At 38.1% G+C, this 139043-nt stretch overlaps 2 protein-coding genes across 2 annotated transcripts; both read right to left on the minus strand.

Annotated features, from left to right (window-relative positions):
* Positions 1-40728: 40728 nt before the first annotated feature.
* Positions 40729-91482, minus strand: LOC121147295 (transmembrane protease serine 11A-like). The gene is made up of 10 exons (XM_040967120.1): positions 91475-91482; positions 77897-78018; positions 75357-75475; positions 64483-64550; positions 62132-62292; positions 57407-57445; positions 55814-55985; positions 48695-48954; positions 45814-45956; positions 40729-40890 (listed from the first exon to the last, which is right to left on the minus strand). Exons 1-10 carry the CDS (start codon positions 91480-91482, stop codon positions 40729-40731), a joined length of 1254 nt encoding a protein of 417 aa, XP_040823054.1.
* Positions 91483-104908: 13426 nt separating this feature from the next.
* On the minus strand, positions 104909-125361 carry LOC121147296 (transmembrane protease serine 11G-like). The gene is made up of 10 exons (XM_040967122.1): positions 125247-125361; positions 123078-123236; positions 121622-121740; positions 118172-118239; positions 117189-117349; positions 111937-111975; positions 111182-111353; positions 109945-110204; positions 107722-107864; positions 104909-105070 (listed from the first exon to the last, which is right to left on the minus strand). Exons 1-10 carry the CDS (start codon positions 125359-125361, stop codon positions 104909-104911), a joined length of 1398 nt encoding a protein of 465 aa, XP_040823056.1.
* Positions 125362-139043: the final 13682 nt, after the last annotated feature.

The following is a 139043-nucleotide window of genomic DNA, read 5'->3' on the forward strand; positions in this document are numbered from 1 at the left end:
CTTTTTGTTACAATTATTTGAAATTTTACTTTTACAGTCATCTAAAGTGTATTCTAAGAAAAAAAAAGGAGGTTTGTGTGTGTGTGTTTTACTGCTTGGTTTCAATGTTCCTTGAGTTAAAATGAGAAACAGACACATAATAGATCTTAGTTTTATGCCATTTTTTTCCAACTAGAGTTATTATAGAAATTTTTATTTTGTTATCATACTGTCTGTTTTTACTGATTAGGAAATGTTATACCTTTAATTGATTTTTGGAGTTTTTTGTTACAGAAATATTATTTGAAAGAACAGATGTATGTGACTGAAATATTCCCTAGTCACCTTGGCAAAATCTTTATCATAATCCACCTTGTATTCTCCTCCATCTATATATGTGAACCATCTGAAAGACCATGGTAAACTTATGTTACTACAAACAACAGAAGAGAGTTTTGCTAGCCTCAGTGCTGCCCTTGCTGAGGCCAAACAGACACTTCCACCTGGAGATGTTTTAAGAGCCAAGTCTGTGCAGAGGATCAACACCTGCCATGAGGATACATCACAAATACATCTACTGATCTACCCTCTACCACTGAAGACATTCCTGCACAGGACTCAAGCTACTTTCCAAAAGGACTTCTGATAAATAACTTACCTTTCCCTTACACAGGGACCCCAAGACTCCCTCTCCTTTTCCCAAAATGACTCTGTGAATATTGCAATTTGTATTGTGTATTGTTACTAATTGTCTTAATTTTTTCCTGATGCTTGATATTTTTGTCATCTTAAAAAGACCCTCATATGTATTGTTACCTGTAAATTTGACTGAGCTGTGGTATGATGATGCTGCTCTTTATGCTTTGGAATCAGTTTCTACAGCTTTATCAGATCCTAAATGTTTTGTGATTTCCTTATTTTTAGGTCTCATTCCCTTTATTACCCTTATTGGATCTGTTGCAGCTTCAGTGACTACTCTGACACAAAAAGTTCATACAGCCCATCATGTTAATACCCTTTCTCGTAATGTTAGTCTTGCTTTGTTTACCCAGGAAGGTATTGATAAAAATTTAGAGGCTAAGGTTAATGCATTAGAAGAGGCAGTAATTTATATTAGCAATGAAATTCTATATTTAAAAATTAGATTAGGTGCCACTTGTCATAGTAATTATAAATGGATCTGTGTTACTCCGCTGCCTTACACTTACTCAAATGACTCCTGGGTTGATGTTAAAGCTCATCTCCATAGTGTATGGAATAGTACATCTAACATTTTTAGCATCCAGGAATTATATGCCCAAAATTCTACTACCTCTCACTCTCACCTTCAGGCCATTTCCACGGGAGGTGTTGCTAATCAATTGTTACAATCTCTTTCATCTTTTATTTCTAAGAAGAACTTTTCTTCTTTATTTATTAATTTGGGAATCACGCTAATTGTTCTCCTTTCTGTATTGTTTCTTGGCCCAGTCATTTTCCGACGTTTGAGCTCCATGATTCAAGCCACTCGCAGAGAACTGCGCATCCTTCAACTTAATAATAGAAAAGGGGGAGATGCTGGGGTCCGTGCGGTAGGTGTGGATGGCACGAAGGTGTGAAGAGAACAGCTCCCCTGTTTGCAGGGCTCGGGGGAGCTTCCAGCTGTTTGGCAGGGCCCGGCGTATTTCTCTCTGACCACCCTGACGCTGTTTCACCCCCTGGCTGCATGGACACTCAAGCACCCCACTAAGAATTCTGTATTCTTTTGAGGCATTGTTGTTCACCTCTGTGAGACAGTTTTTGCAGGTTTTTGCAACCGATGTGAGCTTGAGAGTCAATGTCACTGATAATGTCTTGGTGAGTGGGCCTTTGACAATTTACACACAGGAGCACAATTAAGCCCGTGCCATTTTTGGACACCTTATTGTGTGCTAATTATTGCCTCAGAATCTGGCCCAGACATATAGCGCACCTTCTGGGAAGGGGCTTGAAAATATCCTAAATATTAATACAAGTGATGGGAGTGAGAGCTGAAACCGCTATGGCAATAGATACAGTTATTGTTATCTCAAAGACTAGCCTGTCTTTGCAATTTTTTTGGAACATAGAAAATGTAATTGTTTTAGCTGCTTTTATAATTTTTAGCTAGAGGAATTAAGGATGCTTTTATTAAAGAAAAATGCTTTTGATTATTGCTTTATTGTTTATGGGCTTGTAGGGGTCTGTAGTTGTAGGGGGATTTAACATTTTTTTTTTTTTTTAAAGATTTATTTTTTTATTATTTTTATTGGAAAGGCGGATATACAGAGAGGAGAGACAGAGAGGAAGATCTTCCGTCCGATGATTCACTCCCCAAGTGAGCCGCAACGGGTCGATACTATGCCGATCCGAAGCCAGGAGCCTCTTCCGGGTCTCCCACGCGGGTGCAGGTTCCCAAAGCTTTGGGCCGTCCTCGACTGCTTTCCCAGGCCACAGGCAGGGAGCTGGAAGGGAAGCGGGGCTGCCGGGATTAGAACCGGCGCCCATATGGGATCCCGGGCGTGCTAGGCGAGGACTTAACCACTTGCGCCACCGCGCCGGGCCCGGATTTAACATTTTAAGTTCTGTTTTAGATTTTAGGTTTTTTCCTTTATAACCTATTTTCCCATTAAATGATGGGTAAATTGTAGAAGTAAAAATGTGGTGGGAAAGTACTACTGATTAGTAGATAATCACATGTGCCTTGGCCTTGGAGTCCTGGCTGTTGCTCCATGGCTACTGTTGAAGAATAAACAATAGCTTGCTTTGAAGAATATGAATACAGTATTTTGCAAAATTATCTTTAGGAGCACCTGCTTAGCCTTGAAGTGCAGACGGAATGACCAAATGTCTGTACATGCCCCCTTAATTTTGAAAAGAAAAACATAGAATAGTTGCTTGTGCAGAAGCTTGAGAAGGGTTTTGAATAAATAAAAAGGACAGTTTTTTCCTGAGCTGTTGTGAGAATGCACCAAATGCCTGTGTCTGTGTCTTTCTTTATCGCCGACTCCACGCACCCTTCCCGAGCTCCGAACTCGGCTGGAGCTGGACTCCGGCACTGGATAGTTGAGCTGGTTAGATGGAACTAGGCTTCAATGCCCATTGACATGTATGAGAGCCAAATGGGATGTGGGACTGACTGGACTACTGCTACAATACTGGCAAACCATGGTAGGGGGTGAGCCTGGTGGGGGTTACTGTGGGTCGCTCCGACTAGGCTGCAGCTCCCACTGGTTTCTGTGAGGGCTGAGTGTGTGTAGGGCAGAATCAGGCTGGTCTGCAACACCCAGTGGTTCCAGTGGAAGTCTGGGCTGAAAACAGAATCAACCCAGCAATTGCAACCACCAGCTGATTGGGACGATGGACTGTGCTGGGCACTGTACTTGCTAGTGCATACAAGAATCTGGTCTGGGAACACCTCAGATAAAGTTTCTTTGGGGATCCATCCAATCAAAATGCCGGACTCAGAACCCTAACCATGAAAAGACAGAAGACAGAACAAGTCAATCAACCACCTCAGCTATAAGTTGGCAGTGAAAAACTGGACAAACAGAGACTCTAAGATCGACTATGTCAATTAGTGGATTCCTCAACGACCTCATCGTGCTTGGAGTGGCCAGATTGGCAGCAATTCATAACTGTTGAACTATCAAAACCACTTGAGCAAGATCCTCAGAGCATGCCTCACATCAGGGACCTGGGGTGGGTGGGAGACTGGGTGGGGCTTCTCCCTTAATATCCCCTTTACCTCAGATACGTGAAGGAAACAATGTGGAAATAATAGCCTTACCCACTTTCCTGTAGCCCTTGAACCTTTTTACCCTAATTAACTATGTAAAGAGTGTCAAAAGTATAATAAAAAAATAAAAAGATAAATGCAGTCACAAATATATAGTGTTCATTGTATACGAGTTCAGAAAATATTACTGACTGCTCAGTGTAAAGTCGAAAACAGGCAGTTGGAGGGATTTGTAAACTGAAAATACTACGGAAGTTTCAAATGAGTTAATCCTCCTGCACCAATTACGGAGTGGCTGTATTTCCAGAGATAAACTGATGAGTCAAGGTCTGTAAGTGTGGAGTAAGAAGCATTGAAGCACAGGATTAAGTTGAGGGCCCTAACCTATGCTCCTCATAAAAACCCCAAAGCTGAAGTCAGCTTGAGCTTGCATTTACCTCCCTTGGTCATGACTGTAAAGCCAGCATTGCTTTTAGTTAACAGAAAACATCTCAAACTCAACAAATGAAAAGCACCATGAGACATATGACTCAGTAATCAAAGGGTGTGGAGCCAAAATTACCTTAATCTCACAAGCCATAATTAATTGCACAAGAATGAATTGTTCCACCCCATAGCAACAGGTAAGGAAATGCCTGCTCTCTTGCTGGTAGTACAATTTGTTGTTGAACCTCTACGTGTCACTTATTATAAAGCTTATATACACTTAAGTAGGTTGTGCACAATGTTGACTTGATAAACTTCAAGTCAAAATTATGTTCGCAAGCACTGCCTGAGTTTTGACTCATAAAGTAATGAAAATCTATGAAAGAACATATTTTGCTTTTGAAGCGTGATCCTAATCAGTGATGGTTTTAGCGCTTGCATTCACATGACTAAGTAAACATTCACTTCCCTCTCTTTTTTTTTCTATTTTTTATTGACCTATAAAAACTGCATGGATGTTAAAACTTATCATCCTACGCCTTAAGGTGAGAATCTGTATCAAGTATTGTACACATGCATTGTCAGTCTTCACACTAGTCATGCAAAGTCTGCATTTTTATCCCATTTAAAAGATAGTAAAAGTGAGGCTAGGAGAGTAAGCAAAGCAGTAAGGGGTCTGGGATGGGGTGGGAGACCACTTAGGGTGAAGATGTGCCCAGAGTCTGAAAATATTGTGAAATGATGCCCATCCTTAGTGTAACAGTCAAGACAGTCTATGTCACCATTATTTACAGAAAAGTGACTGATAGGCTCTGCAAATAGAAATTTTAAAATAATACTTCACTATAGTTTGTAGGAAGCTTATATCAAATATTAATGAATACTGGCAAATACAACTATAAATTGGAGAATAACCTCGTTCATCTAGTACATGGCTACCAAAATGAGGGTTGTGCTGACATTTTCAATATCAACTCATTTAATTCATGTAAAAACCCAAGTTCACAGAGGAGCAAACAGAGATTTACAGATTAAGTTACTAAGATTAAGTTGCTGTGGTTGATTGCAATTTTGTAGGAATCATTTTTCTTTACTGGAAGTCCAGAGGCATTATTTCTCTAGTTCGTCATTAGTATAGTAGTAGTCACTACTACTACATAATTTAAATATATATCGTAGAAATTACTGACTTAAAGAAAGTATATTTTCAATGATTTCTAGTGTTTGATATACCTGAAACTGTACTAAACAATTATTAGAGAAGAAAACGTTTGAGGTGGGTATCAGGTCTAATAGTGAAGATACTCTCATTCCATATCAGGGTGCCTGGTTTGCATTCTTGTCTGATTCTTTTGTAGATTCCTGCCAATGTACACCCTGGGAGATAGCAAATGATGACTCAAGTAGTTGGTTTGCTGCTGCACAGGTGTGATACCTTGAATGGGATCTAATTGTATAGATATTCACTTTCAGAAACAACTTATAAACATGTGAGGAAGCTTCAAAAGCTTTAGGAAAATGCCCATTGTCTCTTTTTTAAAACATAGATTTATTTTCATTGGCAAGGCTGGTCTACAGAGAGGAGAGACAGAAAGAACTTTCACCCTCTGGTTCACACCACAAGTGAGCAAAATGAACAGAGCTGAGCTGAGCTGCATCCAGGAGCGAGAAGCCTCTCTCAGGTCTCCCAAGTGGGTGCAGGGTACCAAGGTTTTGGGCCATACCCTGATGCTTTACAATGCTGTATAAGCAGGGAGCTGGATGGGAAGTGAAGCAGCTGGCACACGAACCCATATGGGATCCTGGCACACTCAAGGTGATGATTTAGCTAGTGAGCCATCATCAAGGCCGTGCATATTATCTTTCAACTTCACTTTCCCACAGAACTTTTCAGATCTCTTTTAAACACTTTCCATGAACTCCAATTTCTTTAGCTGACACCTTTCTGTGATCACACAAATAACTTTATACCAAAGGAAAAGAATATGTCCATCCCCCAGTGAAGCACTTTTGGAGGAAACATAAAACACTGATTTCAATTCTTCTTGTATAGATACTGATACTTTAATATCAAACTTTTATACGAAAGACAGAAAGAGACAGACTACCTTGCTGGTTCACTCACTGGGCCACTCCTAAGTCAGAACATTGGAACTTAATTAATCTGCATCTTCCATGAGGGGAGCAAGGACCCAGTTATTTGAACCCTCCCCTGCCACCTGCCAGTGTGTGCGTTATCAGTAAGCTGGAATCAGGGGTAGAGCTGGGACTTGTACTCAGACGCTTGCATTGAGGATTTGGGCAACCCAAGCATGGTTCCAACCACTATGTCAAATATCCATGTTGTTACATGTTTGTTATTCTCCCAGTTATACAAACACAAATAAGACAAAACTCATTAACTCCTTTCAAAATGGCAGGTGAACGTGCTGCATGAGTATTCCAAATGCTATAGGAATTGAGATGTCAGAAAACTTTATTAGGAAGGAGGAACTGTTATCAATCTTCATGGAAAATATGGCAAGTGGGCTACATGTTGAGGGACTGATAAGCTTTATGGGACAAGAGAAACAGGAATTAAAGAGCTAGAAAGCTCTGTGTTTGAGGAGATGTTGTTGGCCCAGTAGGCACTTGTAGTCATTTGTAGACAAGAACATGAAAAGTAAATCAGAAAATAATATTGGTGGATTGAAGGAAACGTTAAGAATGATGGCTGGGACTTTTAAGGCATCACTGAGCTGTCTGAGATGAGGAAAGATAGGAAACCAGAAGTGAATTAGAAAAGTTAGTGTGTTGGCCCAGTTGGAACTGTAATGGAAACTAAGATGAGAGTTTGAGGACTGAACCTGAATGGCCAGAGAATTGGTTATATTAGTGATATAGACAGCTGGAAATATTTGGAGGTGTTTTATTAATGTTTCATTTTAGTATCAGGTATTATTTGTGTGAAAATTCCCAGTAGTCAATAGAAAGGTGGTTCTAGACTGAGCACAGGTCTTGAAACTGGAGGTTTCTTTCCTGAGGTCATTAGCTTAGAGGTTATACTCAACTACTAGAAAGAGTGTTCACAATCAACTCATTTTACTACATTTGAATTAAAAGTATAGATGTTCAATGTAAATCTCTATGTGTGGACAGAGACACACTTCAATTTCATAAGAATTTTCTGTTACTATAACCTTGGGTTCCTAGTAATATATAGAAGTACTTAATATAGTGTATATATGTATACTTAAAAACTTAGCCAGTTGTCAATATTTACAAATAGGATCACACTTTTTCCATAGGAAATCATTTTTACATCCAAGACTATAAATGCAGTGATCCATGACTCTAGGAAAATGAAATTTTATGTCTTACAAATAGAAAGAGCAATGAAATAGTCTCTTGATTTTTTTGCAAGCCTATGCTAATTTTAAAAAGCTATTCTTAGTCAAATTAATAAAATCCAGATAAATAATTACTCATGCTGGATGACTGAATGTGTGCTTATTAAATGGTTAACAGAAGTACCACACCTACTTTATTAAACCATCAATCAGTAGCTGGTTATTTTAGGTAGTTATGGCATGATGTAATGAGACCAAAGTCAAAAGTTCAATATTAGATTGATTTTTTTCTCACTAGGTCACTATGTATGGACAGTAATATTACTTACTTTTGCACTTGCAGGTAACAGAAGTGGCAAAATAAAAATTTTAAAAAGACTACAGGCTACACCACCTGTGGGGCTGTGGACCAAGTTAAATGCTTTTTTTTTTTTGCATAGAGTAATGCTATTTTTGCATATTTTAACAAAGAGCTTTAAAATTACAAGGCAGCCATTGCAGCCACTTGGAGAGTGAATCAACAGTTGGAAGATCTTCCTTCCTGTCTCTCTTCCTCTTTGTATATCTGATTTCCCAACAAAAATTAAAAATCTTAAAAAAAAATTATAAGGCAAAACCTATATACAACTTTATATCAATACTTCCAGAGATATAGACAAAATGAACAGTTTTTAATACTACAAATGCTCCCACAGTTGACTTGAGAACAAGTGGTACAATAATCATGAGGTTACTGGAAGAGATACCTAGAGTGCTTTATGTCAAGTTCATAGCTTTTGCCTTCTTCAAGTTTTTGCTCAGTTGACATGTTGGTGAGACCTTACTAATTACCTTCTTTAAATTGACAGCCCTTTATTTGTCTTTATTACTATTTGCTTTTTGTTTCAAGTGCTTACTGCCTTCCAATCTAACATCCTATGTACTTGTTTTCTTTTGTTGTCTAACTTCCTCCACTGCAATAGAAGCTCCCTAATGGTGAAGGGATTTCCTTTCTGACAAGTCCAGAATAGCACCTTTGTTTAGAAGGCAGTAGTTCCAGTACTCAGATGTCTGCATAACCAACCCACTCAAGACTGGTTCCTGGAGAAACAGTGGCTAGAAGCACTGATTTTGATATTTAAATAAGCCAAGAAGGAATGTGGCATATGCCTAAGAGAAGAGTCTTTATTCATGAGTCACTCTGATTTTTTGCAGCCTTTGTAAGGCAAAGAACTTTTTGAGTGTTGAAGCTGATTCAAAGAAACTGCATGTGCTTCCTGTTCAAATCACAACTCTAACACAGATCTGCACCAAATCTTTGTTACAAGAATTTCCTGAGATCCTTGCTTGATGTTTTATCTTATTTGAGGATGGGGAGGTGAGTCACATCATGTCTTACCTTTCTCAAGTAAATGGTTTGATTAGGAGAATGGTATAAGAGGCTGGGACACAGGTCAGTAAAATTTGCCGAATTTCTTTTCACTCAGCATTTCCTCGATACTCAATAATGGAGTCAGCTTTGTGTAATTGCTAATGAAACATTATAATGTCTACCTGGCATTGTGTGAAGAGTCAAAGACTGAAAGGCATATTCTGGTTACTTTTCTGCTACACTCAATATACCTGTGCTTTTATAAAAAGGATCATTTTTTACTACCATTATATGAAAGCCTAGAAAGAGGGGAAGTGCTTGGTTCCATGGTAGCTATGATAGATACCTTTTTTATGTGCAGGTGTGGTCCGCGGTACCATGGCAGAGATCGGCATGATCTCCAAAGCAAGCATGCCATGGTGATTTGAAAACAAAGGAACCAATGTAAATAGCTCATATTTTAAGCTTGTTTCATTAGGAGTTGCCACTTTTACAAGATGATGGAGGCAATACTGAAGTGACTCTACCATTATAGATCATATGCCTGGTGTTGCACTGTCAACCCCTGTCACAGAGGAACCCCTTACTCTTACCTGCCTCAAAGCTGGGAACAGATCATGTGTCTAGAGGGCACTGTTGATCAATATTAGTGAACATAATACCTTTAATAGACTGGACTACTTCCAAGCAAACAGTGATTATTTAGTTGAAGACTTGCCTATTTCCCCTAAAATAGTCAAAACAACATTTTGTCTGTCTTAATTAGCTTTCCTGCAGGTATATATTCTTCTTTACATTTTCCTCTTCTTTTTTTATTTCCTTTCCTTTCTTTCTCTCTCTCTCTGTCTCTTTTTCTTTCTTTCTTTCTTTCTTTCTTTCTTTCTTTCTTTCTTTCTTTCTTTCTTTCTTTCTCTCTCTCTCTCTTTCTTTCTTTCTTTCTTTCTTTCTTTCTTTCTTTCTTTCTTTCTTTCTTTCTTTCTTTCTTCTTTCTTCTTTTGTACTTCTTTTTAATGCAAAGTCAGTTATACAGAGAGAAGAGACGAAAGGAAGATCCTCCGTCTGCTGATTCACTCCCCAAAGCGATCACAATGGCCAAAGCTGCACTGATCTGGAGCATGAAGCTTTGTTCCAGGTATCCCACGTGGGTGCAGGGTCCCAAGGTCCTGGGCCATCCTCAACCACTTTCCCAGGCCACAAGCAGGAAGCTGGGCAGGAAATGGAGCTGCCTGGATTAGAACCTGTGCCCATATGAGATCCCAGTGCGTGCAAACTGAGAAGCCTTGTTGCTAGGCTATTGCATTGGGCCTCTCTATTTATTTTTGAATAAAGATGTCCTTTAGCTTTATTGGGGCTGGTATTATTTTTCCAATGATCTGTTATTTTACTGTCAGAATGCTCTTTGAGAAATGAGTGTCTTGAGTATTTGGGTGTCTTTTAGGATGAGGAATTTTGGTGGTGATGACTGCCTATTTATGTAAATAATTAGAAACCATGGAAGCTCAAATGGCTAATCTTCTGCCTTCAAATGACAGTGTCCCATATGGGACATCCAAGTTGCTCCACTTCCAATCCAGCCTTATGCTTCTGGCCTGGGAAAGCAGTGTAGGATAACAAAAGTCCTGGGATGGACACTGCACCCATGTAGGAGACTTGGAAGAACCTTCTGGCTCCTGGCTTTGGATCAGCTCAGCTACTGCCAATGCAGCTATTTGGGGACTGAACCAATGAATGGAAGATCTTTATCTCTCCATCTCTCTTTAAATCTGTCTTTCTAGGCACGGCATGATGGCCTAGTGAATAAATTTTCATCTTGAAAGTGCCAGGGTTCCATATGGATGGCAGTTCATGTCCCTGCTGCTCCACTTCCACTTGCAAGGAGCCTGGGGGATAGTGCCGATGGGGGCCTATGAAGACCTAGGGCTTACATCCAGGCAGCCAGAGCAAGCCTCGGGATTGCCCCATATGCTTGGTCCTGGGCAGTGTCAGGGGAAGGGACAAGAGTGCCCATGGTTTGTATGCTGGTCTGGTGTGCTGATGGACTGGGCTTAGGAAACTCTGAATTACCTAGATTTTGGGTGTGTGGAGGGGTATTGTCCCAGGTTAGCACACATGCCAGGAGCTTTGGATCCTTGTGATTGGGTAGAACTCCAGGCCAGCATACCACCCCGCCAGAAGACTGGGTTTAGGAAAGCTGGACTGAGGAACCCATGTGCTTGTGGGTGAAGGAATGATCAGAGAAGGAGATAAGGAGATGGGTCGGAGGGAGGACCACTGAGACAATATGTTGCAGGTGAGGAGTGACTTCTGAAGGACTATCATCGACAAGGCCATTGCACTCACAAGTAAGTGAGAGGTTTAAGACAAAGCTGTTTGTAGGGGAAAAGCTGGAAGACCTTAATGAATCAGACTGATGAACCAGCTCACATGGTAAATCTGAGCTGGGCTAGTTACTGTGGCTCACTGCCAACTACCATTCAGTGATGTACGTCTACCCGGCAGAGCTATCACAGAACTCACCAATCAGAGTTGGAACAGGAGATGGGTAAGGTTAGGCTGGGACATGACATTAATCAACGCATGAGAGAATCAGGTCTGGGGACAGATTCTGTTGGGGTAATGTGATCCCACTCTTACGGAACTGCAATTTCTTCTGGTTTACTTAGGAAATGGGATAGTGACATGCTGAACCAGGCATGACCATGGAGATCTCTGAGATTCATGGATACATGGATCAGGATCAGGCCAGGCTGGTCCAGACTGCAGCACCCACAGGCACATCCAAGACTAGGGTGGGGGGTGGGCTGGGCTGCAATATTCACCAGCTCATACAAAGGCCAGGAGAGAGGGGGCAGACTCTATAGGCTAAAGGCCTAGCACCTGCTGGCATATGTGAGTTTAGGCCTGGGAGTGAACGAGGTGAGGAAGCTGGGGAAACACCCCTTGTGGGATATAGCTCTTGCTGGTGAGCATGTGATTCAGGTCTGAGTGTTGGTCAGGCCAGGCAAGGTAGCTCCACCCAGGAGCAAGTGTGTGGCAAGTTCTGGAGAGAGGTGGGCAGGGAAGTGCAGGGCCAACCTTAGCAGGAGCCAAATTGGAGAGTGGGTCGTGCAGGCTAGGCTATCACACCTACTAGTTTTCATAAGCTAGGGATAGGAACAGACTGGGCCAGACTAGGCTATAGCACCCACCAGTGAGAGTTGGGAGTAGGGTTGGGCCAGGACAGGAAAGGCTGAGGCATCTGATGGCAAAAGCCAAGACAGGGGATGGGCTATGCTGATCTTGGTAAGAGCAATCACTGGCATGTGCAAGATTTGTGTCTGGGAACAGGCCTGGATGGGGAGCTAAAAGGATGCCACATCTGGGTGGTGGTTCCCACTGGTGATTGCTAAAGCTGGAATGGGGGTGGTGATCTGGGCTGGATATGGTTGAAGCATCACTCGGCATGGGTGTGTGCTGGGTCTGGGATGTGCCATTATTGATTAGACTTCAGTACCCACTGGTGCTCGTGAGAGCCTGGGTTGGTGTAGGATGGGCTTGCCTAGGTCTTAGCACCTGCTGAACTATGCAAGAGCTGTGTCTGGGTGTGGGCCAGGTGTGGCTGGGCTGTAACACCCAATAGTAAATGCTGGAATGGCTAGAGATCAGTTAGGTAAGGCTACCGTTCCTGCCAGGACAGGAGATGGATTAAGTCAGTCTGGACCAAGGACCCACTAGTGTGCGCGAGATCTGCCACTGGGAAGAGATCTGATACAGAAGCTTAGGGAACTCATTTGTCACAATGCAGTAGCTCATCTGAGTGCAAGAAACAAGACTTGGAATAGCCAGACCAGGCCAGGTTATGGTGCCCACTGGCATATGTGTTGCTCAGGAACAGCCCAGGTGGGCTAGTTCATAACACCCACTGGCAGATCAGAGAACCAGGATGGGGTGCAGGACAGGCCAGGTCGTGCCACAATACCAGCCAATTCACATTAAGGCTGTGACTGGGGGGCTGGCTGGTCTGGGCTTGCATGAGCTGGAACTGGTGGACATTGGGCTGGACCAGGTTACGGCACTTGTCTGCAAATGCCAAATTGAGACAGGTCATACAAGGATGGGCTGCAGCACACACCAGCACATGTGAGACCTGGGGTGGTAGTACAAGCCCAGTAGGAGAGCTGGGGGGAAGTTCTCCTGCTGAGCCACTGTTCCCACTTGTGAGTGTGAGAATTGGAACTGAGGGCAGACCAGGCCAGCAGGGTTACAAAACCAGTTGGCCTACATATGAACTATGTTAAGGGAAGAGCCAGGCTGTGCTAACTGATTGTATCTACTGGTGTATGCATGAGCCAGAGAAAGTGCAGGCTGGTAGAGCTTTGTTGCAGCATCAGCTGGCAAGTGCTAAGACTGGGGATGGGGGCAAATGTGAGAAGGTAAGCCCTGTTAATCTGGACTGCAGAACCACCTGGAAAGTGTAAGACCTGGAACTGGGGGTGGGCCCATTGTGGAAATTGTGGGTATCTCTCTGATGGCCTGCAACTTCCACTGCTGAGCATGAGAACAGGGCTGGGGGCAGGCGTGGCTGGACAGGCGATAGCTCTTCCAGCATGAGTGTGGGCTAAATAGTGGTGTTCGTTGGATTGAGCATGGCTTCAATACACTTTGATATGTATGAGAGATGAATGGGATGTTGGACAGACTCTGGACCATTCTACTGTACCTTCTTGTGAGCACAGGAATCAGAATTAGGGGCAGGCCTAGCGGGGATTATTGGGTGTTGCTCCAACTAGACTGTAGTTCTACTGGTGTGTGTAATGGCCGACTGTGTGGTGGGCAGGACTGAGCTGGGTCACAGCATCCATTGTTTTATGTAAGAGATGGGGCTGGAGACAGAAATGACCCAGCAATTGCAACTACCAATGTGTGTATAGGTTGATGTGGGTGACAGACTGAGCCAGACTCCATCCTGGCAAGCACATTCATGAGTCTGGGAACACCTCAAGAGGTTTCTTTGGGGATCTCCCACAATTGGACCTCCAATACAGTCAGAACTCCAACCATGGGAGAATTGTAGGATCTATGATCTGACCATGCAGTGCATATATGAGAACTGGGCTGCCTCAGTGGCTAAGACGGAGCAGTGGACGGCATCCAAGATGCACAAGGAGAATGTGGCTGTCCACTGGGGCCTGCAGAAGACATCTGGTACCATACCAGATGACGGAGGACAAAACAAATTGGACAACTACCCCAGCCAAGTGTTGATAGCAATATCTAGGCGAATGGAGACTCTAAGGTGGATTATGTCAGCCAATGAACTTTGGAAGGATTCCCTCATCCTCGGATTGGTGAGTTCGACAGCATTTCAGAACTATCTAAACCACCTGAGCAGATTCCTCAGAGCATGCCCCACACTGGGGACCCTGGAATAACAACGAGGGACTGTTCCCCAACCTGGGTGCTGAGTTGGTTGGGAGGCTGGGTGCAGTGTCTCCCTTTATCTCCTTGTTTCCCCAGACACAGAAAGAAGAAAGAGAAAATTTAGAAACAATGCTCTCATTCACTCTTCACTAATCCTTGACACTTCCCACCCTAATCAACCATGTAAACATCATCAAAAATAAATTAAATCTTAAAAAAGAAACCACTAAATGTAAAACTTAAACTTTATGGCACAGGAGTACATTAGAAGTAATTGTAGAAAAATGGAGTGAGAAATTAAGTTTATTTTGGTAAAATACAGTTATGAAACATAGCATATAAGAGGCTTTGAAATAGTTCATTAAAAATATGTTACTGAAAAACTTTGCATGGATTCATTTTTTTACACCAAAATAAACATTTTAATTTAACTTTATATTGCCTTTTTGAGGCATCGTATCTCAATAGAAATATTACAAAATAAGTCTGTCATTTAGTGATAGTTAAACTAGTACGATAACAAAATTACCAAACTTTTTGCAGGCTATTGATAGTGATGGTGGACTTTAATTTCCACATAGAAGATCAATCAACAACCCATTTGGTTAAAGTTTTAGTAGCTATTGGAACCCAGGTGAGTATTACTGTTGATAGCAAGGATTATATTACAAATAATAGTGAAAAGATCCAAGTTTGAAATTATTTTCTTTTTATGAAATTTAAATCACTCAATGCTAGGGTAATTTTCCTCCTACCTTAATTTACAAATGGTGCATTAAGCATTGTTTATTAACCCAGTTAGACTCACAGAGTTGTGTTACACAATTGATGTATTCCAATACCTGTCATGTGTTAGAGTAGAAAAAAGGCTGAGATAGCCTAGAGGAAAATTGGTATTCAAAGTCAAGCTGCCAAAATGACAAACAAAACAAAAAACATTGCTTTTTTACACCTTGCCCAGTTCCTCAATTATTTCCCTTTTGTATGCTAACTGATGAAACAGCACTGTCTGAAACCTCTGCTCATAGAAATGTTTATTTCTCAACTGTCTAATACTTTGAGGGTCACAGCATAATCAGAGTGCAGTAAAATTCCACCCTGTGTGTTCTAACTTGCCCAAAGCATCGAGTATTTGTGCAGGAAAGGAATGGAGAAATCTATTGCACATTTGGCTTAGAAGACTTGCTTATTCATATCTGAGCCCACAGGGAAGCTTCTTGCTGTGCCTGTCACCATTCTGTTTTGCATGCTTTAAGATAATCCTGTAGCCCTTTGTAGTAACTGCATAGTCTGGCAGATCTTAACTTTTAATGAATCACTTATTAAAATGCAAACTATTGAATAGGATTTTGAACCTGAGTTTGCTCATTATCAAGCCCTCAGATGATGCTCAAGGATTACATTTGGAATGCAAAGATTAGATAAGATTATATTAGAGTAGTTCAGAGTAATGGAATTCAGTGGATAGTGCTTCCTTCATATCCTGAAGTTCAAATGCATAAAGTCTTTTTTTTTTTGCTAGAAGATCATTATGAAATACTTAAAAGTTTAGCTTATCATTCATATATATGGATCATTCATATATATATTTGCTTATATATATGAGCAAAAATAAGCTTTTATTTCTTCAGAAAATAAATGGATGGAGGATTTAGCCCACTGTGATCACATTAGTGATGCTGAATAGCAAGCATCGACTATTCTCCACCTGTCACTGTGTTTGCAAGGGTATCCCAAAGAGACTGGGAACACACAACTCTGAACAGTGCATGACTGTATCATTTGCTCCAAATACGTATATCCTCCAGTGTTTGATTTGGTTGTTTTATATAGACCTACACACAAAAGTATTTTAACAATTGCTGAGGAACCAGGATTATTTAATCTGAATGAGAGAAAATTAAAAAAGCATTTTAAAGAACAGATTACAATCTTAAGAAATGTTGTGAACTTGAATGGGGTAGTGGGAATGGAGGCATTATGAATGATGGAGTAAAAGAAACAGTCAAGTAAAGAAGTGAAAATCTACTGTTAGAACCTAAAGCAAGACATTCAGCACATACCGGGTGGAATTCATCAGAGGAGATGCTATAGCAGAACTTAGCGAGGTTATGGAACTCTTCTCTCTGGGCACCTGGTTGAATGTTACTATCAGTAACTCAGGGAGAAAGGAGGGCTGGAACCAGCACCCTATTTGTATTTATCATGCCTGTTCTATTGAACCACTACTGGTAAATGGGGCGCCACATCACATGTTGGAATTCCTGTGTTTGAGCCCCAGTGCCGCTTCTGATTCTTGGTCCTTCTAATGCAAACCCTACCACTTTGATCCAAGCCATCTTTATTCCTTCTCTGAAATCCCTTTCCAACTTGTCTTCCCTAATTAAAGAATATCTCTTTTCTTGACGGGAGTCATTCTCCATAAGGAGCCGGTATTCTCTTTGAAACATTCTAATAAAAGCAATGTTTCTACTGTGTTCAAATCTTGACAATTTTACATTTCCTTATAATTCCAAGTGCTTCTTGGGACTTTCAAAGCCCACTAGAGTCTCTTTCCTGAATAAACCTAAGTTTCTGCTTTAATATCACTTCCTCGGAGACACCATCCATGGTCATTTTGATTGGTTTAATTCCCTTTACCATAAGACTTATATCTGTCTCATTTTAAGAAATTCTTAAAATTTTGTTTGAGAGGTAGAGAGATTGGAAAACAGAAACAGATAGACAGAGAGCTCCCACGTGCTAGTTCATTCCCCAAATGTCTGCAATAGCCAGGACTTGACTGAGGCTGGAACCAGAGTCTAGCAACTCAATCTAGATCTCATACAGGGAGAAGGGACCCAACCATTTGAGCCAGTAACTGCTACCTTTCTGGATCTGCATTGGTAGGAAACAGGATTGTGAGCCAAAAGTTGAACCTCAGACCATTACATAAGGGATGTGGGCATCATAGCCTGTGCCTTGACAAAAGACACACCACTAGGCATGCCCGCTCCCAGTGGCATTTCTTTAAAAAATCAAATGAAAGTACATATGCTCATGTTATTCATTAATCTTATTCTCTTTTGGCCAAAACAAATATGGTTTTTCAGTCAAAATTCCCATTTGCTTTTTTGAGATTTTCATAGAACCAGTGGTTTCAATGATAATTGCTGCCCTTCATCTTAAATAATCAAAATCTTAAAATTCTTTTGTTGCACTTACCATAACTGCAATTTGATAAGTATTCAATTGTCCAGTTCTTTAGAATGTCTGTCTTCTCAACAAACAATATGAAAGCAGGGTCCAGAATTTTCTATTCTAGGTCTGAATGTTTAGTACCAAATATAGTTTCTTTACAAGTTAGACACTCAAAAACCAGGTAGTTTTTAATGAGTAAGAATGTATGGATTAAGTATAATAAAAAAATTAATATGATAAATGCCATAAAACAAGCATATACAATGCAGTGTTATGAAGGATTCAAGATGGTTTGGTTTGTTATATGATGATAAAAGTTGCTTTCAACCAAGAGTATTTCAAGTTTTGCAGTGAGTGAGTGTGAGCTCAAGGGATCATCATCTTCTTTCAGACAGCTTCTGTTTATAAAGTATTAAATGCCATAGGACTGGATGGATAAGGAGAACCCCAGGAGAACCCCAGAGTGAAATAGGTTGCACTAAAAAGCCTTCAAAATTTGGCAGGGAGGAAAATGAAAGAATTAGTGGGATAGTAGAAAAATCAGGAGAGAATATTTTGCAAGCTCTGTGAAGACTGCTTAAAGGACAAAGAGGTCCTATGTAACCGCTAAGTAAAGTGAACACTGAGATGAGTCCATTGGATTTTGCAGTGAGAATGATCATTGAGGATAGATTAGGGCTATTTTAGATCTGTGGGGATGAGAATCTACTTGTCAGGCAGTGGAGAAAATAGGTATAGATGATCATGCACACACCCTGAAAATTATTTTGCTGGTACTTTCCCAGGATATTTATACGATTATACCTGGTTATTCATATTTACATATTTATACTGTCAGACCTATTCAAGAATATTTGTGGGTGAACAAGTGCCAGGATGGTCCTTGACTCACTTAGCCTATACGAGGGGCAGCAAGAGAGAGATTTTAGTGCATGTCTAGGGACTTGAGACCCCCTCCCTCTTGGTTTCAGCAAAAGCCTCAAAACCATTCTCCTGTTTGGGTGGCACCTTGAGACCCCTGTGGACCCATGGAGTTGGCAAGAAGCCTGAGACCCTCCAGATATTTCCCATCCCCTCAACCTCTTCTGGCTAATCTGGATACTTTCCAATAACTCGGTTGCCTCCTCCCCATGCCTATCTCTGCCCATACTCATCTTGTGATAAATTTGTGACAGCCTTGTAATAAACATGGCAGGATGTGGGTGGCTTCCATAAGTTGTGGTGGGCTATACAGTGCTACCTGCAAAGTATGTGACAGTTGTATTGAATATAAATATTGTTACTACCCTAAGGCTTGTTTCCCTGGACCCTTGCTATAGAAGCTTGTGCTTGGTTGCTCTTAAAGGGACAAGTTCACCATAACTGTCTCTGGTACGTCTCTATTGAGAATGCCATTGCTGCACCCAGCTACCTGGGTGGGTAGTCTACGGCTGTGGCCTCTGCAAATATTCAACGTCATATTGTTTGTAATAGCAAATTAGCAGAAGTGTGGATATTTGTATTAGGAGATATTCTTACAATGACATATCAAACTGTCATGAACATCAATAAAGTGTTACAGACCACATAAAACACAAGTTTGATCTCATTTATGTGAGACTCAAATGAGGGTGGAACTAAACTATGTGCTTCTTAGTGATATATCCATGAATGATAAAACCACAAGGAAAATATACTGAAGTGTCGTTTCGATAAAAATGGTTAATAGGTACATGGAAAGGAAAATGCTTGGTATCAGTGTTCATCAGGATTTAAAATTTAAAGCACAGTAAGATATCACCTTATTCCAGTTAGATTGCTTGTTATCAAAGTTACAAGGAATAACAAACTGTGGAAGATGTGAAGAAAAGGAAGCCTTACTGATGAGAAAATAAGTGAGTAAAGCCATTCTGAAAAACAATAATGAAATTCCTGAAGTATATATAAAATACCAGCATGTGATCCAGAAATCTCCCATCGAGGAGTATGTCCATGCAAGTGGAATCAGTCAGAGACACATTGACTGCAGCAGTATTCACAAACTGCTGTGAACTGTAAATAATCTAAGTGTCCTATGGATAATGATAGTATATTTCTCTCTCAGAAAATCTACAAGAGGATTTTGAAAGTTTTCTTTGTCAAAGCACATTTACTGTCTGAGATGACATTTAATCATTGGAGATCACATAATGTATACATATAAGAAAACTTCACATAGGACCATGTAAACTTGTGTAATTTCTATGTGTCCATTAATAAAAATTTTAAAACTTCCATAATCAAGAGCTTTCTCATAAGTTGAAATTTACAAAAAAAATTATGTAAACAGATAGCTGTAAGAAGCATGATGAGGAGAGGGAACTTGGTGGAAAATTCTAACAGTGGAGGTGCCATGGGGATAAAGGTGATGTTAATTTTTTAATAGACACAGTGCCAGAATTTAATTTTTTGAGTGAGAAGCTTCATAATAGAAATTTCAAACCCAAAAGAACAAGCTGGGAGAGAAAAATAGAAATTAAAGTAGTAGGACTAAACAAATTTATTAAAGTCTTTTACCATTAAGCAAAAGAAATGAGAAATAAAGCAGTAATAGCTGGAAAGGGCATGGGAGTCAAGGGAGAAACTGTGTGTTGTAAATATGAGGGTAGTGTGATATATTTTTACACAAATGGGTTATTCCAGCAAATTGTCTTAATTCAGTTCTTGCACTTTAAAAAATTAAGGTGGATATTATTATGATTTCCTTTATCTATTAAAAAATCATGTAAAGTGAACCAATTTCACGTATGTTGAGATACAGATGAGAAGCACAGCGACGCTTCTCTTTCTACCCCCTTTCTGCTCACATTCCCCACCTTACTTTCCCCTTCTTCACTTCTTTGTTTTCCTAATTTTTCAATGTCATATTTTCATTTTGCTTCATAATCACAAGCTTTACACTCTATTAGGTAAATATATTAACCTGCAGCAAGTAGAAAAATCAATCTATTATTCTTCAGGAGTATATACAAAGGCTGGAAGCAATAATCAGATTTGAGGATGTCAATCTCACTTATACAAATCACAGTTTTGGACTTTGCGTATTAGCTAATCTCAGGTAGATATTCAAGCTAAGAAGTATGATTGTCAAAATAAAAATGAGTTTGTTTAAAAAATATATTCGATAACTTTTTGATCTATTAACTTGGACCCTGAATCCACACATCCATTATTAATCATTGATTGACTTGTGGTTGTCCGTGCAGATGAATGCTATAAATAGTAGAGCTTGAGCAGGACCATTGGAGCGGGCCCCACATTGGGAGCTGGGTGGGGTTTCTCTCTTTGTTTCTCCCCTGACCCCAGATACAAGGAAAAAAATAATATTAGTGTGGAAACAATGGTCTTACCCACTTTCATCCCGTGCCCCTTGACCTTTTGTTCCCTAATCAACTATGTAAGATTATAAAAAAAAGAATGAAAAAAAAAAATAAAACCAGCAGATGAAGAGAGAGAATGCGGTAATAGTGGTCTCACCCACCTTCCTGTGGCTCTTGACCCTTATCGTTCTAATCAACCATGTAATAATCGGCAAAAATAAAGATAAAAAAATAGTAGAATTTTCTGTTTTTTTTTTTTTTTCTGGCCAAGTTATTTGCCACTGTAAACCTTACCAAAGTCATTTTACTTTTGAAGATCTTAGATTGTTACCTAATGAAATGAGTTAGACTTTAGGTGATGCTTTTATATTACACATCATGAGTATATGCCAAGGTCAAACTTAAAGAATACTCTGAAAAACTAAAGTTGTTTCAAGTCTTTGCTTCAGCAATCTTAAAGTTGGAGAAATCCCTTTTAAACAATTGTTTTGGATGTCTTTAGGCTACTTCAGAACATCTATTATAATTCTCTTCTTCATGACTCATACTAGGAGTGCTAACCATAGACAGCCACCAAATTCCTCAGAAAACAGACTTTTGAGGAATTAGCCTTGAAGTCCCTTGTGGGGGACAAATTTGCTAGAAAATATGCAATCTCAATGAGTGACTGCGGTTTACCCTTTTATATACCAAGACACAGGCACCACTTCCCTGATCCATCACACCTTTTAAGAAAGCCAGGCTAAGGCGGTTGTTTCTTAGCTTTTGGCCCGAGGTTTTTATAGGCAAAATTTATTTTTAAAATACACTTTTGGAGGCTCTGGGGCTGTAAAGACAAGGAGTTGTTCACTTGTCTTATATCTATGGAGAAATACATCCTTTGCCTGATTTACAATTTTAATCACTATGTTTGGAAGTTAAAATAGCAATTCATAAATCAGAAGTGAAAGATGGGCAGGATTTGGATAACAATTTTCAACATTGATAGCTCCCCTCTTTCCCCATTTTACTTTTATCTTATATTCTTTTCTGATTGTTGAAAGGCCAACTAGCTTTGACGTGTCTCAGCGGTTGGCTAATCATATCAAGAGTACAGACAAGAGAACAGAAAATTGGTAGACGGTGTGCTGCTAAGGTTTGTCTGTTATGAGCAGGGTGGATAAGGAAGGAATGTGCACCGTCTTTGAAAGCTTCAAGAGAGAAAAACTTGCAAGAGGTCTTACAGTTTATGTGATGTTTAAAGCAATTGAACATTCACAGAGGCCATTCTTACACCAAAGGTATTTTGGACCCACCTAAAGATTTATCTCAAATTATGTAAAAATAATTGGAATTTCCTAAAGTATATACTTTAAAATTTCATTTCATTTCATTGATGAATGAAGATTCATAAGAATTATCTATTTAGTATGGTAACTTATTATTTTTTTCTTGGTAAAACTAACCAACTAACAAATGAAAATAAATGAATCAGCAGCTGCACGTGTTTTAGGCTAATAGAAAAGACAAAGTTGACTATTAGGAGTATATACAAACAGTTTAAGTTATAAAATTTTCCAAAGTACGTGGCTCATAAAAACAATGGTTCCAAAGAATTTTGGTGATTCTCAGTATTGATTCTGTCAAATTTCCCTCACCTAATGAATCAGTTTAGAAATTAGATTGATGCAAGATATTCTATAATTATGTATCTCTTGCATTATTTACATGATTACATGTCTTCATTTCCTTAGAATGATGTTTTGATATGTTTTGAATTGCCTATAATGATTATCTTTAATGAAGATACTTTACAATTTAAGATGTTTCAGAAGGATTTGTTTCAAAAAATACTAATATTTCCAAAAGAATATTACACTATTGCTTAGAAAGCACAGGAATAACAGAAAATGCAGCTCATGAAATCATTGTCACATTGTCACATTTGTAACAATCTTGATTAGCTCTTATTAGACTTTTTTCACATGGGAAGTTTACAAAGAAATAATAATTCAATAAATACAATTTGTGATACATTTCTTTTTCACATGAAATGAGAATGTAAGTATATGAGCTAAATCATTCTTCATACTTATTGCATGAGCTTGAAACAATTTAATCAATTGTTGGAAAGAGACTGCTATTGATTTTCAAGTATTTTTAAATAAACACATACATATAATTGTACATCTATTTTTGATATTTGGAACAGTTTAAATTTTGATTAAATTTTCTAATGTTTAGAAAATTTAAAATAAATCTGGTTCCACTAATCACTGCCAAAAAACATATTTTTCATGCTTTTATAGATTCTTGTATGGCATGACTCAGTATTATGCTAATCCATGTTCACAGTAAAACAACATGAAATTTGTAAACATATGCTCAGAAACACATATAAGCACATCAAATTACATAATAATTTCAATTATTTTAGTGACAATTTTACCATAAGCATATAAATAATGCCACAGGTTGTTGTATTTTAATGCAGAAGTTTATGAAAAGAATTATTCATTAATGAAAAAGTAAACTAGACAGACTCTTTCTTGAGTATTACAAAGGATATTTTTCAAAGTATAAATTCCACGGCTGTACTACATATAGACCAAACCCAGTATCTCTAGTTTCTTAAAGACTTCACGACCCATGGTATGTTTAGGAATAGTGATACTGAAAAGGAAGTTAAAAATCTGAATTCTGAAATAACAGAGGATTTTAAAATATGACTACATTTAAAAAATATACACATCATTTTGAAAAGTGAAACAGCAGATATGAAAACACCTCCATATTTAAAGATATACTAAAATGTTAAGCTGTCTCTTTTAAGGTTTATTCAGTTCATAAAAGTCAGGCAGGCAGCCACATAGCTAATGCAAACAAAGTCAGGCACACCGTCTAAACAATATTTTAGCGTCCTACTGAAGTTTTCAAAGCAACAGGTACAGCAATGCTAACCACAGTGAACAGCTAATACTCTGTAATTTTTTCATAAACGCTACTATTTATCAACATTTCTAAAGCTACAGAGGCAAAACCAGGACTTACCTATACATTTTAATCCTGAGTAATGAAGAGGGCCTTTTTTCCTGCCTATCCGACTGCGTTGAGATTCCCACTCAAATGACTGACTCTCATCTATTGTGTGTGATCTATGAACGAGCTCAAGTCAAATGAGGAAATCCCATGTAATGAACATCTAACTTGTTAAACAAGTCTGAAAGGATCAACTTTGGCTAACAGTATGACTTACAGAACTGAAACAGAGACAGATAGGAACTTCATGAATCAGTAAGAATTCAATTTATTCTGATAAATTATAATCAAACACAATTACAAATGACAGTATTTTGTATAAGCCTGTGACTATGTAACATGTTGCAGGGTCATCTTTATTTAAGATGATGTGATGTTTTTGTTCATCTCTTTCTTTGCTACAGCAAGACAAAAGCCATCAGAGAAGATACTTTCCACGTAGTAATTGACACCATTTCCAGATATCCTGACTTTGTAATACAGAAACAGAAATACAGAGAAGTATGAGTAGATGCCTTGCGTTCTGCGATGATCAATTATAGCAGTTGGAACTAAAACTTGCCTTTTACAAAGTAATGTGTTTTGAAACGAATCTAGCAGATTGACAGCTAGAGGATGAGTGAAGAGCCAATGATAGCTCAGGTGTGTGGGGCTATGGTAAGGATGGAGAGCAAAGGGTAGTGTTCGCAGGGTAGATCAAAAGTGAAGAACACACAGGAATAAGACTGGTGTAGAGCTAAGAAAGCACATTATTTAAAACGTGTTTTATTTATACAAAGTGAACCAATTCCACTTGTTTCACAATACAGACTTAGGACAATAGCTTCCCGTCTCACCCACCCCTCCTGTCTGCATCCCCCACCCAACCTCCTCCTTTCTCTTTTCCTTCTTTTTTCATTTTTACAAAGGCATGCTTTCATTTCACTTTCAAATCACAGCTTACACTCCACTGGGTAGATTTCAACAAATAACAAGTAGACAATAAGCTCTAATATTCCTCAATAGTGTAGACATGGCTGTAAACAACGAGAAAATCACAAGATGTCAATCTTGCTCATATACATTATGTTTCTGTATTCTGTGTATGATCACAGATGAAGGAAATATATGATGTTTGTCTTTTCGGGATTGGTTTATTTCATCAAGCATAGTGATTTCCAGCTGCATTCATTTTGTTTCAAAAGAGAGAATTTCATTCTTTTCTATGTTTAAGAAAGATTCTGCAGTGCAAATACACCACATTGTCTTTAGCCAATCATCTATTGATTGGCATTGGGTTTTTTTTTAAGATTTATTTTTATTATTTTTTTATTGGAAAGGCGGATATACAGAGAGGAGAGACAGAGAGGAAGATCTTCCGTCCAATGATTCACTCCCCAAGTGAGCGCCATGGCCGATGCTATGCCGATCCGAAGCCAGGAGCCTCTTCCAGGTCTCCCACGCGGGTACAGGTTCCCAAAGCTTTGGGCCATCCTCAACTGCTTTCCCGGGCCACAGGTAGGGAGGTGGACAGGAAGCAGGGCTGCCGGGATAGAACCGGCGCCCATATGGGATCCCGGGCGTGCAAGGGGAGGACCTTAACCACTTGTGCCACCGCGCCGGGCCCATGGCATTGGTTTTTATACTTTACCTTATCTATTATAAATTGACCTACAAAAAATGTGGGTATACAAATAACTTTCTGGTATGCTGACTTCATTCTATTAAGGTTAATTCCCAGGAGTGCAATGGCTGGGTTATATGGTAGACATGATTTCAGCTCTCTGAAGATTCTCCATAACAGCTGTGCTACATGTTGGAAGGACCAGAAGATAAATTTGGAAAGCTATGCTGGGATTACTTCATTTGAGACAGTGATTGCTAAGGAATTGAAACATACAGCAGAATTAGACTGGATGTAAAACTTGGGTTCTAGTCTTTAGCCTTTGAAGTAAATAATTGTGCAAAAATCATTTTTACTAAACTGGTCTCTGCACCTAATGAGGAATTGGAAGTCAAGTCAAGGGGTCTTACAAGTGTCTTTCTTCTTGAGAACTAAATTATTTTGTCCCTAGTAGATAATAGCTAATAAATTTATGCCAGGACTGCAACTTGAGCTACGTTCAGTTATTTGTCCATTGTTTAATGTGAGAACTGGAAGCTGCGACAGTAGTCATTTCTCACTATCATTCCTGAATGTGTTTTCAGATCTTGTATTTGATACCTGATATTCTGTCATTGGGCTTTTTAGTAAAAGAAAAGAACTAATGAAGTAATGTAATGTAAAAAAAAAAAACAATTTTGAACAGTGTTACCTTAACCATTTATTTTCATTTTACATGTTAACTTCCTATGCTTTTCATGTGCACTAATCTTTATACAATAGCTATGTCTCATGGATATAAATTTGTATCATGTATTAATACTTGATGTTATTAACTGATCACATGCTTATCACTAAATTTTATTTATAGTAGCTATATATTTATAGCTTCTGATTTTGGTACAAATTGCAAATAAGAAAAAAAACTTGCAAATGTCATACCTAGATTCCTTACTCGTTATCAACTTTACTAGCTGCATTTTAAAGGACAGATCACCTTACACTAAGTGGATTCACACAGAATTCTGAAGCTATCTTCTTTTTGATAATATACCATGGGATTTTCTTTTCTTAATTTTACTGTTTTACTTTTGTATAGGGGGCACCCTTCATGTGTTTCAGAGCTGTGAAGTAGAACATTTTTATTTTTTAACATAGTAAAATGTTCTTTGAAATCCATGTTCATGTATGTAGCTTGCCTTTTCATTTTACTGAACTGAAGACTTATTGAAGCAAATAATTTAAATATTTTAGTGACGTTTGAAAAGTGTTTTTTTGGTGTGATTTGAAGTGTTACCTTCTTTTTTTGTATTTACAGTGCTCTTCCCTATTTCCACCTCCCTTTCTCATACGTAGCATTATTTTCTGTCATTCTCACCCAAGGCCTTTTCTTTTCCTTTTTTTTTTTTTTTACATGCAAGCACTTAGGATAAATTGTTCAAACACACAATAACATAATGTATTACTACAGAGTCCAGGACTTGAGTACAATTCACAAGAAACAAAAATGAGTCAGGGGAGTGGCATGGGGGAAACAGAATTCAATCTGAAAGTGACTTCCTGCATGCTTGTCATGAACTCAACACAGCAAGTTAGGTGGGGCATGAAATTATGGTTTGTGAAGCAATCGGATTGCTCATGACAGAGACAGCAGATCCGCAGGGAGTGGCCGGATAGCCCATGGCCGATCCTTACAAAAAGACTGCCAATACAGAGGTCAAGAATATTCATAAAATGTGAGCAAGTTCTTTCTCCATGTTATAAACATGGGTTTAATCCTTCAATTGCACAGTCACACAATCCAAAGCAACCTGACTGAGAAGGACTGATAGGAAGTTAGCAGAGATGTTTTGTTTTGATAGAAGATAAGTCACTCAGTGTAAGAACATTTGAGTGTCTTTTCCTTTTCAAAGATGAGGAGAAACAGTTTTGGTGAAGAGAATATCGTCAAATCATCGAATCTTAAGCTGGAATATCTCTCTGTCATTGTTTGTTAAAAGACTTGGCTTTGAAGAAAGTATGAATTATTCCGTGGAGCCCGTCATAATAATGTAAGGAAAAAAGTAACACAAAAGACCGATGATGTAAGAAGGTGTGGAGCAGTAGTGTTTGCTTTGGAGTTCGTTTGGTTATGACATCCAGACGGTGTACTCATATGATTGTGGTTGGGGCTGAATTTACCATGACCTCCCTTACAGAGCTATTGTAGTGACTGAAAAAGAAAGACAATGTGCCATCATCAAAGGCCAAAAGCTGTTATTTAAATACAAATATTTTCATTCACTCTAAGTGCTAATGAATCAGGAAAAGCTTATGATTTTTAATTGTTTAGAATGTTTCCAATATTACTTTTAATATTGTTTACATAGTTGAGGGGGATGCACAGCCATGTGGGCCTCTGATTAGGATGGGGAGGTTCAGGTAGGGAGGAAGGTGAGAGGAATATATGTATATTTAAATTTTTTTTTCATGATACATTTCCTTAGGCTCAGGGATTTCCCCTTCAACTCTCCTCACCTCCCCTTCCCCCACAGTTTTCTCCTTTACTAAAACAAAAGAATACTCCTTCAACATCAGTAATAAGTCCATCATTGTATTTAAGGGTATCATGGCATTGTAGGTGTAGACAATGGTAGAAAGTCGAACATCCTAATGAAATTGGTCTACGTCGGAACTCCTCTAACAACACCTGCTGGCATGGACGAGGGGAGAAAGGCAGCCTCCTTTACTGTTTGTGGAAGTGTAGACTAGTACAATCACAATGGAGGGAGCTAAGAAAACTGAAAATTGGTCTATCATATGCCCTTTTGGGAATATACCCAAGGAAATAAAATCTGCATATGGAGAAAGGTATCTGTGATCCTATATTTACAGCAGGATAATTTACATGAGCAAAGACATGGAAACAACCCAGATGCCCGTGGAAAGAGGAGTGGATAAAGAAACTCGCATATCTATTCTGTGGAATACTACTCAGCCATTAAAAAGAATGAAATTCTACCCATTACAGAACATTACATTCAATGAAATAAGCCAATCCCGAAAGGACAAATATCATATGTTCTCTCTGATATAAGACATCCTTCATGCAAAACGCCAGATCAGTAGATATATATGTAAACATATATATATACATATATTCATCTAATGGAACTGTATAAGAGAGACTGTCATACCCAGAAGTGAAGATACTTTGCAGAATGCCTCTCTACATTGGAATAAAAGGTGGGTTGCAAATGAAACTGCTAAATATATGTTTACAGTAGGATGCTAAACATAAATTTATGGATTTGGTACCAAATAGACTTTGCAAATTTTAATTGTGTGGGCTAAAACTTTTAGGTAGTTGAGGGTGGAGTGATAAATACATCCTGTTGTGTATACCTTCTCTACCTTCTCTACGGGACACAGTGTTCTCTATTGTTAGAATATTCCTTGAATAATAGCTCGGATCTCCTATTTGTTATCCAGCATGTCCATAAAACAGCTTCATCATTCTCACTTTTATTGTATGTGAAGACGGAACTAAAATTTTCTCATGCAGTTGTGGAAATCACGTTTGGTCAGGTCACAGTAAAGGACGTTACAAATGTAAAGGTCCTAGGGTCTATGAGCGTTGCTGTTAACATGTCTGCTGATGTTACCTCTCTGACACTGGCCAGCAAAACATTTAGGTGTTCCCAGCCAATACCTACTTTAGTGTTTAGAAAACTGTCTGCAAAATCTTGTCCTCTTCCCCAAGCATTTGTTTGCCAAGCCTTATTTCCTGCCCTTATGTTCAGCAGATGACTAGCCTTTCTATTATTGAGGGAAAAATAGAAGCTTTCAGATGGATACTCCCTCAGCTTCCTGTTTTTACATCTTTAATTCTGGATGCATTTGCCCATAACCTTCTTATGAGAAGAGAAGGAAGAGGGTTTCCTCCTCCCTGGGAAGGATAATTATCTCACTTGTACTTGGTATCCACCTCTTCTTCCTTCCTCTTTCTAAACCTGCTTCTCCTGTCTTCAACCTTCTCTTCACAAGGCACTTCCAACACACCCTGGTTTTCGCACCACAAACCTGAGTGTCATCCTTGACATCACCTATTTTCTAAATTCTTTTTGTGTAAAAGTATTCATTGAACTTGTTTCTTTCCTTGTCCTCGCCCCTCTGTCACCACATGACCACAGGTCAATGTCATCTCTCCACTGGGAATTGCTTGCACAACCTTTTAAGAGTTTTTTTTTTTCCCCACTCTGATTTGTTTTTGTTTTCACACATACAAAGTGATTATTATAAATTGGAATATGTCACTATTCCTTTTAAAATTTCCCAATAATGACTTTTTCCTTGAAGATAGAATCTGTTTTCCTTATCATGGTTGACTGCTGCCTTTCACCTTCCTTTCCTTCTCTGCTTGATCCACCAAGTTCCTTTTAGCTGTGTGAATAATCTTCCACCTGTGTGTCTTCTAGACCCATTTCCTAAACTTTTATCGTCTTTTCCTTCTCTTTGAATAGATTTCTTAGTAGTTTTCAAATTAGAATTGTCATGTAGGTCTGCTTAGAGGTTTAATTTCATATGTGCCCTTATTAATTCAGAGCAAATTGGTTTCTCAACAATATCTCATGTCAGTTTGCTCCTTTTGTAGTTATTATGATGCTAAATATATTTTTGTGGGGGATTATTACACAGATTTAAAATTTTTGAATTAGTGAATAAAAATTCACTATTTTTTGCCACAGTGTAACTGTTTCAGCTGTGAAAAAACGATTCTTGTAAGCAGACTTAAAGGTAGCTTTGAAACTGCGCTTAAAGTCAAAGTTTTCTACTTAGTCTAAGGACTGAGTCTCTGTCTTTTAAATGTGTTTTTTTTTAATTTATTTTATTTATATTTGTGTGCTTGGATTGTGAGGTCACCAGATCAGGAGATAGTTGCCATTAAAAATAAAGTTTGTTACATACAGTTCCTGAGAGGGGAGTACACACCATGCCACACCGATCCACACAGAGAAGTACTGGAGTCAGTCAGCAGGAAAGAAGTGGCAAGAGGAACAATCTGTGGATAAGGTCCTTGCGATGGTTCCCCTAGGGAGGAATACACAGAACAGGGTAGTCAAGTTTAGGATTGCTAGTTTGAATAATTTCAGGGACCCTGAAGCTGAACGGCTGCCCTAACTTGCCTCATAGGTCCTGGGGTAATGGGGGCAATGGCCCAGAGAGTAAGAGCTCCAAAAAGGAAATGGTTGGAATGTGAAATTGAGATTGGTTGGTTTGTGTAAGAAAGACCTTTGATACAGGAGTGACTTTCTGTTTCTAGGAATTAGTTACCCCGGTGAAGGATCTGCACTGGAGGGCCAACACGGCCCCAGATGTGAGAGAAACAGAATGAAAAGGCATGATGACTGATGTCAGGTACAACCTTACAGTCTGGAGCTGTTGGCTTTATCAGGATATGATTCCGTTTTCTAGCCATGTGCACACTCTTCCCATGGGCACATTGACATGGTACAAACCACCTTGAGGTGGTGATGACACAGGATGGCTTTTCTACACAATGTAGATTTCTCTAACAGGTAATGTTTATTCTACAGTACCTCTTGGTCTACTAGAGAATTTTCAGACTTTCACTCTTGTACCAGGCATTCCCAATCTAGCATCTCTCCGTTTCATGAAACTTTTGTACTCTGTGTATCTGTTGAAAAGACAATCCATTCCATATTGGGTTAGCAAGAATGAGCTGATTTCCTCAATACCTAGAGCCAATCCCAACCTCAAGGATTGTAATCTTTCCAAGAGAAGTAAATTTCTTTATTCTTTAATTAAATGATAAGCTGAATGAGGCAAAGACAGCTGCCTAGTTAATCAGTTTTTAAAAGACATAGAAAAGAAGAGTAAGCAAAAGAGACATATGAAAAAACAGGAAAAAGAAGTTTAAAAATAGAATCAGTGAGTTACAAAGTGACCGTTCATCTTGTGTCTGTGTTCCCTCTGGCCCGGAGACAGGTCCCTTCAAGGTAATGTTCAGTAGGTTCAGATGCCATCATGCTGTTCACAATGAGTAAAGGGCATTTGCCCCTAGCAGAACCTCTGAGGGCTGATGCCTCTCTCAGTGAATTCTTATAGGGAAATGGAGTTATAATGGGCCATGTCTCAAGTTGCAGTTTGAGACACTAGCATTTTAGCCCACAAGGTGCATTATCTTTTTTTTTTAAGGATTTATCTATTTTTTTTATTGGAAAACGGATATACAGAGAGGAGAGACAGAGAGGAAGATTTTCCTTCTGATGCTTCACTCCCCAAGTGGCCAACACGGCTGGAGCCTCCAAAGCCAGGAGCCTGGTCCACGCCTCCCACAAGGCTGCAGGGTCCCAAAGTCTTGGGCTGTCCTCGACTGCATTCCCAGGCCACAAGCAGGGAGCTGGATGGGAAGTTGAGCTGCCGGGATTAGAACCAGCTCCTATATGGGATCCAGGTGCATTCAAGGTGAGGACCTTAACCATTATGCTATTGTGCCAGACCCCCAAGTTGCATTATCTTAACTTTTGGATGTTAGCTTCGGAGAGAGAAGTCCCAGGCCCAAGCTATCTCAGTTGTGTCAGTGTGGCTGTCAGCCTGCCGTTGTGAAGTAATGAGTTTCTGTGCTGACAGCCAGCAATTTGACTCAGTTACAGCTTGTGTCATAAGAAAAACATTTACCACAAAATAAGAGCTGTCAAAGAAGAGTCATATGAATCACAACTAAAATACCAATTTACTGAGATTCAGAAGACTCATAACCCAGGAAAATACACTTCCCAACAACTTAACTGGTGCTACTGGGTAATAGAGGCCAAAGACATTAAGATTAGGCAAATGAGATGGATTACTCACTGTCCAGTTGGCAGTGAGTACTTGGTAGTAGATGGCATGCTGATAACCTTCACCACAAAGGCAGAATCTGATTTTTATTTTTAATTTCAGAAAGAGAAAGAGAGAGAGAGAGAGAGAGAGATATCAAGCTAGTTTTTACCTAGCAGTTTATTCATCATATATCTTCAAAGGCTGTAACTGGGTCAGAGCAAACCAGGAGTCAAGAACTCAGTCCAGCACCCCCAAGTATATAGTAAAGGCCCAATACATGAACCATCAGTTGCTACCTGCCAGAGTCTGCTTTGTCGGGATTCATGTCTGGATATGAACCCAGGCACTTTGATGTGGGATGAGGGTGTCTTTGTCGCTCTTATCCACTAGGCTGAATGCCTCTTCCTGTAGTCTGAGTTTTAGAACTCTCACCAGTGGTGAGCTTGGCTGGCATAGTGATAGGGGTGAACACGGCTGGCATAGTGATAGGGGTGATGATTCATGTGTTTGAAAGGTATAAATGAAGGGGATGATAAAGAGAAGCAGAGTAGAATTGCCTGTTGTTGTTACGCTGTGTTTAGGGCCAATAGGGAGGTAATGGATTGTTAAGGAGAATTAATACAGTTGGAAAAGTTAAGTGTGGGATCCAGAGTACCTTGATGGTACCTTATCAAGTAGCCTTCCTCTTAAAGTAGGAAAAGTTGAACACTAAGAACAGGATTGGCTGAGCTGCAATGATAGTTAAAGATTGATGGGAGACAGATCTATTACTCCAAAGTCAGTGATTGTCTATGCTGACCAAGGCTTCAGGGTTGAGTTTGTTACAGGAAACAGCAGAATATGGGAGCAAAGGTCCCATCAGAAAGTGATGCCATAGGAAGATCCGTTCATCAAGACCCTCAAGAATGTGCTTGAAAGAGGGACGCTGAAGGGAATCGACTTCTCTCTTCTTGTCCAGACTTTATTTTTTTTTCCACAACACAACAATTTTTTCATTTTTGAAATTACATGATCGAAATCTACTCTATCTTGGGCAAAATGGCACAACTGAGTGCTCTGCAGTCACCTAGTACCAGTATGATGGGTACATAAATGACGTGTCCCTGGAGGGAGAGTTGCAGGCCCTGCCTAGATACAGCAGCATGGACCACTAGTTAGAGCACTGGGCCTCCTGACATCAGCATAGGCAAACCCTGCACCCGCAGAATGGCACTGTTCCACAGGGAAGTTGATCAATTGGTGGCAATTTGATGACCTTGAATTGCCTTGACCACCTTCTGTCCTTGGGGAATCATGCCTAATTTGCTCACACAGTTAGATTTGGGTTTGTCTTACTGGCCTGGAGAGCTTTAGCCAGCAGCACCATTTGGGTTGTTGTGAGCATTTTCACTGGATAGGTTCATTGCAGCCAAGAGTTGTCCTCTCTTCAGCAAGATAGCTCTGCAGTGTTTGATTTCATTAGGAGTGTTACAAGTCATGGAATATGCCTCATCTTGAGGTGGGTGTTTGGCCTGTCATTTAAGACACTACTTGAAAAGCTGCATCTGTCATCAGAGTACCTGGGTTTTAGTCACAGATCTGATCCTTATTCTGGTTTCCTGTGAATACAAACCCTGGAAAGCAACAAATGATGACTCAAGTCCCTGTACCTGTATCGCTGACACCCATGTGGGAGAATCCTGGCTCCTGGCTTGAGCCTGGCCCAGCCTCTGCTGTCATGAACCAGTGAACCAGTGTATAGCTCTCTTTTGTCTATCTGTCTGATATCTTTGTGTCTGTCTATCTGCTTCTCTGCCTTCCAAATTAGTAAGCAAAAAAGAAATCTTGTTTGGAAATTGAATGAGAAATGTAGATAAAAATCCAGGAAAGTCACAGTTCTGGGGATGGACACTAATTGCAGCAGTGAAGCTGCTGCTTGGGGCACTCTATACTACAGTAGAGTGGGTTTGAGAACTCGCTCTGCGTCTGAGTCCATCTTCATGCTAAAGTGCATGGACGAGTGAGTGCCAGGATGGGATGTGGCTTATGCGAGGGGCAGTAAGAGCAAGGTTTTAGTGCATGTCTAGGGAATTGAGACCCTCCTCCCATTTGGTTTTGATGGCACTTTGAGACCCCTGTGGACCCATGGAGTTGGCAAGAAGCCTGAGACCCTCCACATATTTCCCGTCCCCTCGACCTTTGCTGGTTAATCTGGATACTTTCCAATAACTCGGTTGCCTCCTCCCCATGCCTATTCTGGTCCATACCCATCTTGTGATAAACTTGTGACAGTTTTGTAATAAACACGGCAGGATGTGGGTGGCTTCCATAAATTGTGGTGGGCTATACAGTGCTACCTGCAAAGTATGTGACAGTTGTATTGATTAGCAAGGCTTGTAACATGTAATAGATGTTTATATCTAATAGAAATATTGTTACTACCCTAAGGCTTGTTTCCCTGGACCCTTGCTATAGAAGCTTGTGCTTGGTTGCTCCTAAAGGGACAAGTTCACCATAACTGTCTCTGGTGAGAACGCCATTGCTGTGCCCTGTATCTGTGTGGGTGGTCTACAGCTGTGCCCCTTGCCTCCCAAAGTACACCCTGGGAGGCAACAGGGGATGTTCAAGTACCTGGGTTCCTGCCACCATGTTGAGGACTGAGCTGTATTCTAGGCTCCTAGCTATAGCCTCTCTCTCTGTGAATGTTATTGTTTTTTTTTTTTTGTATTGTTTTATGTTCTGCCTTTTGTGTCACTTTTTCATTTTCAAGGACTCGTTGAGCAGTAATAAGATCATCAGCTGGAATTATGAAATTATTTTGACTATATTAAGATCATTATAAAAATACAACATATGGGGCTGGCGTGATGGCATAGTGGCTAAAGTCCTCACCTTGAAAGCACTGGGATCCCATATAGGCAGCGCTTCTAATCCCAGCAGCCCCACTTCCCATCCAGCTCCCTGCTTGTGGCCTGGGAAAGCAATCAAGGACAGCACAAAGCCTTGGGACCCTGCACCTGCGTGGGAGATCCGGAAGAGACTCCAGGCTCCTGGCTTTGGATTGGCTCAGCTCTGGCCATTGTGGCTGCTTGGGGAGTAAATCATTGGCAGAAGATCTTCCTCTGTTTTTCCTCCTCTCTGTATATCTGCATTTGCATAAAAATAAATAAATCTTTAAAAAATATAGCACACATATGATTTCTATTCAATATTAAGAAATTATATGTTAGGAAATCCTTTCCAGCATCATTAATGAAATGAAAGGGAGCCAAAATGACAATAAAATAAGAGAAATTTAATTGTAATCTTCTGGAACTCAGACTAAATTTTATCATATGTTGTCTTTTTTATATGGTGATATTTTTGAAGAGGTTAATTACAAATTTATATCTATATCTTAGCAGTTCTGTTGCTTAAACGTCTTGACCCATGATATGTATTTCCACAGGGAATGCTCTGTTTAAAAGCCTAGGGAACCACCACAGCTTCCTGCAAGAGCACAGACCAGGTCTCTGTCACTGGAGCAGATGGAAAAGAGAATGCATTGCAGGAAATGAAATTACCTTAAATATTACCACAAAATGATTTTCGGTTTTGTCTTCAGATACTTTAAAAGGAAACAAACTGGGTCTGGCCCAGTAGCCTAGTGGCTGAAGTCCTTTGCCTTGCATGCGCCAGGATCTCACATAGGGTTTATGTCAGTCAAGATTCTCCCATAGAAGTAGACCCAATATGAGATGTTTGACTTTAGAAAGAGGTTTTTAAAGGGAAGGTTGACTTTAGAAAGAGATTATTTTAAGGAATCAGCGGATTCAACTATGGAGGTTGACAAGTCCTTATTCAGCAGGGTGGGCTTGCCTGGGGATCAAGGAGGAGCCAGTGTTGAAGTTCAAGTCTGAAGGCTTCCGACTGGCAGAATTCCTTCTCGCTATGGGAGGATCAGGTTTTCCTTTTGTTGGGGCCTCCAATTGACCGAGTGAGGTCCACCCACATTGAAGACGCCAGCTTCTCCACTTAGAGTCCACCAATTTAAATGCTGCTGTGGTTCATGTGTTGGAAACGTAATCCCCAAAGTCCTGTGTTCATGGTATTTGGAGGTTGGGCGTTAGGGAGGTAATTAGGATTAGATGAGGTCACGGGGGTGAGGTCCCTAGAGTGGGATTAAGGACTTTGTAAGAGGAAGAGAGACGCGCTTGAGTGTGTGTGCTTTGCCTGGCCGAGTGGAATTCTCTCCTCCTCTCTGTGTCACAAGGCAGCAAGAAGGCAGCTCTCACTTGTGCCAGTGCCACGAGTCATGCCAGTTCCACAATCTGGAATTCCTCCATGGCCTCCAGAACTGTGAGCTAAATCAGTTACCTGGTCTCACGTATTTTGTTTCAGCAACAGAAAATGGACCAAGATTAGTCCTACTTTTACACAAAGATAACTCTTTGCAGAAACTTATAGAAAAATATTTTTGATCGTCTTTCTGGGTGTTGTGGTCCAGACAACTAGGCCTATAACATCACGGAGTTCATGTGGCTCTTGTGGCATAGACATTTATCTGCTGCTCATCCACAAAATCCTAAAGCAAATTGGTAAATTGTTTAGTGATCTGATTGATTTAAGTGAACACCAATAATCAAGCCTTTATCATTTTAAAGATTCATTTATTTGAGAGACAGAATAGAGGGGAGGTAGAGGGGCAGAGAGAGAGAGAGAGAGAGAGAGAGAGAGAGAGAGAACGACATCAGTGATCCGTCAGTCAGAGGAAGGGATGAGCCCCACGGACCAGCCAGGACCTCGCACAGGAGCTGATCACCTACCTCTCAGCCCCAATTCTATCTGTAAGAACGTTCACTCCTTAACTCCTCGAGAATCTGGGAATTAATCAGCGGCTGCTTGACTCCTTGCTCTGTGCTTTGCAGTAAATACTGCATTTCTCCACTACCTGGACATCAGTGATTGGTTTCTTTGCGTCAGGCAGGTGGAGCTAGTTCTACAACAGTGTTGTTCAGCAACAAGGTCTCATGATAAAGAAAAGAAAGGACGGCACTTATGGATCCATACAGACAGACAGAAAGCAAACTTCAAGTGCTGTCTTATTGAGGTTTGATGCTTGAGCCTATTTCCTGGTGTAGCTGTAGGTTTGGAGTGTATGCTTATGAATATAGTGAGAAAGTTTAGGATCTGTAGTTGGCCTCAGGAAGATGACTGCCAGGACTGAGAACATGCATGTATGCTAATTATTTCTCATGTGAGGACAGAGCAGGGGTGTTAGTGTAAATATCATAGAGGATACTAAAGTGTGTAAAGTAGAATTTAGCTCTATGAAACTTAAAATATTTTTCAAGGGACAATACACATTCATAGAAATGACAGAACAGAGGAAAGTGACATGAGTGCTTTAGAGGAACAGTAGAAATAACTTCAAAGTGATTTGGGAGGGGAGTCGCTTCATCTGGGACAATAAGGCAAGTGTTTCTGGCAGAGGTGATAACTGATCTTGTAGAATGAAGGGGACAGTGGCAAAAAGAGAAGGTGTGTTTAGAAGATGCAGGACAGCATCCAATGTAACCAGGAACAAGCAAAGAAGAATTCTATTGGCGGCTGGAGAATTGTAAAGGCATTTAAAAGCTATGGTGACTTGGGTGGGGCTGGATTTTTCAGGCAAAGGTAAAATGGTGAACATGCTAATAAAAAGATTGCATGGGATAATACGCTTACCACAATTTGCTAAATGAGTACAATGGGGAGAGGCTGAAGGTTAGGAGAGAAGTAGATAGGATTAGATGAGATAATGACAATTGGATGTTAACAATAGTGATGGATTATTCTAGAATGTGCTATAGATACCACAGGTCTTGATCCATGAGGTTATGAAATCCATTTAGCTGATGAAGTAAGCATTTTAAAACATGGAATAGAGCAGAATATTATGGAACAGTATAGAATAAAAAATGTTAGATTTCATCTACTTAAGGGTAAGTACTATTTTATGAAACTTCTGCTTCAAGTGCTATTTTGAGTGTGCTTTCTTGTGTGTGTGTGTGTGAAAATCTGATGCCAAATGTATTTCTTACTGTGTGCACTGGCAGGAGGTGAAGCTCCACAGAGGGTGTTTTTCAGTAAACTCTCTCCTTATTGTAATGTTTAATGGTGCTTTGCCACTATGGTCTAGGCAGGGACATGAAAGAAACTTGCTGCATGGAGAGAGCAGCCTGCATTCAAAATAGACAACGCTTAATGCACTGGGCACTTCTGCTGCCAGGTCTTTCAGGAACATGAGTGAATACACAGCTTGGCATTATACTGTGGGTTTTGAAGATTCAATGTCATGTCTTTTTTAATGAATCCGTCACACCTCAGAAATTATTATTTTCAAAAACAGTCTTGATAGCGGGCAATTTTATCTGTTAGTGGGCATGTGTCAGTGTCTGGGGATATTTTTTGTTGTTGGCATTTGGAGGAAAGGGAATGCTGTGGGCACCTACTGGAATGCTGGAATGCACCTACTGGAATTCAACAGGGAATTACAGGACAGCCCCTTCCAAGGGAGGAGGCATCGGCAGTGACAAGGCTTTGAAACTGTACACCAGTGACACAAACGACATATTTAAAAGAAAGAAGACTCCAAAGAGTCACACTGTTGGCCCGACACAGACTTTTTGATACTGTTTTTGGAATGCTCTAATCACCAACTTTATTCAAATTACAATATATCAATATTTGCATACATGTGATCCAAAACTAAATGTTGCACAAAGCAGTTTAGAGATTCACACAACCCTAAGACCATTTCCCAAGCTTTAACATCAAAAGTCAGAAACCTAGCCTGCCACCTGACCACAGAACAATCCTCACGCTTATGTCACACACAGACATACACAAAGTGATCTTATCCTAAAGCGAGTTCAGAGAAAAGGCAGCCAGCTGCCTGGTACACCTCATCCTCAACAATGCCTAAGTAGTTCCTAATTTAAACTGTACTCCACAGCACCTCCTGGAGGTTTTGTAGATTTGAGGATACAATTAAATATTTGCAGTCTTAGCTACTTCAAAAGGAGGAGGAGGTATGGAACTGGCACCTGAGTGCTAAGTCTGTTGGGCATGTACACGACCCACAGTTTTCTTTGGCTGTTTGTATTTCCTGGTTTTGTTTTCTTGGACACCGTGCACCATCTGTTGGACAACCACGTGGGTCTGTGTGACTTTAGAAAGTCTCTTCTGAACGAACTTGAGAATATCATTTAGCAACAACTTATCTTAAAGGAACTCTATATTTAGGCTTATATTTGGACTAAGTGAATAAATTTTTCTCTAGGTCCACGCTAATATTTTTGAGGACATTGCTAAGCAGAGTAGCAGTTTCAACATAGCTTTCATTCAATTTTATTCTGTAATGCATAAGCCTAGCACGTGTAATGACTCCATCAGGTACTTTATGAAACGGAGTAGATTGTGTCTTTCAGACGATTGTGGACTAGGCACTTATAATTTGTATTTCTTTAAAACTTCTAAAAATTAGGGGTTTTCATGGTTTCAGAAGGAAGGATCCACACTTCTAGTGGGAGAAGTACAAAGGAATCACATTAACTTTCCTATGGAGAAAGACAGCATTTTGATTCTTCCAAGTATTAGCAAATTCTCCATCTTTTCCGGCATTTAATCTTATGAAACTAACACACAAAATTCCCACCTGGCGGTCAAAATGTGTAATTGCATCAACAAATGTCAAATTCTTGGATCCTTGCTCTGGTGCCTCTTACGAAGTGGCCCAATATTTCTAAAACAAAAAATACGTTTTAATTAATCACCATATGAATGTACTTCAGAAAGTTCATGGAAAATTTGTGCTGCCAAAGGATGCATGCATTTCAGTATTTTTCAACAAAATAAACTCTTTTATTTCATTTTCCATAAACTTTTTCAGGTGCCTTCATACATATATTCATTAGTGAGGCTTCCTGTGTTCATATGTGTAGGTTGGGGTGTGTGTGTGTGTGTGTGTGTGTGTGTGTGTGTGTGTTTTAAAATCACCAAAAGAGTTACAAACATTCACAACTAAACAGGGCCATATGATTTCTAGCTTGATCCCTCACTAGATTTGTTTTCTATTCCTTTCTTTTTCTGAGTATCTCTCAAACAGCTTGAGGAATAGAGAGTTTACTTTTCATGTTGGCAAAGCTCCTTGGAAAACCTGAAAGAATAAGAAGAAAGAAAAATCTGTCTGTGTGCAACAAGGAATGATAAAGAAATTCCTAAACTCTTTAAGACTTCCAAAGGTTTTTGCTTTTAGGGGAACCCCCTGACAAAGGCCTTCTAAAAATCCCATGGGCAATTGTCAGAAATGTTTAGTGTGACTCATACTCCATCTTGCATAGGTTAAACAGCTAACTTTCTCTATTTATTTTCAAACCAGACAGAACGACACCTTCCTTTATCAATAGAACCCTTAATTGGTTGATTAGTGATTGTAAATGACGTCACGTTCCAGTCTCGTGCTCGCAGGGTTAGTCTTTATCTCAGATAATTGTTTTTCACCTTCTCACTACATGTCTCTTGTATGGCCTGTGCACAACTCTTCGTTTAACCTCTAACGTGAATCAGAGGCCTGTTTTTGAAGCAATCCAGCGTCGATAATAAGTCACTTCTGTGTAGACGCCAGGCTTGTTCTTCTGGCCGCAGTTATCGCCCCAGCTCACAATTCCGATAAGGTACCAGGTATCTTTAAGATCTCTTGCCACTAGTGGGCCCCCGGAATCTCCCTGACAAGAAAAAGGAAAGAAAATTGACTAAACATGCTGTTTAAGCTATTTTGATGAATCACCTGTTTTATTTCTAGAAATACATTTATACATTTATAGATATACCAGTATAGAATATTTAGTGAAACCATGTATTTAAGCATCATAAGTAAACACATTGTAACAACTGTGTTAAACAATGGAAAGTTTAAAAAGAGAAATGGAAAAGATATAAAAAGGCTTTAAAAAGGGTCCCACATCTTTGGCCACTTGTTCTCAAGAGGTATTATTCAATGCCTGGGCAGTCATCTCTTATTGCATCTAGTTTCATATTACTTAAATTACATGGTCCCAAATTGCCATTTTCTAGATTTAAACAGTGGACTGGAATCAGGTTCCTGGCTCTAGCCTGGCCCAGGCTTGACCATTGCCGCCATTTGGGAAGTAAACCAGTGCACAGATCTCTCTCTCTCTCTGCATCCACCTCTCACTATGTCTTGGTAATTCTGACTTACAAATAAATCTTTTAGCAAAGATTTGGACAGTATATATTGATTTTTAAAATTATGTAGATAGGAATGTTAGCTGTTCATCTTTAAGAAGCATTTATGTAGTTCAAAAATTAGAGTTACAGAGAGAAGAAGAGACAGAGTCTTCCATCTGCTGGTTTACTACCCAAATGAGCACAATGGCCAGCACTGAGACGTGCTGAAACCAAGAGCTAGGAGCCAAGTGGATTTTCCACACCCACTTTGGCCATCTTCCATTGCTCTTCTCAAGCGTTTAGCAAGGAGCTGGTTCCAAAAGGGAGGAGTAACAAGAAAAAATGTCCATATGGGATGCAGATGCTGCAGGCAGCAGCTTAACCACTACATCACAGTTTGTGACTTTACCTGCAACACTGTGATGTTGGACCCTGAAGTTTGCTGCTTCACAACCTTTGTAACTTTCCCTCACCACTTCTTCAGGCTTGGTACCATCTTCATTTTTGGCTACATTCACAGCTGAAGTTTATATTAATTTCGTGGTTTCAATGCTATTTATTTATGGATAAAGCATATTTTGTGTTGTTTTTTTAAATGGAAGATTAACTTTTTATGTGAAAGTCAGTTACAGAGATAGAGAGGGAGAAACAGAGAGAGAGGAAGAGAGAGAGAGAGAGGTCTTCCATTTTCTGTTTCATTCCACAGATGCCACTCCTGCCAGGGCTGGGCAAGGTAGCAGCCAGGAGCCAGAAGCTTCATCCAGCCCTGCCACATGGGTGTAGGGGACCAGACATTTGGGCCATTTCCACTGTTTTCCCAGTCAAGTTGCATGGAGCTGGATTGAACATGGAACCTCTGGACACAAACCAGTGACCGTACTGAATCTTGTATTGTAGGAGGTGGCTGCCAGTCCACAACACAGGACCCTGAAGAACATGTTGATTACGTTACCTTTCTTTGGCTAACTTTGATGTCTTACATTTGATTAATTTCATAGCTACAGGTAGCAGATGTTGAAAACTGAAAGCTCTATTAAGATCTAACAATTTTTGCTAATGATAAAGAACATCAGGTAAATGTCAGTTCTTTACTTTCTCTGAAGATGTCCTCCAGCTGAACATCAAGTGTATAGACACCTGCTCCTCCATTTTTCTCTGCCTCTTCTTGCCAATGTTTTCCAATCTCTTTCTCTCTCTCTCTCTCTCTCTCTCTCACACACACACACACACACACACACACACACACACACTCCTTCCCTTTTTGCTCTGTTTTAGGCTGGTATAGATTTGTGATCCTGGGGCTATGTCTCCATTTTTTTGAGTTAACTTCTCAGGTGGCTTCCTAAGAAAAAAGTTATGGTATTGGCAGCAATTCAAAACTGTTGAACTATCAAAATCACTTGAGCAGGACCCTTGGAGCATGCCCCACATTGGGGACCTTGGATGGTTGGGAGGCTGGGTGGGGCTTCTTCCTTTTTCTATCCCCTTACCCTAGATCCAGAAAAAAAGCAACAATAATAATAATGTGGAAACAAAGGTCTTACCCACTTTCCTGTAGCCCTTGGCCTTCTGTGCCCAAATCAGCTATGTAAAGATTGCCAAAATAAAATTATTACAAAAAGGAGAAAAATGTTATAGAAGGTAATTTTTTTTGAGTCATTGCTAATTTAAACTTCTTTATTCTACTCAGACACTTGATGGCCAGTCTACACAGGCAGAAACCTAGTCAAAGTCATCGTCCCTTTGAAATCTGAACGCATTTTCCACTGTCTTTTCTAGTTTTAGGAAGTTCTGGCTGGATCTGATGCTCCTTCATTTGAAGCTTTAAGTCAATGCTGTCATCTTAGTGTCTGACATGGGGTGACGGGGCTTTGTAATTAATTTATTGCAGCCAACGTCGGTTGGGCCTCCTATGTCAATCTAAGGCAATACATTTCAGAATGAAGACAAGTGCTCTTGTTTCTTTGATAAATCTTCCAGGTCTCCTGCCTTCTCGCATCTCTTGCTGATGGACCTGTTCATCTTAGCCTCTGTTTTTCTTTACTATTTCTTATTTCTTCCCCCAAATATTATTTTCTTGAGATTTTTGAAAAATTTGTCCTTTAATTTAATCACTGGGCTTATGGAATTGTATCCACAATCTTAAAGCTCATTGTTCTCCGATTGGCACAAGTAAGGGGCTAGAACCTCGATTCGAAGTTCTATGCTTATGTCGCTTGATGCTCTTTATTCAGCAAATAGCATCTCAACTGTTAGCATGTGGAGAACTTTATCCTGTGGTCTCTGCCAGAGGAGAGCCCTACAATCTCCTTTTTTAGGAGAATGGTAGAGGAGTGGTATGCACCTGCTGTTGCATGGGAAGAGTTTGAGGCTGGTCTCACGTAATTCCCACATTGTCAGCTCCTGACTCCCCTCTGCTCACAGCTAAACAAGATGCCACTCAATTCAAAAGTCTTCAGATTCAACTGCTGGGATTCTGCTTCTAAGGGAAGGAAGATATTGTGGGAAGTAGAGGGAGTGGCAACCTGGTTATTTAGGGTAGGGAGAAACGGGAGGTTTTAATTTTCCATTTTGTGGCTTTTAATCATGACTTTCTCTTCTTCTAGTTTATGCCTGTCCCCAACCTTTGGTATCCTGTGAACTCTCAAATGCTGATTTTTTCTTAAAATTGGTATTCTGCATCTCTGTTCACCTAAGACGTTTATAGTTTAACCTCTCTACTAAGTCAGTTAAACTTCTTTCTTCCTTCTTCAAAATTTTGTTTTCTTCTTGATTTTTCTCTTTAGTTCTTTTTGGTAAATACCCCTTTTAAAAAAGATTATGGATAGGGATTTGGTCTAGCAATTGAGATGGGGGTTAAGGTGACCATATCCACTAATACAATGCCTGGTTTGAATTCTTGCTCCTCTGTTTCTTCCAGGGATACTTCTGGACTCACAAAGTGTCACTCTCATGTCCTCAACTACTCACTTTCAAAATGATGGGTCATCCAGAGATATGTTTCCAGAACCCCACCTACTGTTTCCAGGACTGATTTCAAACACCAGGTTGGAGAGAGCTCTCCTATCAGAGTGGTGAGTACCCGTGTGTTTACAGAGATCTGTGGCAGAATCGCAACTCTGGACAAAGTTGTTAAAGCTTTGTGTCTCTACGTTTCATACTAGCAGTTGTCATCCGCTTGTCATTTGTCTTTTGCTCTAGCCTGGCTACCCCTTTGATTGAAAGATTAAGGGTGTCCTCACTTTGCCCCCTCTCAAAGCAGGCTTTGGGACCAACCCTGAACATAGAGGAGTATTTGTTGAGCTGTAGACCAGCAGTTGATGTTGCTGGACCTTCTGTTTCATGCCCAGTTTCAGTCACTGTCTGTCTCAGGTGCTTGTGCCTGAGTCAGTTTGCTGACTACGCCCCCCTATTTTTCCATGACTAAAGTTTTGGTTCATTACTCACTTGCACAGTCAGGCAAGAAGCTTCCCTCCCGTCTGTTCCCCAGTGTGTGGAGCCTTCTCTTTACCACCACTCATCCCTGAAACTCCTCGCTAATCTCACTTCAGGTCTGGATCCCCTAGTCCCACCTGCTCGAGGATTTCTCTTGCTTCCTTCCACCTGCTTCCCACAGTCTAGACCTTTTGTTAAGCTCTGGATTCCTCTTGTCCATTTTTGGCAGATTAGCTGTGAGGCCAGGGACTTTCTTGCCCATACCATGTGCTGCAAGTCCCCTGATTCTTTTCAGATGGAAGCTTCCCACATTGTGTTATTTGCGGGGACTCTGGGCAAGGCTTGCTGATACCTCGCATTTATGGGATTCTCATAGTCTCACTGCATGGAATTTTCACCCCTGTGGAGTTTTCAAGAATCTAAACTCAAAAATCAAGTTCCTCCAGAAAGAAACATACTCAAACTTTTCTTGGAAAATGTATGTGCGAGGCAGATGTTGAAGAATAGAGGAGAGCCCTGGGATGCAAACTCCCATATTTATAAGTTAACCCAATGTCATGTGCCCATTATGTAAGTAGTTACTCTCTTGCCCTTTGCACTTTTTAAGCTGTGACCTGACAGGTTTCTTGGGCTTCCCTTAGACCTACACTGTAACGTCACACCTTTTTATTTTTGAAGCACGTGTTTTCTATGACATACTTTTCTTATCGTATACCTGAGTAAATGTCACTTTTTACAAAACCAGGCTTCAGTTACATAACATATCTGTGATACTTGCTCCCCCCAAAACTTCTAAATAATTTCTGTAACTTATATAAAATCACATTACAATGCATCAAATATAATAATTTCCTTTTCTAGACTATGACTGTTAGGAAAAACTTGGCTTTAAAAGTTTAGGTTTAGAACTTTTTCAAACTGACACAGTATTTGTATTTTGTACTAATATAAAGGACACAGAACATTTCCTGGGCCACATTCATTTTTTGTGACTTAGTCATATCAAAATAATGTTTTCAACTTACCCTGCAGGCATCATAAATTCCTTCCAAATATCCAGCGCAAAACATTCCAAATTTTATATCATTGCCATAAACCTGTGGTTGTTTGCACACATCATTGCTTATGAGTTTCAGTCTGGCTTCTCTTAGGTCGTTTTGAGATTCCCCTTAAGAAAAACATAGTAATTTTAGTACTCACAATCAGTATCCCTAGCTAGATTGAAGCAGAGAGACCACTTTTAATATTTTGTTTTATTTCATTTATTTTGAAACACAAAGTTACAAAGACAGAGAGGGACAGACTGAGACAGAGGGAGATTTTCAGTTTGCTGGTTTTCCTCCCAAATGGCTCCATAGCCAGGGCTGGACGAGACCGAAGCCAAGGGCCAGGAGCTTCATCCAGATCTCCCATGTGTTTGCAGAGCCCCAAATACTTGGGCCATTTATCATTGCTTCTCAAGGTGCATTAGCAGGGAGTGGGATGGCAATGGTGCAGCTGAAATTTAAAGTGGCTCGCATATAGAATGCTAGAAAATCAGGCAGGAGCTTAACTCGCTATACCGCATTGCTTGCCTCACAGATATGTTTTTTTTCCTAATATTTTTATGCTAAAATTGTCACACAGAATGAGTTCAATGTAAGTAGTTTCTAAGAAAAAAGGATTTTCTGCAAAAAATTTAACACATTTACTAAATATTATCCTATAGCATTTTATACATATTGTTTCAAAAAAAACATAGAAATTCGGTTTCTTATGTTTTTATTTCAGAAACAATTAATTAATATACTTAAAGGTGTCATTGCATTTCATAAAGTTTGCACTTATGGGTCCCAGAAAGCTCACAGCTAGTTTAAGTGCCTGGATAATCTTTCTAGATGTAATAAAATAGCTGTCGTACTCTGTGCATTTGCTTTGTACTCTATATTTTATGAAGGACTTTCACATATATCCTTTCTGGAATAAAACTGAACCAATTAAGCCTATAAGAAGCGTATCTTAGTAAGGAAGCACTCTAAGAAACAAGGAGAAAGATGTAGGGCCCAGCATGTTAGTGTAGTGCTTAAAGGAGGAGGATGCTCATTTCACCACTTTTATTCAGCATTGCACTGGAAGTTCTAGCCAGAGCAGCCAGGCAAGAGAAAGAAACAAAAGGGCTCCAAAATTTGGAAAGAGGAAGTCAGACTGTCTCCATGTTCATATACGGAGGAAACCCCAGACTCTAGCAGACCACTGTTAGAACTGAAAAACAAATTTAGCAAAGTTGCAAATAAAATATAACATCCAAAATCAGTTGCATTTCTATATAACAACAGCGAATTATATGAAAAAAATGAAATCAATAAAATTTACAATAGCTACAAAAAACAAACAAGAAACAAGTAAACAAAAACCCCATTAAAATAAATTTAACAAAAAAGATGAAAAGTGAAAGCTATAAAATATAGAGCAAAGAAATGGGAGAGAATAGAAAATATGGAAAGGAATCTAAATGACAGAGTTAATTTCAGTGAAATGTTCATGGTGCTCAAAATAACACATAGATCCATTGCAATTCCCATCAAAAAATATCCATGCAGCTATTCACAGAAATAGAAATCCTAAAATTTGTAGAAATTAAAAAGAAAAACCCTGAACTGTCAAAATAAGTTTGTAAAAAAAGAAGAAAGCAAGGAGCATTACACTTCCGACTCTAAAATATGCTACAAAACTTTAATAATCAAAGCAGAATGATATGAGCATAAATTAAAGATGACACACAGGGCCAGCATTGTGTGTACCAGGGTCACCAGCGTCCCCATGTGGGAGCTGATTCTGGTCCCTGCTGTTCCAAGACCGGCCGTAATCAATGCTGTGCTGTTAGTGCTGGCTGGAAGAGTCTGGCTCCTCATTCACATGACAGCAGATCTATTTCTGTGGCCATTGCAGACTGGGCATCCACTAAACCAAGAGGGAATTGCAATGTTCCCTGACCACCTCCCCCCCCCCATCATTCTGAAGCACAGATTGCAAACTGTGTCTAGAGACAAAATCCACCAGAGAGGCTGCAAAGCAGGTGTCAGATTTGCAACTCTACAAAAATTGGTAAACTGTAATATTTTCAGTGACTGAAAGAATGACAAAATCAATGAGTATTTTAGCTTGTCTGAGATGGACCAAACCACATGGAGTATTTGCAAATGGTCTAGAGACCACTAAGCATATTTTTGTCCAAGATAATGCCAGGTAATTCTTTGTTCCAGGGGTTTATCACTAGTTTTATGTGTGTGTACATATATATATGCATATATACACACACATATGTACACACACATATACACATATATAAATTGTATTGAATTTGGTGAGTAAATTTTGTCATTCTTGCAGAGCTCTTTTTTCATCTTAAGAATCAAAGACTTCAAAAATATGCCTGAGAGTGCACAATTCATGTTTAGATGAATACATCTGGTTGAATCATTTTCGACAGCATGCTTTGATGATTTTTCCGTATTGTTAACACTGCAGTAAACTGTGCTGCATGATCAACGAGCGTACTCCCCGACACAGACGTCTGGGATTTCTGTGGCACAGGGCTTCGGGGTGCAAGGAGTGGTGGGGGTGAGGAATGTTCCTGAGTGTGGATGGTGTAAACCTTGAGTTGTTGTTGCCCACGCTTGCCACTATATGGCGCCAGAATCCCTCCAAACCCTGTAAACTGAGTGCATCTGAAACCAGCCTTCATTGAATCCCAAATTACTAAGACTAAAATTTTCTGGTTTCACCAGATTTCCTATGTTTTTACTGTTTGTAAATTAAGAGCTCTGACTTGTCCACTCAAGTTGTGTGGAGATGGCAGGCAGGGTAATGCAGGCGGAGAGATGTGGGTGGGGTTTAGTGCTGTGCTAACTTTTCGGAGATGCTCACCACCATAGTAAAGTGCTCCAAATCCCGTGATGTAGACCGTGGAGTTTGGACGGAAGGAAGCAGAAGCTTCCGGCAAACACACGCGGCGTATGTCATCCGAAAAAGTGACTCTGGGAGAGAACTGCACCACAGCAATGTCGTACTCTCTCGCTGGGGAGCGGTACCGCTCATGGACAATGATTCTCTTGACATTTCTTTTCATTAAGGGAGGGTTTATCGTCGTCCCGAAACTAACTGTCCATTGTCGTGGATTTGCATTACTGGAAAAGATTGGAAAGAAGTGCAGTGAGTGAATCTCACAAGATTCTTGCTTGCAATGATCGTTTTCTGCAGTCTACAGGTAAAAGATATGCAATTGACAGATTTGAAATTCAGTACAGAATTATTGCAGCTTAAAAACACGAGCCACATGCAGTATCATTCATGTATTCCTTCAGCAAATATTTGTTGAGCATTCATGTGGCAAATCTTACCCAAAGAGCTGGGAATAAAGTCATGAACAAGACAGAAGATTCCTGTTCATGGCAAGATGAGACGGAAAACCGTCAAGGCACATTAAGAAGTAGATATCATCAATGAATAAGGCCATGAAGTAAATGAAATAGGATGGTGGGAAAGAATACTAGGGGTAGTCCAGGAAGACTTCTGGGGGTGTGTGTGTGTGTGGCATATTTGGTTAAGATATAGCTGGTGGGAAGTCAGCCACGAAATCTGGTCCACGTTTTCAGGCCTTGGGCTAATGGGCTACAATTCAAGACATGAGGGAAAGAGTCATGGAGGGTGAGGTTGGATACGTGGACAGGAATCCAGTCTCCGGGTGTCTGAAAGGTCTTGATTACATGTGTTTTTATTTGAGTGACTCTTTAGATTTTATTTATTTTTATTGATAAAGCAGATATAGAGAGGGGGGAAAAGGAAGATCTTTCGTCCGATGATTCACTCCCCAAATGCTGCAACGGCTGGAGCTGAACCAATCCGAAACCAGGAGCCAGGAGGCTCTTTCGGGTCTCCCACGTGGGTGCAGGAACCCAAGATTTTGGGCCATCCTCGACTGCTTTTCCAGGTCACAAGCAGGGAGCTGGATGGGAAGTGGGGCTGCCAGGATAATGAACCAGCGCCCATGTGGGATCCCGGCGTGTTCAAGGTGAGAACTTTAGCCGCTACACCGTCGTGCTGGGCCCCAGTGAATGCTTTTAAGGAGAGGAATGATATTGCCTAGTCTACATTAAAAAAATAATAATAATGGTTCTTCCTGGAGAACAGAGTGTTGCTGCTGAGGGCGGAGATGATGCAGGGTGGCTGACCCACAGCTGGTGGCTTTGGGCATGGTGCTCACAGATGGCCTTGAGTGACTGCTGGGTCATGGTACTCACGGACTTCACAGAGATGACTTGGTGATGCTATGGCCGTCTAGGAAAGCATTCTTCAAGAAGGCTTAGTAGGTGGCACTGTCCAGTACCAGATGTCAGCCTGCCCTCTCTGCTCTTCATTTTGTAGGATTCTGTCCTCACCAAAACACATCTACTCATAGCAAGATTAATGTGCTTGGACTAAATCCTTGAAATATAGTTACTCATAAGAGATGCACAAAGAGACAGGCACCATCCATTTACATAGGATTGTCTCTTAAAATGATTATTTGATAGATGACTTTAATCATAGAAAAAGCATATAAACATATCATTGGGGTTTAACTTCAGTTTGGAAGCTATTAATCATGCTGGGATTATTATTTGTTTCTTTCATATACCATTTTGATATTTAAAATAGTCAAATGAGAAAAGCTGTAAAGGACCATAAAGGAACTTACAACATAAATATTGACATGTTGGTTTATAAATTGGTCTGCTGTGGATTTTATGGGTGCAGAGCAGTTTTCACAAAAAATCTTATGTAGATGAACTTATCATAAATAAAATTTTTGATCATGAGCTTGTAAAGGTCAAATTTCAAATTATTTTTACTCAAGTGGGAAGGGTCATTCTGGAGCTTTTGAAGAACGGAGTGATACTATTTAATATAACTTGTGTTTATTATGCTTTTAAATGACAAACCTTAAAATAAAGACATACCAAATCAAGATGAAGAATAAACTTTCTAAACTTTTACCTTAACTTGAAATTAAAAAGATGAACTTTAATAGTGATAAATATATTTTTACTAAAAAATGTTCATGTGATAAGATCTCTTAAATGCTGTCAATATTAAAATGAAATAATATCAAATAATCTCAGAACATGAAAGATCCTTAAGAAATAATTCTATTTTTTACATTAATCCAGTGTTTGAAGGAAATTTTGGCATCAGGAAGACGTGTGCTGGTTTTCATTGCCACCATCCCCTGACATTGCAGCCATGGGCAAGTTGTTTCATTTTTCTAATTTCCTTCATTAAAAAAAACACAAAAAACCAAAACAAAAAACAAAAAAAAACCAAAAAAAAAAAAAAAAACCTGGAGAGGAGGGGGAACCTTCAGAGGAGAGTTCACCTGGCAAGTTGGATGCCAGAATTGCATAAAGCGAATTACTATGCTCCTAACCAAATAGCATAGTGGAGTTTAATGCTTGGCAGTGGTTGTTACAAAAACACTTTCAAGTCGTGATTGTTTACGCTTGAACTCTCCTGCAATGGAGGCTATGTTCTTTCGCATCTCTTTTCACTTTGGAATTCCTTTCTTGTTTGAGAAGTTCTGCCTGTTAGCAAGTCCTTTCTTGATTTCCCAACTCTCTCCTCTGTGAGAACGCCTCAGAAGTTCTAGTGTAACTTTCAGTTGTACTACAGTTTTCTCAGAATGTACTTTTTTTTTTAGTCCTAAGATAATGTTTCTCAAAGTTTGACGTATACACAAATAATCCCAGGAGCTTACTGAAGTGTGTCTCCTGCCTGTTTCTGTAGGTCTGGGGTGGGCTCTGATATCCTTTCATTTCTAATAAATGACCCAATCATGTGGGAGCTTTTGATCTGTGGATCTTTGAGGGTCAAAGCTTATGGAAATATTACTTCTTTCCTTTACCTTTCCTTTAACACTGTCTCATGCAAAAGCATTTCATTTTGTCAAGTTTCTTTAAATGTCACCCTGGATACAGTCTCTGTGCCAAGTAAGATTTGACCAATTCTGTTGAATCATTTAATGCAATCTTAGTCACAAACTAGCGCCGTGACAACTGACTCAACATGAACTAAGTTTTGCAAAAAATTCCAAACTCTTCTTCTTAAAACTTAAAGCATATTCCTACTCTCTGTACTGATACAATTGAGTTTTGTTTTTTAACTAACCTAGAGCCTTATATTTATTCTTTTTTTAATTTTCTTTTATGACACAGATTCATAGGCTCTGGGATTCTCCCAACCCCTCCCTTATATTTATTCTTGCTAAACTTAATCATTTGCTTGTTACTCATTATTGTTAGATAACTAAAGCTCTTTTCAATTTTGTGTTTTTTTTTATCCAACACTCCAGTTTCTAGCCTTATGGTATTAGCTGATTTGGCTTCCACATCATCTGCTAAGTCTATAAAAGTCTATTGTCTGGGACACAGTAAAGGCTATAAATGCATCCTCAGTAGTTCAACAGACGCTCTGAATCATCCAGCTTTTGGTAGAGGTGCTTAGTTACTAAGCTGCTTGCTACGTGTGCATTTAATTTATATTATTTATTTTTCTCTAAGCCTTCCTATTTTATTTGTCACATATGACAGTTGTCTTACTATCTATTTTGACATGTTTGTTTCTTGGAAGCATATTTAAGGGATATATTGACAGTAAGTAAAATATTTAGAGAAAAAACCAGTATGATAGAGTATCTACAAAGTAGGTACTGGGAAAATAGTCATGGTGCTTATGCTTCATTCATTCATCCTTCAGAGATTCTATGCTTGCTGTGAACAATAACTAAGAAATTTTTTTATATAGACTACAGAAGAAATAAATTTGCTCTCTCTTGTTCCAGGTAAGACAACAAATATTAGTGGTAGAAATTATTGGAGTGTACATTTAGTGTTAAATGCTACTAAGGTGTCTTGTGAGTGCTTGGTGCAGTGGTAATGTCATCTGTTTAGCATAGTTTTTCACCTCTGTTTCTGATACCAGCTTCGTGCTAATTCACACTGTGGAATGATCAGGTGATGGCTTATGCATTTCAGTGTTTGCCAGTCATCTGGGAGGTTTTACTTGAATTTGGGACTTTTGGCTTTTATGAGGCCCAGCCTTGCATATTGAGAACATGTATGAATCAAAAGAAATAAATGTGATTTAAAAAAATAGAACTACTTATTACAAATTGAACCAACTTTGGCAAAGTAAACTTCCTACTACATGCCCAAACTAGACACCTACATAAGGAACGTCAAACTCCTAACAAATAAGCCCATGGCACCCTCATGATTTTTGATCATCAAGAATCTGTATAGAATCTTACAGGAAGTAATAGAGGGTGAACCTGACCAATCTATAGTCAATGACATATTGAGTGGGGGGAAATGTGAGCCTGTTTCTTCTAAGCCCTAGAGTTAGAGGCATGAATGTCCATAATCATTGCTCTTATTCAATACAGAATTTGAAGTTTTAACCAGAGAAGTTAGTCTAGACAAATAAATAAAAGGTATGCAAATAGGAAAGGAGGAAGTCAAATTATACCTGTATACAAGTGATATGATTTTATTCATAGAGGAATATAAATACCCTAGAGATATTTGAACTGCTGAATTTAGTAAAGTTCAAGATACAAATCAACTCACAAAAATCAATAACATTTTTATAAATCAGTAATGAATTTTGTAAGAAAGAGAGCATAATAACTATCTTATTTTAAAAAATTATTTGATTAATTTAACCAAGGGTTTTAAGGAATTCTATACTGAAAATTATATCACAGCAATGAAAGAAATTAAAGAGGACACAAGAGATTGATGATATATTTTCCCCTGTCTGCAAAATGAAAGAGTATATTACTAAAACATGCATACTACCTGAAACAAGGTTCAGATTCAATGCCATCAAAATATCAACTACATTATTGATGGAACTAGAAGAAAATTCCCAAGTCACAAAAATCCTCAACTAGCCAAAGCAATTCTGAACAAAAAGACTACAAGTATCACAATATTAGATTTCAAGATGCATTATAAAACTGTTGTAACCCAAATGAGGAATTGGCATACACACACACACACACACACACACACACACACACACACACGACAAAGATGGCAGTGGAGCACAACAGAGGCTCCAGAAATGAATCATGGATCCACAACATACAGTTGGTAAAAATATGGCTGGGGAAAGGACAGCCTCTTCAATAAACAGTGCTGGGATGTCCATATGCAAAGGAGTGAAACTGCTTCCCTCCACCTCTCTATTTGACCTAAATGGATCCAAATGGATCAGTCAAAATGGACCAAACTTCTAAATGTAAGATGTGAAACTAATTATGAAACCACTTGAAGAAAATATAGAAGAAATACTTCCAGATATCAGTATAGGCACCAACTCTTTGGACAAGGACTCAAGTAGAGGCAACACAAGCGAAACTAGACACACGGGATTATACCCAAATTCAAAGGTTCTGTAGGGCAAAGGAAAGAGTCACAAACTTGAAGAGACAGCCTTCAGGATGGGAGAAAATACTGGCAAATGACACAATTGACAAGTGATTGCTATAAAGTATTTATAAACATCTCAAAAACAGCACGAAGAAGCAATCTGCTTAAGAAATAGACAAAGGATTAGAGCAGAAATTTTTCAAAAAAAAAAAAAAGAAAGAATGAAAGAAATAGAGTTGACCAACAAGTATATGAACAAACATTCAACATTATCAAGTGTCAGGAAAATGTAAATCGGTAGCAATGGACTGGGGCAGGCACTTGGGCAGACAGTTAAGGCGTTGACTGGAATGCCTGCATTTGAGCCTCAGCTACACTCCCAGCTCCAGCTTCTGCTAATGTGCACCATTAGCAAAAATTGATCGTTTAAGAAGTTCTGGCCCTGTCACCCACCTGGATTTGAATTTGCAGCTCCTGGCTTCAATGTGGCCCACCCAGTACCAGCTACTGTGATCCAGCAGATTGGAATTTTCTCTGAATTTAAACCAGGTGAATAAATTTCAAAAATTTAAAACTATAGTGAATTATCATCTTATGCCAGTTAGAATAATTAGTATCCAAAAAAGAAAAAAATGGCAACTACTGGTAAGGATGTGTAGAAAGGGGGTCCAACCACTGCTGGTACTGTGGGGTACAAATTAATACAGCCAGTGTGGGATCAAATTAATACAGCTAGTTTGGGGGACAAAGTACTACAGCCAGTGTGGGGAACAAATTAGTACGGCCAACAACAGAGAACAGTATGGAAACTTTTTAAAAATAGTGAGTAAAATGATCATATAGTCCAGTTACCACGTTTCTGAGCGTGTATCCAAAGGAACTGAAATTGGTATATGTAAAATACACTGTTTATTGCAGCACTATTCACAATGGCCAGGATGTAATCAGTTTAGATGTTCATTTAAGATGAGTGGATAAAGAAAATGTGATATATTTATACATACATGTTGGAACAGCAATGATTCAAAAAATAAGATTCAAGTCTTGGCTGCCCCACTTCTGATCCAGCTTCTTGCTAATGTGTCTGGCAAAGCAGTAGAGGATGACTCAGGTCCTTGAACCCCCGCATCCTCATTAGAAACATGGAAGAAGCTCCTGGCTCCTGGCTTCAAGTTGACACAGCTCTGCCTATTGTGGCCATTTGGAGAATAAGCCAGTAGATGGAAGACCTCTCTCTGTCTCACTCTCAGTCTTCCCACACTCCCCCCATACCTTACCTTTCAAATAAATGAAAATAAACCTTAAAAAATTCCAGTGACTTGATTTATAAATATGGGGATAATGATCGTTATCCTATCTATTCATACAAAAAGTTTCAAGTAAGTAAGCATTCAAGTGTAGCATCATTTTTTTCAGAAGAAGCTGGTTTTCTGATTTCATTTTAATCATAATTGGTACATTCATAGTACTGAGAGTATGACAAAACTCAGGGATTTATTACTACTGCGGTCCAGGATTTAAGGTCAAAGCTTCCTTCTCTATTATTGTTTTTCGTGATAGAGTTCCAAAGGCTTACTTCTTAAAGCAGTGTGCTGCGGTGATGACCCACGTATTGCTAACCAAGGTAGCACCACACTGGTGGATGTTATCACGCTGAAGGGAAGCTTGCCAAGGCCAGGCAGCCCTGGCTGCAATGTCTCCAGACATGATTCGGTTGACTATTAATGGGACAACACGTTTGCCACAACCTGGAAGAGATGAGATCATTAAATTATAAGAAATCTCGCTCTGATGTTTGAAGCTGAGCCTCCATATAGCATCATCATGCAATATTTGCATCTGCCATTCTATAAGCATGTACTAGTTGATTCTCCATTCTCCATATTTCCTGATGTGTTGAGGCTTTTCCCACTCCCTACTTCTGTAAATGGTGTATTGCCTACAGAAGCTATGTTAGCATGCAAAGATTTGGCACAGCATTTTGAGTTAGATTAGCCCTGGAGACTTGCTACATTAGATATTTAGATAGGTTGGGAGCTTCTACTCCGACTGTTGTTTCTCAGGGAATTCAGCCGGGTTACACTGCCATGAAATCCTTCCTAACAGAATAACAACTCCCCATGGCCACACAGTCATGCATTTGTTTGAATCCCTCCTCTCATCTGTTTCCTGAGCAACTGATTCCTAAAGTCTGCAGGTGTAATTGCACTATGTCTGGTTTCTCACTCTCAGGATACAGGGGTCCTTGCTTCCACACAAATTCATTGCTCTCCTGTCATATGCCCTCAGTTCCTATTCCACCCATTCTAGCATCTTTCAGATGCAAAAAAATGAGCTCTCTGGTGCTGAAGACATCCTTATAAGTAGCTGCGTCCGCCTGGGACACTCATGTCACCTATTGCTTCATCTGTGGCCTCTCTCTCCCTTTTATCTTGAAGGTCATTTCCAACCTCACAAGAACAGGGTAGCTTGGATGATTTCTTCCAGCATGGTGTAGCGTGTATTTACGTATTTTAATACTTCTTGATTTATTTATGTCTTTCTTATTCTTTGAACACTAACTTGCATGTTAGTTTCTCATGAAGAAAAACTACCAGTCCTGCCACACTTTCTGGTATTTGGCACATGTTAAAAGATATTTGCTAAGAAAATGAATAAATAGGTAAATACAGGTATTTGACATATTTCCAAAGGGCAGGGACAAATGCCTGTAGGATATTGCTCAAATTCAGGACCATTTTAAAAAATCTTCCAGATTGTACACAAGTAGTTTGAAATAGATCAGTAAAGCTTTTGCTAAGGGGATAAAGATATTAAGCACATATTTTAGGCCAGCCACTGATAGAAGTTTCTTTCCTCTATATGGATCATTTTCATATTTTTTATCTTTCAGCAGAAAGCACATTTCATAACATGAAATAAATTTGAAAAGCAAGTCCACATTTTCCAGACCAGAAACATGTATGTGCTTCAAATTATATAATGTCTTTCTTGAATATGACTGAAAGATCAGTCTAAGATTTACAAAAAAAGTGTATTTGACATTCGTTGCCTGATTGTTATTCTCAAAGATATTGTGGGACATGGATAGGAAATTATGAGCTAAGATTTGAAGATGTCCTTTCTGATGTGGAAGTTGAACTTGTTTATTTAAGCTAACTAGACTTACATGCTTGGACAGTTAGCTCTCCTGTTGATGAGCTCATTGCTGAAAAACAAAGAGCAAAGAGTGGTAATATGAGATTCTCCTAGATGGCCTCAATAACCAGGAATTATCAGAGAAATCTGATCACATGTAGATAGTAGACAATCGGACATGCATATCAGTCAGGATAGTGACTATCTAATGATAATTTTTGAAGAGACTTATGGGCAACTAGTAATTAGGTGGATAATATCTGAAACAGTGCCCGAGTAAGGCACAAACAGCATATGATTAAAACCCATGCAAGTAATTGCAGTTCCAAAGTGTAGGGTGAGATCTCCTTGCATTCCACTTCAGGAGATGGGACAGAGGGAGCCAGGAGAAGCATGCCAGGCTTTCCTTCCAGCCTCCTAGGATTTTACACGAGCCTTGCTTTTCTAAGAATTTAGGATTAAAAAAAAAAAATTGAAGGGCCTGGTGAGATAGCATAGTGGCTGAATCGTTGCTTTGCAACCTCTGGGATCCTTTATGGGTGTGGGTCATATCCCAGATGCTCCACTTCCAATCCAGCTCCCTATTGATGGCTTGAGATGGCAGTGAAGGAGGGCCCAAGTCCTTGGGATCCCACACACCTGTGTAGGAGACTCAGAGGAGGCTCCTGTCTCCTGGCTTCAGATCAGCTCTGCTATGGTCCTTGTAGTCATGTGGGGAGTGAATCAGTGGATGGAAGATCTTTCTCTCTGTCTCTCCTTTTCTCTGTTATATTTGCCTTTCCAACAAAAGTAAAATAAATCTTCAAAAAAAGGTTTTTTTTTTTTAGAAATATATCCACATGAACTATCCTGAAAATATTTCTAAGCTACAGTTTCCTGAGTGATCACAATTAATTTTTCTCATAAATACATGTTTATGTGTACTTATTCAACAACTGTACAGTATTGGTAACCACCTAAGATTAAATTCTGTCAGTTTCTGGCAAAGTTAGGAAATTTATAAAGTAAACACAAACTTTTAACCTGGTATATGTATACACTAGTTTCATGCTATATATCATAAATGATTTTTTATTGTTAGCCTTAATAAAGAGGAAAAATAAACCTAAATTAATGAAAGGTTTATTAAAGCTGTTAATATTTTCACATTAAAATGGCTTACTAAGAAGAGGAAGATAAACCATTTTGGTCTTTCCTCCCAGTGCTACTTCTCAGACTTACATTGTCAACATCTTAGTCTCCATGGTGCAAAGTAAGATTGTTTCAATCTACTAACTTTCTATAAATCTTTCTTAGGAAATTAGTTGTGATCAACTGTACAAAACAGAAAATTTGAAAATAATCTAACACAAGGAACCTCATAGAAGCATCTCGAAATGGCTGCATAGTAAAGAATCAGTTGCTCATTATGCATGTTCAATGCCTATAGAAAAGACTCAATTTTCTGTCAAATACTGTTTCAGGTAGTTAACTTCTTGCTTCAACTTTAGAAAGTTTCTTTAATTTAGAAAATTTTATTAAATTTGTCTTTAGTAAAACATTAAGATGGAAAACAGTATAATGATAGAAGGTTTTACTTAAAACCCGGTCTTTTTATTCTCCACTAGGTGAGCATAATGGTTGTGAGTGTAACTGGATTTTGATGATGGGATTTTCAGAAAGAATAATTATACTTGGAGCCATAATACAACACAGAATTAACTGGTTGCTGAGTGTTTTAATCTTGATCCAATATTTTTACTTTTCAGATATAGGAATAAAAAAATAACAGGACATTGTTGGCAACCTAACACTGAATTTTCAAAATCTCACAGGGCTTTCTGAAATATGTGTATCCTGATGGGAAATGGAATTGTGCTAAAATGACCATAAGATACTTGACCAGAGTCCTGGTGTTTAAAATATAAAGAAGGTGATTTTCACATTTCTTTGACACATTGCATCTCCTGGGGGACCCACATCACCTATTTATTTGTCAAAGTAAAACACAGATTCCTGAAAACTGTGGTTAAATGTTGGGTTGCAGGATGATTTCTTGACTTGGTCTACAGGATCCACAAGTCGGAAAATTAAGTGTTCCTGAAACACAGTGCTTTTGTATCTAAGAATTACTTAAAGGATCCCTCTGAACTTTCCCTTAGTCTTCTCTGCTCTGTATATTTGTCTGAAAACTCCAAGATTTTAGTTCTTTCTGTGACCAGTCACAATAATGCTTCATTTCCAAAGCATAGGCATAACCTGACAGCTTTTTCAGTAACCTCTGTGTTCTAACACTGTTTTCTATTTTCTCACATGTTCTCATAATATCACAGTTCCGAATACAGAAAGAAAAGCATGGGCTGATTACCTGGGTGATCCTGCAGTGACTCAATGGGGTTAGAATTAGTCAGAGACCTCCCAAATCAGCTTTCCCATCAGCACAACCCTCCTTTTAATCTAGTGCAGTCATTAGAGTAAGATGGAACTCACAGCCAGTGGGAGACAGAAAGGCAGGGAGTCATCATGTCATGCTTTATTTCTAGCTTCTGATGGTCCAGCCTTCTAAAATCCTGACAAATTAAATGGTTATTGGAAACTACAGAGAACATAGCACGTAACTTATCAGAATGACCACAATTTCACAACTTCATTTGCCTCCCCACCTAACAAAGAAGGTGGATTAGGCAGTTGGCAGTTTCCTTCCTCTTGGCTGGGAGAGGTCCACAGCTTTATGCCCTGAGTAGCTGACTCTTTGTCCCATCAACAAGCCTCTGCCCATTCCATTACCTTAGATATTTACTTCCTGATAAGGTTTCTTCCTGAAGATTCAGCTATATCCTTGTAAGGGCAGTACATCCTGTTTCAATCACTTGCCTTGATTCTCTTCTGTGATTCTCTTAAGTCTGGGATTTACTGGAATTTGTAAGGAATCTGCACTTTTGGCTAGAAACAGATGCAATTTTGTGGACAAGGACAGAACAGTTTGTCTTGCTGTGCCCTATAGAATCTTTAATATGATAATATAAAGGATAGAATTTCATAAGCAATATTTCTAAAATATGTTTCCATACAAACTCTTTTTCACGGTGCCTCTTAAAATTAGAAATACAAACTTCAATCTTGTCTCCCTTCAGACACTAGATTCCCTAGACATTAGATGCCCTATGTTCTTTGTTCTTTCCCATCAACAAAGATGAATTTACTTAGTTCATTGGAATTAGATATTCCTTCTAAAAAACATAGAGATAGGGACTGGCATCGCAGCTCACAGGTTAAGCTGTCACTTGCCCATATCAGAGTATCAGTTTGAATCTTTGCTATTCTTTGATTGTTTTATTAGAAAGTCAGATATACAGAGAAGGAGAGACAGAACAATCTTCTGTCTCTTGTTTCACTCCCCAAATGACTGCAAGGACTAGAGCTGAGCCGAGCTAAAGCCAGGAGCCTCCTCTCGGTCTCCTACATGGGTGTGCGGGATCCCAAGGACTTGGGTCCTCCTTCACTGCCTTCTTAGTCCATAAACCGTAAAGTGAATTGGAAATGGAGGACATGAACTAGTGCCCGTACAGATCTGGATGCTTAGAGGTGGAAGATTCTCTCTGCTGAACCACAGTGCCAGCTGTTCTTTTAATTCCATTTCCTGCTAATGTGCTTCAGAAGACAGTGGAACTTGGCCTGAATGCTTGGTACCCTGCCACCCCATGTGGGAGACGATGCTGAAGTTCCCAGCTCCTGGATTCAAATGGCTATTTCCGGCCATTTATGAAATAAATTAACAGATGGAAAATTTCATTCTGCCTTTCAAAAAATAGCTACATGTTTTTAAGAACATATAGGTTTTGATAAATGTTGGTTTTCTTGCATTTAAATAAGTTATAGATACAGTGGGTTAAGGTATCACTTGAGACACAAATATCGGGTACCATAACGTCTGATTTGAGTCCTGGATGCTCCAAATTTCTGGTCCAGATTCCTGCAGATGTGCCTGGGAAGGCAGCAGATAATGTGCTGAGACTCCTGCCACCTGTGTGGGAGATTCGGAGGGGGTTCTTTTCCCCACCTTGGCCTGGGTTAGCCCTGGTGTGTTACACATTTTGAGGTGAGCCAGTGGAATATTTCTCTCTTTTTTGCCCTCAAAATAAAAAATCATTTTAAAAAATGAGATAATGCTACAGCAAGCTTAAAACACACACACACACCCCATACAGAAGCATAAAAACAAATAAAATTAAACAACCTAGAACAAAGTGTAAATAATTGCAATAATTTCCACCCCTGCCACTTTACAGATTTTTAAAGCATCATTTATAAGATGACTTTAATGTCTCGAGAGTTGGTTTACCATTTTCTCAAATGCTCATGGAACAAAGGGTAACAGAAACCTCACAATGTCAATATGGAAACCATTCGTGCCTTTTAGAGGCACCAGATGAATGTGTGTTTTAGGAAGGTTCCACCCAGAGATGTGGTTGAGGCGCCCAGTTGGTGTTTTTCCTTGCTTAGTCATGGAGGTAGTGTCTGGATCAGATTAACCCCCTGTTAGTAGTAAATGTTTGCCTTTATTCTGGGATGAGTGCCAATCAATTACTACAGGAAAAACCATGTAATGACTAAGTTTAGAGATGCTTTCATCAGAGAATAATAAAATCTGAAAATGTCACTGTTTAATTTGGAATTTTTTCATCTTAATTCCAGCTATCATTTTGAATGGAAAATATGGTGAATAAACATGAACCTCAGGGAGAATTGCAGATCACCAAGAAAGGCGCCTACTTACCATTAACTTGGACAGATGAGGGATTTATCCTCAAGGCTCTTACGTTCCTTATCTTCTGTTTTAAGATGTTATGGACTTTCTTCTCTCTAACTGCCCTTTGTCCAGTGGAGGGGAACTGGAATACCATAACAACATCTGCTTTGACACTATCTTCCTCTGGACTGAGACAAACAAGGAAGAGGAGCATGATCAAAGACTGCAGCACACGACACCCAGAACCATGACACAGATATCGAGAATGTCAAGAGCTGATCCTCTCACAGTCACACTCTCCTGCAGTTCACTTGGGCCCAGAGTCGCTTCAAATGACCCCTCATCCATCGTTCCTCATGAATTGAGTGCATTTTTTTTCTAATTAATTTGAAGGCTTGCTACAACAATTGCTCTTAAAACTGTCTATATAGAATGTTTACTTTTTATATCAAAGTTAAAGATTGAATAAAAGTGCGTATTGATCTTCCACATCTGTTGTTTTTACATGAGCTGAAGTCCACCTTCTGAAAAAAACTAGATTCTTAGCTTCCAAAATATTTGGAGTAAAAAAAAGGAAATCACACTAACTCGGAGACATTTTTTATACTGTGGTATTTTCAGACTCTGGAATATAAGAATGCAAATAAAAGAAATTTTTATGTCAAAGTGGTAAACATGAGCAGCTAATCTTCCCTCCTGGACTAGTGGAGCTAATACTGTGTGTCAAATGGAATTTCTGTGGACACATGCAGAAAATTACATGGGGAAAATACCTATACATTCAAAGTCAATTAATTCCATAATGTTGTATATTGATACTGAGGCCTTGTTGGGGCTTTTAACTGACCGGATCTTTACTCTGTTAGACCTATCTTCAGACCATAGAAAGTCTCCCCAAGAGGCCACTGAACTTATCTGGACAATAAGACGCTGAACTTTATGCTAGGCATGTGTTTGCAAGCAATGAATCTCAACTGAACTTGAACTATGGTTATGCAACAAGGTGGAGGAATCCACCATGGGGGGAGGGGTATGGGAGGGGTGGGGGGAATCCCCAGCGCCTATAAAACTGTACTACATAATACAATGTAAGCAACAATAAAAAAAAAAAAAACAAAAACAAAAACAAAGTTGTTCATAGACTGATCATGTTGGTAGAATGCTATGACAGATCAGAATTTGAAAATAAAAAGCATGAAATCAAAAAAATTTTATCATTTATAAATCTTTTGTTTCCTAAATACAAAAGTCATCAGATCATTGTGGCATCACTGGTTAGTCAGTAATGATGTGAAAATTTGAAATAAGTCTGCCAAAATGTCTTGGTCCATTGATAAGAAAAGTAACTAATTTTCCTTTAGATAAATCCAGTTCTGAATATGTGTTTTTGTGTGTGTGTTGGCTTTTTGTTAAAAGATGAATTGTGATTGGTGCTCAGTGGATTAAGCCATAGCCAGCAGCCCTGGAATTCTGTATGGGAATCAACCTAAGTCCCAGCTGTTCCACTTTCAATTCAGCTCTCTGTTGATGTGCCTAGGAAAGCAGCAGAGAAGGCACAAGTCCTTGGACCCCTGAAACCATATGGGAAACCCAGAATTGACTTTTGGCTTTGGTCTGACCCAGCCCCAACCCCAGCCATTGTGGACAGTGGGGGGTAAAGGTGCAGATGGAAGATTTCTTCCATAGATAGATAGATAGATAGATAGATAGATAGATAGATAGATAGATAATATGTCTTCTTGGAGTCACAGAGGCTGGTAACTTTGTGCCCGCGACATTTTGCTCCTGCTATCTGGCTTTTCTTATTTTAAATCACCGAAGCCTCCAAGCAGTTTCTTCCACTAATACAAGTCTTTCCCCTCCATCATGGCAGAAAGAAATTAATTTCATCAGGGGCGTCATTTTGTTTGGGCATGCTCCTGCCCCTAAGGCTTTATTACAGGTACAATTTATAATCCTATTTTTCTCAACATTGCTTTCTTAATATCTTTGAAATGACATAACAGAAGATCTGATCTCTTGAAGTGATTGTGTGAACATACCTGGAGCAGGCAATAACATGCCACAGGTTTTTCCAAGGCATCTGTCTCTGATAGGTTCCTGGCCTTACAATCAGATGAAGGGTTTGAGTCCTGGATCTGTCACTTAGGAGAAATTGTCCCTTGGGGAAATGTGAATATATCTCTCACCATCCCAGAATCTTAGTATTTTCATTTACAGGATGGTGGTCACTCTATGGCTTGAGACTTGTAGAGATGTTACTTATGAAAACTAGCCAAGAGCCTAGCCCACAGATTCACACCCTCTCTGGAGATCTTTGTCTCCTTTGTCTTTGCCCCTTAAGGATTTTGACCCCTCTTGTACTCAGACATACATACGTCAGTCTGACTACCCGATTCTTGATATAGTGCTTGTTCAAGGCTGAGTCAATAAATATCGCATCCACCTGTTATCACAAGAGAAAAATGTGTTAAAGGGGTATTTTACAAGAATATACTTTTAGTTAAGTGTCAAAGCAATAGAAAAACATCTCACAGAATTAATATCACTATTAAAATCGGTGATTTTAACCTTTACAGTGTGACAGGATCATTTACTGAATTAAAAAAATACATAGCACTCTCTCATAGCTTTGGTTTCAGTTTCTCTGACAGGGAACTGATCATTTAAAAAAGTTTCTCCAGATATCCCATCTAAGTGCTAACCAGGCATGTGGATGAAAAGTTCACTATTTTTTTTTCTCTCCTGTGGTGGACTGTGTACACTAGCTCCGTGTTTAAGGGGGATATATATGGAAGTATAGTGGGAATTAATATGTTCGTAGGTGGAAACAGTGAGAAGGAAGTCCCCATGCATGCAGTGCAAGGATGGACTCACAAATAAATGGCTGATAATGTCCCGACAGTTGGATGTTGGACTCTCTTGACATTGCCCATGCCTACATTGTTGGGAGACACCTCAGTGGCAGCATGATGCACTTGTGAAAGTTCACAAAATGACACCCACTGTAAAACTGGAGGGTAAATCAGTGGGGAGGGGAAGGAACTTGGGGAGGAGGAGTGGAAACCCCAATGCTTATTAAACTGTGTCATAAAACAAAATAATGAAATAAAAGTTTCTCTAGATCATTCTCATATGCTGGTGTAGGGTTGTATGGGCAGAAGATATCTTTCTAAAACTCCAGAGAAATAGTAGCAGCAAAGCACATCACAGAGATGGGGCATGGAGAGAAGCTGTGAGAGCTGGTCTGGAAAACTGCATCAGTCTCTGGTTAGAGTCTATCCTGCTACTCTTGAATTGGGCAACCTGGGAAATTACTGAATCATTTTGAGACTCCATTTCCGAATCTACGCAAGAATGAAGCCTGTGTAAAATAGTGGGTACATTTTTTGTGATTAACTGCAGTTGTATACCTAGCATCTCTCCTGGCATGTTTACTCTGCAGATCTTTACTTGAAGGATAGAAGATGGAGGCACTTGGGAGTTAGGAGAGAGCCAAATGCTTGTGAATCCATGTTGTTGAGTGTAGATTCTCAAGTTGATAAGAAAAAAAAGCAAAGTGCTACTGTGATATTTGGGCAAAGTGGTATTACTCCATGTAGGACACCAAAGAAGAAAGAAAACCACTCTTGTGTCCAGGCAGTTTTATTTAAAGCTGTGGTTTGTGATACCTAGCAATACTTCTAGAAACCACTTGGTGGCAATAATGCCACTTGAATGTAGTCACTGTTCTTAGTTCACTAGTAAAACAAATGTGTGAAAACAAGAAACTCCAAAGAAAAGCACAAAGAACAACTCTTTTTGAGACACACACACACACACACACACAATTCAGGGATCAAAGAATGTATAACTTTCTTAGTACAACCATTCACTGCTGAATGTTTCATTAGGAACCAAAATATTTATGATCTCCCCTAGGATTTTTTAAAATTAGAAGTGAAAACTGCAATTCAGAGGCACTGTATGGACTGCTTTCGCATTACAAGATAATAATTAACTGTTGTTTAAGTCTTCTCTTCCAACCATAGGGTCCAGATTTCTTTCCTCTAGATCGGTTTCCTTTTTAAAGTGTGATATGGAATTTATCTTAATTTTTTTTTTGTTAAAAAATTTTAAGATTTATTTATTTATGGGAAAGGCAGAATTACAGAGAAAAGAAAAGACATAGAAGTCATCCATTCATTGGCTTACTCCATAAATGACTGCAAGAGCCAGTGGTGGACTGAAGACAAGACTGAAGACAAGAGTCTGGAACTCCATTGGGATTTCCCAAGTGGGTGGCAGAGCTGCAAGAACTTGGGCATCTTCTGCTGCTTTCCCACGAATAATAGCACAGAACTGGGTTGTAAGTGGAGCATCTGAGACTCTAACAGATATATGGAGTGTGTGCATCACTTAAACTGCTCTATAGCAATGCTGGCCCTTCAACTTTTTAGTTAAAGCACAATGCAATAATTTGTAAAATAAACAGTTAATTGGTCTAAAGGTGAAGTGTAGAAGTTGTAAAAATACATATTTGGTGATGGCTTTAAATCTAAGATCAAAGACAGCATTTAGACAGTAAAGCCTTGAGAGTATCAGGAATCTTCATTTGCAACAAGAAACATCTAAATTGCTTGGGGTTTCTATCTTAGAAATGAAACTAATTTTAGGACTTTTTTTTCTTTTTAGCAAGAATGACATTCTTACAATCGTTTCTCTTTGTTGCACAGTACCTACTACCAAATATGTGTTACTAAGGGAAGTTCAAAAGAAAATAAAGGCAAACAAAAAGGAACAAGGATTGTGGCTTTTCATTGGACACGATGATACTCTGCTAGCTCTGCTTTCAAACCAGAGATGGTCTCCCCAAGAAACTGTTGAATTTATCTTGACAGTAAGATGCTGGACTCTATGCATGGTACATGCTTGCAATGAAGGAATCATGACCGGATCTGATCTGTACTACTGCAACAATGTGGAGGAATCCAACATGGGGGGAGGGTATGGGGATGGGTTGGGGGAATCCCAGGGCCTATGAAACTGTGTCTTAAAATGAAATTAATTAAAAAAATAAAACAGTTGGATATTTGTAACTCAGTTTTAGAAACTGTGCAAATTAGAGCTGTGATTATTATTACAGCCCATATAATCTTGAATACAGATAATCTGGCTGTAAAATTGTATAAAACTTCACCAGATTTAAGACATTTTGTGGATTCAGATTCTCTGAAATCAATCCACATACTTAGAAGTCTGACATAACATTTGTCCTTATATTTCTAGCTGTAAGCAATTTCAAAAAATCAGTAACTTTATTAAAGTATTCCCAAATCACAAAAAAAGTAATAATTTTTAAAAGGAAGAAAAGTAAATGTACTTAAAGAAATTTGGTTTGTAATTATCCTCTGAATAAGTCCCACCCTCGATTGGTTCCTGGAAGTTTGTGACTTGTTGGTGAAAGCCTTGTATTGTTTTCAACTCTGCAGGTGACATCAATCACTGGCAGTGTGCCTGAGGAACAATATCTAAACCCAACATCGACTCCATCTCTGAATGGGTAGGTTGTGTGGGAAGAGAGGAATTGACAGAACAAGAGAAGGATTTAGGTAGAAGCAGCTTTCATGATCACAATAATACAGAAGTTTCATCTCTATCATTCCAATTCCATGACTTGTCTATCTGGGGAGCCTTTAGGGGATACTTGAGGTCCAACAACAGCACTCTGAGAAATGGAGAACATGGTCTGCTGAAGACGACCTCTACAACAGCAGAACAATCAGACAACACAAATACAAACTACACTTAGCCATATATACCAGCTTTGTAAAGACCCTGAAATTGTGTTTCCTTGGGAGATTTAGGATTGCTGCTACAACAACATTGTTTCTGCCAGCATCAATGTTGTGGCATTCTGATTTCCCAGAAGTGCAAGTTTAATCTAAATAAAATTTACACAAACTCTTAGTGTTTTGGAAATCTCAACTACCTCCCACTTTGGGCCATTTGTAGAATTTTCAAGTTGTAATCATCTGGAATTAGACAAAAGACCCTCTGTTTAGTGTAGATCTCTGCCTGATAATTTTGAAATGTTGGAAATTGCACTGAGATTGAAGTTTAAGAGTGCAATTGAAGGTTAGTGAAATATTTAATGAAAAAGTTAGGGAGAGGCTGACAAAGTTAAAGAAAAGGCACACCCAAATATCCAGTTTTTATTCCCCAACTAACTGCTTATACAGTTTGCCTGCCACTCTGTATCAGATGCTTTCAAATCAGTGTCTGTTTACCTAATCACGTAAGCAGTGTTTCAGGGTTATAAAAACACTCCAGATACATACACACCTGAAGAAAGGAAAATGGAATATACTAAAAAGCAAATATATATATATATATATATATACACTAAAAAATAGCTACTTCTTCCAGTAGAATACTACCTGAGCTCCTGAAAACTAAAGGAACCCAAAACATGCTGTGAGACACTATAGAGCCTGTTGCTTTTTTCTGATTATAGTAAAAGCACTGCACAAAGGATGGTGTGAGAGATGCTTTTCAAAAGACACCTTTGGCTTTAAGTAAGGCTTGGCTGAGGTTACCTTGCTACAAAGGCTGACCTCAAGGTAGAAACATGGAAGGATACAATCACCCCTGGGCATCTTGTCTCAGTGTTAGGCATTCAAGCACCTCATCATCTGTAACTGATCTGTCTCTCCTGTCTCCAGCACGACAGCCCATCAGTACCTTTCAGACATGGCCCTCATCTTCCTGTGTCCCTCCCTTCCTTGTCAGTTCCCTGGCTCTGTGTCATTCTGCTGTTCTACCAGCTCTGCTTTTTTCGGATCGTACTTATCCTTTGTGGATCATCTGCTGTTGCCTTCTTTAGCAGTTTTCCTTAATTTCCAACCTAACCTTAGACCTTCTCTGTATGAATTTTTTTAAGAAAATCCTTCTATCTCTTAATATGGCTACACAAATACGTTATCTCCTTTATGAAATGGAAAACCCTTTGGACACAGAGACAGTAGTTTATATTTTCATGTTCTACAACATTAAATAGAAGTGCTTTGTGTACTATTGGTATGTATATGTGTAGAAAAAAATAAGCCTTGTATTTACTGGGATATTTTTCATTTGAGTGGTTTTTTTCCCTCATTGTGGATGTTTTCTGACTATTTCAATCCTTGTAGAAACCAGCTTTACTGTGGAATTATGATAGTTGCTCTGGTACAAATAATATCACAGATGTGTGCCAACTGTGAACCAAGCACAAACTCCACTGTATTTGAGCTCATTTCCTTTCACATCAACCATCTAATGTGAGCTCTCTTGTTAGGTGCATTATACAGATGAGGAAGTGACTTTCCCATGATGACACAGCAGTGAACCATAGAGTGGATTGGGACTCAGTCACCCAGTGTTGCATGGTGGATGCCCGTAGTGTTAATTATAGTTGAGCTTACAGTTGAGTTCTCAGTGAAAGAACCAGCCAACTGCTGAGCAGTGACCACTGTGCAAGAGGACCAGCCATTCTTACACCCTTCTCCAAAGACAGTCTGTGTCTTTGCTTCAAATAAAGACAATGGCAGTTCTGATGGAAGTCTTTTAAAGGTGGTTCTGTATCTACTGAAAATTCTAGATCTTAAAATTTGGTTCAAGAAGTCAGCTGTGACTTTTTTTCAGCTCTAGATAGTTTGGCTGAACTGAACACTGAGGACAGTCCCCAGGATTTTGGGGTGCCCTCCTGGGGATGAGACCTGACTCTCACAGCTTTGAGCCAGGGAAAGGAGATGGATGCAGGGTCATACCAAGTCTGTGGTTGCTGACGGTGGGGTGCCAAAGAAGTATGATCATCTTAAAGCAGGTAGTAATGAGATCACCCAATGGGGTGTGATGCTTTCTGATGTTATCAGTCATTTGATTACAGTAGCCTTTCCTCAATGTTTCTTTGTGGATTGTCACAGGGAAGAAAATATCTGGTACTGACTAATCACATATAGGAAGCAACCAAGTACGGGAAAATTTTATTCTAAGTTATCATTGACATTGAGAGGCAAGATAATTTTGTGATCTTCAAAAGTTTGTAATTTAAAAAGGGATAGCATATTAAAGCTCAGTGTGCCATTTGCCTAGATCTCCCTGTCACCTCTGTGAAACAGAAAAATGGCTCAGTTAGGTGTGTTTAAAGTTGAAGAACTTTAAAACCAAAGCCCAGAGCAAGGGAAGGTTATTACTCAGTATGTCCAGGTTCTCTTCTTATCTTTTAAATATTCTAATGAATTTGTGAGCCTGTAATCTCTCTTAGTTGTTTCTTAGTGCCAAATGTGGGAACCATATTTGTGATTGGCCATCTAAACAGAATATCTGGCATAGGAAAGCTTTTGCTCCATTGATGAATTTTCAGGAAGCTTTGAAAGGGTTTCTACTACTTTTATCACAGCACTTCCCTCAGAAAGCATTAGCCATCACACCTGTTCTCCAAACATAGTTGAAGTTGGTTATGCATATACAAACATATACCTCCACCTCCTTCCTCTATCTATTCATTGCTTCTACTATTGTTTTCTTTATCAAAAACTAATACAGAGAAATGAGGAAATGAAGCCTGGTTCATCTTTATCTAAGAAGCAAGCCCAATACACTGGATAAGAAAAAGTGATCTGGCAAAACAGAGGACTTACTGTTCCTACGAATTTTAAAGATTACTTGTGAGAATCGACATAGGCTTGATTCCCATACCCTTGTTAGTTGAGTCCCTCCTGACAGGTAGAACAATTTAGTGGAAGTATCAGACCTTTTGGGTTATCTTTGGCTTCAGAGCCTATCCCTTTCATCAAGATTAGCTGTGAGACTCAACTTCAGAGCTGTGGTTCTCTTATCTGCCCGCCTTGCCATGCTACATTGCAGATTAGACACGGAATAATCCGTGATTAGCCTTTTCTTTGCATGAAACACATTAAAGAAAGTGGAGTGACCCACATTTTTCCCTTTCAGTCATGCCTAATCTTCAGTAATAGAATAACCTAAGGCTGCGATCTCAGGTAAGAACTCAGCCAAATGCCACACATACAATTCTCTAATTACTGAACTTTTGACCTCATCATAGAAACATAAAATTTCTGCTAGTCTTACTTATTTGTTTCTCAAGGCTTCCATACTGAATCTCTTTCGTAGGTGTAGGGCCATGACCTCTCTCCAATCAGGGCAACTGTTACTTGCCTTTTCATTTATATCTCAGCTGTCTGAGTTCAAGTTCACCTTGGCCCAGTTGCATTTTCATAGAACTTCCCACTGTGTCCATCAGAGACAATCATTCCCTTTTGCCTTCTAATTGCTTCAGAGAATTCTTCTATACTATAATAATTTCTTTGACTAATGTCATATTTCTATATTATTTGTCTCCACAATCGTAGACTTGTGATTTACAAAAGTTTTAGTGGATCATTTTGAGCCCTGTTCCTGGCACTCTAAAGTACAAAGAGTTTAAAGTAAGAAGTTTTTTGGGTGCAAGGGCAAGTGGCTTTCTGGGAACAGCAAGGGTAGGACATTTTAAGTAATTTCATTTAAATGTTACCATTGTTAATACATGTGGTGATTGCTGACCTACATTAATTGTAGAGTTAAAAGAATGAGATAGCGATACATTTTTGTGAGGCGCTTTGCAGAAGGGTAGATGGGGCGTGAACTCACACAGGTGATTCTTTTGTATGACGAGCACCATGGGACTTTGATGTTAATTATATAATTCACCAAATATATGATTTTCAACAAATCAATCTTTTTTTGTCCTTATTTTCATCACCTGTTCAATTGGGATAGTTAGTCTCATGGGGCTGTTTCTGAGGATTAACTAAAATGTTACATATAAAGTGTTGAAAGTGATATTTGGCACTTAATAAATGCTAGCTAGTTATACTGTTAATTGTATATCCGGCTTACAACTTTCACATCTGTGATGAATGTACCATTTAAAACATTTTTGCTATTTCTGAAGATATTTGCCAAGTGAAAAACTCTGTTACTCAATAATTCTATTTTAACAGGCAAACACTGAACAATGATGAAGATCATTTACCTATTTGGGAATAACAAGAATTATAGGTAGCTCCCAAACGACTTTGCACAGGTGCAAAAATGACACACATTCAGTAGAACTTCCTTTGAGCTTTGAATTTTAATCCTATCGCAGGCTGGGGATATGTGTTAGCAAGCTTTCTTACGATACTGAAGAGCCACAAGGAGCCAGAGTTTCCAGTCAACCACACGATCAGGGGGAGAAATAACAGACCCGATTCTGTACTGTGTTGCCAGATTGTTGGATACAGGTGTTCAATAAATTGCATAAGACATTCAGCACTTTGTTATAAAATAGGCTTTTCATGAGATTATTTCTCACCTGGTGGCTAATATAGCTATTCTGAGTGTGTTTAAGAAATGCTAGACTAGTCTATTCTATTGGATAGGCTGATTGTATTAAAGGTATTTTTACTTAGAATATTTCCAACTTAAAATTTATCATATGTAGTATTAGGATACAACGCCGTTGTAAGCTGAGGAGCATTTTACTGGTGTTCGGTTAGTACAGTATTCTCTGGAGCACATTATGGTAGATGATATGTGTCTGTCTCATTTTCTCAAGAAACTTGGATGGGTTTTGGCAAAATCTGAGCACAAAATGTCATTTACTTTTCTATTTCCATTTATATTCAAATCAGTAAAACCCAAGTGATCTGGAAGAACAGGACCTACAGCCTGTCTTTCTTGGATGTGTAATTAATGCCTATTTAGGGCAGAAAGAAGAATATGGTTTGATTCACTGGGATTTAGCAACAATAGCTAGGAGTGGCTCAGATGAAGCATGAGCCCTTCCTATGTAGTTTTTCCAAAGCTCATTTCATGAGGGCTGGGGTCAGGACACCTGATTCTTTCTAACAGGGTAACATATTGCACAGTTTTTTTTTTTCTGTTTGTGGAAACCGTCATTGATTTTTAATTTGTTTGATGTTTTACTGTGCTCAGTACACAAAAGAGATTTGGAGAAATTTGAGGGGACAGATTGGATTTCCTCTTTCAGGACCCAAGTGCCAAGAACACACCATACACCAAGGAAAGCACAGATGGTTTAGTTTATATTTGAAACTGACTCACCATATACAGTATAAAGCCTGGATCCCACATGTATTGTAAGATTCAGTGGTGGATCCAGATGTATTAAAGACCCAATATAAAAGGGAAACCTATAAAGTCAGTATAAGAAATATTCTTTTTTTTTTTTACCTTAAAAACATAATCACAAGGCTATATAAGTATGCATTTTACAACACACTGAATGGGCTAGAACACCAAAGTGTGGACGTACGAACCCTGATGTACTGCAGCTTGAGTTTAGTCTCTCCTTCAGTCATCCTGAAGTACAATCCTGCCCCAGTTATTCAAATTAAGCATATGCAGGTTCAATGACCTGATTATTGCTCTCCAAGAATTACTTGCATGAGTTCAGAAGATATCAATAGCAACCTGGTTTAGTACAGTAGTTTTTCTTGAGGGGTGGTGGGGAGGAGAGGATGCTAGGCAAAAATCCAGGAAAATACAGTATATAAATATATACCATGGCTCATCATATAGCAATTAATAATAATCTACTTTTAGTGACATGAATAGATCTCTGCAGTTCTGAGGAAAAAAGGATGAAACAAAGTGATGTTTTATAAATTTTTTTTATAACACAAATGTTAAAAAGTGTATATAAAACAACATATAGCTTTGCAAGAATACACAAAAGTAAAGGAATACACAGGAAACAGAGCCTGATGGCCTGCAGGATGAAGGGATGGGAATAAACAAGATTGACAGCCAGGTAAGCACCTTACAAGTTCCTCTGATAATCAAATGTGTCAATACTAAACTCAGCTCTGAAGCAGGTTTCTTAAGTTAGAGTATCCAGCTTAACATGAACATACAAGTCCATTTCCAAGCCTGCTTTCTGTTACAGATGCGCCTCTGTGTTTCTATCACTTCATGTAAGACCTCTTGCTTCCTGCCCATGTGCTTCATTAGACAGGTGTTCTTAATTAAAAATAATGCTAACTATGAAATAGGAAACAGAAAACAGATTTCCTACTTTGCCAACATATTTCAGAATTTGCTATTTTTTTTAATCTAAGGAAGTTTAGACTATTTTCCTTTCTACATTGATGATTTTATGTCACTTAAGATTAGGAAGAGGAGCAGGGGAGATTCGGGGTGTATCTACTGGCTTCAGATTAATTTCAACATTCCTCAAGAAAAAAAAAACACCATTTGCTATTATTTTCTAACATGTTCTGAATTTGAAACAGTGGAAAGTACACATGTGAATATGTAAATATTAATTTCTGGTTTGGGTATAGACTTCTAGGGAAAAACTGTATGACAATGTTAATTTAGAATTCAGGTTAGAAATATATTGCAACTGAATGTGTTGGCTACAAGGAACAGCTGTAAGATGAAGACAGGACAGTTGTCTTACAAAAGGAAGGCTTCTAAAAATGTGAAGGGTTTTTTTTTTTTTAATCTAAATCAACCTAATACACCTGTCATTTCTTCCCTTTTAAAATATCTTGCTGCTGTGCTTCTTTGTTCATGAGTGAAAGCTCATGGGCATCCTGGCAGAATTGTGACACAACTAAATTCTAAGGGTCAGGACTGTGTTTTAGCTTTAAGAAAACTGATGACATTTAACCTGAGTGCTGCACAATAGGTCTGAGTTATCTTCTTCTAATGTATTAGCAAGAGGAAATGAACATTTTTGATTGTCATTGTCCTTCTCTTATGTTTTAAAAATACTAAAAAATCTTAAAACTGTTCATTGTGTTTAATCATTTTAAAAGTTGGTGGTCATACAACAAAAGCAATTCTAGTAGTTTATCTTTTCCATTAGGGGATAATTGCGGTGCAACTGGGAGAGCAATAAGCTGAAATATTTTAACCTGAATTCTTATTTTTAAGTAAAGTGGTTGAGTCAGAAGGATTAGTTTATGATATGATCCATCTGTTACATGGGCGAATTCATTACTCTTCTCCATTTCTCTACTCCTTACTTACCCATCAATCAGACACTGACTTAGCAGTTATGACTCTGGGGAGGGAGCAGTTAGGAATCTGAAAAATGATTTGGATGGGAATGGTCTGAAAAATGCACATTTAGAAATGAAGCAAATGATTCCCAATTTTTAAAATATTTTGTAGCTGTAATTACATTACCTTCTGCTAAAAGGAACGTTATCCAACTTACCATATTTTCGCTCATCTCCCTTAAATCTTTAAGTTGATACGTTTTGTTTATTCCAGAATTGTTGCTGTTTTGTAGATGTGCCATTTTAAAGGTGCCATGGTAGTACTCCATGTTTTGCCCTGCAATGAGAGTGATTTGGACAAAAGCATCAAGATCTAAGACTTGACTGTAATGGGGATAATATGAAGCCTTGAATGTCTTTCTGAGTTGCTTTCTAACTCAATTTCATAAAAATAATAAGCACAACAATGTCCTAAGTTAACTGATAATATTGGTATTTACTGAGTGCCCTCTATGTGGTTGGCATGGCTTTGAGTATTTTACATTTTAACTTTCTAGGATTGGCATCCTAATTATTTTAAAGATGAGAAAAGGCACAGGATCTTTAAGGAACTTGTACTGTCAAAAGCACACACTTTTGTTTCAGAGCTTTAACATTCTTCACTATATTGCTCACTGCTGAATTGAAATGTTTACCACCAAATATAGTCAGTCTTTCATATTTATGGACTCTACCAACTGTGCATGAAAGAATATTTTTAAAAATTGCCTCTAGTATTTGGAGAATGGAAAGCATCCAGGGAATGGGAAACTTTGGATAATTTAGGTAATGGGAACAAAATTAGAGAACTGTTAATGAAAATTAGCAATAATCGATTATACATTTTAAAATAGCTACAGCACGATTGTTCCCAATACAATTAAATAATAAATTTTGTGGTGATGGATATTCTATTTATCCTAAGTTGGCAATTATTCAGTATATATAACCTCTCTCTCTCTACATATATATGTATGTATTGAAATGTCACACTGTAACCCATAATTATGTATAATAATGTATCAATTGAAAATGAATAAATTGTATCTGTACTTGAATATTTTAAAACCGTTTCTTGTTATTATTTCCTGGACAATACAATGTAAAATCTACCTGTACAACCTTTGCATTGGATCAAGTATTCAAAGGAATTCAGAGATGATTTAAAATATTCAGAATGTTGTATGTAGATCCTATGAAAACACTGTTTTATTTTATATACATCCTATGAAAACACTGTTTTATTTTGTGTAAGAGACCAGAGCATCTACCAATTTTGATATACATGGGGAATCTTGGACCAATCACCTACAGACACAGAGGGAAGGTCCTACTTTGCTAAAAGCAGAGGTAAATGCCCATCTTTGTTGATTTCAATTTGTAATGAAAAGCTGGGAAAAGAATGTCGGAGGTTAAAGGTGATTATAGTGTTTAATGCAGATGAGTCAGTCACATCTCTGGCTCTCAAGAAAAGCAAGGGAAGACTCAGCTGGGGAGACTCCTGGGATCCGGTCATCTTAAGGCTAAGAGGATGCAGGATGCGAGAAAGTGGCAGAGTCAGCAGTAGACATGCAGCAGCCAAGAAAACCACCTTGATCCCCCTGGAACCTGGCTCAGGTGGAAGGCAATAGGTTTCCTGGCCATGGATCTAGAAAAGACAGAGGGATCCTAGTAGGGCTAATCTCCTGACTGGTACCTCACTGAGTCCCAAAATGGATCTTTGGTTCCCTTGACTCAGTAAAAAAAAATTAGTAATAATAATATGATATGATATGATATGACTTTAACCCATGCCGTGATCAAAGCTTACTCTGTGAAAAGGTTTCTGTGAAACAAAATTAATTAGTGTGAGAATCTTTTTCCAGTGGTGTAAAGCGTGACTGTGGTTGTTATATGGAACCTGACACTATGGTCCTAAGCCCCTTTGGGCTCCTAATAGACTCTTCACTCCCTGACTAAATCATTGGAAGGTAACAACTGATAAGACCATTCATTTTACAAGTGTAGTCATTTTACTATATTTCTCCATGTGAGAGTGATAGTGTGGAAATTTGTGCAAAAAGAAAAAGTAACTGCTTTTTACTCTCCACAGAAATGTAATATGAAAAGTTCTGAAATGATTTATTTGCATGGTTACAAGCATGTTAGACAATAAAAACACAGTCATTCGCTATTGTTTGGGAAACAGCAAAATTCTCTAAAAATGAAAGGCAACATTTTATCATGCTTCAGTTAATTTATCAGTTTTAATTCATTATTTCATTGATATGTGCTTCCTTTTACTTTAGAAATTTGGTGGACATAAAATTATAAAGGTGAAAGAATCAATTGCATTAGGTAATTTGTCATGGTTTTCCATTTAAATGTATAAAGAGTGACGAAGTCATTTATTCTGACCACTAACAAATTTCAGACAATTTCTAATTTTTATGCTTAATGTAGATACTTGAAGTTCAGTATTTAATTGCAAGCTCAAAGGAAGTAAGAAAATTGTCTGTTTTACTTGAATGCTATGTCCTGAGACCCAGAATGTTCTTTGCATATGCTAGGTATTCAATATTTATTTATTCATAAAATGACTGAATAAACTAAAAGATATTTTGAGCATAGACATTTGTAGATAAGGTACAATTGCTAGATAAACTTTACTAACATATACATAAATGAAACTTGGCAGAAAAATGAGCTCAAACTGAATAAAATTCCTAATTTTACCTACCAGGGACTAAGAAGTGAACTAGAAGACCAATGATGACTGCCACCAATATCAATGACAGCATAGCGAGAAGGCCAATCATCCATGGCTGCAGAGTTCTTCTTGGGGTGCCAAATCCTACCGCCCTGGAGAAAGGAAAGCCCATGATTTACTTTCACACCATAGTTATACAGGTTGCAGGCTTTCTTGTTCTCTTTGAAAAGTCCAAGTTTCTCTCGCCCTTTCCATCAAGAAGACACTTGTTCCAATTTTGGTCCATGTTATCTTGGCCTCATGGGCGTTGTTAAAAATATCAGGATTGAGGGATCTGTATATTGTTCTTGGTTTCTGTTTCTAGAGGCATTTGGTAACCTTGCCTAACTTGTCTTATTGGTGTGGTCCAGTATAGTTCATTTGTGTGAAAACAGGACCATTCTTGCTTTGTTTAGCATTTAACTTTTTCTTTTGTCTTTCAGATTTAGAAATCGATTTCATTAACTTTTCCTCTATCATCTTTAATTGTTGAGAGATTCCTCTGGCACATGAAAAATAAAGAGAGTATAATTGGAACCTCATATTCATCATTTTATCAATTGTTAGCAATTTTTGGAAATTCCTTTACTGATAACTCTGATGTCTATTTCAATGTGAAATAAGACAGCAAGCTTCTTCATCAAATAATTATAACCAATTAGGATATTTTCAACATAATCACATTATTGACATTTCTAAAAATTAAAAACATCACTACAATATATCCTGATAATCTACTTTCTAATTTCATGTATTGCCATTATATTTATAGATTGTTTCTAAAACTGGGACACAATGAGCAAAGTAGCACACTTTATTTAACTGCCTTTTAAGTCTCTTTTGGATCCTCTGCACAGTAAAGAAAACAACCCCAATACTAAATTCAAAATTGGGAAAATACTTGCAAGGTTTACATCTGACAAGAGCTTAATATCCAGAAAATATAAAGAACTCAAACAACACTAAGGCAAATTGCTTATCATTTGATAAAAAAATGGGAAATAGATCTAAACAGACATTTTTAAGGGAAAATATAGAGATGGTCAATAGGTAGGTGAAAAAATGTTCAACATCACTAATCAAAAGAAAATTGCAATTCAAGAGTACAATAAGATACTACCTCACTCTGGTTCTATTGGCTATTTTAAGAAAAGATGAGTGTTGTTAAGGATGTGGATAAAAAGGGTCTCTCTACACTGTCTTTAGCAATGCCAATCAGTGGAGCCATTATGGAAAACAATATGAAGCTTTCTCAAAAAAGGAAAATGGAAAAGCTGCAAACTTCATCAGTCTCACTACTAGTTGTGTAGTCACAGGAAATGAAGTCTCTTGAGGAGACATCTGAACTTCCATATTCATCTTGTCACCATGCCCAGTAACTAAAAATGGAAGTCATGTAAATGTCCATCCACTGATGAGTGAATAAAGAAAATGTGGTACTTGTACATGATAGTATATTGAGAAGCCATGGAAAAGTATGAAACTTTAACATTTGCCACATGTTAAGTGACATAATCCAAGCATAGAAAATATCACAAGATCTCCCTCACGTGGAGTTGGAAGAAAAAGGTAATCTTATTGAATTTAAAAATTTGAAGGTTACTACAAAGGAGGGAAAGAAGAATTGGGGAAAAGTTGATTAATAGGTACATAGTGATAGCTAGATAGTATTAAGAACTGAGTTCCTTTGAATAGTATGTTGATTACAGGTAATGTTAATATGTTAATAAAAATTAGAAGAAGAAATTTTGCATTTTCACCATAAAATAATGTTAGCTATTTAAGAGGATAGATATCCTGACTCCTGATTGGAAATAACACAATGTGTGCCATGTATCAAAACACACAGCATTCAATATACATGTATATTTTTGTGTTTAACAATTTTTTAAATAAAGAAGTTAGAATACTTTCTGAACTTGCATGAGTAACTGCTTTGTTGTGCTACTTGACATGTTTCTAACTATTTCCTGTGCACAAGAATTTAGTCCAGGGCCTGGTGCAATAGTGCAATGGTTAAGGTCCTTGCCTTGAACAAGCCGGGATCTCATATGGGTGCCGGTTCCCATCCTGGCAGCTCCACTTCCCATCTAGCTCCCTGCTTGTGGCTTGGGAAAGCAGTCGAGGATGGCCCAGAGCATTGGGACCCTGCACCTGCATGGGAGATGTGGAAGAAGTTCCTGGCTCCTGGCTTTGGATCAGTGCAGCACTGGCCGTTGCAGCCACTTGAGGAGTGAACCATCGGACGGAAGATCTTCCTTTCTGCCTCTCCTCCTCTCTGTACATCTGCCTTTCCAGTAAAAATAAATAAATCTTTAAAAAAAAAGTTTAGTCCAACACTTAGATTAGTCATGTTAAATTCAGATCTTTAACTTATAGCATATGAATTTATATTCAGTCCCCATTCTCTATTTCTATGAATGCTATTTGAATTCTTCATGACACTTGTCAGTTATACACTTAACCCACTCACTCAGTCCTACATTCTCTATTGGTTTGATTTTCCATCCTCTCAGAATCCAGATAGGAAGTCACTTGAAAATGAAAAAAGGGTTAAAAAAGAAAGGCTAGAACTCGATGGCTTTCACAAACTTTGAAATCAGTCTCATCTTGGCACAGCTGACCATGATGTACAAGTGGGGAAAGGCTATAGCAGTTCTCCTGTCCAGAACAAAAGCTCATGATGTTTGTGGCCTGACATACAGGAGCCTCAGCAGAACAACTCTTCAGTCGTTGACTTCCTGCTCATGGGCATGGCAGCAGCATCTCCAGCCCCAAAGAGCAAGTTGTGACCACTGGAAGAAAATGTGGACAGACAGCCTAAGGAAAATAAATTGTGTATCAAATTTTTTCTTCTCTTTTGGGAGAGCCTTTGTAGAATACATATTGCACCCAGGCCAAATTTAAAAAGTTATAGGAAAAGTAGTCTAAAAGTGTTAGCTACTTAACTGTATATGGGTAAACTTTCAACTTACTGCCAACTTTCACAGATACAAATAAACGTGCCATCTCCTTCCTGTTCTGGGGAAGTTGTTATCCGTTTGCTTCATTTTACTTCAGATTAGAAAAGAAATGCTGTTTGTAAAGCTTGTTGGAATCGAGCTTATTTAGAAGTAGATAAGTACTATTTGCTTATGCATGCTTTTCCTACTTCATTTGTATATGTACAACAAATAGAGTTGTATTAATTTCCTACTGCTCTATAATAAATCAGCACAAATTCAACCACTTAAAGCAATGCCTGTTTAAGCACATAGTACTGTGTGTCTCATGACTGGACTGTCTGCTCAGGATTTCAGAGGCAAAGATGGAGGTGTTGTTTGCAGCTACCCTTTTATCTGAGTCATCTTCCTCCAAGCTCACTGAGGTTTTAGGCAGAAACCAGCTTTTTGAAACAGAGCTAAATTAGGCCTGTTCTCTTAGTCAAGAAGCTCTTGTTCAATTCTAGATGTCATCCATACATTATCAGGGATCCCTTCCACCTTTACAACCAGTGAAGAGAAGTACCATCACATTGAATTTCTCTCACCAACTCAATATTTCCTCTCTAAATAAAGTCCATTCCCTTTTAAGATGCCACTGGATTACACTGGGTTCACCAAGGATAATCTCTCCATCTTCATAGCAAGCTGACTTGGGATGCTAATTACATCTTCAAAAATCCCCTCATGGCAACGTCCAGGTTAACGTTTTATATAACCGCTAGAGAATGTATTCATATTCCAGAATGTGGAACTTTGGGAGCTCTGAAACATCTGCCAATCACAGGTGACTTTCATGACAGCAGAAACCTATGGCCTCCAGAGAATGCATGTGGGGTTCAAACCTTTAATTTTTGTAAGGACTGGTTGTAGGGAACTATTCCATTAAAAGACAATTCTATGCAGAGCATAGAATTGCAAGATTAAGGAACATTTTATTCAAATGATATACGTTCAGGAGAAGAAAGTGAACTCCTGGAAGTTAAAATGGAAATAAAGCTCCAGGTGATCTCTGGTTGTGACCTAATTGGCACTCTGCATTCTTTTAAGGAAAGGGCAAGTATGCATGATCGTATTCTGAGTAACTCACCCTATAATCTCCAAGAAATCTAATTTATCTTGTCTATTACACCTTCATTATGTGTGATTATTCAGTATTTAAAAGGATGTATTTCTGATACACTTTTTTTCCTAGAGTTGTAGTTAAGGAAAACATGATGATATTTTGACTGATTTGTCCCTTTGTTTTCTGAGATCTTAAATATTGAAAGAGAAGCACCTTGAAGAACAAATGGAGTAGTATAAACAATGTGGAGTTTTTCAGCGTCTCACCTTCAAGCTACTTTTATACCTCGGTCCAAAGATCACTTGAATCAGGGAGAGGCATCCTGGACTCCCTACTCCTCAGGGGCTTTCCATGCTAGAAAAGCTTTCCTTGCCATTCGGCTTCCAGCAATAACTCTCTTTATTATATTTTCTGCACACTTCAAACTTTTCCATTCAGGATTATTTCCTGTATCTATAATCTCACATAGATAGCATGAGGTACCATTGTAAAAATATAGACACATCTGAAGGTTGTACAATTGCCCACTTACAGATGGATTATATTCTTACAAAACTTCATAAAGAGAGCGTTTTGAAGTGTAAGATTTGTTGTTCAGCTTCCCAGGTCAACCCACATCTACACAACTTCTAATGTAACTGAACAAAAGATCCATTTAATGATGCTGGAATTCATCCTCAAATGAAAAGTCTTAAAGAATCAAAATGAGAGAGCTTGGTTGTGCTACAGGTAAAGCCACTACGATGTGTCTAGGCTGCTCCACTTTTTTTTCTTTAAAGGTTCATTTTGTGTTTTCTTTATGGGAAAGGCAGATATACAAAGAGAAGAAGAGACAGAGAGAAAGATTTTCCGTCCACTGATTCATCCCTAAGTGCCTTGAAGGCCAGAGCTGAGCCCATCCAAAGCCAGGAGCTTCTTCTGGGTCTGCCAAGTGGGTACAGGAGCCCTAGGATTTGGACCATCCTATGTTGCTTTCCCAGGCCACAATTGAGGATTTGGATTCCATATGGAATCCCAGAGATGCAAGGTGAGGATTTATCCACTAAGCCATTGTGCTTGGTCCCAGCTGCTCCACGTTTGCTCCAACTCCTTGTTAATTGCCTGAGAAAATCAGTGGAAGATGTTTCAATTTCTTGTGCTACTAACACCCCTTTGGAGATTTGGACGAAGCTCTTGGAGTCTGACTTTGGTTTGGCTCAGGTCTAGTCAGTGTGCTGTTTAGAGGATGAACCACCAGGTGGCCAGATGGAAGATCTCTTCTCACTCCCTCTTTCTCTGTAACTCTGACTTTCAAGTAAGTAAATAAGTAAGTAAGTAAGTAAGTAAGTAAGTAAATACATAAATAAATATTTTTTAAAAATAAAAGAACCAAAATGCTACCTCCTGTTTTATTAATCAAAATTATGTTTTTCACTGAACAGCTTAACTTAATCATTTGCTATATGAAACACAACCTTTTGCTATAACTTAATGCACTCTGACATTTGATTTCTTATAAACTCTAATTATTCTTGGAAAATTACCATTTAATACCAAAGCTGATAAGAACAAGAGGTGCTATTTACGAATGGCCTACTGTGTATGTGTTCTGACATCCTTTATAAAAGATGTTTGAAGTAGTGGCAAACCATTATGAAAAAATTATGCCTATATACTTTTCACAAAAAAGTCATACTAACTTGTTATGACATGTCACAATCCCTAAGAAGCACAATGCACAGTTGAAAGGAGACCTGATCAAGGCAATGTGAATCCTGCTAAACTTGAAGCAAGAACAAACATCAAAACTTTGGTGAAACTTGAATAGAAAAATAATAAGCTTGTTGATGCTTTATGAAAACTTTATAGAGGCAATGCTCCACAGTGATCCTCCATTTACAAATGTATAATTTATTTTAAAAAGAGATGGGATGATATTGAAAACGGAGCCTCTAGTTTTAGACAATCTGCATCAATTTGTGAGAGAAAAAATTGACCTTGCTGGTGCCCTACTGAAGAAATTCATAATTAACAGGAGACACAGTACCTAATGCAACAAGCATCTCAAATGATTCCACTTCTGTAATTCTGACTGGAAAAATCAAAGCTGAGCAAGCTTTTGACTCAATGAGTGCCAAAACTGTTGTGGTCATGTACACTCCAGACAAGAGCAGAGATTTCAATGGAAATTTTAAATAAGCATGATTAGGATCCTGAAATATTTTTGAAGAACTGTGACAAGAGGTGAAAGATAGTTTTACCAGTGAGATTCTGAAGATGATGCACAAGCCACTCAAAGGTTACTAAAAGAGGGAAGTGGTCCTGTCAAAGCAAAAGCAGATGGGTTGGAGTGTGTGTTTAATGCGGTGGTTAAGACTGGTTAACACGTTTCTGGATGCAGTTCTAGATCTTGCTTCTGATTGCAAGTTTCTGTCAGTACAGACCTTGGGAGGCAGCTGGTGATGACTTCGCTACTTGGATTATTACCACCTACAAGTAGACCTGGGTTAGGTTTCTGATTTCAACTTTGGCTGGATCATCTCAGTTCTTCACTTTGCAATCATTTGGAGAGTGAATACTCAGTATGGAACCCTTTCTGTCTACCTGTCACTCTGCCTTTCGGAGTTTAAAATGCAGACCAATCAAGAGCAAAGTCATGGCAACAGGATTTTTGACTTTCTGAGAGGCCAAAGAATGGCACTGCTTATAAAGAAACTCTTTTGAGAATGTTAGCCTAAGCAGGAGACAATAATACTTGAAATCCTCTCCCAGTCCTTCACTATAACCTGTCTCATCTGTCCTTTCATCAAACAAGGGCGATTTTGTGAGATTTTTCAAAAAGAAATAATTAGTCCTTCTAGTCCTGCTTTGGCTCCTTGTGATTTTGTTTCATAATTTTTAAAGTAAGATTTATTTGTTTTATTTGAAAATCAGTTACAGAGAGAAAGGAACACATATACAGGGGTCTTCCATCTACTGATTTCCAAATTCTCCAAATCGCTTCACTGACCTGTACTGGGCCAGACCAAATCCTGGAACCAAGAGATTCTTCCAGGTATTCCACATGGGAGCAGGGGTCCAAGCACTTGGTCATCTTCTGTTGCTCTGTCAGGTGCATTAGCAGGGAGCTGAGTTGGAAGCTGAGCAGCTAGGATTTGAACCAATGACCGAATGAGATGCCAGTGCTTCAAGCGGTGGCTTGACAAGCTACACCACTATTCCAGCTCTGTTTCATAGGCTTAAAAAAAAAATTAGTGGAAGTGGTTGGCTCAGAAGTTAAGCCTCCAACTGGAGCATCTGCATCCCATTTCAGGGTGCCCCAGTTAGAGTGATGGGAGAGTTTCCTGCTAATGTGCACCCTGAGAAGCAGCAGATGATGGCTCAGTGGCCAGGTTCCTGCTACTTGTGCAACAGACTGGGATCGAGTTCCTGGGTCTTGGTTTCACAAATTATACAGCTCTAGCTGTTGTAGGGTTCCCATTAACTACATGATTTATAGAATTTCAAGTAGTATGTGAGGGAGGTAAAAGACTTATGAAGTTATGACAGAGATTTTACCAAGTGGAAGTTCCACTAATTTTTTTTGTCTTGAATCTGATTTACTTTACTGTTTTATCATTTTCTGTTAACTTTAGATCTGCATGTACTTTCAAATAATTCAGACTCCCTTCCTTCCCCTCTCTAATGCAGTTCCCATATTAGTGGGCCAAGTTATCGCGGAGGGAAGGAGGGCTATGAGACAGACGTGTGCAGGGAAGATCAATGATACTTGGGGTTGTCTCTAACAAACTTTGGAGGCCTTTATTATACATGACAGTCTTGTTTTCCGTGTCACTGAGCATTCTTTGTAGGTTTCTATTCTTGATAGGTTATTTGCAGACATTATCTTCTCCTGAAGAACAAAAAATCTTGAAGACAGACAACTCAGAGCATCGCAACGTTATGAACACAGTGTCGCAGGTTGTAGGACAAAATGGACGTTTTCTACATTAAAGTAGGTTTGCCAATAAGTTAAATAAGATCTTCACCTCTGAAAGTGATAGAACTTTTAATAATTTCAAAGGTGAAAAGCCTTTCTGTCTTATTTTTTTACATCATGGATATGGATACAATTCAAATGTCTACCAGCTAGTTCTTGGTCACATGAAACTGTTCAATTGAGTAGAAAAGAAATTTTTCACAATATCCTCTTTCTGTCACCATTGCTGATATTTTTCAGGTTTCCTTGTCTTATATTTTGAAAATGTGACTCCAACTGTAGTGTTACCAGACTGCCAGTCTATGGAATACCTTATTGTTTCTGTGAGAGTGGGGAAAAGAAGGAGGTTCAAAATAGAGGAAAATATTGTAGGTCCAGACCACACATTATTATTTTTTTTTGGCTAGGGATGATAAAGACACTAAATCTAGGAAGAGATGAGGGTAATCAGAGTAGCAAAATCAGAACTCAGAAAGACAACATTTTACATTTTTACTTACCGATTTACCCTTGTCTTAGGCAAAATGGGCAAATTGAAAGGAGAACAGCAAAAAGAAGCATAACTGAGTTGCTTGAAATTCCAAGAGCAGAATTTGAACTGCTGAGAGTTGCATATCTCTCCTAGATTCTCTGTGGATTTACCTCGTCCCTAGAGAGGGGGACTCCTGTGCCCTGAGCCTTCCTGGCAGGCACACCACTTAATGCTTTCAACATCTGGCTTGTTGGGCTGGGCTTATCCAACTTCTGGCAGCGCTCTGTGTCCTTACCACCTGCTAAATCCTAACTAGTGATATTGGTTTCAGCCTTTCAGTCCTTCTAGCTCTACCTGTCTTTGCTTGAGAAGACCTTCTCTGGTTGTATTCTGAAATACGAACAGCACTTAATTTTCTTTTGCCTTGAGATATAAGGAAAATCTACCCTTCTAACATTTTGCTACAAAACTTTTCTTAAAGAGTATGGAACTTAGATGTTGGAATACTGATACAGCATAATGAAATGCTAGTTTGAATTAATACACCATGATTTGCTGACTTGTAATTGTGTGTGATATAGCACTAATAATAAGTACCAAACCTTTGGAGTCTGACTACTGGAGTAAAGTCCCACTCATATCACTTGCTAACTCCATGGTATAAGACAAGGTTCTTGGCCTTTTTGAATTCTAATTCCTATGTTTGTAAGATGCAGATTAAATTGATAGTTACCTTATGAAGATTAAATGTGCTCACATATATAGTAACTTATACAGAATGAATATTACATAAAAGCGATCAGTTACCACTCATTATATCACATTATAAAAATGATAGGAATCAGCTGTGTTGAGAAAATGAACATAGTGGAGACTGAAGCTTGGGTTTTAAAGTTACCTTGAATTCCCATACGAAGGAATTCAGGTGGGTACATTTTCATGAAGTCTCCAGAATATTTTTAACGCGATATTAATCAAAAAATGTGTGTTCCACGATGGCCAAAAGTGATACGGTAACATGTCTATGTCATATACTAAGTATAGGAATAATAAGGGCAAAAAGAGTTCAGCCACAAAACAAAATGCATTACAGAATATCCTACTTTGCTGACAATGACAGATAGTACTAACGTTGTATAGCTTGCGTGTGTGAGTTGCGTTTTAACATGTTTTTGGCCCAAGTTTCAGCCCCATCCACTAAGATTTGTAATGTATGTGTCAGATTGCAAGTTAAAGCCCAGATTGGATCAATATGTGTGTATGTGAAATGAACTGTTTGCATTCAAATACCTGGGTAAAGCCTTGTAAACAACACACACAAACACACACACACACACACACCCTAGCAAACTGCTTTGAGGAACTTACCAACCAGGGTGTAACTTATTATTCCTCCTTTGTACTTTCCTTTTCCCATTTATCCATCCATTCAGTTATCCACACTTCTATCTACTCGTCATCCATATTTTACATTGGGCATCATGTCGATTTTAGATGGCAGAGAAGAATCACAATTTCTACCCTCAACTATCTAACTAACTAACTTTCTATCTAACTCATGATACAACCATAAAAATCATGACTCAGTCTGTGCTATAAAACTGAAAATAATGAAGTACTGTAAACATCATTTGTAAAAATATTTTCAATAGCACCAATAGCAGATATTTACTAGGCTAACAGAAATGAAAGCTAAAGATCTGAAGAAGTCCCTCTCTCCTAGGGAAGTCTTGTATGGCATCCTGACACACATGGGACCTACAGTTTTTGTCAGAAGGCTTTGACTTCAATCCATACTTGTGAAAAACCAAAATGTACTTATATGAAGAGAACAATTTCATGTTTTATACACATGGTTTTAAGAGCATAATGATATTCCCATCCTTACTCTCACCCACCTGTCTTTTTTATTTTTCTTTTAATTTTTGCAATGACAAACTTTACATCTATTTTCCAGAGTTTAGGATACCTCTCTCAAATGACTCTAGTGAATACTGCCTGGAGATGCAAAGCGAGGAAATGAAGGACTCAAACATGTAACACATCCTGCTCTGGGCTAAGAATTTTCATACAGATGACCTCAAATAGTTTTTCCACAATTAAAGCCTATTACTAACATTTCATTAACGAGGACACTGAGGTATTTATGTTGACAATAATAGGATGTGGGCCTATGAAACCCAAGATATATTCTCTTCATATCAATAGTTTTTTGAAAACTTAGTTGCTTTCTTTCCATTGTAAAATCACAGGATAATCAAAGTGCTTCATTCATGAAAATTATACTGAATAACTAATATGTGTCAAATGATTTATATTTAGTAAACAGAATATAATGGTAGTTGTTACTATAATACAAATAATTTGCCACGTATTATGAAATCATATACTTATCTGAACAAAAATTCCCAAAACCTTGTCTTATAAGTGCTTCAAAATTGGATGTGTCTGTGGTACCCCCTTTTAATGTGCAAAATGTTATTCCCAACATGCCAGAGATTTGGATGAGAAAGTGTAATCAAGAAAAAAATATGTTAAATCAGCCATCCGATCTCAGTGAGAGGAACAAATATTTCAATTCACTGATTATGCTGATTACAGATATAAAGAATGACTAAACGTCTTAATTTTAAAATTAAAAGCAGTCATTTTTTTCTTTTGAAAATCATCAAAAGAAGAAAAATCAAATTTCCTACTAGTTAAAATGCACCCTACTCTATCGCCCAGATTCAAATCCAAGTTCTTCTAATTATCTTGTAATGCTTTCTGTTTCTTCATCTCTAAAATGTAGAAAATAATTGTACCTGTTTTGGGACTGCTGTGGGGATAAAAGGAGTTAATACAGTGTGATGTATTCAAGGCTTGCAGTAAGCACTATGCGTCTGCTGAAAAACGTCGGAAAAATCATGCTTAATCAATAATTCATAAAAGGTTTAGTAATCAATAAATAATGCATACATTTTACTTGCCATTTTGACATTAACCCTAAAGAAACATGTTAGAGTATATTAGGGAATGGTCTTCACAAATTAGCAAGTTTTTGGAATGGATATTGGGAATGAAATTTAAATGTAAGATATGAAGTCTTAGAAACACTTGAAAAAAGTCTTGAAAGGCGCTACCTAAAAGATCTAAAGATGATAGAAGGAAATCTAATTTTTTCATCTAAGCATTATCTAAAATAGTGGTAAGCTAGAGAGTCAGGCTTTTGGCGACACTAAAAATCTCAGATGAGGAAGTCAACTGGCATTTTGTCTTATTTATGGGTTGTAACTAATGTTTAAAAGTAAGTGAATTAAAAAAAGGGTAAGCGAATCACTCAATTAACAAGGAGCACAGGAAAGGATGTAGTACAGGTGTTCCTCAAGGCAGAGGCCTATGCAAGGGCAGTTAAAACATACAGAACGTCACAAGCCCACAGTTAAGAAGGACAGCAGAAACAGCAAAAATATGAATCCATTACATTTTGGCAAAGCTTTCACGCTGTACTGCTAGTTGATGGAGAAATGGGAATAGTGAGTGTGACTATGGAGCATGTTCTAGAATGAGCATAGGTGAGGGACAGGCTGTCTTAATTATTATCAAACATCTTTCCCTCACTGCCTCCTAAGCTTGCCTGATCATGTGATTTTCTTCTGAAAATCCTCTAATTCCTGGATTAGTATTCCATGAATTTGACCTAAAAAAGGGTAAGCATTTGGTGTTTCCGACGGTCACTTTTCTTTACAAATATGTTACCAATGTCCAAAACTACAGCAGCCATCATCAATATCAGTCATGCTATTTCCCATAAACTGCAAATACTCTTAAGAACACTTAAAGTACATTAGAAAAGAATACTTTTACCGTCTATAATTATAGCATTTGATAATTGTGAATGTGAAATTAGGAGTGATATCCTGTTTTATAATATCACAATTTCCATAAATGTAGGAAACATATTTTTAAACTTAATGGGTTTTAATAAATAAGTGAAACACTGACACTAGATACTAACCTATGTTCTCATTCAATTATTTATCAGATATTTATGGAGTGCTGAATATGCGTGAAGCATTTCAGACTGTTAGTAAAGAGTTCGAAATGACCCTTTGAGAGTAACCATGTGACACCCAAAGAACTAGTCAAATATATATTTTCAGTGAGGAAGAAACCAGGAGAGGTTCATGAATTTAGAACTCAACTGAACACCAAATTCTCATCTCTAAAATTTTTCTGGCATAATTCTGGCCAGAAGACACATTGCAGCATGAACAAGGAAAAGTAAGCCCTGGCCATTATGCGTTACATCTCTGAAACTGGCACCTGACAATTCTGTAAACATGCACAATTCCACTTTTCTCAGATTCTTTACTTTGAAATTGAAGCTAATGTGCTGCTGAGCTCACAAGGTTGTCTTGGCTATTAAGTGGAATAACAAATTTACAGTATTTTAAAAACGGACTACATTTAAACACTGCTATCCTATAACTGTTTAAAATCATTATTTGAGTTGTATATAATTGCATGCCAAGCTATCTTATTTTTTCTTCTTCTGTGTGGCAAATTTTATTTTAAAAACAGTAGCTTCAAATATTGTATGTTTTCTTTTTCTTCCAAATTTTATGGGAAGAATTTTAGGGAGCAGACGTGTTTCCCCCGGTTTACTGGCCTGTGTCATTCTCCCCTCAAGATGTCATGGTCTGTATCGTTGTTGGTTTCCACTGTGCATTAATCCAAAAGGACTGACTAGCCACGAGGGACAATGAAACGCAGCTAAAGGGGAACTGCCAGAGAAGGTCACTTTTGCCAATTACTGAGAAGAGGTTTTTTCTTAAAAGAACACAGCTTGACTTCCCACCACCACCAAGTAGTTGAAATCGTCGGTCTACAGCACAGCAGTATTTTCCTAAATAACTTTTCTTAAAGCTCAATTATTTCTTGGTAAACTAATGTCGACAATGTGTTTTTCTTTTTTTATATTAAAGCCTTTACTTCAAACACTGAGATTAATTAATCCAACCTGCTATAATAATTGCGCTGACACATCAGGAATTTCGCCACAGACACAGTCTAGCAAACAAGGTGCCCACCCCCACAAAATTGGACTTACCGATACATCGTGGACAGGAGGAAGAAAACGATCTTGGAGGTCTGCACTCACTGAACCCGACTTTCTAATCAAGTGAATGACATCTCTAAATATATTGGATGTCTACAGCTAGAAGAAATAAGGAAACAAATTACAAGTAGTTGAAATGAAACTAGTTCAACAAGTTTCAACACAGAAGCCTCAACCCATAGAACTGCTTGAAGAAAACAGTCAGACAACATAGTCCCAACAAGAATGCATTTGTTTTTTTGTATTGGCTAATTTTGTTAAAGGAGTGCAAGGATTTGATTTGAACGAGTAATACCTTAGGAATGCACTAGGATTAAGAGTTTAAATACGATTGTTGGTAAGTATACAAATACCTTAAAGAAACCTTCACCAAAAGGCTTGCAGTGAAACCAATCAGATATTCTTAAATGTGTAACTCACGAATTACTCCGTAAATACTTTTTGAACAGCAGATATCTTCATGCCTCAAGATGAAATATTGAATATTAATACACATTTAAAATACCTTCATCTGAGAGTACAAATAAATACATATCAAATCAAGATTTTCCCCAAAATGACATAATGGGATAAATATACAAAAAGAGTAAAAAGGAAACATTTTTAACTAGACAGTATTATCGGTTTATGATTTTGTACTTGTTGAGCCATGAAGATGGGACTGAAGCCTTATTTGACCAAATCATAACTTTGGTTCCCTTTGTTTTCAGAAACATCTGATTATTGGGTCTGTTCTTCTATAGAACAGGCTAAACATCTACACACACACACAGAGCTCCTATACACATCTATAGAGAAACATTAATGCATCTTATGAAAAATGTTTTGTTTGGTTGTTTGTTATTTTTTGAACCTGTCATTGATACTGTCTCAACCCAGATGTTTCGAAGAAGGGAACTTGCATTATTTTTAACATATTGTTTACCCAATACTATGTCAATTAATTCCATAATGTTGTATATTGATACTGAGGCCTTGTTGGGGCTTTTAACTGACCGGATCTTTACTCTGTTAGACCTATCTTCAGACCATAGAAGGTCTCCCCAAGAGGCCACTGGACTTATCTGGACAATAAGATGCTGAACTTTATGCTAGGCATGTGTTTGCAAGCAATGAATCTCAACTGAACTTGAACCATGGTTATGCAACAAGGTGGAGGAATCCACCATGGGGGGAGGGGTATGGGAGGGGTGGGGGGAATCCCCAGCGCCTATAAAACTGTACTACATAATACAATGTAAGCAACAATAAAAAAAAAAAATGCATAACCATGAAAAAAAAAAAAAGAAAAATGTTTTGCTTACAGTATTGTGTAATTTGAAGAGCTTTCTATCTGGGAAGACAGAGATCTTAAACAGCTACATGAAGAGTAAGAATATGACGTGTTTGGTGCCTATTACACTGTGATAACCAAATGGTACCCGTTTAATTTCCCCACTTAGAGGAAAATACTGCTTTCAATAAAGATTTTTTTAAGTCACTGCTTTTAATATTTTGAAAGTTACATGGAACAAAGTCTTTTTGGCAGCCTAATGTGGTACTTTAAATCTGGAATCTTTAGAGTTAGAATGTAAGCATGTAAATCTTAGTATTTTCCATGTTTATAAAAGTAATACTAATACTAACTCCCCAATATTTTGTGAAATATTAATGACTATGTAAAATATTTAAAACGGTACACTGTGAAATGGGAACACTATGGAAATACTGGCTATTATTATTAGGACTTTGGTTCATTTGCATAGACTTCCTTTTTAAAAATCTGTTTACTCGAAGACAGGAAACTGTCTCTCCTGTCTACTGGTCTCTCTGGCTATTCCCTGGGTTCCACAAAGGCTGGGACCTGGGACTGTGGTGCCTGTCTCCTGCGAGGGTGAGACACATTATATGAGCTACCTGCTGCCTCCTGTGTTCCCCAGTGGCAGGAAGCTGCAGTTAGGAGTTTGAGCAAGGCATTGAACCCATACAGTTTGATGCGGGACACTTGAATCTTAATTGCCAGGTTAAATGCCCTCTGCCAGGAGAGAAAAAGTTAAGATCATTCTATTGAGTTATGTGAGGAACAAGATAGTTATATTCCATCTTTGGTTTTTCTACTGTTAACTTCCTCACATGTAAGCAGAATTAATAATAGTTTTTCAGGATATAATTTTAATCTTCTGTATGTCCACAGGTTTAATTTTTCACTAATAATATTCAACAAGTAAAAAGCAGAGAGCTCACAGTTCCACAGGAGTATCAACAATGTCTAAAAACAACAATGAAATCCTCCAAATACTAATTTCTTTTCAATATTTTTTTTGGGTATTCTATATTTACTGCCAAGCATTAGAAAATGTATTTCTGGGAATATCTTATTTCACTATGTATAATAGATTCCAGTTGCAGGCATTTTGTTTCAAAAGGCAAGATTCATTTTTTTTAATGGCCGAGTAATGGTTTCTTAGCGTATACATGCTATGTTTTCCTTATCCAGTCATCAGCTGATGGACACCCAAGTTGATTTAATGTCTTAACTGTTGTGAAATGAGCCACTTTAAACATAGGGGTACAGATAACTCACTCATATGCTGATTTCATTTTACTTGGGCACATTCACAGAAATGATATTTCTTGGTCATTTGGTGGATTTACATTCAACTCTTTGAGGAATCTGTCTTTCATACAGTTATACTAGTTTATATTCCCACCAACAGCAGTTTAGGGTGTCTTTTTCTCCACATATTCCGCTCTTTTATTTTTGAATGATAGCTATTATTTTGGGGATAAAGTAAAACCCCATTTGGTAGGTATTTGCATTTTTATGATGGCTTGAGCCTCAAACTTTTTTCATTATCTGTTGGCCATTTGTATTTCATCCTTTAAAAAATGGCTTCTAGGGCCCAGCATGTAGCCTAGCAGCTAAAATCCTCTCCTTGAACATGCTGGGATGCCATATGGATGCCAGTCCTAATCCCAGTGGCCTTGCTTCCCATTCAGCTCCCTGCTTGTAGCATGGGAAAACAGTCGAGGACGGCCCAAAGCTTTGGGATCTTGTACCTGTGTGGGCAACCCAGAAGAAGCTCCTGACTCCTGGCTTCGGATCGGCTCAGCTCCGGCTGTTGTGGCCACTTGAGAACTGATTCTTTGAACAGGAGATCTTCTTCTCAGTCTATCCTCCTTTCTGTATATCTGAATTTCCAATAAAAATGAATAAAACTTTAAAAATGGCTGCTAGTATCTTTATAAACTTACTAACTGGATTATTTGCTTTCTTATTGTTGAATTCTTTAACTTCTTTATAGATCCTGGATATTAATCCCTTTGTCAAGTATGTAATCTGCAAATGTTTTCTCCCTTTGTATTGATTGCGTCTTTACTTTCTTGTTTCCTTTGTAGTACAGAAGCTTCTTAGTTTGAGATAATCTCATTTGTTCACATTTTATCTTTATTTACTCAACTTCCAACAGTTTTGTCTAAGAAGTCTTTGCATGCACTCATAATTTACAAGGCCCCCTATATATTATCCTACAGTAATTTGATGGAATCAGTTCATATATTTAGATCCTTAATCATTTTGTCTTAGATTTTGTCAATTATCAATCTAACTTAAATTGTCCTGTTATTGCTTTATGATTATCTCATATTCCCATGCCATATTAAAAAAAAAAGGTCTACATAAAGTTGCAGAAAATGTACATTATGAAAAAGCTGCACTTGGAGTTAGTTTTTTTTTTTTTTTTTTACAAAATAAACATCTTTAATTTTCTGTGGACACTAGGGAATACCTATGTATTTGATATGTAAACATTATGTTTTTAGGTAATAACCTTGCACCTTCCTTGAGGGATATGTAAGATGTTTCTCAGCTTATTTATCTATTGCTGCTATTACTCTTTATTCTGAAAATAAAAATTTAAAAAATTGGCACCAGTTGACATATTGTCATGTTGGAATGAAGAAATGGAACAATACCACACCATTAAGGAATCATTTTACATAGCAGCTCAGTCTCTGTTGTATTATGACAGTTCAGAAAAGCCTAGTACGATAAATACCGCATTTAAAAATATTTGCTTAGTTCTTTTAATGTTCTCTGAAGTATTTGGAAAATAAGTTGGCCATTGGCAATAGAAGCAATCATTTCTTACTTGCATTATCAATTTTTTTTACCTCTTCAATATTTCAAACTATCTTACTGAAGTGACAACTTTGGATCCAAATTTCTGCTATTCTTGATCTGATCCTTTGAGTAGACAACCAGTGCTGGGGCACGGGGGAGGGAGAGGTAATACACAAATTGAGAAAATTTTAAATTACTGACCATGATTGTAAAGTGTGCTCCCTAATACTCTAATACCCAAGCCCACCCCAGAGTTCAAGAAACCAACGCCCACCTAGTAGGCTGGCCCCAGGATTTGGGCCAGGTGATCCATACCGCACCAGTTCCCCTGTCCCCCAGGGAATGAGAATCCATCCCCCACCACACATGTGGGCCCCATGGCCTGAGCTAATTTACCCAAGCCCTGTCAGATCCCTTGTCCCTGGGATTCACATACCTGGTACCCTTTTGGTCTAGGCTAGCATGACACGCCTCACCTGAGCTTCTGCAGTCTCCTTGTGCCATCTGGCCTAGTGTAGTCTGCCGCCTGCTCACACAAGAATTTATTTATTTTGCTTTTTCTTTTTTTAATTTTAGCCCCTACATATAAGGAAGAACTTGTGCATTTGTCTTTATGTTTTCAGTTTGTTTCACTCAACATTATGCATTCCAATTGCATTCATTTTGATGCAGGTAGTAGAATTTCATGGTTTTTTTTAATAGAAAAAATAACATTCTGTTATGTGTGTATAAGTCTCTAAACATCTTTGCTATTCATGTGATAGTGGACATCTTGTTGGATTCCGTATTTTTGCTACATGATGGTTCTGTTGCCTTTTTAATTGTAGTAGCTTTGTAGTATGCTCTGAAGATAGGCATTGTAATGCCTCCAGCTTGTTTTTTTTTGTTTTTGTTTTTTTTTTTTTTGTCTTTTTGTTTCAGAATAGCTTTGGCTGTTATAAGTCTTCCAGGATTCTCTATGGCCTTTAGGATTTTTTTTTTGTCAGTTCTGTGAAGAATGTCATTGGTATTTTGATAGAAATCGCATTTACTCTGTAGCCTGCTTTAGGTAATATAGACTTTTTAGTGACATTTTTTCAGTTTATGAGCAAGGAATATTTTTCCATTGTTTTTCAATTTTTGTGTGTGATTTTGATGATTGGTTCAGTTTATTCTTTTTATTTTTAAGATTTATTTATTTTTATTACAAAGTCAGATACACAGAGAGGAGGAGAGATAGAGAGGAAGATCTTCCGTCCGACGATTCACTCCCCAAGTGACCGCAACGGCTGATGCTATGCCGATCTGAAGCCAGGAGACAAAAACTTCTTCCAGGTCTCCCATGCGGGTGCAGGGTCCCAAGGCTTTGGGCCATCCTTGACTGCTTTCCCAGGCCACAGGCAGGGAGCTGGATGGGAAGCGGAGCTGCCGGGATTAGAACCGGTGCCCATATGGGATCCCGGGGTGTTCAAGGTGAGGACTTTAGCCACTAAGCCACATCATTGGGCCCGGTTCAGTTTATTCTTAAACATTTGATTTTGCATGTGTGGCTACTGAGAATACCATATTTTTTTCTTGATTTTTCTCTCAGTGAGTTTGATGCTACTTGTATTTGTATGTTCATTTTGTAGTTGGCAATTTTACTGGCTTATCAATTCTGAGGGTTTTTTTTATGCTGGAATGTTTAGTTTTTTGTATACAACATTATATCTTTTGCAAACATTGAGTTTCCAATTTTACTGCCTTATTTCTTTCTCCTTACTTTTTTTTCCCCAATGCTTCCATTATATTGATTAAAGTGAAAATAGAGAATCTTGTGCTGTTCTAGAGGACAAATTGATTCACGGTTTCCAAGTTTGGTATGATAATGGCTATCGGTTTGTCACATACAGCCTTTATGATTTTGATGTATATTCTCCTTTCATGTAGTTTTTCAGCTATGGAGTTTAATCCATATGCATTTAAAATTATTTGTAGATAGGCACTAACACCATTTTGCTGATTAACAATTTTTTCTTATCTGATGACTTTAACAATTTGATGCACAAATTTTTATACAAATTTGTTGTAATTTTTCTGCATTTGAGTTTTGCATTTTTTTTTCTACCTCCTGGAATCCTTTCTGAATCTGCTTCTGACATCTCAGCCTCAAGACATGCAAATTAGGGATTATTCTGATTCTCTTCCGTCCATTTCCTGGTCTCACACTACACAGAAATCTGTACCCCACATTTCCTCTTATTCCTGTTAAACTGGAGTCACAAGATATATCAAATATTCTCCTAGAACAATGAGTTACAGTAACTGATTTTTTGAGACAAAAGGTGATATGATGGAATAACTTGTTCTAGCTCAATTTCATTGTGATACTTAACATATAAAGCAAAATACTTTGAAGCAATTGTGTTTGAAGTGGGTTGGGTGTAGCTGGAATCCCACTTACTCAGCATCTTCTGTGTATCTTCTGAGAGATGTTTTCAGTGAAAGCTATTGTTTTTGAAATTTCATGACAGTTTACCCTATTACATGAAAGAAGAGAGAGAGGAAGGAAGAAATAATGAGAGAGCAAAAAGGAAGGTTGAAGAAAGGAGGGAAAGAAGGATGGAAAGAGAAAGGGAAAAGAAAGGAGAAGAGAGGAATGGACTTGAATACTCATCTAGAAAGATCCTACCATAATCATCATAGTGACCATACTTTAATCAACCAGGACAAAAGCTGGGGTTGTGTTAATATGCTTATTCCAATCAAGCTTGCCAGTTAGTTACAAATAAATGGCATATGCCTCATACTCTTCTAAGTTAGCAAATATTGATATTCAAAACCTTTCTGTTTCTACTGCTTTTAACTCTGAGATAAGAATCATGTTAGTTATTTTACAAAGGGATCTTGGATTATTCTCTAGCATCTAAGAATCTTGGAAAACTTACTCAAGCTGAGAATCTTCTCTCTACATTTAACAACAAAATACACAGGTGAATCCTTGATTGTACTTTCCTCTGGAGAAAATATACTGGGATACGATTTGATAGTGGCTTGGTACTTGATATAGGATGTTGTGTAATTCCTGGGCTGTGAAGTCTGAGGGTCTGAGAGTGTGTGTTTTCATTAAAGATTAATTGTATTTCATGGAGCTTTTTACGTTATTGCTTATTTGTTTTAATTGTGCTTCTCTGAGTATTCATTAGATGTATATTCTTCCATTGTTTGATAGCTTTGCTGTTCAATTCTGTTTTTCATAGTCTTGGTTCACATTTCTATTGATAGTGATAATTGGTCAACTTTCTTATTAATTGTGCATTTTGTATGTGTTAGGTATCATTATCTTATTAGTTTTGGATATTTTAGTAGTTTCTTCAATCATATCAGTAGTGTTATTTCCATAATAAATAAGTAGTCAAATGCTTAATTTTTCCCCTTGATCTTTTTATTTTTTAAATTGTTATTATTTTATGATACAGTTCCATAGGCTCAGGAATTTCCCTTGTCCCCTCCCCAAAGCCTCTACTCCCTCCATTGAGTTCCCCCCAGATTATCACAATAGTATCACAATCATAAGTCATTGCGGCTATGGACAGAGACCAACATCCTATTGTCAAGATATAATTAACAGTTTCATGGGGAGTCCATCTTTGGTCTGGAAGTAGAGATGCATGCTGCATTGTATCCTCACATCTGGATGTGATAATCTCCTTTACACAGTGACTATGAATCCCCTTAAATGAAAAGCCACAAAAGAGAGAAAAATAGAAATTTACAATGCCATGAAGTTAAATAACATTCTACTAAATGAAGAATGTATTTCTGAAGAAATGAAAATGAAAATCAAAAATGTTCTTGAAGAAAATGATACTATTGTATGACCTATGAGTCAGTGAAGACTTTAATGAGAAAAAAGATGTTTTGAAGAAATGAAAACAAGAACATCAAAATCCATGAAACATAGTGTCTGCTATCTTTGTTGGTGAGATATGTCTCCTGAAGGCAACAGTAGATGGGTTGTTTTTTGATCCAGTCAACTCATCTATGGTATTTCTTTGATGAATTTAAGTCATTTACATCCAGGATTAACATGAACAGGTGGCAATTTGGTCCTATAATTTTAGCCATGGATTGTTCATTGTTTTATTCTTCTGTTGTTATTTTACTGGGGTTTGTTTCAGTGTTACTATTTCCTATATGACATATGCCTTAAATTGCTTAAACTCCAGTGGTTCTTGTTGCTAAGAAGCTTTACACAAAGTTTTCTGAATTCTGTATCCCTCGGTTTCTCGATGTCTTCCTCAGTTAACTCTAAGGTGGGCAAAGGTTTTTGCTCCTTTGCAGGGGGAGTCTTCAGTAATATTCATTGTGACTCTGTCTGTTCTTTGCTCTTGGTCATTGTACTCTGAGCTTAATGAATGCACAGTCCTGCCCCCCAGTCTTTTTCCCACCTACACACAAAATGGTGGCTGATGCAGCTCTGGTGGGAGTCAGGGCTGTGAAATCTACCCTGTTCCTGCAGTTCCTGCACTGCCTGGGATCTGCTGCTCTCTCATTTCCTAGTAGAATCAAATAAATCCACAGGACTTCCTGTTCCTTGCCTGGGTTCACCTGCTGATCTCCCGGAGAGTTCCCCTTCCCACCTGGATGCTGGTGGAGCTCCGGCTGTTGGTGTGTCTCAGAGTGATGCTTGCTGACTGCCCCTGCAACACCACACTGTTGTTTGTGCTTCTTTCCCACATCCATTTGGTCTTCAGCTGCCCCTCTGTTGTTGGCCTGTCCTCTCCTATTTTCTGGAATGTGCCTTCTCTGCTTCACTCTGGCTAATGATTCCCCATCTTACCCTATTCTACCATCTCGATTCTCCCTCTTGAATATTCTCCTTTGCCGTTCTCATCATTAGGACTGGTAAGAATGAAGTACTTTAACATGCATTTCAGTCACAGTATGCCAACAATGCCTAGACCCTCCCAAGGTCATGTTTACAGCATTCATCTCCCCTTTCTAGGCTTCGCTTTAGCAGTTTGCTCCTAGCCTAAATTATAAAGATATTGTTATTTTTTTTTGGTATTGATAATGTTAGCTTTCGTTTCTCACACAGGTGTGAAATGCGTTTTTGACATCTACTTTTGTGTGTAGTCTTCGGTGTAGCTTTGTGTTTGTAATGATTATGAAAATACGCTTCTCAGATCTCTTGCTTCAGGAAGTACAGTTGGCAGGTGGTGCAGGTGATGAGCTGTGAGCTCACAGGTGTGCTCACCATGAGGTTTGTTATTTTTGTTACATTTTTTTCCTTCTACAGGCAGCTTTCAGGCTGTGACTATAAACACTGTACTGCACAACTGTTACAGTAGTGCATTCCTGGGACATCCAGGATTTCCATGAAGGATAACATTGAGTTAAGGACTCTGCAGGAGCCTGTGAAAATGTGTTGATACCACACTACCCTGTGGGTCTCCTCCTATCCAGCTCTTCTTCCTTCCACCTGAATTGCATAAGCATCAGAGCTGCACTGTATTTTTAAAAAGATTTATTTATTTTTGTTGGAAAGGCAGATTTACAGAGAAGGAAAGACAGAGGAAAAGGTCATTCCTTCTGCTGGTTTGTTACTCAAATGGCTGCAATGGCCAGAGCTGAACTGATCTGAAGGCAGGAGCCAGGAGCTTCTTCCGAGTCACCCATGTGGGTGCAGAGTCTTATGGCTTTAAGCCATTCTCCTCTGCTTTCCCAGGCTATAAGCAGGGAGCTGCCTGGGGAATAGAGCAACCTGGATATGACCTGGTGCCCATGGGATGCTGACTCTTGAATCTTGACGGCTTGAAGTGTATTTCCACAGTGTCAGCCCCTGCACTACATTCTAAAGTGTCTCCTGGACTTGAATTTTCACATAAATTTTGGGGTGTCAGATACAGTGATCTCAGAAAGCTTAGGGCTGACTAATTCACTTCATTGCCTGTTGATAATCCTTGACAGCAGGTGGTGGCCGTATTATTAAAGATTTCACCAGTGATGACATGAAAGAATTTCCTGGTACTTCCTAACATAAGTATCCTGTATTAGTTCACTGTTTTAGCAGAAAGAAAAAGAAACACACACAGAGGCACACATGCATATGCACTTACAAAGTGATTTTATCTCTTTGTTTCTTAAAAAATATATATTTACTTATTTTTGTTTGAAGGACAGAAGGGCACAGAGACAGATTTCTGGGTTCATACACAAATGCTCCCAGCAGTCAGTCTGGATGAAGCAGAGAATTCAGTACAACCCCCCAATACTGGAGCCATCACTTATTTACTCACAGGGTTAGAATTAACAGAAAGCTGGAGTTAGATTGGAGTTGGGACTCAAGTCAAGGGACTCCCATATGGAATTCTGTATCCAATGCTTGCTTGTATTATGATCCTACTTTTTATAATAATATGTGGATAAACCCTTGATAAATGGATATGTTTATATAGTTTGTATAAACAGTCAAAGTTATAAAAAGATATACAAAACTCTAAACTTTGATTCTCTTGGGAGAGAATCTGGGAGAGATTGTCAGATGTATAAATCTGTATCACTCTATGTTGGGAAAGTACTCCTATAACTTCATAGCTTAAAATGAAACAACAAATGATATATTTTAAGAAATTACCTGTACCAGCAGGTGGCAGCATAACAACGTGTGTGGGCTCCATGTCTTCATGCTCTTTCTGCACACAAGTATGTGTCATAGTGACCTTTTTCCCACTTTTCTTGCATTTAACCACAATAAGATGGCGTTAAAAGATTGTGTGATGCAATTCTTGTTTTGGATTGAATGCCTGCTTAAAGATTATTTTCCTGTTTCAATCAATGCTCCTTTGATGTTCCTCTATGTGGTGTTACTCATTAGTTTGATGTCCACTAATGTATCCATCTGTTTAGAAATACCCTGTTGATTAAAAGCCCCAAACAAAACCATCTCCATTTTACTTCTTAAAGTCTCTGGGACCTTTTGCAGGGTAGTCAGTCTGTAACTGCTTTCATCTCACCAGTGGGCTAGCTGTAGTTCATATTCCAATTAATGACCAGGAACACCGGGGGGACAGAGTATAAAAACAAACTGTGCCTAGCCAACACTCCCCAGAGAGACGCTACTTTAAGTAGCAGTTACCAAAGATGCTTGTGACTCTTCATGTGGTTTTGAGAGTCAGAAACTTATGGTTTAGAAAAGATTTATTTATTTATTTATTGAAAGACACACACACACACACACACACACACACACACACACACACACACACAATCTTTCATTTGCAGGTTCACTTCCCAAATCACCTCCATGATCAAGGCTGGTCCAGCTGAATCCAGAAGCTTAGGACTCATCTTGGTCTTCATTTGGGTGGCAGGAGTTAGGCACTTGGACCATGTTTTGCTACTTTCCCAAGCACATTGTCAAGGCACTGGATCAAAAGTGGATTAGCTAATACTCAAACTAGCATTCCAATATGGGATGTTGACATTATGGGCAGTAAGCCAGCCCCAGGACCTTGCTTTTAAACACATTTTTTTTAATTCATTAAGGGTATTTATTTATTTATTTATTGGAAAGGCAGATACATAGAAAGGAGAGACAGAGAGAAAGATCTTCCATCTGATGACACTCTGCAAGTGGCAGCAATGCCTGGAGCTGAGCCGATCTGAAGCCAGGAGCCTGGAGCCTCTTCCAGGTCTCCCAAATGAGTAAGGGGTCCCAAGTCCTTAGGCTGTCTTTGACTGCTATCCCCGGTCACAAGCAGGGAGCTGGATAGGAAGTAGGGTGGCCAGGACACAAACTGGTGCATGCAAGGTGAGGACTTTAGCCATTAGGCTACTGAGTTGGGCCTTTCTCTCCAATTATTGACTTCATTTTAATGATTTGTAGCTAGAGGTAATCTTGCTTCCTACAGATGTTTAACCTTGGATTTATTTTTGATAATCACATTTTAAGGATATTCCTGGCATCTAGCATGTAGAGGTAAGAACCATCGCTGAATAATCATAATGCACAGGACAGTCTCCCCCAACTGTGACACTAACTATGACAAGATCAATGGCACCATGATTGAGAAGCCTGAATTATGTTGATGACTCAAAGATAATGTCTGTTTTTTTTTTTACTATAAATACTTTTTAATGTATACAATAAAACATGTGGGAGAGACTGTTACTTTCATAATTCCTTGTTTATTTCTTTTATTATTTTTTTATGAGAGAGAGAGATCTTCCATCTGCTGGTTTACCCCCCATCTGGCCTCAATTTCCAGTCATTGGCTGAAGCCAAGAGCAAGGAGTGTGTTGTAAATGGCAATGGAGCAAATAAACATTCAGATGCAGAGAATATATCTGAGTTTTATTAACTATTCTTTAATAATCATGTAAAACATTTCAGGAAATGCATATGGAAATGACATTTTCAGAATAACTCTACCATTCCAAATATGCCTTTTTAATTATATGAAGAACTTACATAAAAATTCTACAAGAAATACATGCCAGTATTAATTAAATTTGATATTTCATCATAGGTCTTTGCAAAATCCTTTATGAGATTTCTTATTGATATCTATTTTTATAATGTCTTCTCTTGTACAGTGTTTAGGAATATCTAATTTATATCAACTTCCAATTCTGAAGGTAATCTAATTGTTCTAAAGTTGGTTGAAAATAAACCTGCTTAAATAATGCATGAAGAGATGATGAAATGGCAGTGAAAAGTAGGCTTATGCAAGGAATGCAACATTTCCTGTTTCTACAGGTTGAGCTCAATGTGACCCATTCTAGTTGAATCCTTGTCACCTTACATTCAAGTTCATGTAAACCCAAGAAACTTGATGGACGTTTGAAGCATTTCAACATCGTTTGGAACAAAATCCTGTGCTAGACAATATTTCCAGTTCTGCTGTTACTAATAACTTTAAAATACTCGTAGTGTAAGTATTTAAAGGAGTTAAAATTTGCATGGAATCATTTACATTGGCTTTGGTCAACACTAATTTTCTTGATCTAATGGGTACATCTGTTGAAGACAAAAAGGGTGGAACATCAGGCAGGGGAAGTATGCTCTGAGAAGGAAAAGGCAGAGGTCACTTAACTCCTAGTCTGATTAAATTGCCTTACTCCTCTATAACGTAACAGGCACCGGAAGACGAACGAGGACGTGGCAATAAATACTTAGCAGAACCTTCTGTTCTCTTGGCCAACAAAGCACAGCCTTCTAGCTATTCAGAGAAAGTTGTCAGACCACACTTCTTTGCATCCTGAACTTGGTGACAATACACTTAGCAATATACAATAAACACAATCTGCTAGAGAATGCACAGGACATTTGCAGTTGAGCTGTACAAGTAGTTGTTGCACTAGATGTTTGTTTTAGATTTGATCCAGTCTCGATAATGAGTCACTTTGGTGTAAAGTCCAGGTTTGTTCTTTTTCCCACAGTCTATGCCCCAGCTCACTATTCCAATGAGATACCAAATATTTCTGTTGCGTGCAATAACCAGAGGTCCTCCAGAATCACCCTGGGAAAAAGAAAAGAACATAATCAGTAGAAAAAACGCTTAACTGGCATATGGATATCTAATAAATCAATCCTCTGAACTAAAATATGTAAAACTAATTTTGCTTTATTCATTCATATGATAACTACAATATTAATATGGTAATATTACTTATACCTTATTAGTGCCTTTGGTTAGAAGATGATGTGAACAAAGTTTCAGTATTCAGAAAAAGATTTTGTTCTGTCTAAACAGGTGCTGCAAAATGAACTAAATCCAAACAACCAATTCTTGCATAGAGTGTAAGTTGCAACTAAAACATGACCAACTCCAGGAAGCCTCTCCTGAGTCAGCTCTAATCAAACCTATGCTTTGAATTTGAATGTCAAATTGTCCATTCGAACAATTTGATAGGGAGATGTTCTGGATGTTGTGTTTTAGTGCAACAATAAGTTGGACAGGAAGAAGATAAGTACAGGACCCTCTAAGAAATCTGCTCAATTTATATTGTAAGGATTTCGCTCACACACTGATGTCCTCTCCTCTGTGTGCTGGCGTGTGAATGCCAGGCCTGGGCTGGGATTGAGTCTGAGAGCTGTGAACATAGTCCAAGTCTCCCACATAGGTGGCAAAGACACAGTTACTTAAACCGTTATTGCCTCCCAGGGTGTGCATGAGCAGAAAGCTGCATCCCATGAGGGATGTGGGCTAAGACCCTGATTTTTGAAATATCTACAGTGGCTTCAGTAACTGCCACAGTACCTTGTGGTACACACACACACACACACACAGTGAACTCATGCTTGTTACTGTCATAAACTCGGCCAATAAGAGATGAATTGTGGCGTATTTACCTACACATTAGATTTTCACAACCATTCTAAATTGCTCAAATAATTGATAAACTATTGGATATACTTTCAAATGCACTAAATAATAATCAAATAATAATATTTAGGTTTTTAAATATTTAATTTTTTAAACAGAGATTGAGCAAAAGGGACAGAAACAGACCCACACAAAGAGATACACAAAAAGAAAGCTCCCATCAGCTGGTTCACTTCCTAAATGTCCACAGTGGCTAGGTCTGAGCCAGGTTGAAACCAGGAGGTAGGAATTCAGTCAGGTCTCCCACCTGGTCGCAACTACTCAGCCATCTTAGCTATTACCAGCTACGTGGAGAGTCCATATTTCTAGGGAGGTGGAACTGAAATTAGAGCTAGACTTGAACTCAGGCAATGTAATGTGCGGCAGAGTCATTCTAACCAGCATCTTATCTGCTAAGCCAAATACCACCCTTTGTAGTTGTTGTCAATTATTTGGATAGCCTGGCTTTAAAACTGATTTTCTCCTTACATTCTTATTGCCTAAAATTAAAGTGTTGTGTATTTGTGGGAAAAGCTTTTTATATTTACTTTTTTTTTTTGCTTTTTAAAATCACATTCAAAGATTTATTTATTTGTTTTCCTTGACAGGTAGGTATCAGACAGAGAGAGAGAGAAAGAGAGAGAGAGAGAAAGAGAGAGAAGAAGAGAGACAGAGAGGAAGAGAGCAAAAGAGAGGCCTCCCATCCACTGGTTTACTCCCCAAGTGGATCCAAGGGCCAGAACTGAACTGATGTGGTTTGAAGCCAGGAATTTCTTCCAGGTTTCCTAAGGCGTAAGGCCTTGAGCCATCCTCTGCCACTTTCCCAAATCAAAAGCAGAGAGTTAGAAAGCTGGCACTGCAAGTAGAGGATTAATCTGTATGCCACCACACTAGCCACCTGTTCAGTTAGTTTTGATGTGACTTGTGAAGTAACACTTGAATATTGCTATACAAGAATATGCATTTTTTTAATTTTTGTCCTAAATAGTGTAATTTTGCCTATAACCAGCTATACCACCTTTAACCTGCTCATTCTAAGGTCAGTGCCAATGTGGAGCAGGTTAATCTTCTGTCTGCCTGTGGTGCAAGTATCTGGTTGGTCCATTTCACAATCAGCTCCCAGTTTGTGGCCTAGAAAAACATTAGAGAATGACCAGGTACTTAGGCTTCTGAACCCAAGTGGGAGACATGGAGGAAGCGACTGGCTTCTGGCTTTAGATCAGCTCAGCTCCAGCTGCTGTGGCCATTTGGTGAGTGAACCAGCAGTGGGCAGACACTCTGTCTCTCCTTCTCTCTGTAACTTTGTCTTTCCAAGTTTAAAAAAAAAATTAAATCTTTTAAAAAACATAATCAAGTCGTTCAGTCTTGTCTAAATAGTGTAATGCTGTCTGGATGAACACTATGTAAAGACAAAGGTTTAAGCACAGTATGGTGAGAATTTATTGATCATAGAACTACCTGCAGCTCTATCTCACAGTGACTGCAGTTAGTAAGGATGTTTCCATGTGTTCTTATTGACTATTGCTTAAAACAGTAATTACTTGGCTTCTTGGCTTGGATCCTGCTGCCTGCTTCCCACACTTTTCTCTACTCAGAGTTCTGTTTTGTAGTCTGCTGCCACTTTTTTACACATAGCTCTTTCAAGAGGAGATTATCTTGCATCTCTTCCATGCTCTTCATTTGTTCTTCTAGCTCGCTTCCCATCTATGAATTAATTTCTAGGAGTCCCATGAAGCAACCTCCATCTATAATAAGCAAGGTCATTTTTACTTGGGTCATTTTTGTGGATTTGAGTCTAGTCTTACCTCACAAGCATCTAGCCTTCCTGTCAAGAATCCAGCACATATCATTCCTGATGAAACAGCACCACCATACACCTTAACCTGATTACACACATCGTTACTTATGATCTCTATCTCAACTTGTCGGAGAGCATTGGGAAAGGCACCTAAAGAAGGAAGAGACAAATACATGAAGAGCATCTGCAGTGTTGTACAGTGGTAAACTGCTGTGGCTTCCAAGGGATGAATCAGTGAAAAAACGTGAATTTTAAAGTTTTAAGATTCTGACCTGACAGTATTCAGAAACAAGTTACATTTTTTGAGTGTGCTCAGTGTACCATGCACCATGCCTTTTATTATCTTATTTGGTTTGTCAGCAGCTACAAACAGTTGATGTAGAAGTTTTGTTCCTCAGTTGAACAAACCGAAGTTTACTTGATTAACCATCATGCCATAACTACTTAGCTAAGTGGGAAAGAGTGTTATATTTGAGCCTGCAGTATTTTACATCACCTGGAAGAATCTGTGATAACCTAATTTACTTTTACTTGGAAACTTTTTTTCATGCCTTTGTGAAATGCATAGCTGTCTTCAGAATGGGAATCCTTTAAGAAAAGCAAAGTTGAACAAGGGTATACTACCTAGCAGTAACTTTAGTACAGTTGGAATCCAATTGCTTCATTGGAAAGATCATGCTGATTTGAATACCAATAAAAACCTAATGTACCATCTAGAACAAATATTACAGCAAATAACAAATGTTGAAATAAGTAAAACAATCTTGTTGAAAACAAACTTACAAAATCATGCTTATCTGCAACTCTAATAAAATATATGATACATTCTGAGCATAAAAAATAGATTCTGTGTTAACACAAACCTAATGATCCATTGTTATGTGAAAATATTACTTAATTGCATGTTTTATTGTTTTATGTGTTATGTTCCCCTCATTTCCAATTTATACCTTCTTTTGTAAAATAAATCCTTCATATAAAATCGAGATTGTGTTTTTAAGAATTCCTAGTGGCAGACAGTCTTGCCAACTGCTCCTTAGAGATTTTGAAATAATTAAATCATTTATTTGTGGAAATGCATCATCAGCATTTAATATTCTTGATTTTGCAGTACCTAATACATTTAAAGTTTCCAAGTTTTAATCAAGTGTATTACAGCTACTTACAATATCCTTATGCCAATTTTATTTAACAATTGCTCTAGTATACTTAGCTCTTCTTTAAATTTTATGATTTAAAAGCTCAACTAAGTGCTTACTGATGTAACAAATAATTTTTTACATTATTAGGTGTTCAAGAGAGACAGTATCTAGAGTAGAAATTTTATGTGTTTCAAATTTTCAGATAACAAGATTTTTGACTGAATATAATTACATAAACTTTAGAAAATGTGACTAGGAAGCCTGAGGGGTCTTTACCTTCATTTCATAAGGCAGAAAAACTATCATAATCAAACACCTACTAAGAAAGCATAGTCTGATATCTTATGAATTTACAAGATCATTTCAGTAAAGTGTTTAACTTGTTGGAGCAGATAGCTCATTTCACAATAGTCTGTACATCATAGGGCTTTGAATGATTGATACAAAGCTTCAAATCACTCCCAAATTATTACTCTGGGGGAAGGGTGTGCTGAGTTTAGTTAGATTCTAAAGGAAGTATAATGATGCTATTCAATTATTAGATGCTTTTCTTTTCTACTGTGATCGGAGCAGATTTACACATCAAAGAATTTAGTTCCCCCTTCCTGTCACTATTTCCTAAAGAATATGTTTGTCCCAGAGATTAAAAAAAAAGTATTGTTAGGTCATAAGGATTGGATTCAACACCAGAATTTTAGAATGTCTATTGGAGAGAAACAAACTTTCATAAAAAAATTCATAAAGACTCGCATGACACTACTGGTTCTTGCAAGCCTTATACTTTGTGAATTAGCAAGCCATAGCAGAGTCCCTAGATGTAAATGATGGAAAATGAAAGGGAGAACATGCTTTAATAATTTAAAAAATGTTCTAGTACATTTCCAAAAGAATCTGGTGTCAAGAAAATAAGTTTAAGTCTGTGGCAATAGTAAAAGGGAAGCTTTTGGTATTCAGCCTATTGCTTTTTCCTTTGTTCAGTCATATTTGTCATGGTATTTCTAGATTTCATCTCGTGCTTTCCCTACTTTGAGTTCGTATTTTATCTTATCCACCATTCAAATGGGTGTGTCCATAGCACTGATACTCACCGTTTGCTTTTAATGCTCCCCATCCAGTGACAAACACTTTATTCTTGGGCAAGACTTCAAAGGCAGCATCTGGGAGACAGACTCTGTGTACTTCTTCTGAATATAGAACGGGAGTGGAGAGCTTCACCACAGCGATGTCATCTTCATGCTTGTGGGCAGCATAATTTTCGTGAACAATAATTGATTGCACATTTCTTCTCATCAGTGGAGGGCTTAAGGTTGTTCCAAAACTAGCCATCCATAGTTTGGGATTTTTGTAACTAATCACAGATTAAAAGGAGCACAGTTGGTTCATTCCTAATCTGAGGTTGCCCAAGACTCTGGATGGGCATGGGATACAAGTGTGGGAGAAGGGCAAATTATTTAAGGTGATGGATCATTGGTGGGGTCCTATCTGCTTTTTATTATTTTACTTTTAGTTGAGAGGCAAAGACTGAAAGACACAGCTGCACACACACACACACACACACACACACACACACACACACACACCTCAGCTATTGGCTCCCATCAAAAGTGCCTGAAATGGGGCTGTGCTGGCACTGGAACCATGATCCAGTAATTCAACCCAGGTGTCCCATGTAAGTACCCAGCTTTAAATCACCCCTACTACCACCCATGCTCTCCTTGTTGGGGAGCTGGAATCTGAGCCAAGCACTGAGGCCAGGCAAGTTCAGGTGGGACAGGGCATTTGGCCCTGAAGCTACCCACCGCTATGGCAGCTTTGCTTTCATCCAGATGATAATTAATCCCCTATTCCATAGTATTTCCTGTGATTCTCAATGGGACTCTGTGTACTTTTAAAGAAAATATCTTTCTTTGCCACTTTTTTTTTTTTTGCAAAACTAACACAGACCAATAAAATACAAATAAATAAAACTTGGACACACATATGTATATGCACTTATATATGCATGCAAATATATATACTCATGTGGATATATGCATAATTATGAATCGGGACAGAGATACAGAGAGAGAGAAGTCAGATTTGAGCACTATTTATTATGGTTTCCTCATGCTTTCTTTTTATTTAATATTATACCCAGAATATTTCCTCATTGCTTAGAAATTTAAGTGGCATTACTATATTTCATCATTTCTAAATATCCTACATGCTAAAGACACTCTCTAGTTTTCCTACTGTTCTTTGGTAATTGAGAGATAAAATTCTTGGGTACAAATGTGAGAAAAGAAGCCAAGTTGATGATCCTGTGAGTCCCAACTAAATACTTACGTATCGAAGCAGTGGGCAGCAGTTAGGAGCCACTCTTCACTGATCAGAGATGCTCCGCAGAAGTGGACACCGTCCATTTGCAGGCTGGCCTGCCATGGCCAATCCGCTTTCTTTGCAATTTCACCATCAGCGATTCTTTCCATGGAGGGATATTCCATTCCCATACCACAACCTGTTTAAAGGAAATCAAATGCTTACTTCCAAAGAATTCTTCATGTAGAAGTATATTTGGCACATAGTTAAGGATGGGAGTATTGATGATCTACCTTAAAATTCATGGAAATTAACATTACACAGAATATAGTAGTAATTATTTTTAATGATAAAATGTTATTATTCATGTTTAAGTGATTACTAACATCTTAAAAGAATTATAGAACATCTTCCTCATTATTTTAAAAATCATTTTTTTCACATTTTCTGAGTCATGTTGTATATAGCAGTTTCCTCAGAGAGAAATGACATTTTTCTGCCTGTTATCTCTATACTATTTGTTGTAATAAATTATTATCTGCACTTTAAAAAAATACTTGTCAGACATTACAAGCAGTGTGGTGCTACAGTGTAAATATCAATTTCCATTTCATAGTAAATGTCTTTTAACAAAGTAACACAAATTTGAAAAATTCACAAAAATGGAATTGTCAAAGAAATCATCAGTGAAACACTCTGTGAAAAGAACAAGTATTTCCAGTAGACATTTTTAATTAGTAGATTTTTAGATTTATAAACTTCTGTGAGATTCTTGAACTTACAGCTATTCAGAATGTGTTCTGCTTGTACTTCACTGATATCTGGAAAAGAAAAGCAAGATGACTAATCGCAAAAGGAATTATAATTTAAAATATGATATCTGCATGATTTTATTCTGGTTGGGAGTAACTGTAATAATATATTAAATTAAAGCTATAGAGTAAATGTTATGTAGAAAAGGAGAGATCTTGGGGACTATCATGACATAACCAGTGAAGCTGCTATAGGGGACGCCAACATCCCGCATAGACTCCAGTTTTTCTCTCAGCTGCTCTATTTCCAACCTAGTTCCCTGTTACTGTACCCTGGAAAGCAGCAGGGGATGATCTAGGTGCTTGGGTCCCTGCATCCATCTGGGAGACGCGGATGGAGTGCCTGGCTGATGGCTTCAGCCTCTTCATTCAAGGACAACAACAGTGGGTCTCTCCCTCTCTCTTTCTCTCTCTCCCTCTCTCTCCTCCTCCTCTCCTTATTTCTCCCTCTCAGTATGCATGTGTGTATGTTTCTCCCTCTTTCTGCAATATTATTTAAATAAATAAAACTCTTTCCAGCAAATACATAAGTATACAAATAAATCTTTTTTGGTAAAAATAAAGCCTAGATATAATTTAAGCTCTCCTGATAATATGTGAACTCTGGAAAAATCCTGATAAAATGTTTGATATAATGAAGACCAATGTTTGTCATGAAGGAGGACTGCACCAAATTAATTAATGCCATGCCATTGTATTAAAATATGTTAAAAGTCAAGGACCAGTTTCACACGTGCTTTACTACATGTCTATAGCTTATCTCCTTGTGTACTTGTGCGCACGTCAGTGTTAGTGGCATTGGAAGTATCTTAGAAGCCGGGAATCAAGTCTTATAGATACTTCCTGTGAAATCGAAGTCCCTCAGTGAACTAGTACATCCACAGGATGCTAACCTTGTTATATATAATTTTAATAAAGTGAAATGCAAAAAAGTACAATCTGCAACTGAATTATTGAATGGTTTGTTATGTTGGCTAGGCATACAAAAGGCAGTCCACACCCACATCTTGTTAAGATGGAAGCTGGCATGCTTTTGGTGAGCCGGAAATGAATTTAACTTTTGTTGAGATCAGACCCTAAAGAAGAACATGGATTTCTTCTTCAGAGAACTATGCTTAATGGTAAATCCCTTATAATTTTCACCAATAATAACAGCCTTTTAATCACTTGCTTGGTCATGAAGTAAGCCCAGACCTCCTTGGATCTACATGGTATGATCCCTGCTTACGTCTTTGATGTCATGTTCAACTGCTGCAGCTGTGACACAGTACTCGAGGACCATCCTGACACTCCCCTCGTTCTGACTGGGACATTGCGTGCTTCCGATTTTGTTCCAGTAGCCCCGTTTTCCAGGAATGTGCTTCCTCTGGCCTGTGTGGTTAGTTGCTCATTTCAAATGGGGCTCGGTTTAAAAAGCATTCCCTCTGACTTCCCGTGACAACAGAATCTAAAGTAGCTTCCCACTCCCTCATCTCCATAGGTGCTTTCTTATTGCTTGATATTACCTGTTCTTATTGTTTCATATTACCTACAATAATTTACTTATCGGGTCATCATCTTTCTCACCTCAGTTAGAATAATAGTCCCAAGAGGATGGTCTCTTTATTTCCTGAAGTTAATAGGTTCTTAAAAACATTTGCTGAAGGGCCCGGCAGTGTGGCTTAGCGGCTAAAGTCCTTGCCTTGAACATGCCGGGATCCCATATGGGCGCCGGTTCTAATCCCGGCAGCTCCACTTCCCAGCCAGCTGCCTGCTTGTGACCTGGGAAAGCAGTCGAGGACGGCCCAAGGCTTTGGGACCCTGCACCCGCGTGGGAGACCCAGAAGAAGCTACTGGTTCCTGGCTTCAGATAGGCGCAGCCTATTGTGGTCACTTGGGGAGTGAATCATGGGGTGGAAGATCTTCCTCTCTGTATATTTGACTTTCCAATAAATAAATAAATCTTTTTTAAAAATTTGCTGAATAAAGAGATGAGCAATAATGATAACTAATCATTTACTGAGTACCAGATACTAAGAAAAACCTTATTTGATTATTATATTCTCACAGTAATATTGTGAGTCAAGTCTGTTGAGGAATGGATTTATTAGTTCTTGAGGTGAAAAGCTTTCTTGCAACCATTTGATTATCTAGTCAGTTATATTTTAGTGAAATCCTCTGTAAACCATGGACCAGAGGAAGAAACCTGGGGTTGTGGTTCATTGTTAGTTGTTTTTAGCTTAATTATAAGCTCTGTCCATGCAGAAATTATTGAATAACTTCTCCAATGGTGCTATATTTGTTATGGGAATATTATACAAAAGATGCCTCTCCTGTAAGACAAAGAAAGTTGAATCAGTTCTGAGAAAACATTGTGAGGGAACAATTTTCCCTGCTCTTTTTTTTTTTAAGATTTATTTTAAGATCTTGCGTCTGATGCTTCTCTCCACAAGTGACCACAAAGTCTCCTACATGGGTGCAGGGTCCCAAAGTCTTGGGCTGTCTTTGACTGCATTCCCAGGCCACTGGCAGGGAGCTGGATGGGAAGTGGGGCTGCCGGGATTAGAACCTTGAACTGGAGTGTTCAAGGCCAGGACTTTTACTGCTACACTATTGTGCTGCTCCCTCTATGCTCTTTTTATACCTATATAGCTATAGATAATGGATAACAGTGAAAGAACTATGAAATGCATATTTTAGATTCTACAATGTTCACTGAAAAGCATAAACGTAGGCAGTAGTTTCTCAGGCTTACGTTTTGCCACCTCTGAAAGCTAGATTCAAAGTTTGGTTTCAATCTTACAAAAAATAATTTTAGCAGATTAAGATTTTCTGCATTATTTGTTTTCTGTTGCCCTCAAGCACTTGTGCAGTACTCATCTTTGTGGACTGCATGAGTGATGGAGCTTTCCAGTTATTTTCCTTAAGAGACAACGTAGTCAAGTTTGAAATTAATTTGTTTGTACTTATTCTTTTTCGGGGCATCATTATAGTTTCCTAAGAATTAAGTTTCACTGTGGTTGTTGTCATTCTGCAGAAGAGGAACTGCAGGGTTGGTTTTCGTGGTGCAGTGAGCTAAGCTACCACCTACAATACCAACACCCCATATCATCACTGCTTAAAGTCCCAGCTGTTGCACTTTCAATCCAGCTCCCTGCTGATGTACCTGGGAAGATAGTGGAAAATGACCCAAATATGTGAACTGCTCCACTCATTTGGGAGGTCTGGATGAAGCTCCAGGTTCCTGGCTTTGACCTAGGACAGGTTCGGCTATTGAAGACATTTGGGGAGTGAACCAGCACATGGAAAATTCTCTCTGTGTTTCTCTGTCTCTTTCTCTTTCTCTCTGTTTTTCCCTAATTCTGCCTTTCAAGTGAATACACTAGTGCTTTAAAAAACCCCAAAGTACAAAAATCAGGAACTGAGGCAGAAAACTTGTGCCATCCTGCAAGCCTCCCTCCTCTGGTACCGTGGCCGGTGTGCGGGTCGTGGGGCTATTGAACTCAGTCTAAGACTCTTTCCATTGTCATCTGCAACCCTTCACAAAGTACACTCCAGAGATTTCAAAACTGAGAGTAGATATACTTATTGAGATGGTCTCGTACCCAATGAAATTCTACTCTGATAAAAAGTCTAAGCACACTAACTTTCTTTTCAATTCGACCATGAGACTCATGGAAGAAGGGATGGTTTTAGATTCCGCAGTGTTCTGCCACGTTATTAAATACCTCTTTTGTTTCCTACTTACTACCAAGTATTGAACTAACTTAAACAGATAGGTGATAGTATTTGAAAAATCCCAGGTGCTTCCTTTATGTTGAGTTCTGTGCTAATATTCCAAATGTGTTTGTGATCAAAGCAGATGCATTTCCTGCATTCAACAAATTGTGTGTGTGTGTGTGTGTGTGTGTGTGTAGCGTGTGCGTGCAGAGAAATGAAATAAGCACCCTTGCAAAGCACAAACAACAGGAAGAATCAGCACTGTGGGAGGGCGATGAGGACAAGAGTGAAGGAGTGAGTCTCCAGGATCTCGCAGGAGGAGATGGATCACCCATGAGGACGGAATGGGCCTTAGTGTCTGAGACCTGAACACCCCTTCTCCAGCCAGCAGCACCATGAAGGACACAAGGCCTTCACAGCATAGTCTCTGAAATGGTGAACTTGTTTTTACATTTGGTTGGACAGAACTTCAAAATCAAATTTACATTTCCTAAAATTAAAGATTCATTTTTCTCACACCTAAATGTCTAACAAACAGTCCCTTCTGGAAACTTCATCTATGCTGTCTAAGTTCCAGCACTTTGGATATTGCATCTGTCTGTATGATTGACAAAACTGAGTGTTGGGCTTTAGTCACAAAGACTTCGCATTCTTGTCTGTAAGCTTATTTTTCTGGCCTCTGACTCAAAGCAGATTTGCAATCTAATTTTCTTCTTTGTTAACATATTATACCTACTGTGCCCCTTGAAATGGTTTTGTAGAACAGTGTTGGGGGAAGATAAGATTTATTGGCAACTTATGATTTTTTGTCTACTTTTTAATCTCGTGTTATGGCTGAAACAAGTTCTGGCAAAATATGGCAACTTCAGAGTTCACTCACAGGAGGTTAACAATAGTCCTGGAATTACAATGCACTTTGTTTAATCTCATACCACAAGTGCTTGTCAATTAGCTCTAATATGTGTGTTGCACATAAGAGGCTGTGCTTATCCCGAGACAGGTCCTATCAAGTCTGAAATCTTTCTTCTCGTTTGGCTGCCTTCGTGTCCTGTGCCAAATCTATCCTGTGTGCTGTGGAAAAGATGCAGTGATGTAAACCAAACTCCCAGGACTCTTTCCACTTGAGCCTAAATCCTGCTCGTTGCACCTACTGTGCTCTGCGTATTCACACTATTCTCCCATTCTGGATTCAGAATGCCGAGGTTACTGCAAGCGAAAAGCCAGGCATCCACCATGTCAATGGTGGGTGTAGCCTTTTAGCACATACATGCTTCATTAACTCAAGTAATTCCAAGAAGATACTACATTGGCATTACCATGAAATTCCTGCTTCATAACTATTTTAATCTGAGTCAAAGGAAGATATTCTTTGGTGCTACGTGTGGGTTTGTTCATTTTCAAGTAAGTGAGAAACTGAAATGAAGTGTGATTTCACTTATGGTGGCATGAAAAACCCTTCTCTGCGGCTGTTATTGCTAAAGTGACCCGTAGCTGCAAAAAGGAAGAAAGACAGTGTTTCTTGCCTCCAAGGTAAGGGGATGAAGTATCTATCTTCAAGAAACTTTCATTTGAATTCAGTTTCTGGTGTAAAATGTCATCAGCTTGCTTTCTTATTGTGTCCACATTGTTAGCAGGAAACTGAAACATAAGCAATACATCTGTTTTCAAACCATCATTGCTTGGCCTGAAAAATAAAATCACTACAATGAGTGACAGCATAATCGCAGTGTTATATCATTCATAGGATCCTCAATAAAATAACTTGTTTTGACTTGTCATGAACATTTGTACACTTCATTATAACACACAGATGTTAATACCTGAATTACTTCCTGTTTGTAATAATTTTCCAAATTCATGTAGAAGTTTCCTGGCACCTCTAGAAAAATTTTCCAGAAAAAAATGTAGATGTGTGTGCGTATATATGTGTATGTGTATTCTTGTGTTTTAAAAATTTATAATAGCTCTTTGTTATTTTTAAGAAGTAAATAAAATTGGGGGAGATTGTCAAAAAGATGAAGACAGTGTTGGGGAGCCAACATCTCACACTAGAGCCCGGGTTCAAGGGCTAGTGCCACCATCATTCCAGCTTCCTGCTGCTGAGCACTGTGGGAACATCCGGTGGTGGCTCACGTGGGTTGGTTCCTAGCACCCACAGGGCTCTACCTACTCAAGGTTGCTGTGGATCTTCCAGGCATGAAAGAACAGATGAAACATTGATCTTTCTCCAAAAGGTTGCCTTGCAAATAATAAAGTGACTAAATTTGAAGAAAATGATGATTTGAAAGTCTTAAAGGACAACCCGTAGAATGCATTTCACCACTATTCAGGAGCCTTCTCATGCAAAATCAGGAAAGATGGGATAACAATTAAAGATAATAATACTAAATAAGTTTTTTTCCCTGACAGACATAAAATTTCTGGTACTTTTCCCCAAACCAGTTACTGTATAGTAATTATATAATACAAATTCCAAAAAATGAATTAGTTGATTAGGTGTGATTACCTGAAGTTGACAGCATAAGATCTAATATAATGATCTTTTAAACTGGATTTTTGAAATATATTGTCTATCTGGAAAAGAAAAAACAGAAGGGAAGAGCTTGATGAATTATGAGTTACATGCATTTCAGTACATCATGATGCTTGCTTAGTCTGTCATGATAAAAATATTATTTATTTTGATGTTTGTCTACAGTTATCCTTAAAAGCTCATTTTTTGTATGCAAAATTCCTAGAAATATAGTGTTTAAAGTATATGGTTGATACTTGCACGCTGAACGGCATATTCAGTGCTCACTACAGTATATTTTTAAACTTTTTTACGATTTATTGTTGGACATCCACATCATTATTCACTATTCAAAAAAGATGGCACACCTAGAGTTAACATGTAACAGAAATGCTGTCAAACAAGTAATTTAAATGTACTGTATGAACTGATATGAGAAATATAATTAAGTTAAATTTGATTTGTTAAACCGAATGCATATATATTTCATGTGAATGTTACCAAGCGGCATATAGCTCTGATGAACTCTGTTTTTTTAAACTCTGAGTTTTTTTTTTTCGTTCGTTTGTTTTATGGCACAGTTTAGTAGGCACTGGAATTCCCTGTCTCCCTCCCCAAGCATCCCCCTCCCCACTGGTTTCCCCTCTAGCTGTCAGGAGACACTCCAAAGGAAGTGAGATGGACTTATGACTGTGCATGAAAGACACCCATTGCCAAAAGCTCATTTAAACTTCATCCTGATATAATAAACATCATAAATAAACATCAGTTGGTTGTTCAGACAACTTTTCGCATGGTAGAGATGATTGCTATAAAGAGTTAAATTAACCTAGGTATCTCAAGATTTTAAAACAGCATGGTATTTAGGGGGCCAATGCTGTGGCAGAGTTCAACTGCTGTGGGCAGCACCAACATTCCATGTGGACATGGGTTCAAGTTCTAGCACTCCACTTTTGATTCAGCTTGATGCAAATGTGCCTGGGAAAGTATAGGCTAGCCCAAACTGCTTGAGCTCCAGTACATGGATTTCCCCCATCCGGCATCACTAAGCTCTGTTATCATTTCATTGCAGAATTGAAAGGTCAGCATTTTAGGATTTAGTTAAATTTAACTCATGTTTTGAGCCTGTGGTAAATGAGCAATGTTATCAAGAAAAGTACATGAAACAGACAACAAATGCCACTTGGGCAATATCCCAGACTTCTCACATGAGATAATTCCTCTACAGTATGAATTTGTAGACCAAACTATTTCTTAATAAAATTACAACTTAAAAAAATTACACCTTCTTTCAGTGTCTGTGATTACATGGACCTCTTTATTATAACTAACTCATCAAGCTGGTCTGTCAGAAGTTAAGACTGACCCACATAAATAAGTGGACCCACATCTGACGAGTTAGTCTGAAATTCAAGCGATAAGACCATTACAGGGCCAAGTGCTTTGCATTTATCTGATTTGATTTATGCAATGTCTTTTGGTGAAGTTTCAAGCGGTATCATATTGAATAAACTGATATATACAAGTCTATTATGAAATCTATAATTATTCCAAAGCAAATAACCATGTGTTTTCCATCTAATTGACTACAAAAGAAGATTTTTAAAGAAAAATTGTGTGTAGTGCAAAAATATATATATTTATATGAAAAACATATAGTAATACATATACATGTAATAAACTTCAAAGGCAACTGATGCAGAAAACTAGAATCGAAAAATTAAACTAATTGCTGTATCTTTGGCTAGAGGCCAGTTATTTACACTTTTTTATATAAAGCCTGGATTTTATTTTACATGTATGTTTGACACATACATATGTAATATAAATAATGTACATACGTATACAAAGCTATAGAGTATCTATACATTTTCTGCCCTTCTCCTCCTATTTCTTTCCAATCCACCTTTTTTTCTTTTTAAAATAGGAATTTATAAAATATACTTTGTTCATGGCAAATGAGCACAGTAATAGTCTTTGAGCTTTTAACTTTGCAAGAAATCTATACAATTTATCTTAGGTTCAGGTCTAATCTTTTCTTCTAGAAAAAAAATTTTTTTTTAATAAATGTGGTTCAAACTCTGAATTAGGGGTTGGCCAATTGTAGCCTAGAAGCCATGTCTTGTCTGCCACCTAATTTTCATTTTTCCATGATTCAAGATCGGCCTTCACAGTTTTAAATGGAAAAATGCAAGAATAAGAAAGCCTAGAAATTTTACAAAATTGAACACTCAGCACTCATAATGAAGTTTTATGGTCACATTCATTTGTTTATGTAGCTTGTCCATGACTCTTTGCATACTACAATGACATCCATCAGTAATAGCAGAAGCAATGACTTCCATGGCTAACAGATATTTGTACCTTACATGTTAAAGAAAAATGTTCACTCTATTTAAATGATTATATGTCTCTTCTTTATGTGGTTTCCATTTACATTGAAGACCGTAGGACCAGCATTATTGATATGGCCATCTATTTACTATCATCTCCTTGATTTTTATGGTGCAATCATGTGGCAGCTGCTGTTTGAGGTACCATAAATATATCAATAACTAGAATTATGCCCAATATGGATGAAATCACAAATCCAGAAGGGGCCTCTGCCTAGAAAATAATGTTGAAAGCAAGTGCTCTCACAGAGGGATATCGCTTTTAAATTGTTTCATTCACAATATTATTCTATAATATGACTGAAAGTTGGGTAAAATTATAAATGTTTCGGAACTGAACTTTGTGAGCTCAAGGAGTTTTTCCAAAGCCGCTAAACTGACAAATGATAAAATTAGAAAGTGAATCCAGTTGGTTCTGATTGCAACACATGTGTTATTTCTAATTTGATATATTGCTTGGTATAACATTTTCTGTACTCCGTTTATTTTTTTCTTCTAATAACCAAATTATTCTTTGGATTTTTTTGAAAAGCAACCAGCTCTACACACACTCCAACTCATCTAATCATTTTTTCATTTTGAATTAGCTGAAGAAATTTTCTGAATGATCTTTCATCTATGACTGGTCCATGCTGAGCTCAGTAGAGGCTGTGTATACAGCTGAAGACCCCAAGGGAAGAACTCCTTTTGTGGCATAATTTTAGGAGTAAATATTGGGTGTGCATTTCCTAGTGGGAAGCACATTGAATTAACCATAAAATAGGTGGTTCATAAAGGTATATTATAATGTGATTTGAGTCTAAATAATTCAGTATATTTTCAGGTAAATCGAACACTGTGATTTGTAGATAAGCTATTTATTTATCTAATGAGCATATATGTTGGTTTACTTTCTGGTGCAATTGTCCTTTGTCCAATACATGGCTTTTTTTTTTTTTTTTGCCAGGCAACCTTACCCTGAGTGGTATTTCTTGTTCTGTTGACTCTTGTCTAAGCTTCTTCACCAGAGTTTCTTTGGGGTAGAAATAATGACAACGAAGATGAGACTTACCTCACTAGCAATTTTTTGTTTCATTTCATTTCTACTGTCTGAGTGTTCTATAGAAAAACTGGGATTGTAATCAATACTGGGAATCTGGAAGGAGACTTTGTAATAGTGAGGTTTCTGATCTGAAAGGAAGAACAACAATAGTTTCTCTTTGGTTCATTTGAGTTGTGGATCCAAGATGACTGCAAATAAGTTCATGGAAAATTTTGAAATTCTTATATAGATTTTCATAACACACATTTTGCACATATGCTTTGAAGACCACTCAGTTTTTTTCTCACCCAAGTAAACATTAAATTTTACTTTTCAGCATCAGTGCTGTGAGAAGCCAGTAAGGCCTGTGACCCAGACATTCAATATAGCTGCTCCACTTCCAATCCATCACCCTGTTAATGGCCTGGAAAAAGCAGCAGAGAATGGCCCCAAGTGTTGAGACCCCTACCCATCCCACCACCCACATACAAGACCCATGACTTCAGCCCTGTGAAACGTTAGTCATTGAGGCCATTTGAGGAGTCAACCAAAAGGTAGAAGAAAGTCTCTCTCTCTCTCTCCCTCTCTCCCCCCCCCCCCATAATCTGCCTCTCTCTGTAAGTCCAACCACCAAAATGAATAAATAAATCTTTTCCTACAATTCAATTTTCCATAAATTTTTAGTCATCTTGTATAAGAAACAGTGGTAATTACTATCTGAAAAGTTGGGTATGGGTCTTCAGCTCAACATTCAAGCTAAGTCTCTATCCTATATTGGAGTATGGGATTTGATCCTTTGCTCTGGATCCTGATTTTACACACTCAGGGACAGTGGTAATGGTTCAGTAAATAGGTTTCTGCTTTTCATGTGGGAAATCTGGATTGAGTTTCCAGTTTTGGGCTTTGGCTTACTCCCTACCAGGCCATTGCAGACATTTAACGACTGAACCAGTGGATGCAAGATTTCTCAGTCTGCCTATGACATAAATAAAAACATCTTAAAAGTTGATGTAATTGGTGAATTCCTGGGAATTCAGTCTTCACTGAGTTTGGTCAATCTGTCTTTCTAACCCTTTGTAAGGCATATAGATTCTCATAGTCACAGTGTTTTTTTGTTTGATCTTGACAAAAACATCACCTACTAATGACAATAAATTGAAGCCTCTAATTTAGTAATGTATGATATAATATTATCTTTGTCTGACCTTAAAGCTAGAACTGTTACCAAAAGAACATTGCTATTCTCCGAATATTAAATATTAATAAAACATTAAAATTACATAATAAAATTCAGTTGCTATAAAAATGTTAACTTTTCATCACATCAAATTTTAGACATTGCAACTAATTTTTACACATAAAAATTATTTTCCAAATGAATATATTTATTCATATGAAAATAACATTGTAAAAGTTAGAAGATATTTAGAATTTCAGAGAAATTGAGTGTGTTCAAATTTCCAAAGAAAATGAGATGGATACTTACCATATGCCAAAAAATAAACAAGGAGACCGATAATTATTGCCAAAATCAACACAATGGCTGTGATAATAAGGGCAATCATCCATGGTTGCAATGTACTTGTTCTTCTGCCCAGAATTGCTGGCCTTTTGAGAGAGAGTTGTTTATTAAAACCAAATAGGTCTTTAACAATGAATGTTCTTTTCAATGTAGAGAAACTTTTCTGGACTTTTTAGCTGCCTCCATATTTGGGCATATCTTTCCATGAAATATTAGAAAGCACTAACATGTTTAATTGACATTTAAGCTTATGTAGTGATTGGTAAAGTCAACAGTATGCCAGTTTTAACTGCTATTTTGTGTATTTTCTGATCATTTACAAAATGTCCTCTAATGTTTCTTTATAAATGAACAAATATCATACATTTGGTCCAAGTATTTTAGGTCACAATGGACCTCAGAGAATAAGGTCACAGTTTTGCTTGTGTCATCCAAACATGGAAAAGCTGAAGTTTATAGATTAGCAAAACCTTTAAGTTGGATATTGGAGGAGCCAGAAGTAGAACTTGGGCTTTTTAATGCTTAAGTGTTATAGAACATGTAGTCCTAGGTGCAAATGAAAAGCTTCTGAAAGAGTGTAGGTTGTAGAAGATAAAATAGAGAGGAGAATTATAAGAGAAGATCATTAACAATAATAAGAAGCTGCTAATAAATGAAAAAGTAATGATAATTCAGGACTTTGAATTCAGGCCGCCCGTGATTTGGTACGATAGCTATATAATCACAGGCTTTTACAAGATTTCAAACCTGAATGACCAATGTGTCACTGAAGAAATGAAAAAGAAAATAAAAAAACAGCTTGAAGCAAATGACACTACTGTGTGACCTATGAGTCAGTGACGAAATTAATAAGCAAAAACCTTTCTTGAAGGAGTGAAAATAAAAACAAAAATATTAAAACCTATGAGACGAAGCAAAACCAGCATTGAAAAGGCTATTGATCTTATATTTTGCAAGAAGGTTGCCATCTATCAGAGAGAACGTATGATATTTGTCCTTTTGGGGTTGATTTATTTCACTGAGCATAATCATCTCCAGTTGGGACCATTTGGTTGCAAGTGGTAGAATTTCATTCTTTTTTTCATGGCTAAGTAGTATTCTATGGAGTAGCAGCATGCTATTTAACTTCATGCTGTAGATTTTCAATTTTTCTTCCGTTGTTGACCTTGCTTTATGGATTTTCACTTAATGGGATGTATAATAACTGTGTAATAGAGATTATCATATCCAGATGTGAAGATACAATGCAGTATGCATCTCTACTTCCACATCAGAGATGGACTTCCAATGAAACTATTATCTTGAAAATAGGATGCTGGACTCTATTCGTCTATACCTACAATATCAGGATACGCTTAAAGAGCAGGATAATAGACTTAAGACTGTTAATGAAGGACTGTACTATTGTAATAATAGAGGGGAAAGCAGTAGGGGCGAGGGGCCTTGGGAGGAAGGAAAGGAAATCTCAAAGCCTATGGAACTATATCTTAAAATAATAAAATTAATAAATTTTTAAACAGATTTCAAACCTGGGATTTCCATCGGTGATATTATGTTGAATAAGACTTCCTATGAGTATATAAACTTATAAGAAAACATTGCAGTAATAATGGTACCAAAGTTGGGCAAAAACGCTAAAATACATTAACATGGCTTGTAAATCACTGACATTTGCAAATCCCTCACAGGGCAGGTAGGGTGACAAAGATGTCTATCCACACCAGATGTGAACTTTTCTAGAACTGAGATAGGCTGAGATAACATTGACTTGGGCTGCCTGGCGATATGTAATACACTGAATTGCATGCCATTGCATTTTGAGAAGTTAAGGTACTGGTTTTTACTCTGTCAAATTTCTCATGAGAGAAAAAAAAAAAGACAAGAGTGAATCACGCTCTCTGGAATGGATACCTGTTTTTGATAAAGTGGAAAGTAAACCCAAGTAACTACTGTTGATATCAGTTGAATAACACTTCAAGCATCAACGATCTTGAAGGAGCCAAGATGAATTTGGTGTCTAGGAGAACCCAGAGGCGACTTTTCACCACTGGACTGTCAAGCTGAGCAGTGTGGAATATTCAGGAAGCTCTAATTCTGAGATCACCTGCATTCTTGACAGGACCTAAAAGTTACTCTGGTACTGTTTGGTTGGTGGCAAGAGAAGAGCATTATAACCTGAATGCATCTGAAGTGTCTTCAAGGCTGTGAAGCTGGACCACAGGCAATAGCTGATGAACTCATCCACCATGTTTATTAATAGAAGACTGTACGATCATAAACTCATTCACTGCTATTTAGTGAGGTTCCTGCTCATGCTAATCAAACATCTGCTCGATATTTAAAACGATTAAGTTATACTCTCCTATCTAGAGACACAGGAAGTAATTACCATGGTACACATGCTACATGTGATCCTAAAATTATCTCCCAAGTGCAATTAGAGATGAGTAAATATAATTAGAGAGTTGTCCTTTGAACTGGGCCTTGAATACCGAAGTGGAGGAATTGGGGAGGGAGCCTTAGGCAGACAGGAACATATGTGAACCTACAACATACTGGTGAAAGCAGAATGTAAATGTGAGGAGAAATAAATAACTAATGACCACTGTCACTAGCTAACTGTGCAGGTGCTTACTGAACACTACTTTGTACAAAACACAGAGGGATATGTTTTTAAACCCTTCAACAGATTTTCTTTTTAAGGAATTCATAATTTCTTTTTTAAAGCATTATTTATTATTTTATGATATAGTTCCATAGTCTCTGGGGTTTCCCTTCTTGCCTCTATTTGCATGAAATTTGCCTTATATCAAAGAGAACATATGATATTTGTTCTTTGGGAATTGACTTATTTCACTGAACATAATAGCCTTCAGTTGGGACCATTTGGTTGTAAATGATACAATTTTAGCCTTTTTAATGGCTGAGTAGTATTCCATGGTGTAGATGTACTACAGTTTCTTTATGCACTCCTCTTTTGATGGACATCTGTGTTGTTTCCATGTCTTTTCTATTGCAGATTGTAAATACAGGAGCACAGGTTAGTTTCTCATATGCAGATTTAATTTCCTTTGGATATATTCCCAGAAGCGGGATACCTTGGTCATATGGAAAATTAAAGAGCACAGTTTAACAGATTATTAACAAGATCTTATAAAATTTGTTTGAGCATTTTGATGAAAAACTAATAATTTACTTTTAATTTTGTTTGGTAGAGTTAATGGCTGAAAATATGATACTTTTTTAAAGTTTAAGAAGGCTGGATCTATTTCTTCACTGTTTATTTTTTTAAACTTATTTTTAATGACTTGAAAAGGAGAGGGAGAGCAAGATAAGGAGAGAGAGAGAATTGTGCAGTCAGTGGTTCACTTTCCAAATAGCTGCAACTGCCAGAGCTGGTCCAAGATGAAGTCAGAAACCTGGAACGCCATCTGAGTCTCCTAGTGAGTGGGAGAGCCAAAATCATTTGAGCCATCTTCCACTGCTTTCCTATGCATGTAGCAGGGAGCTAGGCCAGAAACAAGGCAGCCTGGACTTGGATCACTGTTCCTGTATGAATGCAGTCATAATAAGCTGTGGCTTAACACTCTGAGACACAATATGGGCCACTATCTTTCTGAGTCAGACATAGAAACTAATTTCTAAAGAGAGGATGGTTTTGTAATGAAAGTCTCATCTTCAAATGGATATAGTTATCTGTTGAATGATTCATTTTCTAATACCAGAGACACCACTGGGAACAACTTGTCATCTTATGTTCACAAGTGGAAAACATTTACCCTAAAATATTTACTCTTAGCTACTGTTTTAACTAAGTAGTATTTCTTCTGCTTTTCTTTCAGTGTCATCTGAATTTTAACTCGAGCCTTGACTAATTTCAATAGCTGTTCCAGAATTTTGACGTATTTTGCTTTACAGGTGCTGGTAAAAAAAAAAAATGTCTTCTAAGTAAAAATAATGTCAAAAGTAGTGGATATTAGCAGACTGTTTACAAAACATTTTAATAGTTTTGTTAGAGATGAACTGCTTCACCCATGATAGGAGGGATGAGATTAAGTACCTACCTAGACTCAAGATACAATTGCAAATTTTGTTCCTAAAAATTGCTGAAGGATAATTCTCCCTCTTTTCCTTCCTTGTCTCTCCCTCCCCCGTAATCCTTCCCAGTAAAAGAATTACATTTGGTTGTAATATTCCAGCAAGATGACTAAACAGACTCACTGCCGTGTAGGAAAAGCCGGTCCTAGAGTAACTTCTGGTAGACAAACAAAAGAAAAACATGAGTGACCTCATCTGGGAGGTATCCATCCCTATTCTACAAGCAGTGACAAACACCACACATTCAGCAGGTCAGTCTAGAAAACCTGTCTCAAAACGTCCAAGCGGTTTAAAAGTGTCATTCTTTTTGTCCCTCCCTGGCCCTCATCTAACTTCTAAGTGAGTCATTTCCAGTTCTACGGGCAAGCATTCTGTAAATCAACCCTCAGCAGACTAGGAAGGACTCTTGCTCATTTCAGCTTCAGTTTGCATCTGTCCTTTTTCTTTTTAATATTTTCAAATGCTTCATCTATAAACATGTATGACATGTATGCATATACATAAATCATATGTGTATGTAATCATATGTATTTGTACATAACAGAGAGGTATAGTTATCTTTCATCCCTTGGTTGACTCCTCAACTCTCCATAATATGCAGAGCTGGGTCAGATCAGAATCAGGTGCTGAAAACTTAGTCCAGGTCTCCCACATGAATGACAAAAGCACAACTGCTTGTCATCACCTGTTGCTTGTTAGGAAACTGGAAGCAGAAGTAGAGCTGCTACACAGAATCTGATACATAGATGCTTGACAGCCAATGTTTCATTTAGCCAAAATATTGCCATCAAAATTTCTAAGATAAGATATAAAGGGATCTTTTTGATCCAGCAAAGATTAGACTATTTGGAAGCCTTTTAAAGAGATATTTAACATGGTGATTTAAATCGTAGGTTCCACAGCCATGCCAGCCTAGCTTTTGAATTTTTGAAGAGAGAGAGACACAGAAAAGCATACAGAGAAAGATCTCCCATTTGTTTGTTTACCCTTCCAAATTCCTGCAATGCCTGAGACTGGTCTGTGCTGAACAGAAGCTAGAAAATGGCTAAGGCTCCCACACTAGTCAGTGATCCAACTGCTGAGCCATCGTCTGCCACTTCTGAGATGCCCATGAGGGACCTAAACCAAGCCACTGTAATATTGGATGCAGGCATCCCAAATGGTATGCAACCACTTCTCTAAACACACATCTTTCAATGGAGTTCTCATCCTGGCACTCCTCAGTGTAGGTTGTTGGCAATCATCCAATCTCTTCATAATTCAAGAAGGGTGAATAACAGCCAGTTGGTGGGATTATCAAAAAGACTAAGTGAATTGACATATGCAAAAGCACCTGGAACACTGTTTGCAGCATGATAAAATGAATTATTTAGAAGACTTGAGAGTTTTAGCTACTTCACTACTATTGCTAAGCATGAAATATCATTTTTCAAAAGTAGCTAAGAAAGGATTTCCAGTAAGTTTCTCCTTATTGGAAGAAATAGAATGAAATGAGCTGGTAGAAAGTGTCTTAGATGTTGGATTTGCTGCTCATGAAATAAAGGGAGGCAGAGACCAATTCCCCAGATTGGGATCAAATGACAACACCAGACACAAAACTAGATACACACGATGGTGGAGCAGCTGGGGAGCTTGGTGAAGCCCTTGTTATCCCACAGTCTCCTAATAAATAAAGCAACTTGAATTTAGAGGCCTGTGAAGGCTAGAGATGTCACAGTTTGGCAGTGGGCATTATGGGATGGGGAAAGAAATTACTGACTAGAAATAATAGTTTAGAGACAGTATGAAAATTATGATGACTCAGAGTTGGAATTTTATTTCTTTGCCTATGGAAGACAGAATAACTGCAAGGAAATTAGTGTCATGCAAAAAATCAGTAATAGTGATGTTATTGTTTATTTTAACAGCAACTTAAAAATGATGATGATGATCTTTATAATGAAACCACCGGATACAATGAGTCTCATAAAATTAGTAATGTCGGCAGAAACACTAACCGTTTCATGAAAAAATGAGATTGATTCTTATTTTCACAGCTCATGTTCTGACAAGCTGAATGTCTGACTTTTACAACCCCATATTATGCAAATAAAAGGACTTAGTATTTTGTAACTGGAAAGTTTACTGATGACATAATTAAAACATGATTACCATAGCTGGTCTTTTAGGAGCTAGGAGTTCAAAGGGAATATTGTCTGAGAGGGCAGCAAAGTTTCATGCTGTAGCTCACTTAAGAAACTATCCCTGAAGAAAACCGTAGAGCATTCAGCTAATGACAACTTGATTTTTAAGGAAAGAGCACGCATACTACTGACAGGGCCTATTGAATAAAATGGAATTGACCAGCACAGTTGCTTCTACCAATACTTCTATAGTTCTGTCGTGTTTCTCTTGGAAAATTTTCCCAATTTTCTTACTATGATTTTCAATTAGGCATTTTCCATCTTTAATCTAACCTCCACAAAAAAAGTAGTGTTTGTTTTGAAAGTTGAAGCATACATAAATGCATTATTTACAAATCTTCTACAGTGAACAAGTCCCCCTACTACTAGATCTGATCAGTGGGATATGGTCTTATTTATAATTTAAAATTTGAAGTTTGAAGAAAAATCACCTAACGTCTTCCTTGAGTCAGAACATAAAACCTATTGAAACAATTGTTTGGAACTGCTGCAGAAATCACTCATATGCACACACACACACAAGAAAGATAGCAACGACATTGACAATTTTGGTGAAGAGCAGATGCAGTGAGCTTCTACATTTAGTGAAAACACACTTTTAAGCCTCTAGAGGCATTTAAAAATATTTGAAAGAGAGAGTGTGTGATATCTTCCAACTGCTGATTCTCTTGCCAAATGAAAAGAGTGTGAACGTGGAATAATCTGGTTACCCACCAGATTATTATTATAGGCACCAGATTATTATTATAGGCACCAAAGACCCAAGTTTTTGAGCTGGGACTCAAACCCAGGAACTAAGACATGGGATGGGATATCACAAGCATCTTAAGCCCTGAGCCAAGTGCTTGCTCATCCAGAGGCTTTAAGTGTCTTCATTTTTTCTTTCTTCCTTTTTTCCTTTCTCTCTTTGCCTTCCTTTCCTTAACATATTGACTTGAGACAAAATTCATAGAATATATCATATTGCTAATTAATTCATCCAATGGTTTTCAATATACCCACATTTTGCCACCATCAACATAATCTATTATGTAAAATTTCACTCCCCTCTTTGGTATCCATGACTGCCAAAAAGCTAATTCTAGAAATCGGCATTTCTTGTATACCACCTGCTACAGCTACACAAAATATGCTTTCCGTTGTCTACCCAGCTACTAACATTTCCATCCCAAATTCCATCGGTACTTCATTTCCAGTCTTTTAGTGTGCTGCTCTAATGCCTTTTTCCTCATTAAGGGACTGGTTCTTTGCAAGACTATTTAGTCCAGTTACCAGTTGTCTTAGAGAATCCCACATTGTTTTGTTATTACCTCTTTTATTGCATTGGACATCTTTTATTTTCTGTTCTATTTATGGCATGACTATTTTCTCTATTTCAGTTGTTCAATCTCATATACATGCCATACTTGTCATTATCATTAGTTGCAATTTCTTCAAGCATACAATTTAATATTCAACTCTTTCTCAATACTCTTTTTGCCTACCATAAATCCCATAATCTCTTATCTGTAACCATTTTTTATATTGTCACAATAATCTAGAAACCTCCAAATCCTGCTTAAATACAACTTTCTACTACATGTTTACACAACTGTGGCTAGAAAAAAGCATCTGTTATGCTGATGAGTCTAGATTTAGGACCTACAGTCTCAAGTTGTCCCTTAATGCTTCCAGATTATTGTGCTGGCTTCCGTGAGAAAATGATCATTAATTTATGCCTTCTCAGATCTCCTCTGCTAGCCCTCCATCCTCAGCTGTTGACCTTTATTTCACTGCATGAGAACACAGATGATGAGAACAAACCATCCCACAAACTCCTGTCCATGTATCTGGCTTAATTCTGTGTCTGTGTTTTCTCTCTCTTCTGGTGTTAGTATAACCATGTTTAGCAAAGTATTTGGCCAAAAGTGGGCAGAGCGTCCTCATCAATTTCTTGAGCTGACATTGTTTATTTTCTGCAGAGATGATGCTGTGCATGTGAAGAAAAAGTATGGGACAGGAAGAGAAAAGATTGGGCTCCAGTCTCATCCGCCTACAATGGGTCAGAATCACTTTGAAAAGGGAAAGTCAAAAATTACTATAATTATGTAGATAATTAAGCGAAACGATCTTCATGCTCTCTTAATTACTTGGATGGGTTTCGCAATATCTCACTGCTCTATACAATTTTGTCTGGATGTGATTCACTACATAATAAGCATGTTCTCTAGATTGCTAGATTTCTTTTATGAGCAAAGATAAGTCTAACAATTCCTTATTTACTGGCAATCATTCATCTCTCTCTCTCCAACTGTATAAAATCATTAGCAAAGACAAACTATACCTACTTAGGATGTATAATGGGATGTGTGGGGTCTCCAAAAGCTTTGTGGTAAAAGAACATCATGCTTAAAAAATATTTCTCTGCTGAATTTATTTAAGAGAGACTCAGACAGTAAGAGAGCTTTTTCTGTCTTACCAAATGGCCCTGACCTGCAGCTTGGAGCTGGGAACTCTAGGTCTTTCACTTGGGTAGCAGGAACCCAAATCTACTGTCTTGCAGGATCTTCAGTGTGGGAAAGGTGCTGTCTGCAGTGAAGTTCCAACCTGATCCGGGTTTGACTTGTGGGCATCCCCAACATATCTTAGCACCTAAGCCACATGTGCTCCCCTCCGCTCTAAATTTTATGGTCATCTTTTCCTTTCAGGAATTTTCTCTAGTCCTGTTGTACAACCAAGATAATTTTTCATATCTATAACTTCAGTTTGCCATTTTATTTGTGTGTGATGAGAACATTTAATATCTACTCTCAGCAAACAGTAAGCATACAAAACTGTATTACTTCCAATGCTGTATGAATGATAGGTTTACCAAGTTGGATTTGAATTCATGCATCATATACTCTTATGTACCATGCATTTAAGAAAAATATTTGAAAACCATGCAATGACAGACACACCACTTGAACTTCCTGATGATTTTAGGAAAATGACATGCATTTTAAGTGATATTTTGCATCTTCCAGCCATCTCTACATATTTCACATGATGCTAGACAGAAAATAACCAGTATTACTTTCACATTTTTTCCTTAAGGATGTGGCCACAAACACCTTTCAGATCTCTGGGATATGCCATGTTTATGGGCAAGAGAGCAGGAGTTATTTGGAACAGGATTCCTTGGCACTCACAAGTTGTGTGACTTAGCTTCATTTGCAGGCTGCCGGGTTAATTAAACTGCAATGGAAATGATCACTATAGAGAAGTTATAAGAAAGAAAAGAGTGGAAGGTGCTTATTTCATGTTAGCTATAATTAGACATAATTGATGAAATAACTGAGTGTGAGGAACAGAAGAGGTGGTTTATGAAGTGTAAATGTTGATGATTTTCCTGATTGTTGCAGTGAAGCCACTCCACAGAATTCAAGATCAGTTGAAGGTTTTTGTCAGCATTGTGACCAAGGGATTTCAGTCCGGATAACATTCCTGTTAATATTTTCTTATTACTTATCTTCATATTTCAGTGGCAAAATAACGACCAGAGGTGACTGCTTTACTTTTGTGATGTATAAATAGTATTCACGTGTCTCTAGTAAGTTACCCTAATTGTTGAGAGATTCTTTATGCTTGTGTTGGTCTCATTTGCACAGTGTAATCAGAACCTTTTGGGACTGATTTGAGTCTTAAGCCCACTGCAAAGAGCTGGTGTGGTGCTTTACGCTACCTGATCTAAACAGATTTGTGAACAAAAGGTGAAGCACAGATCACCATAATAATAATGATACCCGGCAATATCGTCCGTTTATATTGTATATAGTTTACATAGCATGTAGTTTATAAAGAGTTCAACAGACCCTATATGATTAGATTCCCCAGACATCTATGATGCTCATTCTTCAAGTTAGGCTACTAGGCTAAAGAGATTTTCCCAAGAATACAAAAGCAGTAGAATAGTTGAGCCCACCTTAATTCCCTACTTTCTACTTATTATGTTTTCTTCTGTATGATATAGGTTCTACCTGAGAAATACCATAGTAATGAAGAATGGGGCTTATTAAGAAAAAGAGGCTTATGATTATAGTGTATATTTTGTTGAGTTACATTAGCTAAGGAACAAATTTATTATTTTTATCTAAATTCAGGCAGACTGAAAGAGCATCATGACTCATGGTGCCCATGGCTACAATCAGAGCTTCTAGTGCCACAAAGTCGTTCACTGGTGCTCTCCAGAGACCACGTAAAAGCAGAATGCCAAGATCACTTGATGTAGGTCCTGAAATAGTGAAACCACTGATGTTTACAGCTTCAAGGCCCCCCAAAAGTGGGATCCAGAGCAATTACTTTCCATGGTGATACTTAAAAACCCTTTGATGAAGAGAGTTAATTCACTTGTAAGAAGGATACAACAGATGATTCTCTTAGGTCTATTCTCAGGTGCCTGGATAGAAATCCAATTCACAAAAATCATATGAAAACTAGCTGGGAAGCTGCCCGGTCATTTACTTCACAAGGGTCATCAAACCACACATACATATAGTACTCAGTCTTCTCAGAGGCACCTGTACTGAGAATATTAGCCTTCAAAACATTGTGCTTCATGGTAGTTTTCATGGTGGCTATCCTGAATTAGGTTACAGACAGAAGTACAAGCAAGTCACAGGGTTCTGACACTGAGACAAGTGTCTAAGGACACACAACTGTTAACTGGAAGGGGCTTGAATAAAAACTATGTGTTGTGAGTCTAAACCCACTGCTTCCCTCATGATCTGTAACATATTTATTATTTGTTTTGTAATTGAAAAATTCCTTTAAACTAGATTACAATTTGTTAATTTTTCATCAAATACAGAATATTTAGACAGTCAACAAATATTTAAACAGAAAACAGTTGCTTGAATTTGATGAGCTTCAAGAGCTATAGAGAATGATAAATGTATAAACTAGAAAGTGTTGGTAAATTCAGGTAATCATTGTCAACGCAATGTTTTACTGCAAAAGTAATTATAAAATGACAACAGTCAGACTCAGATCAAATGATCAGCAGAATTTTCCTTGGCCTTGTCTATGATGTATTTATGTGGTCACTAAACTTTGCAATATCTTCTATTTTAAAATCCATATTATGAGCACTTATTTTGGAAAAGAAGGATTTGTCAGTAGTATTTCTTTGTCTTGAGAATGGTAAAACAAACAAACAAGCAAAGACAACTATTTGACTAACTTGAGCAATATCTCACATTGTTCATGCTACAACCCAGGCTAGAATCACCCTTCCATATTAATCTACTTATGAAAAATGTACTAACCTTTAGGATTCCACCCAAGCACTCAGTTCAAATATTCGTTTATTGTCCTTTAAGAACTGACTGATCTTTCTTTGAATTGTTACAGCTTTTTCCAAATTTCAGTTGATTTAGTTCTATTTTGCCACATTCACTGAGGACTCTAAACAAATGCCCTTACATTAATAAATTGACTCATTTTGATATATCTAATTTCTCTATAATAATCTCATGCAAATATTATACCATTTCCTATAACTATAATGCCATGATTCACTTAAATAGCAGAATCTTGGACTTGTGACTGCTGTTGAAGGACTGTAGTATTCTAATAAAATGGGGAATGGAGGAAGGTAGAAAGAGGGGAGGAGGGGGAACAAGAGGGAGAAATCCCTATACCTACAAAACTGCATCAAAGAAAATAATACCAATGAGTTTAGTATATGTGTTTTATTTCCTCTAGTGCACATTAAGACAAATCCTACCTAAAATCACCCTATCAGCAGTTTGAGTATTAATCTTCTAGGTAATACTACCGAAGTGCATTGATTATATTTGTGCTTGGCATTAATTCAAATCTGGATGAATTGTTTAAACCTCACAGTGGCAGTTTTATGAGGTTGTTGAAAGTATTGATCTTGGATAGGATGGATAGCAAAGACTAAATCTTCAGTCAGGAAATTGTAATAGGGAATGAGACATTGTTACTTAGTAGTACCCTAAAGAAAGCTGTGTACTGGGGAAATAGCCAGATTTCAGTTATCTACAGGTAGAGGGAACAGCCATGGGAAAAAAGTCAAGGATGTAATCTGTACTTATGGGATGATATTCTAGAAATTATGAAAATGATGCACAGAACAGACTATACCCTAAAGAAAAAAAATGGATGTGCATGAAATTAGTCACAGATACAGATTTTACAGATAATAATGTTAAAATATTTTAATAATTGTAGTACTGACTCCAATGTGTATGGATTTTACTAAGAAGGGAAAACACAGACCATACTATAGTGAAACACTATACTTACACTTCCAGTAAAAACACAGATTAACACATGTATTTATGTGTTATGATAGCTTATATTAAGATACATACAACTTTTAAAAGTCCACATATTTATGTGTAGATATGTATGCATCTATATGTTTTACTATGATCTAATTGCATTTTGGCACTTGGAATAGGGGAGGCAACCATTTATCCAGCATGCTACATTAGAACGCCTCTATTTGATTTCCAGCTCCATCTCATGACCCCAGCTTCCTGCCAATGCAGATTCTGGAAGATGAAGATGATGAATCAGGTCAGTGGTTCCTGCCACCCAAGTGGAAGACCTGGATTGTGTTCCTAGATTCTGACTTCAGCCCAAGCCCACTCTCAGCCGTTGCAGGCTTTTAGGACTGGATAGTGGCAGTGGTTAAAAGAAAAGGAACTTTCTGTGTGTCTCTCCCTGTGTCTCTGAGACAAAATTTTAAAAATTAAATTTCTGTATAGATTTTGAATTACATTCAGAGATTTTAATGAGTCTTACTATGGTCTATATCCATCTGTCTTCTTGTTTCTTCACTTTGTTGCATTGGTTGTTATTACATTGATGACACAGGTCTCCTAGAGCCAAAGGCACAGTCACAGAGAAGAAGTGAAGGGTCTAACATTGTCAGAGCGAGTGATTTCACTGTCTGTGAAAACAGCATCCCATATAGATGCTAATTTTTTTCTGGCTGCTCCACTTCCTATCCAGCTTCATGCTAATGACCTGCAAAAAGAAGTGGACAATGGCCTAATTATTTGTGCTCCCACTCATATGGGAGACCTGGATGAAGCATCTGGCCCCAAGTCCTGCTGAGTTCTGGCCACTGCAGCCATCTGGGGAATGAACCAGCAAATGGAAGATCTTTCTTTCTCTCTCTTTCTAAACAAACAAACAAAGGATGATTGGGGTTGGTGTTGTGGCGTACAGGCTGATCCTTTGCCTGCAGTGCTGGCATCTCATATAGGTACTGGTTTGGGTTCTGGCTTCTCCAATTTTGATCTAGGTTCCTGCTTGTGGCCTTGGAAAGTGGTGGAGAATAGCCCAAGTCCTTGGAACTCAGCACCCATTTGGAAGACTTGGAAGAAACTTCTGGCTCCTGGTCTTGGATCATCTCAGCTTTTGCTGTTGTGGTTATGTAGGGAGTCTACCAGAAGATCAAAGACCTCTCTGTCTCTATTCTCTGTAATTCTGCCTTTAAAATAAAAATGAATGAATGAATGAATAGGGCCCAGCTAGGAAGGCTAGTGGCTAAAGTCCTCGCCTTGCATGTGCCAGGATTCCATATCCCAGCACCCTACATTCCATCCAGTTCCCTACTTTTGGCCTGGAAAAGCAGTCGAAGATGGACAAAAGCCATGGGACCCTGCACCCATGTAGGAGACCCAGAAGAAGGTCCTGGCTCATGGCTTCAGTTTGACTCAGCTCCAATCATTGCGACCACTTAGGAAGTAAGTCATCTGAGAGAAGATCTTCTCTGTCTCTCCTTCTCTCTGATTCTCCAATAAAAAAAAAATAAATAAATCTTTTAAAAAACATTGATTGAATGAATAAGTGAAAAATATGATTAGGAAAGTTTTGTCATTTAAATGACAACGTGCTTTCCAGATCAAAATTAGTAGATCTTCTTTTTTTATTTACATGTTTTCACTTGTTAAATCTTTTTATGCCCATTTCTATAAAACCAAAACCTGACTTTAATGATCAATATGGAAATAACTAAAATCCAATTATGGATGTCACTACATGAAGAAACTAATAATTTTGCAAGAAACAAACAGAAATATATAATATTGTCTAGGATTATTTTAGCATAGAGGTAATACCAGGAATTTATTTCAAAGTTACTGAAATTTAGAAATAAACTAATGATTAAATGTCATAAATATATTTTCAAGTGTTCACTGTATCTCAACAAGAATGGTGTTCTGAAAACAATAAACTGTTTTCTGTAAAAAGATGATCCGAAATCCATTTGTGTCAAATTAAAATTTGAGCAACAGAATTGGATGAATTTTGGTTAAGAAAGAAGACACCTGTAGAACAATTAAATGGTTTAACAAACACATATGTGCCAATTACTCTGCCAGTTACTGTGCAATATGTACCCAAATCACAAAGCCGAAGAAAACCACATGCAGTACTGCTACAGCAAATGGAGTTGACCCACTAATTTCTCCAGAGAATGAGACTGTGGAATTTGTAAGGAGTTTAGATTTGAGGGAGATAACTTTGAAATCTTGAAAAAGGAAGATAACAGGAATGTGGAAACCTCATTGGTTTCTTGACCTATTGCCCAAAGTAGGGTTTTTGCCTTTCCCAAATTTTTCATTCATTCTGTTTCCCAGTTCTTCTCATTTTATGATGAGTCAGTCATTTATCTCTCTGGAAGGTTTCTTTAAAAGAGAGAGAGAGAGAAAGACTTATTTATTTTTATTGAAAGGCAGAGTTATAAGGGTAAGAAGAGAGCAGAAATTGGATGCTTCAATTCCCAAAGGCTGTAGCAGCCAGAACTGAACCGATCAAACATTCAAGGCCTTGAGCCATCCTATTCTGCTTTCCCAAGCCATGGATGGGAAGTGGAGCAGCTGAAATACGAACCTACATCCATAGATTGCCAGCACTAAGGCAGAGGCTTAGAATACTACTACGCCACAGTGGAGGCCCACACTCACTGATTTCTTTTGCGTAAAGGCCAAAAGATGATACAGAAACTACATTTGTGTAAATCCTAAAAGAAACAGGGTTGGATGTTTAGAGGTTTGGAAGTCCATGTCCTATCTCCCACTCCCTGGGTTTCACGCCTTACTCTGGCTCCTCGCTAGTATATGCCAAAGAGGTGGCAATCAGGACTTAGGTAACTGGGTTCCTGACACAAGTGTGGGAAACCTGGATTTAGTGTTTGGCTCTTGGCACTTGCTCAGTCTTGGCCTGGTTATTGTAGGCATTCGGGGAAGAAACCAACAGATGGGGTCTTTCTCTGCCTCCAAAATAAATAAAAACAATTCAACCTGCATGTTTACTCACCCTTTTGTTTACCTCCAGTGCCAAAAATGGCATTATATATGCCTGAGTAAATGTGGGGCTCTTTCTTTCTGCCTCTCAAGTAAATAATAAAAGCTCTCAATAATAAACATATTAAGAAACAAAAATAGACTTATTTTGTTATTTCTGTTGATTCAGCATTACTAATTTTCCTTTATAGATTAGAAATCTTTCAAGTTAAAAATAATGTCTTAACAAAAGTAATTCTTTTCTATTATTATTTTTTCTTATTTTAATGGCAGAAACAGGTGGGGAGGATAGGGAGGGAGAGACAGATCCATACCCCTTCTGTTGGTTTATTCTCCAAACA

Source organism: Ochotona curzoniae, unplaced genomic scaffold, assembly GCF_017591425.1.
Source record: "Ochotona curzoniae isolate NIBS_2020 unplaced genomic scaffold, NIBS_Ocur_1.0 scaffold_4506, whole genome shotgun sequence".
NCBI lineage: Eukaryota > Metazoa > Chordata > Mammalia > Lagomorpha > Ochotonidae > Ochotona > Ochotona curzoniae.

Bases quoted from the DNA above. Each gene is read 5' to 3' on its own strand.
- LOC121147296 (XM_040967122.1), bottom strand. From the start codon at position 125,361: ATGGTGGATGAGTTCATCAGCTATTGCCTGTGGTCCAGCTTCACAGCC. The intron at 110,205-111,181 runs GTAAGTATTTAG...ATCTGTGATTAG, and splicing joins GCTGCCCACTGCTTCGATAC to TTACAAAAATCCCAAACTAT. The intron at 107,865-109,944 runs GTGAGTATCAGT...TTCCTTCTTTAG, and splicing joins GGGAGCATTAAAAGCAAACG to GTGCCTTTCCCAATGCTCTC.
- LOC121147295 (XM_040967120.1), bottom strand. The intron at 62,293-64,482 runs GTATGTATGTCT...TGTTTGTCTCAG, and splicing joins AATCGGGTAGTCAGACTGAC to TCCAGAGGAAGATAGTGTCA. The intron at 48,955-55,813 runs GTAAGCCTTTGG...AATCTTTTCCAG, and splicing joins GCAGCACACTGCTTTAAGAA to TAATGCAAATCCACGACAAT.